The sequence below is a fragment of the Tiliqua scincoides genome, chromosome 5, assembly GCF_035046505.1.
Source record: "Tiliqua scincoides isolate rTilSci1 chromosome 5, rTilSci1.hap2, whole genome shotgun sequence".
Lineage (NCBI taxonomy): Eukaryota > Metazoa > Chordata > Lepidosauria > Squamata > Scincidae > Tiliqua > Tiliqua scincoides.
The window spans coordinates 49995084-50134006 of NC_089825.1; the positions used below are offsets into that span (position 1 = coordinate 49995084).

Here is a 138923-nt window from a genome sequence, read left to right on the forward strand (position 1 = left end):
CAGGCTAACGAGTCCCATCTACCCAGTGGCTGTTTAGCTGCCTCTTACGACAAGTACAGCCAAACTGAGGGCCTATTCTTATCCCCAGCCCCCACTGCCTGGTGGCTACATCCAGTTATGGCAAAGGCTTCAGGAGACAACCTTGAGGCAAAATCCGGAGCCGGAGTCCCTGAGGCTGTTCATGGATGAACACAGTCATGTTCTGCTGCGGCGCCGCTGGAACCAACCGTATTGGCTTCTGCCTTTCCATTGGACCATTTCAGCTACGTGGGGGGGGGGGGAATTTGCTGCATGGGTAACAGTCTATCCTCCATACCTACTTTACCCAGGCTTCGTGCACTGGAGAGGATACTCTGTTCCAGAACCACTATTCAGAGCGCGATACCATAGTCTTCCGAGACTGAAGGATGCCAACACACAAACTATAATTACAAAGGTCTGGAGTATGATCAAATGAGAGCAGGTAGGGTGAGCTTAAGCAAGTTTACTCAACAATAAGCCCTGTTCAATCCAACCACACTCATTTCCTGGCAAGTGAATTTAGGATTGCCACCCGCTGCAAGTATGTGAGGCAGTGCCTCCCCACCGAGTCCTTTCAAAAGCATCACTGCCATGTGAGGTGCCCAAGCACCCAAAATCCATGTGCAGAGCAAGGAGGGCAGAGTGCAGACCACATGGGTTGTAGGTGCTTGAGTGCCTCAAAAGGCAGCAGAGCTTTTCGAAGGACTCCAGTGGGGAGGCTCTGCCTCACCTCCCCCCCCCCCATCTACCACACATCCCTGTTTATGAGTAGGACCATTGGGGGATATGAGCCCTCCAGCTGGCAGTCCAGTGTATCTTGTCAATGGTCCAAAAACCAACTGTGTGCCTTGACAATTTTTGCACCTTTTCAGTGTACCACGCGATGAGAAAGGTTGAAAATCACTGGTCTCGTCACAGTTTTGTGACTCACCACAAATTGGGTCCGGACGCACTGGTGGGTGACTAAGGACCCACAGTTTGGGAACCACTGGTCTGCGGTGTAACATGACCCCCCCCATTTCCACTTTGAAGTGGTACTGCCCAGCATGTCTAACACGTCATATAGTGGAAAGAACGTCTCTCAATGGGCTGCCGCAGGGAGGGACCATTTAGAGGTGGGAGCAGTTCAAAGAGGGCAGCCTCTTGGAACCCCAGGTTCCTTTCTCCCCGCCCCTTTTAGAACGTTGGCGTCCCCTCCCCTCCCCTCCGGGAGAGCCATCTGCCCGCGCATGCGCTGTCCACAGGTGACTCGAGGCGAGAAAGGGAGCCCGGCGGCGGCAGCAGCCCCGGCAATAGCAATCAGCTGAGCTCGTCCCGTGACAAGGCTGGGGGCGGCTGCTGCGCATGCGCCAGGAGGGCGGCCTGCCTGCCTGAGCGAAGATGGCGGCCTCCAGGGCCAGGCTCTGAGGGAGGCTGGAGAGCTGAGTTGTAGCGGCCGCTGCCTAGCTGGGGGGGGGAAGGCTCGGCGGCGGCAACCGAAGCGGCTCCGGGGTTGCTGTTGTCTGGAGGCGCTCCTGGGCAGTGCGAGGCTTGGGGAGACTGGGCAGCGCCGTTCCCCGGCCAGGTAAATGGGTGGGCTTCCCAGGAGCTGGCCAGGGCTTTGGGGCGGGCAGGAGGCGCCGGGAGGGGGGCACTGGGAACAGAGCCAGTGGCTCCCCCCACTGACTCACTGGCTTGCCCACAAGCCAACACCTCCTTCTCTACCACTCCCCACCCCAGGCGTGGAGGGGGCGAGTGTGAAGGGGGGTTTCTCCAGCTTGCTTCTGCTCTTGGGGGGGCTTTGCAGCTGAATTTAGCTTGCTGCTCAGCCCCCACCCCCTTGGGTTGGGCAGGAAGGGGTTAACTGGCAGGCTTTCCAAAAACTATATTTGCACCACTGCTTATACCCGTCCTCACATTTACTTGTGGAGTTGTATGCAAGCCTGGGTCAGAGCTTATACCCATCCACACCTTTGCTTGCAGAATTGCATGCAACTGTGGATCACCCTTCTATAGGGCTGATTGTACCCCGAGGGGCTGGCTCTGTGACACTTGCTGTCTGAAACGGTGTAATCCAGAACACAGGCTATATCTCATGAAGCCATCTCACTTGCAGCCATTCCTTGCTCGCACTCACTATCTTGTGTAAACTCTGCCCAGCATGTGCTTGTTTCACTTTTATCATTTTAGGAAGAGATGATGGCTGTACCGTAGTCACAAATCAGGAAATGGCTTCAGGCTCTAATTTGTAGGCTTACCTTAAAAATTCTGTTCTGGAATTTGCCCTCTAGAACAGCCATTTTTAACCACTGCTGTGGCACACTGGTGTGTCGTGAATTGTGTCTGCAGGTGTGCTGCAGGAGTTTGGGGAAGGGTCATTTATTAGTAGGTCATTGGGGAATGTGAGTCCCCCTCCCCACCAACAGCATGGTGTGCCTTGTCAATTGTCAAAAACCTGATGGTGTGCCTTGTCAATTTTAATACCTTGTCAGTGTGCAGTGTCAGGGTTGAAAATCAATGCTCTAGAACTTCTGAGTATGAATTGTTCTGTACTCCTCTAGTTTATTATGAATGGAAATGTCACACTGTTGCTCCCAAGTTGCAGAATGCTGTGAATGGAAATATGCACCTTCTCATTAATTCTAACTGACTGTTCTTGGTTGAATATGTGTTTGGGATCCTGGACTACTTTTTGTAGACTTAAGGGGGAATGTGTCACACAATGAATTATCTAGTTTGTGATGAGTTATTTTTTCTTCTAGAAAGTAGCACATTTGTGTGCTGCAAGCTGTGGTTATTAAGAAGAGAATCTACTTGGTAGCTATTACCATTTTGAGAACCAGAATGAAAACAAACTCAATAATAAACTTAAAACAAGATGCTGATGTAGTTTGTAGCAAGGCAATTATTTTAAAAAATCCTAAAGTACTCATTTATCTCAGTTCTGTGTGTCTTGCGCTAAATGTTCTTATGCAGAAGAACTGAATAAATGTTCCACGTAACTATCGTTTAATCATTAGCACCCAGAAATGTTTGACCTTTTCTTTTCAGCCCTTATAGCTCTTATCTTTAACTTACACATTCTTTCTAAAAAGTTATCCTCTCTATTGTTTACTTTCATGGTGTGGATGAGAATTTACTGTGTTGTCATCTGATGAGGGAGTGACTATATAATTCTATACACAGATCTCTGGATGCAAGTTCAGCAAAGTGCATGTTTGCTGTCCTTAATGTGTGCCAGTTAACAGGGTTTAACATGTATAACTCAAAGTGCATTAAATTCTGTGCGCAACAAATAAGCTAAATCTTCTTTCTGAAGTATATGCATGTTGTCCGTGGGGCGCGATCGCTCCACTTTCACTTTCCCTGACCGGGGCAGCCCGGCAGACGCTCGCGCAGAGCTCCTCGCACCCCCAGGACTGGTGAGTGTATCCCAGTCGCTGCAGCCCCATCAGAAGAGAAAGTGGAGCGATCGCATCCCACTTCCAGTTTAGCGGAGTGGGGTGCGATCGCTCCGCTTTCACTTTTCCTGAAGGTTGTGCAGGGCTCCCCACACCCCTGGCAGGCTGCAGGAGGCTATGGTAAGTGCAACCATGCCCCCTGAGTGGTGCAGTCCTGGGAATCACACCCCTGCCTCCTCCCTGCCTCCTGGCTGCCCCCGCCCCTTAAGGGGAAAGAGGCCAGGGCCCTCAGGCTGGGGAGTTGCAACACCCCAGTCTGAGAACTACTGGGCTACACTACAAATGTATCATTTGGAAACTTGTGAAAGTAACATAGTAGAGCTTCATGTTGGAATTCTACATTTACCTTCCCTGAGAGGGAGCAGGACATGCTCATCTGTGATGATTCTCTAGATTCTTTGAATTTAAATTCATCTTTGAATTAAAAAAAAAGTCATGTTGGAGTGTAAGTGGCATTCAGTTTCTCCAAAGTGAGAACACAATAACTGCATGTTAACTTTAACTACTAATGGTGAAACTGCATGACTGGGGCATAATTGAGTAGACCAGCACTCTGATATATCATTGTATCCAAATGTCTACTCAAGATAGCTGCACAGTACCATACAAGACAGGAATCATTTTTTAATCTGAATACTTTCTTCCTGTTTCCATATAAGCTGTGTGCAGTTTCTGATTCAGATTTTTCTGAAGCTTTTGCCATCAACGGTCCGCTTCCGCTTTTTCTCCCTACCTAGTGATATGGGTTTCCTGTTGCCAGACTCTGTGACAAATGGATTACTGCTCTTCCATTGCTGGTTTCTTTTTACTTTAACAGTTGTTGGGTTTTGAAAGTAATATTTTGGATGAGAAGACTGGGTCACCAATCTCTTGTTTAAAAATTGAAAATTGAACACAATCACTTAGCACAACAGGCTATTGCATTACCTGTTAGTAGAAAAGATTTAACTTCTTTGTAGATATCTACTGCAGTAAAAATATTGTGCTAACTGATCACAGTAATTTATACATAAAATACCATATACAGCATTAAATAACACCTCATTGTGGAGGTTTATGAAAAAGATACTCATAGAAGTCTGCACATGTAATTAAGAGTTTAAATGCAACCCTTAAGGCTAGAGATTACTGATAGAATGTAGAGATTCTTGATCTGAGTGACACAGTTGTTAGAGGCTTCACATTACAGGTTCAGATGCCTTTGGGTTTTTAACTTAGATCTGTATAAGCTTCATTGGAACTTCATTTTGCTGGATATTTTAGTTGCATACACAAATGGTCTAGCTGTCTTTATGAAGCTGCTTTGGTTGCTTATGATGAAGAGACATCTAGCTAAAGTGCATTGAGCTATCAAACTGTTTTAAGTACACCTTTTGAGGCATCCTCTGCTTGCTGGTGTCTTCCTTTTTTATACGACCATGTGATGTCCATGGCAGGCGGAGACCCCACTCCCTTGTGTGCAACCGAGCGCAGGGGGCTTACCCTGTCGATGAGAGTTGGACGTCGGCAGAAAGGACAGGAGGCAGACACAGCTGTTTTGCACAGACGGTTTACTCGCATCAAACTCTTGACATTCATGGGGCCTGTTACGTCACAGGCCCTGTTGCCTTACACAGACTCGTGGCGCCGGTGCACAATAGGCTCATTCCCCACTCCTCCCCGACCCCTTGAGGTTTCAGGCAGAGCTCTCTGGCTGGTACCTGTTGGCCAGGGGTATGGGTTCCCGAGGGCTGCAGTGCTGTTGTCTGGGGTCAGCTTAGCTGTCCTTAGGAGGGCCCCCTGTACCTCCGGGCTTGCCCCTTGATCAGCTGGCCTCCAATGGAGGTAGTTGGTACCAGGTCCTTGGTTCTGCAACCTTACCTCTCTGGCTTTCACCCCAGGGGCCCAGGCGGGCCTAGGATCGGGGAGTTCCCAGCCCCCCCCCCCCCGGCCCCTCTCTCCAGGGCTGAGGTAAGCAAAGTTCCCTTTGGGGCCTGGGCCATCTCAATAAGGCTGGGGTGGCTACCCCCTCTGGTCTCCCCTTCGACCCTGCTCCCAACCTCACTCTAGGCTGTCCAGCCTCCTTATGAAGCCAGCCTTGGGCTGGGCCAGCCCCACCCCTTCTGCCCACGTGGCTGCTCCCAGGAGGCACTAGGTCCTACTCCTAGGGAGGTGTCTTGCCTGGGACCCCAGTCCTGACAGTGCTTAGGTTTTACTCCTGAGGAGGCCCCTACCCTTGAGGAGGCCCCTGCTCCTAGGGAATTCCTGGCCGTCTGGGCTGGGCCTAGGTGACAGACCATTATTGCCTTGTGTGCTCACTAGCAGATGCCAGTTCATGTAGTTCCAATAATAATAATAACTCAGTATTTATATACCGCCTTTCTGGTCATCGGTAAGTAATTCTAATAGTAAGAATTTTGGGATGTTATCTACAAGCAAGTAAATAAGCGGAACTTTAAAAGTTTGTGCAACTTAAGCAGAGCAGGTACTTTGTTGACTTCACATCTTTGCTTTATTAAGGCATAACAACTGGCCTTCATGTTCACTGAAGCCAATATTTCATCAGCAATCAAAAAGAAAATAAGTAGCATTGACTGTTATTAATCCATGGTTACTTAGGTTACAAGCAGGCACAGAAGGAAGGACTAAAATCAAGATCATAATTGGGTATATACATGCTGGTGGTTGTATTCTAATTTTTTTTAAAGACCTTTGAAAAGAATATTGACTTGGCAATCTGTAAGCATTGGGTAGTATCCAAAGAAAGTCAATCCTGATGGGCAGCCCAATCCTACCGCGTTTACCACATCACAGAAAATGGCTACCGCTGCATCCTGAACACTAACTAAGCAGTGCCGGTGGCACCTTGGGAGAAGGGGACTTTCATCCCCTCTTCTTGGGTAAGGCGAGTAGCCTCACAATGGAGCTACTCGATTCTGCGGCAACCCTTGGATCACCATGGATTCAAGAGCCTCTATGTCGGGCTGTAGACCTGACACAGAGGCTCAGGAACCGGAGAAGCGGAGCTCCACTGGTCCCGCCTCTCTCCGGCATGCCACCCCCTGCCCCAGAATGCCTCCTCCCTGCGTCCCCCCACATACTTCGCCACCGCCCGGCAGTCTGCGCTACTGCTGAGTGGCGGAGCACCAGTGATCCACTGGCACTAGCCCAGGTCCCACGCTAGAGCCTCACAAACATGCTTTACAGTTGCATGCCATGTATAGTTGCATGCCATGTGTGCAATTGTGTTCACAGAGCTGCTGCTTACCACTTTCTCAGTTTCCTTACATAGCATCTCTGCTTTTCATTGTTGTTTTTCTCATCTGTTGACATCTGTAGTCTCATACTCCCAGTAACCTCCCTTCTCAACAATTTCCCTACACCATCTTGGGCAAGCAGAAGCTGCCACTTGTCAATGTAAAATATTATGAGTTTTGTAACCCCTATGATTTACATAATGTAGCGATGATAAAAATATTTTTAACTTCTGTGTTTGAGGTATGTACTGATTTTTGAGAAAGTAACCCCTGCATTAAAAACATAAGAACAGCCTCACTGGATCAGGCCATAGGCCCATCTAGTCCAGCTTTGTTTATCTCACAGTGGCCCCACCAAATGCCCACCAGGGAGCACACCTGATAATAAGAGACCTGCATCCTGGTGCCCTCCTTTATATCTGACATAGCCCATTTCTAAAATCAGGAGATTGCATATACATACCATGGCTTGTAACCTGTAATGGATTTTTCCTCCAGAAACTTGTCCAATCCCCTTTTAAAGGCGTCCAGGCCAGATGCCGTCACCACATCCTGTGGCAAGGAGTTCCACAGACCAACCACATGCTGAGTGTCTGTCCTAACTCTCCTAATGCTTAATTTTAGTGTATGTCCCCTGGTTCTGGTGCTATGTGAGAGTGTAAAGAGCATCTCTCTATCCACTTGATCCTTCCCATGCATTATTTTGTATGTCTCAGTCATGTCCCCCCTCAGGCGTCTCTTTTCTAGGCTGAAGAGGTCCAAACGTCATAGCCTTTCCTCATAAGGAAGGTGCCCCAGCCCAGCAATCATCTTAGTTGCCCTCTTTTGCACCTTTTCCATTTCCACTATCTTTTTTGAGATGCAGCAACCAGAACTGGACACAATACTCCAGATGTGGCCTTACCATCGATTTGTACAATGGCATTATAATATTATCTGTTTTGTTCTTAATAGCTTTTCTAATGATCCCAAGCATAGAATTGACCTTCTTTACTGCCGCCGCACATTGGGTCGACGCTTTCATTGACCTGTCCACCACCTCCCCAAGATCTCTCTCCTGATCTGTCACAGACAGTTCAGAACCCTTTAGCCTATGTGTGAAGTTTTGATTTTTTGCCCCAATGTGCATGACTTTACACTTACTGACATTGAAGCGCATCTGCCATTTTGCTGCCCATTCTGCCAGTTTGGAGAGATCCTTCTGGAGCTCCTCACAATCACTTCTGGTCTTCACCACTAGGAAAAGTTTGGTGTCATCTGCAGACTTTGCCACCTCACTGCTCAACCCTGTCTCCAGGTCATTTATGAAGAGGTTGAAAAGCACCGGTCCCAGGACAGATCCTTGGGGCACACCGCTTTTCACTTCTCTCCATTGTGAAAACTGCCCATTGACACCCACTCTCTGTTTCCTGGTCTTCAACCAGGTCTCAATCCAGGAGAAAACCTGCCCTCTAATTCCCTGACTGTGGAGTTTTTTCAGTAGCCTTTGGTGAGGGACAGTGTCAAACGCCTTCTGAAAGTCCAGATATATAATGTCTACGGTTTCTCCCACATCCACATGCATGTTGACTTTTTCAAAGAATTCTAAAGGGTTCATGAGGCAAAACTTACAGAAGCCATGCTGATTCTCCTTCAGCAAGCGTTGTTCATCTATGTGTTTTGAGATTCTATCTTTGATGAGGCATTCCACCATCTTACCCTGTATAGATGTTAGGCTGACTGGCCTATAGTTTCCCGGGTCCCCCCTCTTTCCCTTTTTAAAGATCAGTGTGACATTTGCTATCCTCCAGTCCTCTGGCACCGTGGCCGTTTTGAGGGACAAGTTGCATATTTTAGTCAAAGAGATCAGCAACTTCATTCTTCAATTCCTTAATAGCTCTAGGGTGGATGCCATCCGGGCCCGGTGACTTATTGCTCTTTAATTTATCAATGAGGTCTGAAACATCTTCTCTTTTAACCGCTATCTGACTTAATTCCTTAGTCAGGAGGGGCCGTTCAGGCAGCGGTATCTGCCCGAGGTCTTCTGCCGTGAAGATAGATGCAAAGAACTCATTCAATTTCTCTGCCATCTCTAAGTCTCCTTTTATCTCCCCTTTCCCTGCCTCACCATCCAGAGGGCCAACCACTTCCTGCTTCTATCATATTTGAAGAAGCTTTTATTATTCCCCTTAATGCTGCTGGCCATGTGTTCCACATAGTCTCTCTTGGCCTCCTGTATCACTTTTTTACATTTCTTTTGCCACAGTTTATGTTCCTTTTTATTCTCCTCATTAGGGCAAGACTTCCATTTACGGAAGGAAGCTTCCTTGCCCTTTATGGCCTCTCTAACTTGGCTCGTTAGCCATGCGGGCACCCTCCTGGACTTGGTCTAGCCCTTCTTCCTTTGCGGTATAAACTTCCACTGGGCCTCTATTACTGTTGATTTGAGCAACCTCCATGCACTCTGTAGGGATTGGACTCTTTTTACCTTCCCTTTCAACCTCCTTCTAACCAGCCTCCTCATTTGAGGGAAGTCCGCTAGTCGGAAGTCAAGGGTTTTTGTGAGAGATCTGTCCGGTAGTCTTCCCCCAATGTGCATGTCGAAATGGATCGCAACATGATCACTGTTCCCCAATGGCTCAGTAACATTGACATCTCTAACCAGGTCCTGAGTACCGCACAATATTAAATCCAGAGTCACCTGTCCTCTGGTGGGTTCCATGACTAGCTGCTCTAAGGCACAGTCATTTAGCTTGTCAAGGAATCCGGTCTCCTTTTCGTGACCAGAACACAAATTGACCCAGTCAATATGAGGATAATTGAAGTCCCCCATGATTACAACTCTGTCCCTCCTTGTCACCTCCCTAATCTGTTTCCTCATTTCAAGGTCCCCTTCCAGTTTCTGGTCTGGAGGGCAATAGTATGCCCCCGGTATTACATCACTCCTCAGGCCTGGTAATTTAACCCATAGAGATTCTATGGAGTCGGACCCACCTTCAATTTCTACTTTGCTGGATTCTATCCCTTCCTTAACATAAAGGGCCACCCCACCTCCAACACGCCCCTCCCTGTCCCTCCTGTAAAGTTTATAGCCCGGGTTTGCAGTATTCCACTGATTCTCACATTCCACCAGGTTTCTGTTATGCCCACTATGTCAGTGTTTTCCCTTGTCACCAGACATTCCAGTTCTCCCATCTTTGCTCGTAGACTTTGGGCATTGCATAAAAGCATTTGTACATGGAATGCCCCAGGATGGGCTACTTATTAGCTCCTTTATCCCTGAATCCTCCCATTGTGCCAAACCGTCTATCACATCTCATCACGCTACCATTCCCACTTTCTTTTCCTACTCTGCCTTTACCTTGTTCTCTAACCTTCCCATCCTCGTCCCATAGGGATGAGGAGTCCCGAACCGGATGCCCCTCGACTCCTGTCGGCCTTCCCTCAGGGATCAGTTTAAAAGCTGCTCTACCACCTTTTTAATGTTATGTGCCAGCAGTCTGGTTCCATTCTGGTTCAAGTGAAGCCCGTCCCTCTTGTACAGGCCCCGCTTGTCCCAAAAATTTCCCCAGTGCCTAACAAATCTAAACCCTCTGTCGCAAACCTCCCTCTCTGTTTCTAATAATTGAATCCCCCACTACAAGAAGCCCCCGACCCCCCTCCCGCCGAGGAGTATCCTGAGTGCATTCGGATACGGTCCCGTCCCCTGGAGAAGGGGTCCCCCCCTAGGGGATTGTTTCCCTCTTCTCCAGGATGACGTCCTCCAGCCCCAAGACTTCCCACCCGGGCAGCTGAGGAGCTGCACACCTGAGGTTAGGACGAAGCCTGACCGTCCTGGAAGTCTCCCCATGGTCCTTCTCTGCCTGCCTCTGCTTCTCCAGGTCGGCTACCAAGGCTTCAAGGGAGCGGATGCGTTCCCTGAGTCCCTGGAGCACCGAGGACACACCCATGACTTATGCCCCAGAGGCATATAGTCATACATGTGGCACTCGATGCAAAACACTGGGTAGCCCCCACCCTGCTGCTGGCTGTCTGACTGTATAGCTTTTTTATTTTGTTTGTTTTTGTTTAGGAGTGCTTAAAAACCTTACACTGGTTAGCAGTCCTCAAGGGAAGAGAAAGGGCGGTGTCAGGGGCCCTGGCTTCCTCACCCTGCTGCTGAACTCGCACAGATACTAAACTCGTGGTGCCTTACCTGGCACTTCGTTCCCAAGGCACTGGGTTTCCCAGAGGCCACATGCGCTTCTGCAGAGAGGTGAAAAAAGAGAGGTGCCTGTATATGTCATGTTATCTGGGCATCTTGTGATAATGTTGCCTGACTTAGCATTGAGCAAAGATGGCATGTTGTCCCTAGTGACAAGAGAGGAAAAACATTATCAAAATATAGCACAGTTTCCTTAAAGAACTCAATGTCTTATTCCCATATCAAACACATTCCTTACAGACTCTGTTCGGGAAAAGAGTGTTCTGGTTTAACCCTTCCTGCTTCATGTTCTTACATAATCAGTATATCATATACGTTGACTGTTACTTATCAAGAATTAGACCAGCACATGTTCCCCTGTAGTTGGGGACCTATGAGAGTAAAGATAGGGGTTGAATGTATAAAACTGGCTTATGTTCTGTCAGTACAGAAGAAACTTTTTCCGCTGTGGAGAATAAAACATTGTGCTACAGCTGGAAGCTTTGTACATTAATGGTAATGATCTTTTTGGTTTATATATGTAGTAGAATGTAGTGGAATGAGGTGATGCACTGAACTGAACCAGATTATGGGTAGATGATCACATTTTGAAGGCTTTCCTGGTTAACTCTCTGCTGGTAGAAATTCAGCACAATAGACAAATGGCTGAACTGCACCCTGCCAAACTAATGTGCTAGTAGTCCATTTGCAGAGAGCGAGTTTATTTTCTACAAGGGGAATCAAAAACAGCTGGCATGCCTGTAGCCAGAAGTAGTGTAGTCTCATCAGCCACCTCATTTTCAACTTAGCCATCATGTGTGATGGTGAATTGGTGGCCATTGCTCAGCCAGTGTGAGAACTCTTCTGACCTATTGTAGAGAGGTTGTACTAGTTCACTTGGCTAAATACTTATGACATTTGAACATTTTGGGACATTTGAACAATCCTCTTTTCCAGTTGTATATTCAATCTCATGTATAGAATGTGTTCAGCTGCCGCAGTTGTTAAAGCAAACAACTGTTATTAATTCTGAGTATTTTTTATTATAGGTCTTGGCACAAAATGAATATAATTAGGGAAAATAGAGATTTGGCTTGTTTCTACACTACAAAGCATTCATGGAGGGGAAAGTAAGTAACCCGGTTTATTCAAACAGTAATTTATGCTTTATTATAGTATGTTTCTGGTATCTAGTTGTGAGGTCTCAAATTGATCAGTTTTAACAGAGCAGGTTTGAAAACCATAGTTATTCTAGAATCTCCTATTGATTTTTCGGATATGTAAATATCCTTATTGACTTGCCTACTTACTGAGGAGCTTGCCTTCATTTAGAATTATGTTTCAACAGATTACTTAGCTTCAGACTTTATTGCTGAATAATCAGTTTTGACCCCTTTCTGTACGTTTGTGAAATTGAAAAGTAATTTCACTAATATCCCAATCCTTCCTATTTGATCAGATATATCTACCCATAATACACAGGTAATTTGATTTGTGGTGTTGTAGTGGTGCTGGTGTTGTAGTGGTGCTCTTCAAGTGTTTGAAGTGTAGTGCTTCTCACTTCAAACACTTTAACTGCTGTTACAACAAATTCTCTGCGGGGCAGGGGGCAAAGTATACTCACCCCTTCAATATTAGAGAGTCATACTATCAGCTTACTTGAAACAGGCTGCAGGAAGGGATCATGGCTTATAAGCACAAAAATTTCATTTATTTATTGCCCATTTTATGCTTCCCTTCCTTGATCTATTTTGATCATTATAGCAAGCTCCCATGACTTCCCAAACCGTGTCTGTGTTTGGATTAGATATTGATTTTTTTTCTCCAGAACCATGTTGCATGTAATTTTCAACCAATGCCCTCTCACTGAGTCCTACATTGGATGGTGGCCTTTTATACTCTATTATAAATGTTACATGCTGTGTTGATTTAAAGCTTCATCATTCTAAAATGTCAACTTGGGAGATTCCAAAAAAGAAACTTAACTTTAGGAGTAAGTCTTGTTTTGAATGTTTCTTGCTAATGACTGAAAGATAAAAACAACCTCCTTCTCTTACACCTTCCCTTTCTTTTTATAAAGGTTAGCAGATTTGTTTCTTGTATAGCTAAGCATTTGGACTGTGTTTCTCATAAATTAAGGGCCTACCTGGATTCAGCATTAATCATGTCATTTGGCTCTGTGTGTTAATGAAAATGGCAGCTACAGCATACTTCCAGTCCAAACTGGAACTGTGGCTTGATGGCTCTAACTTTTTACCTCTGCTCTTATCATGATCCCCAGTGGGAGAGTACAGCTGCATGAAGAGTGAATAGTCAAACTTGACCCTAGGATTACATACTGCTGCCCTGTCCGTGATGTATTTAAATGAGACTTTCCATTTTGGCCATACAGTACTCGATTTTAGTAATCTGGTTAAAAATGTTACCTTGATAGTTTCTTCCAGGGAGATCAAAGAGTTAGATACATACTTATTCAGTGTCATAAGATTTAAAAGACTAAAATTTAAAAAAACAATGAAATTCCTGATTCCTTCGAGTTTTTTAGATTTTCTTGTACCATAGGCACTAAAAAGGTGACTAAAGGGCAGAAGTGGAGCATCCGTTTGTATTATTTCTGTGTAACTTGATTCAGACTCAAGGCTCTATATTATGGAGAATTTTCCAAAGTTAAATTTAGATAAAATAACTTTGCATTTGTGACTGTTGCATTCTGCCTAAAGCAGTGGTTCCCCAACCTTTACACAAAGGTTGAGGAACCATTAAATCCTTGTGGGCTGTGATCAGTTGGGTGGGTGGCGACTGGCAGTGTGGTGGCGATGTCACTTCTGGGTTCGTACCGTAGCCAAAAGTAAAAAATAGGGTTCAGTCTTACCCGGCAGTGGCAGCAGTGAGAACCTGGGCTTTGTGGCATCTTCAGCCACCGCAGCCTGGTAAGTCAGAAAACCCCCTTTTCACTTTGTTGGCAGCAGCGTGAACCTGGAAGTGCTGTTGCTGTTGTCCTGACATCACCGCTGGTCACCACTCCCCTTTAAGGAAAATTCAGTGTTTCCAGTTGTCCTGGGGAAGTTGCAACCCCCAGATTGGGAAACTCTGGTCTAAAGCCTTTTTAGCCTTTTGAGAAATCTGTTTTCTAACATCTCAACTTGATTAATGTGTTCAGGGTCCCTTACAGGTAAATTGGATCGTATTCATGTGTAATCAGTGTGAAGTAAGTGCATGGATATCAGCAGTGCATGAATTCCATATTGCCTAAAGATAAATCAATATTTCATCTGGGGAAGACACTCAAAGTGGATTACTTTGCAGGGGGACACCCAAAAGTGTACAGTAGTGGCAGCAATCATAAAAACTTTGAAGTGAAAAACAGAACTAATTTGTCAGTGGTATAATCAGCTGTCTGAAATAATGATCTTCAGTATTTCTGCTCTTCATAGCAGTGTCTTATTTATATAAAATATTTGCACCCTGCTTTTCAAGTAGGGAGAGACTCAGGATGCCCAGCATACTAAAATAGGATGATAAAAATAAACAATATGTCTGAAACAATTCTGCTATGACTAACCAGAATATCAGAACCATAAACCAAGAGAAAATAGAGCAGATCAATATAAACGTTATCACCAAAGGCTAAATGGAACAAAAACATTTTTAGCCACTGCCAGAATGCTGGTAGCAATGGATTCACCCTTGTACCTTGGAGCCAGGTGCTCCAGAAATGGTGTGTGATTGTGGAGAAAACCCTCTCACATCATTTCCAAGTTGGTGGGTATTCATGTAGTTCACCTAAGTTAATCTTGGGGTAGGCATTTTGAAACTGTGGTCTTTCAGGTTTCAAGCTGCTAAGGATTTTAAATGGCATCTCTAGCACCTTAAATTGTGTCTAAGAACAGACTGGCAACCAATGCAGCTGATGAAGGGAAGGCATGATGTGCTCACCATGTCTATTGCTGATCAGCAGTCACACAGCAGCATTTCGTGCTAACTGAAGTTTCTGTTTCAAGAATATCCCCATATAAACAGAATTGTAGTAATCCACTGCAGTGCAACCAGTGCACGGGCAACCTTAGTTAGATCTGACCCAATACAGTTACCTAAGCCGGGCAAAAACATGAGCAACAGCAGCCAGTACAAAGGTATTCAGGTGCAAGACCGGATCCAGGAGCGCTCCCAGCCTGTAGTTCTGCTCCTTCATGGGAAATGTAACCACCTCTAGAACTGGCTGACAGTTATCACCTGGGTGACAGTTTCCTGACTGTACTGTCAAGGAATGATACTATTCAAAGTGTATTGGGGGGGGGGGGCATTGCTATGTGTGTTATATATAGTAGTTTACATAAATATTTAGATTAATTAAATGAAGGTTTCTGGATTAAAAGTTATTAATAGTGATCCACAAACTATTTGTTTAATTGGAGAACATGACTTGAAGTTCCCAGATCCATGAACTGTCTCTGACAACTGAGCTCTGGCATGGATCTTCAGTGGCAGTATCCTGGTTTCTTTAAAACATGACTCTGTGACTCTTGCCAGGCTAGGAACTGTGTGTTAACTCAATTTCATAAACCAGGATGTAGTACCAGAGTTCAAACAGGATGTAAAACACATCACAAACATCCCTGTGTGGGAGCCAGAGTTAAACCAAAGTTCATGGCTTCATGTAAGCCATGGTTTAAGTTGTCCAGGATGGATAGCTTACAAGCTGAAGCAGGAAGGAGGGAGTGCACAGGCTTGGGGGACCTGAAGTCACATTTGCTGAACAAACAGTGCTGATTGTAAGCTACCACAGCTTGGATTGTATTCTGACTACTAATAGGCCTTGGGGAAGGTGCTGGCTAATCTTGGCCCATATCTTCATTGGTTTGTGGCATATCTTTGCAGAATCATATTAAATAGATATTTGGATAATTTTCCCCCAAAATATTGTGTTAAAATGAAATGTGTGAGCTCCACTTGCAGTATGCCCTTGTGTAATTTTATTAAGATACGTCGTCATTGGCATCCCACCTTCTCATATTAAATATTGGTAGCAATTTCTATTTCAATCAACTTTCAAAACATCTGTTTTATAATGATCTGAAACACACAGCAGCACACTATAAAAAATATTGGAGTTGTAATTGTTAAACTTACTAAATGTTCTCTTAGGTTCTCCAGGGAAAAACTAAGTAGTCCTTAAATTAATATTGAAAACAAAAGTGGCATTTACACATTTGTATATAGTCCAAAAATTTGATGAGACGTCTTTTACACAAATCACTTGTTACAGTTTTTTTTGCCTTGGAGAGCACTTAAGCTGAATCCTGGCTTCTTGTTTGTATGTTTTAGGTATAAGCGAGTCTTTTCAGTTGGAACTCATGCCATCACAACGTACAATCCTAATACGCTTGAAATTACAAATCAGGTAATGGCAAATGTTTAATGGCTTCCTTGAAATGTGTTAAATTATCTCCCAAATGAGTAAGTTGATTTGTACTAGTGAATCTCTGAGAGACTAAGCAGTGGATTTGTTTTAATTTCGTGAATTAATGGTTTGACTATGTTTTTCCTCTTCCCAGTTCCCATGGGAGATGGTACATGTGGGGTAGAAAGTGGGGAATGCCAACTGCCTGGAGGTGTTTCATGAGGGGGAAGGGCTGGAAAGAGCCCTATTGCTATCATCTTATTGGGGATGTACTCCTGTGGAAGGGGGCACTGGAAGGATCTTTGCTTAGTGCTTCTTGAAGCACGAAGCCAGCCTTGAATCTGCCCTAAAGCCTCAGTGTTGTCAGTACTGGCCTCCTATTTTTGTCATCTATTTTTGGTCTTCTAACAAAGAGCGACTTCTAAAGCTGTCGGCCTAATCACTCTTGTTATCCATGTATAGGATTCAAGTATAGTAGGGTAAGATTCAAATATACTTTAACACTTCTAGTAAAGTGGCAGCACATTGTTCTATACCAGGAGTGTCCAAAGTTTTTGGCAGGAGGGCCACATCATCTCTCTGACACTGTGTCAGGGGCCAGGGGAAAAAGAATTAATTTGCATTTAAAATTCAAATAAATTTACATAAGTTTACATAAATTAATAAACTGGAGGTGGAACTTATATGAATGAATGAAGGTCTTGCAATAGCTCTATAAAAGGCCTTGCACAAAGCAAGGCTGGCCTTTCCTTTGCTGCTGCATCACACAAGTGAAACAGCAAGCAGTGGAGGGAGCCCTCATCCTATAGCTAACGCAAGAGGTCAAACAGTTGCCCTCACGCTGAGAGCAGTTGCGTTGGGCCATTGTGGGTTCCAGTAAGTTTCCAGAGGGCCAGAGGCTCATTGGAGACTGGGGTCTCCCTGAGGGCCACATTGGGAGTCCCCCAGCGCCAGGGTTTGGGCACCCCTGTTCCATACCTTCTCTCAGTAACTCTCATTGGAGCAGTTATTCATGTGCTTTATGGAATAAAATGGAACCATTCTCAGACTCTGATCTTTTGGTTTAGTGGCCTTATGGAGACATCTGTAGCATCAACCCTGTTGGAAAAGGACAAGGAACAGAATTTAGCCTCACATTTCGTAAGGGAAGTGGAAAAAAGTCTGAAACACTTAAGTTTTCTACAGAACACAGAACAGAGCTCCTTACAGAAGCCCTGGTAAGAACTTGCTGGTTTGAGAACCTGATTCTCATTGCCTTGCACTGTATTGTTAACAGTAATAAAAATGAAAAAAAAAATTGTTTCCTGATGCATGCTGTTCCTAGTAAAGTTTTTTAATAGCTGAGAGCCTCCAGAACAGCAGTTAAGAATGTCTGAAACAGCAATAATGGTCATCCTTGGTTTATGAGCACTAATCATGGCAGGTCTCTGGCCGCTCTTCCCCCTCCCATTTGCTTGCAAGGTAGGGAGATTAGTAGCTTCCATTTATACTAGCTAGCAAACAGTTTGCTGCTGTTGGACAAAATAGCAAACTAGTTTATTACAAATTGCAAATAAAATCTTCTAATTTCCTTATCTTCAATATTGAAGCATGAATTAAAAGCATGATTGGTTGTTTAAATTATGTCTGAACTGGACTGTTCTCTAAATTCAGTCTGTTCCGTGCTTCCGTGTTTGCATTTCATCTAGTAGCATAATCTGTTTGGAGTGATTACCCCTTTTTTCGTCTTCCAGAGATTCAGAACCGACTTTGCTGAAGGAAAAATCACTGGAAGAGTAAGTATTTCTTCTGCTTGGTTTTCTAATTCTTCATAGTTCTATCTTTATTCTGAGGCTCCTGCAGGTCACTGTGTTTTGAGCTGGGAAGGACACTTCTCCTTTGCCAAGTCATTTTGTTAATGTCTGTGTTTTCTTCCTTTACTAAGTAGCATAACTCACTTGAGCCATATGTATTTGTTTACTCAGCATATTCTTTACCCCATAGGGATATGAATTTTCTTCCTGAATCCTTGTAGAATTTCCTGAATCCTTGTAGAACTGAATAAATGGAGCTAATCTGCTACATATGTGAAAATGGAGGATCTTGACACAGTCTAGGAAAGTGCATTACACTGATGTCTTTCCTGTCCTGTGATCTGACAAATCTTGGTACCTTTTGTCAGCAACAGAATCAAATACTCCATGACTATCTACATTTAAAAGCAAGTGTCATCCACAGACTTTGTGAGCACTAGTGTTCATTTAGCATCTTTTAGTTACTAGAATATTGTGCTGTTTTCAAAATAATATTAAGCTTTCATTTGCTTTGCTTGAAGCTTTATTCTTTTTTTATGAGTGATGGAAAGGGAAGCTAAGAATCTATGGTGATTCTGTTCATTTTTTTAACAGGGCTTGAGATTCCATTTTTTTTCTGATGACCTCTTGTTTCACAGCCATCAGTCATGCATAAACAAGTTCTATTTCTTGGAGGAGTCATTCATTGATTCATCTTGGCTCGTATGAGACATAGAATGTCACATGTGACTATATCACATGTGTAGTATTTTATAGTCTGTATGTGTTTGGGAAACTGGTTAACAGCAGTTTTCAGCATTTGTACATTTCAGGCACATTCAGTAATATACTCCATGGGATCATTGTGAGGCAACTTATGCAATTTGAACATTATTTACATGAATTTGCTCTCCATGTTGGGGAAAAATGCAACGAAGGTTCTATCTGTAGCAAACATCAAGAACTCCTGATGCATTTGTTTGGTTTGAAGCACTGAAAAACATACTCATATGTATGGCTGCCTGTCAGGGTCTGCTAAACCATGAGGAGACCTAATGTGGCTTGCATCAGAGTGGGCAATGGGAGGAGCAGTTTGGGGTACCCTTCACCCCAGTCTGCCTCTAACTCCCTCCAGGTTCCTGCAGACATGAACTGCATTGTTCCACTTCTCGCTCACCTAAAGCAAGTGAGAATTTTCCAGTTTGATATCTCTCCCCCTTTGATCCTTCCTTGTGCAGGCATGAGGAAGGAGTGACAAAAGTGACCAGTTTGGTGCTGCCTGCACCCAAAAACCTGTGTGGGCAGCAGTGAGCCACTGTCCCCCAACTCTCATTCCTTCCTCCTGCCTTTTAAGGGATCGCACAAGGAAGAAGTGAAGGGAAGCAGCCACTTACCTGGCTTCTTCCTTGCCATGTTGTTAAGTAAAACAGAGTGCAGCACATAACCTGCACTTCCTATTTTACAAAGAAGATTGTGCAAGAAGGAGCTGAGGTAAGTATCTGTTTTTGTTGTCCTCTGTTGGGGGAGTGGCATCAGTATTGGTTCAGCTGTCTCTGTCACCTGTGTTAGAATAAAAGTCTACTTCTACAACTTCATTCTTTTCGTATTTAACAGTTGCTTTACTACTGTGTAGGAGTGAATGAATTTTCACTTAATTACCATCTCCTTTTCACAGAGATACAACTGCTACAAGCACCACTGGAGTGATACAAGAAAATCTGTCATTCTAGAAGTGACTCCTGGTGGCTTTGACCAAATTAATCCTGCAACAAATAAAATCCTATGTTCTTATGACTACAGAAATATTGAAGGATTTGTTGATCTCTCTGATTATCCAGGAGGCTTTTGTATACTTTATGGAGGTTTTAGCAGACTAGTAAGTACCATAACAAAATACTGTTTCACTTGTGCCTGAGTCTGAATTGCCTGAGTTTTGTGTGCTCTAGTGCAGTGGTTCACAAACTTCTTGGCACCAGGATCCACTTTATAGAATGGTAATATGTTGAGACCCGATGGAAGTGCTGTCATGGCCAGAAGTGACATCATCAATCAGGAATTTTTTTAAACCATCCCAACAGTTTCTTTAAATACAACAAAATCAAGTTAATTAATTAGGCAACTATACTGATGAATTCCCCACCAACAAGGGGGTGAAGCAAGGCTGTGTGCTGGCTCCCACACTGTTTAATCTTTTTTTAAATGACCTGGCTCCTTCCCTGGCTAGTGTTGACGGTCATCCCCCTAGGTTGGGGGATTTGCAGGTTCCAATTTTATTTTACGCTGCTGATGCAGTCATTTTATCCCGTTCTAGCCTGGGTCTCAAACGTCTGATCAGTAAGTGTATAGAATTTTTTTTTGCTAACAAGTTACAATTAACTATACCAAATCTAAAATTATAGTTTTTGGAAGATCCTGGAGTCCAAGTGTTTGGAGATTCAATGGCCAAATTATAGAACAGGTTAAAACATTTAAATATTTGGGCATTCTTTTTGCGTACAATTTAGCATGGAGGTCCCATTGTTATATGGCTCGTTCTCTTGCTAAAGCCTCTTCGCAAGCCATTGTCAGCTTCTTTCACAGTAAAGGTGGCAAGTTTATTCCGGCGGCGTTGAAGGCCTTCAATGCGAAATGCTCCCCCCAATTATTATATGGGGTTCCACTTTGGATTAGGTCATTCAATAATTCACTAGAGCAGATTCAATCAACTTAAGAAGCACACTGGGTTTGCCCCGGTGTGTGTCTTATGCGGTGCTCTGTCTTGAATCAGGCCAAATCCAACTTGAAACACTGGCGTGGATTAGAGCGATTAAATTTTGGCTCAAAATATTCTATAATTCTGACCCTAACACTCTTTTATATCACCTCCTTGTTGACCCTTACTTCTCTGATAAACTTTGGAGTGCAAAAATAAAACAATTGGGAGTTGAGCCTGACTTACTTGGTCATCTGTCCCAAGCCGAGGCTTTCAGGCTCATTAAAGGGAGACTCCTGGATATTCACTTCTCCAATATTTTATCTGCAGCCAATAAAACTTGTTCACATTTTATCACTTACCGGTTAAAGTAGGCAAAATTCCCAATTATCTTTATATTTTGGAATGCCCAAAGATTAGAAGGGCCTTTTCTGTGGCCCGTTGTAATTCTATTCCATCCTCTGTTCTTTGGGGTAGATTTAATGGAATTCCTTTTCAGGAAAGAATTTGTCCCTGTCCTCAGCGGGCTGTAGAAACGTTAGACCACCATCTTCTTCATTGTCCACTTCAAAATGAGGCCAGAAGGAAATGTCTGGCCCTTCAGTTTCACCTTAACACCCTTGCTGAGGATTTTGCTAGATTGCAATTTTTATTAACCTCCACTGATTTTGACATTGTCTCTCAGATAGCTAAATTTATCTCACAAATCGTGGCGACTAATCTGAAGCGTGCCCCTACTCTCTGAAGTGTTTGGTTATAGGTGTTATTTGTAGTTTGCTATGTTATGTTTGTGCACTTCTGTATGTTTTTTTTGTATGCTTAATAATGCCTAATAAAGGTGTCTGAATCTGAAAAAAGTCAATTAATTAAATAAACTAAAAATTTACAATAAGTATAAGTTTAAAAAATTATTTAAAATAAAGAACCCAACTAACCTTCTCAAGCAGTTGCTAATCTGTTTAAAAGAAAATTTACCAAAGGTTGCAATCCTATCCACACCTGGGAGTAAGCTCCATTGACTATTGTAGTCAAAAGCATATACATAGTAACCTGTTCAAAGTATAGATCTGTAACATTTCCCCAAATGCAGTCACATACCATGGCAGCATCAAGTCTATTAAAAATACACATTGAAATTAGTGGCGAACCACCTGGAATTGGCTTGCCACCCACCTATTGGGTCCTGATCCACAGTTTAAGAAACACTGCTCTAGTGGTTGGCTTGGCAAGGTCAGAACGCTATCTAGCATTCCATGTTAGTACTTATTGTAATATAACTCTCTTGGAGAGGGTTTTGAGCTACAACGTATGATGAGTCTTTAGTAAATTATAATTTATAACCTTGTTTTGTTTGATATAGATATTGCTTTATTTTTCAATATACAACATGATTGCTTTTAAAAATTCAATAAGAATTATTTCTGTAGTGATTGGTCACTAGTTCAGATGTAACTATACTATTCTTAAACTGTCACTAAATGTTAGTGTGTTAGGTTATTAACATAAGCTCTTCACATGCAAAGGAAAGGCAATTTACAGCTTCCCTTTGGCTTAAAATTCTAATTTTTTGTTACATCTGGAGCCAGCAAATCTCAGTTTGATCTAACCATAATTTGAACAAGTGATTTATTAAAATTTGATAGGCCTATTCCAGTAATGCTAAATTATGGTTTAAGATTTTGATATGGCTTAACCTTATGTCAGAACTTTTAATTTTCCGTTTAAGCATGTGAATGATTGAGAGAATGTAATAAACCTGCGTGTTTTAAAAATTCACATTGTTTAGTTTTACAAATATCATTGTATTGAGGACTTTGCTTTTCCAAATGTTCTGGTGTTTTGTAGTACTTTCATATCAAGGAATTTACTGAAGTCTCTCTTAAAATTTGCAGCACCTCTTTGCTTCCGAGCAAAGGGAAGAAATTATCAAAAGTGCAATAGAACATGCTGGCAATTATGTTGGCATCTCCTTGAGGACAAGAAAAGAACCTTTAGAATTTGAACAGTATTTGGGTCTTCGCTTTGGGAAATATAGCAATGATGAATCTATTACATCTTTAGCAGAATTTGTTGTTCAAAAGATATCTCCTAGACATTCGGTAAGGCTGAAATTGAAATGTGTTGCTTATATCTTGAATGTGTAGTTCCCCTTTATTTGCATATAGATATAGATCTACTGCCACCTTCTTTGCCTTGCTCCTCTTCTTTGTAATTGAACCACATATGTGTTGTTTCATGCATGTGTACTATTTTTGTCTACAAAATTTGCAGAAATGGTTGTCTGAAAGGAAATGAAATATGCCATTTTATTCTACATGTGATAGTTCTTTTTTAAAAAAAAAAAACCTGCATGTCATCTTTATGTAAAACTCTGTAAAGATGGCTAGAATTGCTGTCAGTTAACTCTCTCCATCATAGAAAAAGTTATTCTTCTTTCTCAATATTATACAGTAGTTTAGTAGTAATTTCAGTGCTGTTTAAATTAAAGTCAAGGTTTTTGTCAGTGTCGGTACTGAATACTTTCTGGAGCTTTTCCTGGATAACCTAAAAATCATAGAATCTATGGGCAATAATATTACAGCTAAAGCTTTGGAAAAAGGAAATTGTTTCTAAATACATATGACATCTCTGTTTTGTTTTCCATCCATATCTCTAATAACAAGTACAATGTCTCTTCCCCCCCCCCCCATTTTTAAGGAGCCAGTGAAAAGGATATTGGCTCTTACAGAAACTTGCTTAGTGGAACGTGACCCAGCCACATACAATATTGCAACACTGAAACCCTTAGGAGAGGTAAGGAGAAATTTGGATCTGGAAAAAATATTAAAGGTTACAGTCATTAAAGTTTTTATTCTCCCTAAGCAACTCTTGTTCAGGTTGGAACTTTAAAAAATGAATGACAGAATAATAACATTTAGTACAGTTACCAATTTGACACACTTTCTTTTCAAGGTATTTGCACTAGTTTGCGATTCTGAAAATCCACAACTGTTTACCATAGAGTTTATCAAGGGACAAATCCGAAAATATTCTTCAACAGAGAGGTATCTTTTTTTAAATATTCTTGACTGTCAGTTGCTTTATTGGTATGTCAGATGAAGAACAGTAACCTTAGGCAAACCTACCTGATATGGTTAGCTTCACTACTAACGTAACCTTAGGCAAGGTGCTTACCTGATATGGTCACTATTGTAGACTACCTGTGCCTTTAAACTTGATTCGTATCTCTGCAAAGCTTAAAATGAGAACCAAGCTTATGCCACATCTGAAAAGGGAATTCAGTAGACTCTTTGAACTTGCCATCAGGCCCACACGGAAACCTGAGAAGATTCAAATAGTACTCTGAAAATGGCTTTTCCCTGCTGGTTTATGTAGGCTAGGACACAGTCCAAAAAATAAACCCATAGCAATGATGTAGTAGGAATGTAGTAGTATTGCACACACATAGCAAAGCAATGCACCATATACGATAAAAGAAAAGTAGAAATGTAGGTAAGTTTTACTTAACTAGTGTAACTTTTACAGGCCCCCCCAAAACTAATCCCACGAGCACGTGCGAAAACCACCAAGTCAGTAATATATTTACAGAGAGAAGAATATTACTGTGAAGAGGATTTAATGGAAAGTGTCTAAAAATTTTATTATCCCTCCAATCACCTTTTTAAGGATCTACCCATTTAAACTGCTAGTTTTTCTCCTGTTATCTCTCAAACTGTGGTGGTGTTCACCACAGTCAATGTATATGAAGGAAAGTTTACATTTCTTCCCTTCCCTCACCCTTTGCTAGGTCACGATGGAGATTACTATATACTATAATCTAAAGCACTATCAAGTTGAAAAGGTTCTACTATAAAATATTCTGTGTTTAGCATGGTTGCCTTCAAGTGCCCGTAAATTATTCCTCTGCATAAAAATAACTAGAGCATGTTCTTAAATGCTTGTGAGCATATTCAGGCATATTGTCTGACAGTTCTTAACTTCAGTATCCAACACTGCAATAGGAAAACATTTGAACAATTTCTTTTCCCAGGGATTCATTGTTAGCCAGTTTGCTAGATGGTGTAAGAGCCTCTGGCAATAGGGATGTCTGTGTGAAAATGACACCAACCGACAAAGGCCAGCGGTGGGGTCTGTTGAGTGTGCCAGTGGATGAGGAAGTTGAAAGTCTTCATCTGAGATTCTTGGCCACACCTCCAAGTAAGTCTTGTCTTTTCAGATCTGGAGCTGGTGCTTTTGTAAATCTCCACAAAGCAGAGATTGCTTGCCATGTAACTCTCCTACATGCTCCATCTGACATGTTTTAACCATCCTTATCTCATTGCAGATGGCAACTTCGCAGATGCTGTATTTAGGTTCAACGCTAACATTTCATACAGTGGAGTTCTGCATGCGGTTACACAAGATGTAAGTTGAAGAGAGTGTTTTATACCCTTTTTATGTTCTCTTGTTGAGGAAAAGATTGACATTGTTTCCTTCTTTCTTTAGGGCCTGTTTTCAGAAAACAAAGAGAAGCTCATAAATAACTCCATAACAGCATTGCTCTCTCAAGAGGGTGATGTTACAGCTTCTAATGCTGAGCTTGAAAGCCAGTTCCAAGCAGTTAGAAGATTGGTTGCTTCAAAAGCTGGATTCCTTGCTTTCACACAACTTCCAAGGTTGGTACTTTGAACAGCAGCCAGCCTAAATTATTCTAAGGTGGTTTACTTTTTGAGATCCTTACTAAAATCTAGATCTGTCATATTAGCTTCTATTGTTTTGACAATCCCAACCCCTTTTTGCTTTACTACCCCCTTTTAATCTGAATGACATATTTCCAGTGTCTTGTATGAATAAACAGGACTATGATGCAATGAAAAATGAAGAGCTAAGAACATCCACTTGGGTTTTGTATCCAAACTTGCAATTATTCCATGGCAAATGCTCATTTCCATATTTTTTTTTTGCATGTTTGATATAAGCCTCATTTGCACTTAATCATATATTTGATTTTCCATTAGGGACAGGATCCCATGACACTCATCTGTAGTTTAAGCATGAGCTTAAGGCTTTTAGTTTTGCTGTGACAGCTGTGCTATTCACAATTGCCAGGTTATATTGTGTTGAAATTGGTGACTAGGAAGTAATTAACATTAGTTTATAATGATGTGTATCTTCTGCCACCCACTGGCTGTCTTGAACTTCTTAACTTGGTAGGTAGTTCTTGGTTTTAGATTATTTATATTGCTGCTGTTTCAGTACTTAGCTAATACCTTGCTGTGTTCTTTTACAGATTTCGGGAGCGCCTGGGTGTGAAAGTTGTGAAGGCTCTTAAAAGAAACAATGATGGAGTAACGCATGCTTCCATTGATATGCTCTGTGCCCTCATGTGTGTAAGTACTTTAACTCAAGTGTGGTAGTATAGAATAACTATCCTTCTAATTGGCAATGCCAGGAATTGAAGCTGGGAGCCTCTGCATGCAAAGCATGCACTCTGTCACTGTGTGATAGCGATTAGATACATTGTAATATCTTGATCAGTCATGTTAATTTAACTACATCAGCTGAACAAATTATAATTTTGTAAAATGACCTTTAACACTTTTTATATGCAAGAAAACTAGTATTTTAAAAAGTAGGGTGGTTTACTTTGGTTGAGTTATGCATCAAGTTACGCTTATAAGAAAGTTGCCTAGGTAGAGAGATGCAGAATTGCTACCAGAAAAGTTGTAGTTCGACCTGTACCCTCTGCTAAAGTACTTGTTTTGATTAGGTCCTCTTCAGTATAAAGGGCTGTGCTCATCATTTCACATTTTTTGCTGTCCAGACTTCCTTAACTCTGAGATCATCTGACTGTACACTCTTCCTTGATGTGTTGGGGGAGGAGCAGTGGCATAAGGAAAGAAATTGGTTCTAGAGTAGGTGTTTTCTTGATGTAGGGCATACATAAGCAGGCTTCCTTATTTTGAAATACATAGAACAAGGTCTGCCTTTGAAACCTTTAACTTTTATCATGGGTTTCCTATTATTGCTGCTACAATTGTAGCCTCAAGCATTGGAGTGTTTGCAAAGGAGGCTCCCTAAGATTGAGGAGTTAAAACAGTTCTGATCAAATGCTGTCTTTATGCCTAGCCCATGCACGATGACTATGACCTGAGGCAAGAACAGTTAAACAAAGCATCCCTTCTTTCTTCAAAGAAGTTTCTGGAAAACTTATTGGAGAAATTCAATTCCCATGTGGTAAGTCTGCACATTTAGATCTCTTGAATGCTAAAGGGTGGGTTGAAGAGTGTGCAGCATAGACAGTTTGGAAGTTTGCAAAGATCTTCAACCATCTGATCATGGTTTTTAGTGGACATGTGATTTACCATTGCATCTGATTTTAGGACTTCTTTGAATATTACATTATCTGGATAGCTGCATTAGGGAACTTACATGAAGGCAGTGTCTTGTACATTTTGAAGCCAAAACTACAAATAGGGTCACTTCTCTGTAGCTCATGAACCATACAGATTTTTGTGACCGGCTTTGAAAAATATTTTCATATCTGAAATTCTCAAATATTTTTCATTTTAGGAACATGGAACGGGTGCCCTAGTTATTAGTTCACTTTTGGACTTCCTTACCTTTGCCCTCTGTGCTCCATATAGCGAGACTACTGAAGGGCAACAATTCGATATGTTGCTAGAAATGGTTGCATCTAACGGAAGAACCCTCTTTAAGCTCTTCCAGGTGAGCTTGCTGTGAACAAAGGACTACAAAGGTGGTTCTGTGTTTCTGTCCCTATTTGCTTATTTTGTTTGTGAAATTGAAGCAAATGCTTTAGATGAGTTGGCTCTGAGGGAAAATTTGTATTTCTGTTTCAAAGTTCATATTTTTAAGACAGTGCAGCATGCATTGTAAGTTTGAAAAAGCAATTTGTCATATAGAAGAAGGGCCTGTTACTCAAAAGGAAAAAAAAATATTAAAAATTCCATTGGGTATGTCAAAGCCCTTTGCAATGCCTAAAGTAGCTTTTTGAAACCTGGCTATAAAGAGAGTTGTACACAAAGTATTTTATGAAGCAAAACGTTATAGTAAGGCCATTTTACATGTGACATTATCCTATATAGAATGGATTACTTCCAGGTGGGGAGTAGCAGTATTTCGCTGCCTTGGGTGTTGTTCAAGGGAGAAAAGTGGGATATAAACAGAATGAATAAATCAATAATATTTTCATGTTACTTCACTATGTACTGCTGTATAGATCTAAGAACAATGAGTCTCTATTATTTAGGAATATGTTCAGCTGGTTAACTGATATCCTAGACTAGATCTCCTATTAAAATATTTTACAGGTAATGAGAGCTAGAACAACAACTGCAGTTTTGGTGTGTTTTCCCTGTTCTCAGTATCTCAATTCTCTCCTGTTTGGAGAGTATAAGTAATGTTCTGGAAAATATTGATCTGTACTCATTTTGTTTTTTTGTCACTTGTTCTCTTAGCACCCTTCCATGGCCATTGTAAAGGGAGCTGGGTTGGTTATGAAGGCAATTATAGAGGTAAGATTTATTATGTAACTATTTTGGTGCATTTCATGTTGTATGGGAGGGGGCCCTTATCCATGGATTCCATATCCATGATTTCACTTATCCGCAGATCTGATTTGCGCCCCCCCCATGCACATGCCCCCTCCAAAGGTGAGCGGAGCTCTGCTCCCCTCACCTATGGAGAGTCTGCTGGGCCCAGCAGAGGTCGCACTCATCTGCTGGGCTCAAACTGGCTTTTGGAGTAAAAAAAAGTCACTTCTGGAAAAAAAACAACTCGCTTCCAACTGAGTCTTTACCCGGACATCCTAATGCCTTATAAAACATCACTTCGGATTTTTCAAAAAATCAAGTGACTTTATTTTACTCAAAGAATCAGAATGAGCCCAGCAGAGGCTGCAGGCAGATGCATGTGGCCTGTGCTGGGCTCAGAAGACCCTCCAGAGATGAGGGGAGCAGATCTCTGAAGGGGAAGTGTTCCCTGATATCCACAATTTCACATAACTGCAGCAGGTTCTGGAACAGAACCCCCACAGATACCGGTGCATGCTTGTGTACCCTTAGAAGTGGGAGCATCAAACATCTTGTGTAAAATAGTCATCTGGATATGTTTTTAGAAAGAATATTTTCTAATGTTCTCTTCCGCAGAAGTTGTATACAGGTGTCTCGTTTGAAGCAGGCCTGTGGGCTTGGCTTGACTTCCCTGCAGCAGTGCAGGTGCCCGTCATCTTACGTGAGGGTTGTGTTCCAGAGCTGATGCATAAAGTTAAAATTGTTCAAAATTACACTGAAAATCCCTTGCATCCAGAAAGTATGTACTGACTCTTTAAAAATTGCAAGAGACAGGTAGGGACCAAGGGAACAGTAGCTTCATTCTCCAGTCTCAGGCATGTATTTCGTAAGTGGAATAATTAACTATCAGTTTTTAGCAACCCATTCTTTTGAATCACCCCCTCCCCCCCAGTTAAAATCAAATGGAATGAGAAAACTAAGGTCTTTTTCTTTTTCTTTTTTTTGGCCCTAGTGGCAGCAGGTGGCTCCTTACCTAGTGGGCCATCACTCCCCAGGTTTTATTCTTTGGATCAATTCTTGAACATGTATGGGGCCTTTATTAATTTTTTAGTGGACTCATTGGGTCAGTATCAAGCCTTTCCATCTGGAATAAGGAATAACTGCTATCTCCAAGATTTAGACCTAACCTGTAAAGCATTAAAAAAGGACCTTCGTAGGATTTACAAAGAGTATAAAGACAGTCACAGTTCTAATCTGCTCCCCAGTTATTTTTTCACAAGGTAGCGCTTGGCTGATGCTCTTAAATTCTGCTCTCAGTGAGCTAGGTGGCACCTCCTTGCAAAGACTGTGATCTCCAATAATTCAAAAATGTTTTGGAAAATAATTTCAGGCGGCAAATTTCAAGAGTTTGTTTTTTGACTATTGCATTCTGGAGCCTGACCTTAACTATACTGTGTTAGCTGAAGTGCCCCTGTGGCCACAAGTTTCAATTGATGAAGTGGTGGCACTCATTAGTCAGATTAAGAATGGTAAAGTGGCTGGCCCAGACAAAATTCCCTCTCATATAATCAAGGCTGCACCCCTATGGTGGGCTGCTATCATCGCTGACCTATTTACTTGGGTAGATAAAACCGGAATTCTATCTGGATCTTGGTTACAATCAAAGGTAATACCTATTTTCAAAAAAGGAGATAGGATTTGCCCTCAGATTACAGGCCTATTGGCCCTCTTTCTGTCCCTGGTAAACTGTATGCACTCCATTTTTTTTTAAAACAGATTAACATCATGGATAGAGAAGTATGACATTCTGGGAGCTGAACAAGTGGATTTTAGAGCTGGCAAATCTCTTGGACCATTGTCTAGTTCTAACACATCTTGCTGAGAAGCTGTTATCTAAGCCGCATTCTAAATTGTTTTCTGCCTTGTTAGATTTGAAGGCTGCTTTTGATTCAGTTATCAGAATTCTGTTATGGTCCAAATTATCTAAATTAGGCACTGACCCCAGATTATTTCTGATCAAGAGATTGTATTCCAATACTACATGTCGGGTCACATTGAGCCTTTAAGGAAACCTCTCTGACTCTTCTCATACTAATAAAGGAGTGAAGCAAGACTGTGTCCTTGCCCCCACTTCATTTAATCTAGTCCTTAATGATTTATCAATGCATTTGGCCTCCACTGACTCCCACTGCCCCAAACTTAGTCATTGGCGGGTACCTTTGTTACGGTACACAGATGAGATGAAACTGATATCCAGGACATGTGTCAGGTTAAAATGCCTGATAGCTGGTTGTATTCAATATCTTTCTGTCAATGACCTCCAACTTAACTACACCAAATCTAAAATCTTAGTGTTTGAGAAATCCTTGTAAACACCATTCTTGGGTTTTCCATGGCAAGGCGATCCAACAGGTTAAGATGTTTAAGTATCTGGAATTGAACTTCCAGTACAGATGGTCATGGATCCCTCAATGTAATTTGGTACTCAAATCAGCCATATTCTCATCTCAGGCCATTTTACGCTTCTTTTATTTGAGAAGCAATTCATTCATCCCAGCAGCTCTGCACATTTTTAATGCTAAAATTTCTCCCTACGCAGCACTCTGCCTGGAATCAGGTCAACACAGATTGGAGTTACATGCATGGTCCAGTTTTTTAAAATACTGGGCCAAAGTCTTTTTCAGGGCTGATCACGACTTGCTGCTAAAGGGGCTATAGACTGATCCAACGTTAACCCCTTGCCTAGTACTATTTCATAAAAAAAACTCAACAGATGGGCCTTGAGGTCGATCTACAAGGAGCTCCCTCTCCAGAGGTTATTACCAGACTTGTGAAAACCAGACTATATGATATAGAAAGGCAAGAGATTCTAAGTGCAGCACAGAAAAAATGTTCCCCTCTGAATTTTCATATTAAAATTACAAGTGGTCAACAACCAAAAATATCTGTCCCTCCTAGTGCACCCCCTGGAGAGAAGGGCCTTTACCTTGGCACGTTGTAACGTGACCCCCTCTAATGACTTACATGGCAGATTTAAATTACCAGGCTTGTGCAGCGATGTAATACTGGGGGCATGCTATCGTCCTCCAGACCAGAAATCGGATGGGGACCTTGAAATGAGGAAACAGATCAGGGAGGTGACAAGGAGGGACAGGGTTGTAATCATGGGGGACTTCAATTATCCTCATATTGACTGGGTCAATTTGTGTTCTGGTCACGATAAGGAAACCAGATTTCTTGACGTGCTAAATGACTGTGGCTTAGAGCAGCTAGTCACGGAGCCCACCAGAGGGCAGGTGACTCTGGATTTAATATTGTGCGGTACGCAGGACCTGGTTAGAGATGTAAATGTTACTGAGCCATTGGGGAACAGTGATCATGCTGCGATCCGTTTTGACGTGCACGTTGGGGGAAGAATACCAGGCAAATCTCTAACAAAAACCCTTGACTTCCGACGGGCGGACTTCCCTCAAATGAGGAGGCTGGTTAGAAGGAGGTTGAAAGGGAGGGTAAAAAGAGTCCAATCTCTCCAGAGTGCATGGAGGCTGCTTAAAACAACAGTAATAGAGGCCCAGCAGAGGTGTATACCGCAAAGAAAGAAGGGTTCCACTAAATCCAGGAGGGTGCCCACATGGCTAACCAGCCAAGTTAGAGAGGCTGTGAAGGGCAAGGAAGCTTCCTTCCATAAATGGAAGTCTTGCCCTAATGAGGAGAATAAAAAGGAACATAAACTGTGGCAAAAGAAAGGTGATACTGGAGGCCAAGCGAGACTATGAGGAACGCATGGCCAGCAACATTAAGGGGAATAATAAAAGCTTCTTCAAATATGTTAGAAGCAGGAAACCCGCCAGAGAAGCGGTTGGCCCTCTGGATGGTGAGGGAGGGAAAGGGGAGATAAAAGGAGACTTAGAGATGGCAGAGAAATTAAATGAGTTCTTTGCATCTGTCTTCATGGCAGAAGACCTCGGGCAGATACCGCTGCCCGAACGGCCCCTCCTGACCAAGGAGTTAAGTCAGATAGAGGTTAAAAGAGAAGATGTTTCAGACCTCATTGATAAATTAAAGATCAATAAGTCACCGGGCCCTGATGGCATCCACCCAAGAGTTATTAAGGAATTGAAGAATGAAGTTGCAGACCTCTTGACTAAGGTATGCAACTTGTCCCTCAAAACGGCCATGGTGCCAGAAGATTGGAGGATAGCAAATGTCACGCCTATTTTTAAAAAGGGAAAGAGGGGGGACCCGGGAAACTATAGGCCGATCAGCCTAACATCCATACCGGGTAAGATGGTGGAATGCCTCATCAAAGATAGGATCTCAAAACACATAGACGAACAAGCCTTGCTGAGGGAGAGTCAGCATAGCTTCTGTAAGGGTAAGTCTTGCCTCACAAACCTTATAGAATTATTTGAAAAGGTCAACATGCATGTGGATGCGGGACAACCCGTGGACATTATATATCTGGACTTTCAGAAGGCGTTTGACACGGTCCCTCACCAAAGGCTACTGAAAAAACTCCACAGTCAGGGAATTAGAGGACAGGTCCTCTCGTGGATTGAGAACTGGTTGGAGGCCAGGAAGCAGAGAGTGGGTGTCAATGGGCAATTTTCACAATGGAGAGAGATGAAAAGCGGTGTGCCCCAAGGATCTGTCCTGGGACCGGTGCTTTTCAACCTCTTCATAAATGACCTGGAGACAGGGTTGAGCAGTGAAGTGGCTAAGTTTGCAGACGACACCAAACTTTTCCGAGTGGTGAAGACCAGAAGTGATTGTGAGGAGCTCCAGAAGGATCTCTCCAGACTGGCAGAATGGGCAGCAAAATGGCAGATGCGCTTCAATGTCAGTAAGTGTAAAGTCATGCAAATTGGGGCAAAAAATCAAAACTTTAGATATAGGCTGATGGGTTCTGAGCTGTCTGTGACAGATGATCTTGGGGTGGTGGTGGACAGGTCGATGAAAGTGTCGACCCAATGTACGGCGGCAGTGAAGAAGGCCAATTCTATGCTTGGGATCATTAGGAAGGGTATTGAGAACAAAACGGCTAGTATTATAATGCCGTTGTACAAATCTATGGTAAGGCCACACCTGGAGTATTGTGTCCAGTTCTGGTCGCCGCATCTCAAAAAAGACATAGTGGAAATGGAAAAGGTGCAAAAGAGAGCAACTAAGATGATTACGGGGCTGGGGCACTTTCCTTATGAGGAAAGGCTACGGTGTTTGGGCCTCTTCAGCCTAGAAAAGAGACGCCTGAGGGTGGACATGATTGAGACATACAAAATTATGCAGGGGATGGACAGAGTGGATAGGGAGATGCTCTTTACACTCTCACATAATACCAGAACCAGGGGACATCCACTAAAATTGAGTGTTGGGCGGGTTAGGACAGACAAAAGAAAATATTTCTTTACTCAGCATGTGGTTGGTCTGTGGAACTCCTTGCCACAGGATGTGGTGCTGGCGTCTAGTCTTGACGCCTTTAAAAGGGGATTGGACAAGTTCCTGGAGGAAAAATCCATTATGGGGTACAAGCCATGATGTGTATGCGCAACCTCCTGATTTTAGAAATGGGTTATGTCAGAATGCCAGATGCAAGGGAGGGCACCAGGATGAGGTCTCTTGTTATCTGGTGTGCTCCCTGGGGCATTTGGTGGGCCGCTGTGAGATACAGGAAGCTGGACTAGATGGGCCTATGGCCTGATCCAGTGGGGCTGTTCTTATGTTCTTATGTTCTTATTTAGAAACGCCTCCTGGGAAGATCGTTTATGTAGCTGCAATTTAGGTGAAGTAGAATCATCCACACACATTATGTTGTACCGTCCCAGATGTCAAGCACTAAGACAGCAATTTCTCGCTCCATGCTAAAACAGGGCATTCTGAGAAAGCTATAATTCAGTTCCTTCTAGCAGGTGATGTAGAGCATACAACCCTCTCAGTCGCACAGTTCCTAAATTTGAGTAATTTGAATCGAGCCAAGCTTTCTGTAGCAAGTAATCACTGAGTACATTACATCTTTGGCAATATCTGCAGAGTAACTGATTGTTTTCTGTCTTTTAAATAATTCATGTTTGTATGTAAAATGTATTGTACGTTTGTATCTGTGTGTACATGTAGGTGTGCACATATACATATATTTGTGTACTACTTAGGTTTATATTCTCTCTGCGGTTTCTGTACAGAGTCTTCACCTACCAAATGTTTATGCCTAATAAAGGTTGACTTGACTTGCTAAAATTTCAGCCCAGCTCCTCTATGGGATTCAGATTTGGCTGCCAGCCTTCATTCTGGAGGTTGAGAGAATCCTTTCAACTTTTTTATATAAGACCTTTGGTTTAGCCCACCGTACTCCATATGTAACCTTAAGTTTGGAGGCTGGGCAATATAGATGAGCTTGGGCCAGATTCTGGCTCAGTGTTTGCTTCAGTGTAGGACAAGCTCCTCTTCTTCAAGCTTTACTTTCTGATAACTGGCAGTCCCTGGGTTTCCATCATTTTATCTTCTAAATTCATTCTGTTGGTCTCCCGCTGGACTCTTTGGGCAATGAGTATTTGGGGCAGATTATGGGACACTGAAAGCCAGGAAATTAATGCAGCTGCTAATAAGACCTGCTCCCCCCTTCAGCTGCAGTTACCATTGATCCTTGGCTATCATCCCAGATATCTGCATTTGTTAAATGTTCCTCAGACCCATCCAGCTTTTGCACTTGCCCTTGTTCTTTGTTTGGAAACACCATTGTTCCCCAGCCATGTGTTGAATGTAGATTCAGTGTTCATCTTCCTGTTTAGGGCAGCTATTCTGCTTAGCAACACTCCTTAGTCAGCCTGGCTTCTCCTGGAATTCACTTTCCTTCTGACAGTGGAATATTGCAGGCTTAAGAAGGTCGTTCAGAAACTCTTTGCCAACCAGTGTAGATTGTATGCCATGCAGTTTATCACAGGTTGCACCAAGGCAGGCATTCTTGCATAAAAGAACAATGGTCACACATACTTGGAAAACATAAAAATCAGCAGTCTTTCAAATCTGCCAAGTCCTAATTGGAGCAGGTCCCTGTAAGGAAGGGAGCAGAAATAAAGAAAACAGTGCAGTGTGATACCTTGCTATCAAGCAAGTAGCAGTGTGATACTTGCTATCAAGATTTCTTCCCTCCAGTAATTTATATTATAACTGCAGAATGTCTTAATTAAGATTCTTTTGTCGTTCTCATTTTCTTTCCCTATTTCCAAAGGAGGGTGATAAAGAAATAGCAACAAAAATGCAAGAACTTGCCCTCAGTGAAGGTGCCTTACCTCGTCACTTGCATGCTGCTATGTTTACAATAAGCACAGATCAAAGGATGCTTACAAATAGGTAAGTTGACACTGGCTTCTGTGATACTTTTCCTTCCTAATATGGTACCACCTTTTCTCTCATTGAAGCTGATCTCTGTACATGGAACTTCTGGGATGAGTGAAAAGTCCTGTTCAACCTTACTCTTGCTGTCCCCACATATAGACTTGATATGCAGGAGGGTATCGGGTGAAAATTCATAAGCAAAGGTATTGGAAGATGTTGAAAACCAATACAATTGCATTAATAACAATTTGAAAGATAACCAGTGTGGTAATGTAGGTTGCTTTTTTATATTTGCTTTCACATCAGTGTTACTTTCCCTGGGTCTCTGAGATGGTACAGGCTACAAATCAAAGAAACAGAGCAAATTGGGGTGGATTTTAGATTCTTAAATGGAATAATAGTGGAGTGAAAGGTTTGATATAGACTAAACTTTGCTTGCTCTGTCTTTTCACTTTTCAGACAGCTGAGTAGACATTTAGTAGGCCTCTGGACAGCTGAAAATGCCACTGCTTTGAACTTGTTGAAGCGTATTTTGGTAAGTGCCTTAAGTGTCATCCTTAATTATACTCATGATATTTTGGAGTTGACTTGGCTGTTCAACAACAACAACAGAAGAAACCTGTGTTCAGTAAATGTATACTTCAGAATAATTATAAACCTAATAGTAGAATAGTGGAATAGTGAATAAACCTTATTCATTATAAGCTTTAATCTCAGTAGATAGCAGCTGGGATGTAGCGAACCCTTAGAGCAGGGGTGCCCAAACCCCAACCTGGGGGCCACTTGCGACCCTCAGGGACTCCCAGTCCAGCCCGCAGGGAACTTCCAGTCTCCAATGAGCCTCTGGCCCTCCAGAGACTTGCTGGAGCCCACGCTGGACCAACGCAACTGTTCTCAGCATGAGGACAACTATTCTCTCGCATGAGCTGTGCAACAAGGGCTGCTTGCTGTTTGACATCTGTGATGCAGCAGCAGAGGAAACACTGGGCTTGCTTTGTGCAAGGCTTTTTATAGGCCTTGAGCTATTGCAAGACCTTCATTCATTCATATAAAGTCCATCTCTAATATATTCATTTATGTAAATTTATTCAAATTTTATTTCCGGCCCCCAACACAGTGACAGAGAGATGATGTGGCCCTCTTGCCAAAAAGTTTGGACACTCCTGCCTTAGAGCATGCACATGAGTTGTTGCATGAATCCTGGTATTTCCCAAGGATTTTCGTTTTTCAAATTGCACTTGCTTGCATTGTCAGAGGTTCCTTCATATTCTTGGAGAGACGTGTTCAGTGGAGCTGGTGGCTACTTTCAGAAGAAAAGAGTTGAGAGAAACCTAAGGGGAAAAAGAAGGGAGCAAGGGGAATTAAATCAACACAAAGGGCCATTTTACCTGTATAGGCTGTAGACTTTTCCAGGTAGGGGGAAAATATGTGCACAAACATGTTTGAAGGTAGCATACATGTGTATCGTGCTGCATGTGACAAACCTACTCCATGCTACATGTCGCGTACCTGGGTGAGGGGGGAGAATAGGTAAGAAATTTCAAGTCCACAGACATAAAAGGTAGTGAAATATAGAAGCTGCCCCAAATAGTGAGAATTGATCAGAGAGTTGAGAGGTATATCTAATCTTGAATTAGTACAATATCTTTTGCTGTATATACTGACCCAGATACTCTGTGATCATGTCCTCATCCTCTCTCTCTCGATGCAAATACAAACAGAAGCGGTTTGCTATATGTGGGATTCTGTTCCTTGTTATATTAGAGCAGTATTTCTTCAGTTGGGCTCAGCCACTGAATTTTATATGCTTTACTGAGTAGTTCGTAGTTCTATTCTGGTTTACTATTCTCGTTGAATTCTATTCAAGAAAATGTTATGGATGTCTTATGTGTTTAGCCATCAGGCTTGCTCTTGTACTTGGACAGTAGTGACCCTGTTCCTGAAAAAGATGCTGATCGGATGCATATTAGAGATAACTTGAAAATTGCAAATGTAAGTGTGAAATATTTCCACCTTTCAATAGGCTTTAATGTTCTGTTAATGTGGGTGATATTGTTTAGTGTGCTGTCTCTTTTAGGGGCATGGCACTCTTGAAAGCTGTTTTAAGTTGTTCAGCATTTAAGTGTCTCATTCCCAAGAAATGAATATTGATTAATGATGAGCTCTGTTCTACAGGATCAGTATGGCAAGTTTAATAAAGTACCAGAGTGGCAAAGACTTGCGGGAAAAGCTGCTAAAGAAGTTGAAAAATTTGCCAAAGAGAAAGTAGATTTGGTTTTGATGCACTGGAGAGACAAAATGGGAATAGCACAGAAAGAGGTGAGGCTCTTTACCTTCTCTTTGCACTTTGGGCACCAATGTTCATTATTCTTTCTCCATAAGTCAGGATGACTACTTGATTGGTTCAATTAATGATTGAGATTGTTGGAGCAATCTTGGTCATGCTCACGTTGGTGTGTTTGTGAACTAGGTTTTTAATATATGTTAATCTTTCATGGTGTCAACTGGACTTGCCTAATCAGCATCAGTATTTCTTTGTAATACTCGAAAAGTGTGGGGTTGAGGCAGTAATTGGCACTGCCAGCTCATCTGCTACCTTCCCATAAAGATGTGGCAACTGGGTTGCGCATCATGCTTAAGTGGTGAATGTATGAGCTGGAATTTTTTCATGTTATACTGAACTGTATCCAAAAAACATGAATTCCTGCTGAGCACCATTTGAAATCAGTGGAGAAAAGTTGATTATGACTAACTGAATCCCAATAATTTCCAATGGGACTTGAATTGTATTATAATGCAGGAGTTATGAAGTGTACTTGACTTTTGTGGTTGTAAAATATCACACTTTCTTGATGACAGGAAGTCTATTTTCTGCTTCCTGATGGTTGATCTTAAGTGGTTAGAAAAGTGTGTTTGTAAACACCTCAGACACACCAACCACTTGGTTATATTTTCCCTTTAATCATATTCCCTTTATCCTCTCATTGTACTTGCTTTCTTTTCCTGTGATTGGGTCCCCATTCTTCTGCTTGCTGATTGTTCTTATTACTAATCTTGGTGTATGTGGGCTTTTGGCTCTGTTGTGGCTTTATGGAGTATGGGATTGTCTTTATTTTGCTTTTGAAATGGTAAGGGAGAGGGTAAGATTCTTCTGTTCAGTTCTTTCACATTTAATCTCTGCTATCCCAAATCTCAAAATATGATACAAGTGGGGGAAAAAAACTATATTTGGAACATATATTTTGCTCCATGTGACAATATCAGAATCTTAGGTTTTTTTTAAAAAATTTAAATGGAATGAAGTAAGAAGTGAGGAACTAGTTCTGTGTATAGATTGCTTTTTGCTTCAGTTGGTAGATGACACATGTCATGAGGATTGTAGCTGAGCTTTTCAGAGCTGTTGTACATTGGGTTGAACCAGTAATGCACACTTGAAATATATGTGTCCACTAGCTGTACCTGTTGGAGATGTGGTTCAGGTTTCAGGCTTTTCCAAGAGTGATCATGTTTCTAGTGAGTTGGCTTGAAAGGCTCTTTGTAGTTGATTGTTCTAGGTATTGCATTAAGAGCCATTTTTGTTAAATTCAATTTTTTTTTCTTTCTACTTCCCAAATACAACCAGGACAGGAACAATATGGTGAGTCTGAGTCCTTATTCCTTTTGAGTAGGCTGCCTTGAACTGTGCTTGGCATGTAGTGATTTCAGTATACAGTAGATTTGATAAATACCTTCACTAAGTCTGCCTTGGATTCTTCTCTGCAGCTGTTTAATGTCTGTTCTTCAAGAAAGTAATTTCACTTACTTAGCATTGCATCTTGCAGTTCTATTTTTGGGTACCCAATTACAGATTAACAGGTATGATTGTCTTTTCCAATAGCTCTTTGTAACATCCTAAAGATGCACTGATTTAGTAAAAGATAGCACTGCCAATAGTGCCAATAGATACAAATAGCTCTTTGTAACATCCTAAAGATGCACTGATTTAGTAAAAGACAGATTTGACATGTACAAATATTCAGCTTGATTTGTTGACCTGTTATTTATAAAATGGAGTTGTGCTGAGATAGTTGCTCACTCTAACTCTTTAGCATGCTCTCTCTTCCTCCCCCCCCCCAAGTGTGAGTGAGTGTATGTGTTACTTTCTTTAGAAGAAAATCATATTTAAATTTTGGAATTCAGAAAGCTTAGCCCTTCAAAGAGAAACATAATTCAAAATTTTGTTCAGATTGTTAGGAGTGGTGTTTATAACCTGTGATCTCATTTCACAAAATGTTGTATGAGAATTGTCCTCAAATTTGGTTTATCTATCTTTACAGAATATTAATCAAAAGCCAGTAATACTGAGGAAGCGAAGGCAAAGAATAAAAATACAAGCAAACTGGGACCTCTTCTATTATAGGTAAATGTTTAGTGACGTGTTTTCTACTTTTATTTATTTATTGGAACGACTTATCAAATTCTGGTCAGACTTGCAAGTTCGAAAAGTACATAGGAAACTAGCTTATACTAAATGAGGCAATTGGTCCATTTGCTCAATATTGTCTATGCTGATTGGCAAGAGTTCTATAGGATTTCAGAAAAGGGGCTTTTCTTAGCCCCACACGAAAATACCTGGGATCTTGTTCCTACAAAGCATGTGTTCAACCACTGATCTATAACCCACCTAATTACCATTCAGATGTGAAAATGTGCTTTTATATAAATGTCTGTGGTAGAACAAAATGCTGTAGGGAGGCAAAAGTGCAATCCTTTGCATATCTTCTCAGAAGCAAGTTTCATTGTGTTCAGTGGGAAATACTCCCAGAAAAGGATATAATTCTAGGATTATGGACTTGGAGACCTTGGCCAGAAACTCCTGCAGTCTTGTTTAGACTTGTCCATGTCAACTGGGCTTTCTTTTTTGTTTGAACAGCACCTCCTATGTTTTGTTGCAGACATCATAGGATGGAGACCGCTAAGCACCTGCAAAGGCTTCCCTGGCACAGACAGTGCTTACCGTTCCGCAGGGGAGCTGCAACAAAGTGCCTCCATTTGCTGCCATTCTTCCTTACATCCAGTTGCTTCTGCCCAGGCATTGGAGGTTGGAAGCGGCTAGACACAAGGAGGAATGGGGGTGAACGGTGGCACTTTGTCATGGCTCCCATGTAGAATGGCAAGCATCATTCACTTGGGAGTGGGCTTTGAAAGGGCGCCAAGTCCGCCCCACGGGCTGGAGTCTGGAGCCCTGTTCTAAGGTGATCTTCGTGTACAGTATGTTGAAAAAATGCAAGTGAAATATTATATCACCTTGTATCCTTACTAGTGTGTTTGTTTTGGTTGGTTTGTACCATGCAAGTAAAAATCTTGCTACAAATGGTAAAAGACTGTGGAAAATGAATTTCTCATATTTTTCTATGTAGATTTCTTCAAGATCATGCTAGATCCAACTTGATTTGGAATTTCAAAACTCGAGAAGAATTAAGAGATACCCTAGAATCTGAAATGCGGGCGTTTCAGATGGATAGGGAACTTGGCAGTGCTAATGTCATCTCCTGGAATCATCAAGAATTTGAGGTACATCTTTATCCATGTTTTGTGTTTCCTGTAACCTCATTAAAAATGCCATTGGTTTTTGCATGTGCCTAAATACATATAGTATTTACAGATGCTAGTATGAAAAACAAGCTTCTTTTTGTCTGAAATGCTTGTGTAGTTAAAATTTAGTGCTCATTACATGGCTTATGCCTTCTAACTATGAAGTTGTTAGCATTATTAATCTAAGGCAGGGGTCTCCAAACCCCAGCCCAGAAGCCAGATGCGGCCCCTGGCAAACCCACGGCCAGTCTCTGGTCCCCTGAGAGCCTCTGGCCCACTCACAATCAGGGCTGTGCTGCAGTCACATTCTGAAGGTGTTCTGAGGGCCAGGGAGGCTGCACACAGCTTGCCTGTTCCTCAGAACACCTTCTAAAGGGCTCCTGGAAAATTAAGCCCACTTATTCGTCTCAGTTCCAAATCTAATGTATTTATTTAAATTTTTTCTGATCCTCAACACTATGCCAGATACTTGATACAGCCCTCTGACCAAAACGTTTGGAGATCCCTGATCTAAGGCAACCGTCTCCAAACTGGTGACTGCTGTGCATCGGGAAAGCTATCCCAGGCATGAATGGAGCTTACCGTTCTGCCACACAGCTCCTTATCTTGTGCCCCCATCTTCTCCCCAAGTCTGTCTGCCCAGCTACTTTCACCCCAGACTCTGGGTGCAGAGTCTGCTGGGGCAATGGGCAGTGGAAGTGGCTGCCCAGCAAGACTTGGGGAGAAGATTGGGGTGTGAATTAAGGAGTAGCGTGTTGGAATGATAAGCTCCATTCATGCTGGGGTTATTTCTCCAAACTACAGATCCATCCCCATGGGTCGTAGTTTGGAGTTGCCTGCTCTTAGACAGAGAACAGCAGAATGTAGTGCCTTGTTTTCCAAGCATCTCTGTGAACTTTTATCTCTTACAAATAATTTGATAATTCTTTCTCCTTTGCATCTATTTTGGAAAAAGACTAAATGTCTGGTGTGTTTGTCAATGGTGCAGAAAACTGCTGGTATATTATGGTGGCATACTTGCATCCCATATACATCCATGTCCCCTGACTCTGCATTCATCTCTTAGAAGAGTATCTTCCACTTGTCTCCAAAGCTTTAGACACAAACTTTAATTGGAATTCTTACTTCACCCAGAAACACGTATTGAAAGGGTGAGGTGATACACCTTTTACAGTTCACTAACCAACCCTGACTGAATGGCAGAGTGGTTAAAGGATGTTAATATGTAACTGAAATGTAAATGTAAGATCAGAGTACACTTGGCTGTGTGTAGGATTTGGACATATGTCACTTACCAAGAAAGCTTTCGCATTATGATTTACAGATTCTGAGTGTAATTTAAACATTTTTGTCAATGTTTAAAACACTAGCAAAAACAATTATCATCTTAGCAGAACTTAAACAATAAATGCAGAGTTGATTATAGTTGTTCGGTATATAAATTCTGATATTTTCTTATTCAAATGCTATGTTTCCCACACCACAACCTTGATTACTTAATGTCAGAAGTTCTGTTTGCTTTCCATTTTTTCTTATGCTAAAGGTGAAATATGAGTGCCTGTCAGAGGAAATAAAGATTGGGGATTATTACCTGAGATTACTGTTGGAAGAAGATGAAAGTGAAGAAAGTGGAGCAATAAAAAAATCGTAAGTTGTTGTTTCGATGTTTTTTTAAAAATGTGTTCCATTGTTGCTGTATAAACCATCCTCTTTTCTCCCTATAGGTATGAATTTTTCAATGAATTGTACCATCGTTTCCTGCTCACCCCCAAAATAAACATGAAATGTCTCTGCTTGCAAGCTCTGGCCATTGTTTATGGCAGATGTTATGAGGAAATAGGTCCATTTGGTGACACTAGATACATAATAGGGATGTTGGAAAGGGTAAGTTTTTTAAAAAAATTACTGTTCAATTTTGGGGAGCAAAAGAGGTATGCATGGCTTGTTGAAGCTCTTCTGAAATTTCATGAAACTGATTCTAGTGACACATGATAAAGTATGTTCAGACTGTTGATCTGACTGTGCTACCTCCTACAATTCTCTTTTTGTATGGATGTTGCAGGAGAAATCTGTAGAGCAACATATACCTACATTTCAAAGGTGCTTAAGACACTTTGTATTTAATAACTATAAAGGATAAGATTCCATCAAATATTACAGAAGCTATGCAGGGAGCCCACGTTATCCGCAGGTTCAGCATCCACTGATATCAGTTATCCATGGTTGCCGAACAAGAGCACAGTTCCAGTTGAGTCCAGAGAGTTTTCTGAGGTCCACAGAGGTTGTGCGCAACCACCTGTGGCTACTGCAGACCTTGGACTGCCCCCAAAATAAAAAAGCTACTTCTGGTTTTACAATAAAACCGGAAGTGACATTTTTGTCTTATAGGGCATTCTGAGGCCCAGAGAAGTCTCTGTGGGCCTCAGGAACCATTCGGGCCCAACTGGAGCTCAGCTCTGGTCATGTTCACGGGGGCAGGGGAGAGATCCTGCAAATTGACAGTTTCAATGCCCACAGTTTCCCATATTCATGGGGGTTCTGGGAATGGAACTTTCATGAATTATGAAGGCCCCATGTACCTTTGATGATCTTTCAGTATAAAAATGACAAACTGGTCCCAGTCAAAATAGTATTTCTCAGCTTCAGTGTGTTCATCCATTCTTTCCCCATCCATGTTTAACAAATGAAACATTTAGGTTTCTGTTTGAAAGGTACTTGCACATTGGGCTAGTATAGTGCATAAGGCTTGCAAGCAGCAAAATAAGGAAACAAAAGCAAATACTATATTTTTGTGTGACAACTTTCATGGCTGTGTTTCAGTTTTCAGATCTGGATTGACATCTCTGATCTCAAATTTTGCTCTGAGCAGTCACACTGTACTATGCGGTTGCCCAAATCACTTTACAGCATGTGTAATGTCAAAATAAATCAGACTGAACCATACTCTTAAATTGTGAATAGTAGAATAATCGTATCATTTGCATAGCAGATTGTGGACACCAAGGCTTGATTGTATTATAATGCTTTTGTCTTATAAAAAATGTCTTGCAACTTTTTCTGTAGTCCACAGATAGACTTGAACGAGACAGACTGATACTATTCCTTAACAAGCTAATTCTCAACAAGGTGAGCAACTTTGCATTGCAAAGCCTTTACAGTTGTTAGCAGTACTAACACCTAATTACTACTTTGCTAGTTTAAAGCTTTTCTTTAAGTGTTCACTATAAACTATTAATGCTCTGAAACAGACATGATTATATACATCCTCTTCTGTAGTAAATTATTGAGGCTGGATTTTTATCCTGTTTTTCTGATGAGCCAACTATGTATGTAGCTGTAGAACAGCTTAAAAAGAGAAAATATTGCAAATTTTTAAATTAAATTTTGGGTTGTGTCCTAACCTGTCCATTCTCATAAGGGGACTCAAATACATGGAAGTAACAGTGCAAGGTTCTTTCGCACAAATATCCAAATGAAATTCTAACTTGGCTTGCACAACATGTTGCACCAAGGTGTTGCACTTAAAATTGTCAGTATCTCATTGCTGAATAATATCTTCCACATGTGTTCCTACAACCAGATGTGGAACAGTACATAAAGCCACCATATTTCCAGGTGTGCTCTTTAGGATACAGCCACTTGTTTATAAAATTAATATTACAAGTGTTTTTTATTTAAAATATTAAACTTGTATCCCAATTTTCTTATATTTGAACTCTAAAGTAACCAAATTTTAAAGAATAACAGTATCAAGCAATTATGTTGTAGGCTTCATGATCAACTTTTCACTAATTTTCTAGAGCAGGGGTCTCCAAACCCCAGCCCTGGGTTTGCTGGACAAGCCTCTATCCGGCCCGTGGCCAACCTCTTGTCCCCTGAAAGCCTCTGGACCACTTAACTGAACACAACCAGAACTGTGCTCTGATTGTGTCTGGAGGGTGTTCTGAGAGCCAGAAAGGTTGCTTGAATGAGCCCATTCATTCATTTATTTGCTCATCTAGGTTCTATCTCCAATTTATTTATTTAAATTATATATTTAAATTTTTTTCTGGCCCCCAACACCACGGCAGATTTTTGATGCGGTCCTCTGGCCAAAAAGTTTGGAGACCCCTGTTCTAGAGCATTGTTTTTAAATTGATAAACTGATATTTGGTGTTCAAGTTTAAAATATATGACATAATCAAGGGGATTCTTCCTTTTTAGAAAAATGTCAAAGAGCTCATGGATTCAAATGGCATCAAAATTCTTGTTGATCTCCTAACTCTGGCCCATCTTCACACAAGCAGGGCAACAGTACCATTGCAAGTATGAGTTATTTAGTTTCTTACCTGCAAATTTAGAAGTGAGTTTTCAAAATATTTCTTATTTAAAAACTGCTGTTGCACAGAAGCGTGATTCATATAATTCCCAAATGAGTCACTTCAAAGATATCTATTGTGTGCATTGTTAAAAATTAATGCTGTTTAGAGTGTGTGTTTGTATTTGTAACATGTGGCTAATCAAGGCACATGTAATGTGTATCTGACTGTCACTATCCTTGCTAAACCAACCTCTAGTAGAAAACTTGCAAAATATTTGATTTGTGTGTGCATTAAATTGGCTGGCTGGCTAATGGGTGCAATTTAAACTTAAGATAGGTGTCTGTTTTAACGTTCACATTGAAAATTCACTGTAGTTTGCTGCTTTGTTCATTTAATGATCCACTGGTTTGTTTCTGTTTTAAAGAGCAATGTAATAGAAGCAGCACCTGATATGAAAAGAGAGAGTGAGAAAGAGTGGTATTTTGGCAACGCAGACAAAGAAAGAAGTGGTCCTTACAGCTTTCATGAGGTAACTTTTATGGTAGAGTTGCAGTAGAGTTATGCAACTTTTTTAATTTGCTAGTGTGAAAGCACAGTGGTAGGATGTGACCTATGTGGCACTTATTTTGACAAAATGATGTATTTATACAGTGTATCTTACCTTACTGACCATAAGCACCCAGAACATAGACCCAGGGGCAAGGGTGATCTGAAGACCAGCACACATTATACAATCTGCACTGGCTGGCTTTCAGCTGTTAGCAGGGGATGCAGGATGTTCCCATTTTGCCATGCACATCTATTTGAGGATATTTGACTTCTTAAGTTCTCTATAACTTGAATCATTTGGTGCTGTTTACAATGCAGCTATCTTTATTGTCTCACTAATAGATCTTTGCTAGACCTGTTGATTAATAGCCCTTTGGGGGAGGATGCTTAGACTAGAACCTTCTTGGTTTGCTCAAATTTTATGAGTGTTGGTCACTTCTAACAGGTAGTTTAAGTGTGTGGTTATGCTGGTATTTACAAGAAATAAAAATATGTAAAAGTATATTAGAGTTTCTTCAGCACAGCTTATGAAGATCAAACACTTCCCTGTGGTCCTGGCAGTTAAAATGCCCTCTTGCTCATGGCAATGTTCTGTTGGACTTCTTAGATGCAGGAACTGTGGACCAAAGGGAAACTGACTGCAAAAACACGTTGCTGGGCCCAGGGCATGGATGGATGGCGGCCACTGCAGGTTATCCCCCAGTTGAAATGGTGTTTGCTTGCCACTGGGCAAGCTGTACTGAATGAGACTGATCTTGCCACACTCATCCTCAACATGCTGGTCACAATGTGTAGCTACTTCCCTAGTAGGTAAGGAATCTTAAGAAACTGTTCTGTGTCACCTTAACCAATATTCTTTCCAGTTGAATTTTCTCATACATATACTTCTATTATGCACACAATTTCAGAACTTGTTAACTGACCCCCACTTGGCATTAGAGCAGACAAATGCCCCTTATAAAACTAGTTTAGAAAAATATAATGCATTCCTGGTAAGGTCTATCAGTGGGGAAGAGGCTACCAGAATCTGTAGCAAGGAGGCCAGTGTTTGGAAGGATGACCTGATATATGTTTAATAAAACAATTGTAAACTGACTGGAATATACGTGAAAGTAGCGCATTAAAGCACATTGGAATAGCAATAGACAAACCCATTTTCATGTCATAACCAAAATTTAGATGAAAAACATTTAGCACTAAAGCAGACTATCCTTTGTATTGTGTGATGCACTATAAATATTGACTAGGAAAACACCTTCTCTTTTAGAGATCAGGATAATGCTATTATAAGACCTTTACCCAGAGTGAAGAGGCTTTTGTCAGACAGCACTTGCCTTCCTCACATCATTCAGGTGAGTTGGTTTTTCTGCCAGCTGGTCAGTTTTTGCTTGCTTTAGCATTTTATGTTGCAGTGGTTTTTAATAGTGTGACTTAATCTGATATACACAGTTTAATTGCCTTTCAGCTATTGCTGACTTTTGACCCTATCCTTGTTGAGAAAGTTGCCATATTGCTGTTCTACATAATGCAAGACAACCCGCAGTTACCTCGGCTTTACCTCAGTGGAGTATTCTTCTTCATTATGATGTACACTGGTTCCAACGTACTCCCTGTTGCAAGGTGAGAACAAAAAGGATGTTCATCATATGGTGGTATGTTATGTACCTACCCAGATTTTTTTTATTAATTTTTCCTAAAACAAAAATAACAAACACACAACACATAATACAATACGTACAATGCATAAACACAGAGGGTGCAAGATATCATACATCACTATAACTAATAAATCATTACATATTTCCTAATCCAGTTCCTCTTCTACGTTAGCCTCTTAATATCATTTATCATTTCTATCATATCATATATAATATATCATATATAATACATTCATCTAAATACCCTATCTTATACTTCTGCAACTTTATTTTCAACCAATCATAAAATAATTTTCATTACTCAATCTATATCGGTTTCACTGTTGATCCAAGCTCTCTAGAAATCTATCCATTTCCACCACATTCATTATTTGCTCTATTAATTCATCTTTCATTGGGATCTTCGTGTCTTTCCAGTATCTAGCATATAAAATCCTCACAAGAATTAAGATCATAATCTAATATATTAAATTCTAACAACTTTTAATATTCTAATAATTCATAAACATATACGTAAACATCCAAAACAATATCACCTAAAATTAATTCTAATTCAATACAATTATCCTCTAAAATTCTAACATCTATTAATATCAAGCTAACTAAAATTTTTATACATATTACATATCACCTATAAAACTTATAAATTCTCATTGACATCTAATAAACTTTAATTTCTAACATACAAAATTAACACATTACTGTCTTTTTATCTATTCCCTTGTCTCCAACCTAAATATTCACAGGTCTTCCAAATCTCTTCTCCTCTCTAACTTTCCATCTTTTTTTTCTAATAAATTTCACACGAATTCCTCTTAATAGATCATGATTTAATGTACTCGCTCTTCTTGCTAAATCAACATCTTGATGAGTCGTCTCCTTCACTTGATCATTCCAATCTATGTCAGTTGGTTGAAGTATTTCTTCTTCCTTCACTTGATCAATCCAATCTGCATCAATTAGTCAAAGTATTTCTTCTCCTTTGTGGTCTGGTGACTTTTGAGTCTTTATCTTCCAAGCTATCTCTTGTCTCTTCCAATTGTTTGTTTTGTCCTGTCTCCAGTGTTTTGGATTTATCTTCCATTTCTTTGCTCTTTTGTTGATCCTCTCCTGTTTGTTGCGTATTAGACTCATTTGTCTGTTGAATTAAGATTTCCAGGCTAATTTGGATTTGTAAATATCGATTTGCTTGTTGCTTTCCCATTTCCAATAATTTTTCCATAATCCTTTGTTTTTTCTCATGTGATTCGGATATAACATCTTTAAGTTGCACACTAAGATCATTTAGTTGTGTAGTTAATGCATCCAAACTAACTTGAACCCGCAGATATTGATTTGTTTGTTGCTGTCCCATCACCACTAATTCCTCTATACTATCTTGTATTGTCTAGTTCCATTCTTTCCCTTTCAGTTCCTCTTGTGTTAGTTTTCCCAAGCTGGACTCCGGGGCAGAAGAGCTCCTAACTTTTGCTCCTGTTCCTGTCATCCTTTTTCTTCCTTCTTATATCTCCTTTCTTCTTACTTCACTTGTCAAGTCCTGTTCTTGTCCTTCTAGTATCTTTTTTTTGTCCACTAGATGTTCCTGATGTTCTTATCTGTGTTTATATCTTATTTCTGTTACTTATATTTGTTTCTATGTCAACTGCATTCCTTTCCAGGAGATAATCAAAGGAATGTAAACAATCAACCACTTTCGTGTAAAAAAAAAAAATGCAGGTCTCCAGCCGCTCTCCACAGGCTCTCCACAGGAAAACAAAACTGAACACTCCACAACAGTAATTGTATTCCAAGACGGTTAATTTGTAATCCAACAAATTTTAGATTTATAAAGTTAGAGTTATGCACTCATATTTCCATAACAAGCTCGGCAGATCTCCTCCAAAGCTTCTTCTCACATCAACATAAGAACAGCCCCACTGGATCAGGCCATAGGCCCATCTAGTCCAGCTTCCTATATCTCACAGCAGCCCACCAAATGCCCCAGGGAGCACACCAGAGAACAAGAGACCTCATCCTGGTGCCTTCCCTTGCATCTGGCATTCTGACATAACCCATTTCTAAAATCAGGAGGTTGCGCATACACATCATGGCTTGTACCCCATAATGGATTTTTCCTCCAGAAGCTTGTCCAATCCCCTTTTAAAGGCGTCTAGGCTAGACGCCAGCACCACATCCTGTGGCAAGGAGTTCCACAGACCGACCACACGCTGAGTAAAGAAATATTTTCTTTTGTCTGTCCTAACCCGCCCAACACTCAATTTTAGTGGATGTCCCCTGGTTCTGGTATTATGTGAGAGTGTAAAGAGCATCTCCCTATCCACTCTGTCCATCCCCTGCATAATTTTGTATGTCTCAATCATGTCCACCCTCAGGCGTCTCTTTTCTAGGCTGAAGAGGCCCAAACGTCATAGCCTTTCTTCATAAGGAAGGTGCCCCAGCCCCGTAATCATCTTAGTTGCTCTCTTTTGCATCTTTTCCATTTCCACTATGTCTTTTTTGAGATGCGGCGACCAGAACTGGACACAATACTCCAGGTGTGGCCTTACCATAGATTTGTACAATGGCATTATAATACTAGCTGTTTTGTTCTCAATACCCTTCCTAATGATCCCAAGCATAGAATTGGCCTTCTTTACTGCCGCTGCTCATTGGGTCGATACTGTCATCGACCTGTCCACCACCACCCCAAGATCTCTCTCCTGATCTGTCACAGACAGCTCAGAACCCATCAGCCTATATCTAAAGTTTTGATTTTTTTGCCCCAATGTGCATGACTTTACACTTACTGACATTGAAGCGCATCTGCCATTTTGCTGCCCATTCTGCCAGTCTGGAGAGATCCTTCTGGAGCTCCTCACAATCACTTCTGGTCTTCACCACTCGGAAAAGTTTGGTGTTGTCTGCAAACTTAGCCTCTTCACTGCTCAACCCTGTCTCCAGGTCATTTATGAAGAGGTTGAAAAGCACCTGTCCCAGGACAGATCCTTGGAGCACACCGCTTTTCACCTCTCTCCATTGTGAAAATTGCCCATTGACACCTACTCTCTGCTTCCTGGCCTCCAACCAGTTCTCAATCCATGAGACAGACAAATACGCAGAGAAAGCCTCCTCCTCCTTCCTCTTCTCCCAGGAGGGGGAAAGCCTACTCCTCCTCTCCTTTTCTCAGGCAAAAGCTTAATCAGGCAGTCATTTAGTCAATTAATGCCAGACACACACAACGGAACAACACTCACTTGCTTCTTTCAGCTTCCTTCCCTGCTTGGAGCCTTCAGCTTAATTTCAACATTGAATCCTCACCATCACAGACATCAATGGCTGGGTTCCCTTAGAGAAAAAACAGTCCTGGCTGGACCCTTCTTCTCCAAAACCATACACCATTTGTAGGATCGAGGCCTCTCCTGGCCACTGATCCTCGGATCTCATCAGACCCGCAATTCTGGAACGAAATAGCTTGTTTTCCAAGAGCTTTCCAGGAGCTCAGAAGAACACAGCTACTCAGCCATCTCAAGCCCCGCCCCCCATGTACCTACCCAGATTGACATGTTTGAGATATTTGGAGGGATAAAATAATTGCTTGGGGAAAGTAAATGAGTTGGGTTACACTGTACAGTGGGTACAGAGAAAAATAGAAAGTATGGCAAACTGGAAGTCCCTAAGATATGTGATGTTCAACAGACTGCTGGTGGGATTCAGTTGGCAAATCTTGAATTATAGGAGAGTGTTAACCTGCATGCAAAGGTTATGGCTTTGAAAATTTTTTACTTAACTTAGTATGTTAACTTGCCTTCTAGGTTTTTGAAGTATACACATTCAAAACAGGCTTTCAAATCTGAGGAGGTGAGCAGCAATTACTACTACAGAACAATCTTGAAACATGCTTACAAGTGAGCCAAATCCAGCTATGAGTTTGACCATTACTTAACAAATATATGTAGAATTCTAGGTATAAAGTATGTGGGGGGAACAGGACTCGGCAGACTTGAAGCTTTTACAGATCTTTTTGTCTAACTAGAACTCTAGTATCCATCCTTGAGATAATAATTTGTGACTTACTGTGGTTGGTTGATATCTTGTTTGTGATCTACTGCACAGTACGCAGAACTACCAGTATATGTGATCTCTTTAGCACAGACCCATAACAGAGGGTATCTGTAGCAATCTATTGGATAGTCCAACAAGTTAGGTCATGACTGACAAAACAATGTTTAGAAAGAGCTTTGTCCTTCATTCCAGCAAAAATGTTGCTTGCTGTTTAAAGGTATCTTCTAATAACTAATTTTACTATTGTCAAAGCCTTGCACTAAGCAGTTCTCTGATTTCGTTTGCATGGGTTTATCACGTAGATGGTAACTTTTCTTTATTTTTCTTAAGACCAAAGGACAAGATATAGTTCAGAGAAGTATTCTTGGACACATTCTCCCAGAAGCCATGGTGTGCTACTTGGAAAACTATGAACCAGAAAAATTTTCTGAAATATTTTTGGGTGAATTTGACACTCCTGAAGCCATTTGGAGTAATGAAATGAGGTAACTAATATATTCACTTGATGCAAATTGAGTGATTTTGACACTGTTGGTGTACAGTTTAGATTACAGGTCCAATTTTCTGGCTGTAATCTAAATCACAAGATATATTTGTGGCAGGCAAGAAGGATTTAATTATCTGATTGTCAGAATCATTGGGTTGGGGCCTGAGAAACTCAAAGGAAGTTGTATTCACACAAATGGGCATAAGTATCTTCCCCCATACCCCATAACAAAATCAGGTCTTGAAGCAGATGGAGAGAGCCAGTAGAAACTTGTCATGGTGGGGGCAGGGGCTGCCTTTTTTTTTTTTTTTTTTTTTAGTAGAAAGACTTTTCTCATGCAAGTCCCCTTTTGGATTAGATCTAGTATCTAGAAGACTTTGCTTGCTTGAAGAGACCTTTTGCAATTCACAGGCGCCTTATGATAGAGAAGATTGCTGCCCATCTTGCTGACTTCACTCCTCGCCTTCAGAGTAACACAAGAGCACTTTACCAGTACTGCCCCATCCCCATTATCAACTATCCTCAACTGGAGAATGAGCTGTTTTGTAACATTTATTATCTCAGACATCTTTGTGATAAACTTCGATTTCCTGATTGGCCTATTAAAGATCCTGTAAGTCTGACTTCTTGTGTGGCTCCCAATTTGTAGTACAATGGAATGGGGGGAGGGGTTGGGTTTGAATCCCAAAGCAGTGATCACTAGTCTGGCATAGTGACTGTGCCTTCCCTGTAGCCCTCTGATAACACAGGCCTACAAGAGGGTCAGAAAAGTTTTTCCCAAACTTTGTGGTGGTTTGATATGGATTTGGGGTGCTGATTCCAAAAATGGCATCCGTTTTGCCCTATCACGTCTAGTTTTGGAGATATAGTATAGCCTTATTAGTGAGTGGTTCAAGCAGCTTCCTCATGAGGAAGCCATGGTGTAAGCATCCTCATGAGGAAGCTGCTTGAACCATTCACTAAAGAGGCTATGCCGTGTCTCCAAAACTATACGTGATAGGGCAAAACGGATGCCATTTTTGAATTGGCACCCCAAATATACCCAGGAATTGGTGTAATGTTTAAGGAAGCAAAATGTGTATTGGCCTGTGTAAAGGGCTAGCCTCTCCTGTAATGTAATATAATGCAATGCCATTATACAAATTGATTGTACATTGTACAGTGTAATGCCATTGTACAAATCGATGATTAGGCCACACCTGGAGTATTGCATCCAGTTCTGGTCACCACATCTCAGAAAGGATATAGTGGAGATGGAAAAGGTGCAAAGCAGAGCAACCAAAATGATTACTGGGCTGGGGCACCTTCCCTATGAGGAAAAGCTACAGTGTTTGGGCCTCTACAGTCTAGTAAAGAGGCGCTTGAGGAGGGACATGATTGAGACATACAAAATCATGCAGGAGATGGACAGAGTGGATAGAGAGACGCTCATTTCCTGCTCGCATAACACCACAACCAGGGGACATTCACAAAAGCTGAGTGTTGGGAGAGTTAGGACAGACAGAAGAAAATATTTCTTTACCCAGCATGTAATTAGTTTGTGGCACTCTTTGCCACAAGAAGTAGTTATAGCACCTTGCCTGGATGCCTTTAAGAGGGGATTGGACAAATTTCTGGAGGAGAAGTTCATTACAGGTTACAAATCATAGTAGGTATGTGCAACCTCTTGGTTTTAGAGGCAAGCTGCCTCTGATTGCCAGATGCAGGGGAGGGCACCAGGATGCAGGTTGTGCCTGTTGTCTTGTGTGCTCCCTGGGGCATTTGGTGGGCCACTGTGAGATACAGGAAGCTGGACTAGATGGGCCTTTGGCCTGATCCAGCAGGACTCTTATGTTCCTTCTCCACTCTGGGTTGAAAAAGTTAGGGGAAATTCTGCCTCACTACACTCCTCTTTCATACCACTTCTGCTTAGTCACCACATTTTTCCTGCTCAGAGAGTAAATGGGGAAAGAAGCAACAGAGGTGAACCCCATCCTGCTAATCTGCTGCCTGAGACAGCTACCTCAGTTGACTTCATGGATGGGCCCTACCTGGGACTATAGTCTTGATCGGCCTGGTATAAATTTTGCAGTTTGAAAACTGAAATTGCTTTTAAAATGTTTGACAGTGTGTTCTTCAGATTTCTTCATAGTCATTGTTTGAGTTATAAGATGATGGTCCATCTGGCTGGTTTTATGACTCTTTGTCCTTGATATGAAGAGACAAAGTTAGCTTTGAGTACTAGCTGCCAAAATGAACTCCTTGCTAATTAATTCTTCTGTGTTGCTTTTATATAGGTTAAGCTCCTAAAAGATACCCTAGAGGCTTGGAAGAAAGAAGTAGAGAAGAAGCCTCCTACAATGTCAATAGATGATGCTTATGAAGTTCTTCATCTTCCAAAGGGGCAAGGACAGTAAGTTATACATTTCCCACAACTGAATCTGTCATCTTAAAATGAAGAATAATGTTCACTTACGTTGCTTAATTTAAAATGTTGACCCCTGATTATTTTCCAGAACCAGAAAGAACGGCTATGGCCAAGAGTTTTTTTTTATATATATATTAGCAGTAAAATAGTATTTTCAGCCCAGGAGCACTTCCATTTGATAATGTTCTGACCTTTTTTTAAAGAATAGTGTTGTACCATTTTCAACAACGGCAGTTTACAGAGCAGTTTTCGTAGTAAAATAATGAAAAGGTGGTTCCCTGTACCAAAAGGCTTGCTCTCTAAAAATAACTGATTATTTATCTGATCCATCTCCACTTAACTAGAAATAAAGGTATCATACCAAAAGGACATTGGTGGTGGCTATGCTAGAATCCTTGCGAAGACAATGGATTGGCTAGTTCAGACTTCAGTAATTCATGCAGATTCCTGTTGTCTCATCTATAATGTAGAAGGTGTAGTTTCATGCTGAATGTAATTCCCGTAAAAGTTATTCCATTACTGCTTCTACCTGTCTTCAGTGGAACAGATGGATTTCAATATTCTCTGAGTGATTCAGTTTGTCAAAAATGGGTTAAAATCTGCAGTTCAAAAACTTGGCTTCTGTAATAATAATAATAATAATAATAATAATAATAACTGTAGTTCAATTCAAAGTATAATATAGCTTCTGTATCCATAACAGTATAAGCAGCAGGGTTGTTTTTCACTGACTTGATGATAGAACATAGAATCCTATATGAACAAATTATTTTTGTACCCAATAGGCATGATGAGAGCAAGATCAGGAAAGCTTATTTCAGATTGGCCCAAAAATACCACCCTGACAAGAATCCAGAAGGTCGAGTAAGTGCAATACTGATTGAGTGTTTGCTCTGATTCTGTGATTGCATAGGTGAAGTTCCCCCACTTGTTTGAGTTCTGTTGACTTCAGTGGAGGGAGCAAATCTGCTCCCTTGGTTTGCACATTTGTGTGCATGGGAGTTCCAGTGCAGAAATATGACTCTTTCATACAGATCCTCCATATACATATTTGTACCAGATAGTCACTTTCAAATACATGGCGCTTTGACGGTAATAGTTCTATAGTTAACTATAGGACTTTCCAGATTAAAACATGGTGTGCAAATAAAAAATAACCAACGTAAGTGATTTTCTAACAGTTATGGGGCATACTTTTTTTGAAACATAGCCAGTTTCTATTGCAATGCTGGTAAATTCATTCTGAGATTGAATTCATTTATTCTTTAATGCATTTTTTTCTACAGGACATGTTTGAAAAAGTGAACAAAGCGTATGAGTTTCTATGCACAAAGTCAACCAAAGTGGTGGATGGTCCAGATCCTGAGAATATCGTCTTGATTCTGAAAGCTCAAAGCATTCTCTTCAACAGACACAGAGAAGGTAATTGTATTTGACAACTGAATGTATATGTTTAATTAGGCACATCAGAAATATGAAGAATGTTAAGAAATAGCAAATACATATTTTTCAGTAACTGAAAAAGTAGTGCCAGAGAGCTAGGCTTGAGATATTACCAGAGGTAGCAAGTGTGAAGGATTGCAGGTAACCATTATGGCAGGAGCCTTGATTTGGATATGCCAAATGTGTTGAACCTCTTGCTCAGTTTTGAAAGGATATATCTCAAGTTGAAAATATTTTGATTGATGAGCATGCTAGATGCCCCTTACCACTGCACTCCTCAGCACCAGAAATCTTCATTAGTTTGTCAATCCCAGTTAGGGAGGTTAGTCTTGAAAGCAGCCTAAGTATGTTTTTCTGAGAGCGGAGAAGAAACAATTCACTTGTGCCACAATATTTGTGGCAGTTAAGATTATCTTTATGGAGGCAGGAGACACAGATGTGTCGCTGACATCCTGCTTTAGTCAGTATCTCCAGTTTTATTTAAGTAAAATTGGTGCTGTTTGGCGCACACAGGGAATGGAGCTTCCTGATTAACAAAGCTTTTAAAAGTGCCCTCCCCCCACTCACTCTGCTACCTTAATTACCTGACAGGGCTCCCTCTGTGGTGCTATTCCACCCTCCTCCTTACATAGGGCCCTCTGACAATGTAGGTGTTCCACTTTATTCCACAAGATGAAATCTCAGTTAACTGAGTTGGCTGCTTAACCAAGTAACACAAATTTTTATTGTAGTTACTTCATTGATTGCATTTGTGGGTATCAGTGTTTTTCTGATGTCATCAACTCTTGAAATAGTAAAAAGAAATATGTGAAACAGATTGTGCACCTTCAGGACAGGTACTTTTTCTGTGTCAAGCACGAGTTATGTGAATGACACTGTAATAATAATAAAATAGCTAGCCTGTTTGGTGCAGAATAAGAGAATCTTTAGGAGTTTTATTAGCAGGACTGATTAAAGTATGAATGTTTCTACCATTTTTTTCATTCAAGATTTGAAGCCCTATAAATATGCAGGCTATCCTATGCTGATCAAGACAATCACAATAGAAACTTCAGATGACCTTTTGTTCTCCAAGGAGTCTCCTCTCTTGCCTTCTGCTGTTGAACTAGCTTTCTACACTGTCAACTGTTCAGCGCTTAATGCTGAGGAGCTAAGAAGAGAGAATGGAATAGAGGTAGAAATGGAAGCATACTAGTTATTGCTTTGTGGGCCTATTTGGTTTGGTTTTTTCCCCCTAGCTCAGCAGTTCTTAAACTCACAGGGAGTTTGAGCCCTGCTGTAAGATCTTGCCGAGGAGGGGGAAGGTAGCGATGCGATTGCCAGAATCATGTAGCTATTGAGGGGTGCAGGGGCTTGCCTGCACTCTCCACAGCCTACAGTAGCCTTCCGGGCATGCGGAGAGCCCTGTGCCAGCCTCCACAGGGCTCCCCAACATGCGGAGACAGTGAAGATAATGATTGCAATCACAAACCAGAAGTGGGTTGTGTTCATTATCTGCACTGTCTCCGCATGTTGGGGGAGCCCTGTGGAGGCTGGCGCGGAGCTCCCTGCACCCCTGGAAGGCTACTGCAAGCTGTGGTGAATCCAGGCAACCCCTCGACGCTGACATGATTCTGGCAATCGCGTCACTGCTTTCCCCCTTCCCACCCTGAAGGGGGCAGAGGCCAGGGCTCTCTGACTGGCGCATTGCGACGCCCCAGTTTGAGAACCACTGCATCAGGGGGAGCTGCTGTTTTGCATTTCTTCCTATTAAACACTCCATCTCTGCAAAATGGTTTGAATAGCTCTTTCTATTTGTTTAGTAGTCCTCTGGGAAGCTTGCTTTTTAAAGACTTTTAGCTTTATGCATGGCATCCTCTCAGAACTATTCTTCAAGACTGTTTTTGTAAAACTGCACAACCCGTGTAAAGGCCTTCATGAATCCTATTTAATTAAAGAGTAGATAAATTGTTTGCTGTGAAAAGCTTGGATAGAGTGTTTTTTATAAACTAGCTTGGGCATCTCAAACTGCAAATTTGTTACTGCGATTCCTAAAAAAACTTAAGTGACTTCCCCATATTGTAAGTAGTTATGACCCACATTTTGAGAATCCCTGGAGTAAGAACAGTTCAACTTGCTCAGTATTGCTTTGTAGCCTCCTCCTAAGCTACTTGCAACCTCTTCAGGGATCACAGCACACACTTTGGAACCTCTGAATTTGTCTCTAAGTTGTGCTAAGCAGTAATAACTGCACTTCCAAGATTTTTAATATTACTCTGAGTAACGTCAGTTTACCTTGGGCTAGGAATAAGCTATTTTTATATAGGAAATAAATCTTCTGGAATATAAATTCATTAAATAAATTTATATCCTGCCTATCCCATGCCAAAGCAAATGCCCAAGATGGCTTGTAAAGATAATAAATTAATAATGAATTAATGTTACATATGGCTTTAAATAATATCTGAAACTGGAGGGAGAAACCTTAAGAAAGCTTGTCATTAGGAGACTTATCTATTTCCACAGGTTCTGCAAGAAGCATTTAATCGCTGTGTTGCAGTCCTGACACGCTCTAGTAAGCCAGATGATATGTCAGTCCAGGTAAGTGTTTAAAGAAAATCCAGATGGAGGACATGCATAAATGGTGTTTGGGAGACCAGGATAATATACCTTGCTTGATCCTAAACCAGCTGATTGGCATTGGGCTTGGTGTGTTAGTTGCACACAGAATGGGAATTATACTAACCTATTAGCCTGGTACATCATTTGGCACTTCATAAACAATAGTAGTAATGCTTTACAGGGGTCTGATACAACAAATCACAATACTACACCTGCCTTTCATGCTTTGAACTTCTATGAAATGCATATTTGCGGTCAAACTCATGTGTTCACTGACCAGACTCTTTGTGGCTTAAGCTTTGTGGTTTTTTCCAAATCTCTTGATAGGTGTGTGGGCACATAAGTAAATGTTACAGTGTGGCAGCTCAGTTTGAAGACTGCCGAGAGAAAATAACAGAAATGCCAAATATAATCAAAGATCTCTGCAGAGTGCTGTATTTTGGCAAGGTAAGCTCTTCTGTGTGGCTGTTATACTTACCCTAACCTTCTATAGAATAACTGCTGCGAGTGTTGAGAGAGAGGAGAGTAGGAATGCCTGTTAAATAGATGCAGTAGGTGAGACTTGTGTTTTCAAGTACGGTGGAGCTTCCTGCTAGAGCGTGCGTTAGTAAGTTTGTAGTGCTTTTATTCCATCTTTCTCCCGCACCAAAGGGGATTCAAAGTGGCTAACAATGTAAAAACATAAAATCAATATAATATATATTTGAAACAATTAAAACAAACACCCAGGATCTTAGCAATTAAAATATAAATAATTAAAAAGCACCAGACCCCAGTTTCAGTTAAAAACCTTCATGAATAAGAAGGTCTTCAGGCCCCAGTGAAAGGACTCCAAAGAGGTAGCCATTCTTAATTCCGTAAACAAGGGGAAGGGAATTCCATAAACGAGATGCCAATTAGTTCAAATTAGGATTTATGTTTCCTGGGTATATAGAAGACCTTTTTTAGTGTGCCATGGAGCTTTATCCTTTAGAGCAGTGTTTCTCAAACTGTGGGTCGGGACCCACTAGTTGGGTCGCAAGCCAGTTTCAGGTGGGTCTCCATCCATTTCAATATCTTATTTTTACTATCTTAGACTTGATGCTCCCATGGTATGTGACTGCATTTGGGGAAATGTTACAGACCTGTACTTTTAACAAGCTGCTATGTATATTCTTTTAACAATGATAGTAAATGGGATTTACTCCTGGGTAAGTGTGAGTAGGATTGCAGCCTAGGATTGTTAAAAATTTTCCTGCTTTATGCTGTCACTTCTGATCATGACATTACTTCTGGTGGGTCCTGACAGATTCTCATTCTAAAAAGTGGGTCCCGGTGCTAAATGTGTGAGAACCACTGCTGCAAAATATAAAGAGTGCAAACCTCAGCAGTCCTTTTATTCACCCTGCTATCCTTAAATGTGAGTGTTAAAGCACTATATTCATGAAATTAAATGCAAAGCAGATGCATCTTGAGGCATGTGTCACTACTGCAGTTGGTGCTGTTTACGCTAACATGCCGGTTCTCATATCTCCTGGACTTTCCCATTTGTATCCCAAAGCATATAAATGTTTTCCTTCCTGCTTAGACTATTCCACGTGTGGCTTCCCTGGGAGTAGAATGTGTTGCCTCATTTGCTGTGGATTTCTGGCTACAGACACATTTGTTTCAAGCTGGCGTTCTGTGGTATTTACTCGGCTACCTCTTCAACTATGATTACACACTGGAAGAGAGTGGCATTCAGAAGAGTGAAGATTCCAATCAGCAGGTAATCACTGGAAATCATTGATGGACCATTCACTGGACTTTAAATGTATTCTGAGAAGCTTTTCTAAGGTGACCATAGGAATTTATTTTAACAATCAAATACGTTTCTTTCATATGCATTTTTCTAAATCCTTTTTGTCCCTTCACTTACACAGCTCAAAGGACATTATCTAGTATTCAAGCGTTTGTTCATCTATACTCATACTTATGCATACACAGGAGTGTAGTCAGGGGAAGTGGGTTAGAACAAATTTCACAGACTTCTCCTATAGCAGGAACAGTTGCAGAAGGTCTGGTGTAGAGGGTTGAGCCTTCCCAAAAATAACATCTGAAGGTCGCCAGTTGGAGGCCACTGGCAGCTCCGTGAATGGCAAGACCTTGAAGCAGCTGACAAGTTGAGCTGAGTTATTCCACCTACTCTTTGGTGTGAGCGAAGAAGCGTCTTCGCTGCCCTTCAGGTAAAAGGGAGGCAACTGGGGGCCAGAAGTTATACCAGACCATGAAAGATCCATCTGAAATGTGCAGTCCTTGAAAGATAGAACCTTTCTGTTATTGTAAAAATCCCCTCAGGGTTTTAGAGATAGTCTGCCTATGTGAACCGCCTTGAATAAAGTCAGAGGAGTAATCCGATGACCAGAAAGGCGGTATAGAAATACCATTATTATTGTTGTTGTTGTTGTTACTGTTATTATTAAATCGGCAGGTACTGCCTTTGAAGCTTTTTAAAGGACCTGAACTGAGAAGAAGCATCAGGCTTAGCAGGAGGCAAAGCAAGACATATGCCTAAGGGCATGCATTAATGTCTAGGCCATTCATAATGTCTAGGCCAGTGGTTCCCAATCTTTAGGAACTCGTAGACCACTGAGACAAAAATTGGAATTATCGTGGCCACACTACTCCCCTACACACAAAAAATACAATTTGATTTGTTGTAATTAGAGAATATTTATAGGATTTATTATTTATAGAGAAGATTTCTGGGTTGCTGCTTTTGTTGCCAGCTGTGGCTGCAGGTGGTCTGTCCTCTGCTCTCTCTGGTGATCAACAGGGAAGCATCTCCCAAGCAAGTGTCCCCCATGGACTACCAGAGATGGCCGAGAATGGACTGCCCACAGCCGCAGCTCACACTTAATTGACAGCTACAGGCATTCTGTTCTCCACCCTCTCTGATGGCCTGTGACCTGTGAGGGAGTGCTTTCTCAGCAATGTGCCTGAAGTGATCAAAGGTGATCATTTTTCTGAGATCTCGCGGACCACTTCTCAGGATCTCGCGGACCACCTGTGGTCTCCGGACCACAGGTTGGGAACCAATGGTCTGGGCCATTCAGCCTCCCAGGGTCTACCTGAGTTGATAAGTACTTCATGTTCCATGATACTGAGCTAAACAAGCGCATCGGTAAAGCAGCTACCTCGTTTTCCAGACTCACAAAGAGAGTCTGGTCCAACAAGAAGCTGACGGAACATACCAAGATCCAGGTCTACAGAGCTTGCGTCCTGAGTACACTTCTGTACTGCAGCGAGTCATGGACTCTTCGCTCACAACAGGAGAGGAAACTGAGCGCTTTCCACATGCGCTGCCTCCGACGCATCCTCGGCATCACCTGGCAGGACAAAGTTCCAAACAACACAGTCCTGGAACGTGCTGGAATCCCTAGCATGTATTCACTGCTGAAACAGAGACGCCTGCGTTGGCTTGGTCATGTCGTGAGAATGGATGATGGCCGGATCCCAAAGGATCTCCTCTATGGAGAACTCGTGCAAGGAAAGCGCCCTACAGGTAGACCACAGCTGCGATACAAGGACATCTGCAAGAGGGATCTGAAGGCCTTAGGGATGGACCTCAACAAGTGGGAAACCCTGGCCTCTGAGCGGCCCGCTTGGAGGCAGGCTGTGCAGCATGGCCTTTCCCAGTTTGAAGAGACACTTTGCCAACAGTCTGAGGCTAAGAGGCAAAGAAGGAAGGCCCATAGCCAGGGAGACAGACCAGGGACAGACTGCACTTGCTCCCGGTGTGGAAGGGATTGTCACTCCCGGATTGGCCTTTTCAGCCACACTAGACGCTGTGCCAGAACCACCTTTCAGAGCGCGATACCATAGTCTTTCGAGACTGAAGGTTGCCAATACTGCATGTTCCAATAAGACTGCAATCTGAATAAATGTGTATAGACCATCATTCTAATATACGTTTTATTATATAGCCATTTTATTATAATAAATACAGGATTATCAAGGAAAGATTGCTTGATATTGAGCATCAAGAGTTACTCTGCTAACTCTTGAGGGGAGCTAACACCATATGCTCCCCTCTCTATCTGCACATCCCAGTCAGTTTTGGGAAGCAGGCTTCTTTCTTGTATCATCTGCAGTGCCCGCAGAGCATTCTCCCTTGCGAGATGTAATGCATTTCCATCAGCTCTGCTATCAGGCAGGTTTAGTGGCATTCCCTACTCAGAAAGATGTGCCTGTGACAGGAACTGTGTGGAGACATTACAGCATATATATTTTTTACTGCCCACTTCATGACATTCTTCATAAGAACTATCTGGCTCCACTGCTGAATAAAATGCAGGGTTGGGAGGATTCGAATAAGTTACAATCTCTTCTTTCCATATTGGAAACTGACACTCTCGACAAGGTTGCTAACTTTGTTTCTGGGGTACTGGCAGGATGGAATTCTGGGTTTTCTGTTACATTATGATGAATGGGGGGAGGGGGTAATGGATGATTATGATTGTTTTATTTTATTGTTTTCTTTTTGTTTGTTCTGTTTGTTTGTTGTTGTGTATCTCCTTTATGCCAATAAAGGTCTTGTGTATATATAATAAATTGGATTACTTTATTCCCATTTTAAACTTTTGCATATTTTGTGTTAAACTCATGTGATAGTTTAATCATTAATAGATTGGATCATTAAGTAAAGTATAATTTTCAAGGTAGAAATAAGTGTCAGGAAGAGAATATATTCTTAACAAATGAATTTGACATTATTATTATTGTTTTTGTATACTCTTAGTAGGACATGGCTGAGGAGGGGTGTCCTGATTAACTCCTGTCCTTCAAAATAAACCATTGCACTGTACATGCACGTCTGTTTTGTCTGTAGTATCCTCTATATATAAGCAATGTAAGTGTAGGATTGATTCATTGGTTTTTCTTAACAGGAAGTAGCCAATAGTCTGGCCAAACTTGGCCTCCTTGCTTTGAGCCGCCTTGGAGGGTATCTCTCTGGAGAACAGACGACTCCTGAAAATCCAACAATCAGAAAAAGCCTTGCTGGCATGCTGACCCCTTATATTGCAAGGAAACTTGCTGTGGTTAATCCTGCTGAGGTACAACAACATCATAACAGTCATATTATTACTTTTCTGTGTCTCATAAGGAGCCTTAAACAGCAGAAGAGTGTACACCCTAAATAGGGTGAATAATTGTGACAAAGCAGAGAAGTGCTTGGCTGTTGGTGTGCTAGAAAATGTCTTGATGGAAGTATTTACAAGAACCTTCAAATATCAGTATAGCACTACTGGATTTTGTTTAAGATGTGTTGGTTTGTTACCTCCATCTTTGGGCTAGTAGCCTGACTTAGGTATAATAGCTGGTACTTAAAGGGGCACTTCATACAGTGTGGTTGCCAGCAGTGTTTCCCCTTTTCATGTTGCTATACAGAGCCTTTCCATAGATGCACAGCAGTGTCTCCAGATGCTCAATGATATCATTAGTGGACTTCCGGGGGAACTGAGTTCCAAGCTGCATGGGGCTTGGTTTTGAGCTGCTGCAGCTTAGAAGGAACACTGGCTGCCATGTGAAAGGTGCTTAAAACAACATTAAGTGCTGATTGCTTTGCATATCAAGCTGTTGGGTGTGCCAGAAATTGACCCACAGCATGACTGTTCTTCATACAGCCAGCAAACACTCCTAGCAGTGGCTTGCTGAGATGTAGAAAGTGAGGCAATCAGGGTGGGTTTTAACTGTGATGGTACACACTTGCTGTAGTTGCAAAGTGGAGGCAGTTTCAAATGACTTCAGCAGCACCAGTATCATAAAGGATAGGCCAGAGGTTTTCAGACTGGGGCATCACGACCCCCAGCCTGTGGGTCCTGACCTCTTTGTCCTTAAGTGGCAGGGGCAGCCAGGAGGCAGCGGCACAATCCCCACAATCACACCACTCAGTGGGCTGCAGGGGCTTGGATGCACTTACTCAAGCCTCCTGAAGCCTCCCGGGGGTGTGGGGAGCCCTGTGTGACTGTCTGCAGGGCTACCTGAAGCTTTAGAAGTGAAAGTGGAGCGATCATGCCCCACCTCCGCTAAACCGGAAGCGCGATCGCTCCACTTTCACTTCTGACAGGGCTGCAGGGACTGGGGTGCAGCCACTAGTCCCTGCAGCAGCCTTCCAGGGTGCAGGGAGCCCTGCGCAAGCCTTTGCAGGGATCCCCAGGTCAGGAAAAGTGAAAGTGGAGCGATTGCACTCTGCTTCTGGTTTTGCAGAGGCAGAATGCGATCGCTTCACTTTCACTTTCCCTGATGTGGGGAACCCTACAGGCGCTTGCGCAGGGCTCCCCGCACCCCAGGAAGGCTCCTGCAGGGACTGGTGGCTGCACCCCAGTCCCTGCAGCCCCCCTGAGCGGTGCAATCCTGGGGATCCGGTCGCTGCCTTCCCCCCGCCCCCGCTACCTCCCTCCCCTCCTTTGCAAGAACTTACTGCGGGTTTCAAACTCCTGGAGAGTTTGAAAACTGAAGGGATAGGCCCAGGTTAATCAGAGCTAGATTTTTAAGAGTAGAAAAGTTAAATAAGAGGAAATAATTTAAGGTGCAAGAGAACTGGATGTTAACAGTGTTCCTGTAATGATGTTAAAGAGTCTTTAAATTGACCATAGGAAGAAAAGAATGTTTGCGTTGTGCTAAATCTGTCTTGCCTCTTTTCTTCCCTAGATTCTGAAAATGCTCAACAGCAACACAGAGAACCCTTACCTAATTTGGAACAATCGAACAAGAGCAGAACTCCTTGAATTTTTGGAATGTCAGCAGGAAAGCATGATTAAAAGAGTAAGGCACTCTTCCAAGTGGTCAGGCTGGCTAGTTGGGAGTTTTTGTACTTCTGTAAGAAGTAGGGTGCAAATCAGGTTGCTGTATTTTTCAGAATCAGCTGGTTTGGCAAAGGTAGCCTGGTGGTTCTTCTGGAACTTTATTTCAGCTCCAGAAGGTGGGCCTACCTGGCCATGTGCTGGAATTCAGAAGTCCCCGTAGGGCTTTGGTTGCCCCTTCCCCAGACTGCCTGCTGCAGAACTCATGGCATCCTCATAGTTCACTTTGGAAACGCGAAGTTTCATGGTGACTAAAAATGTTCTTAATTTTTTATGATTTGCAAATTTATCATGTTATAGTACCAGTCTAGTTGCATACTGAATTCTTTAAAGTCTGAAGTTATTGTAAAACTCCTAAGTTAGTATAGCTTTCCAAGTCTTTTATGTTCTCCTCCTCTTCCCCAACTTTCACGTACTGTATAACAAAAATTCAGTTTCTGCAACCTGAATTGAAGTCCATTCACGTTGTCTTACTATGGGAATATCTGTTGCAATAGTGTGTGCTGCTTTGAATTTCTGATATTTATTACAAGAGCATGGAGGGTGAAGGCATGGTTAGAAATAGCAACTATCTCCCATAGGAAAGGGCAAGAAATGTTTGCTATAAGCACTAGCCAGATCTTCATTTAGTTGCACCTGTCCAAAGAGAGCCAGGAACTTACATTCATTAAATGTGAACTAATGTTCTTGCAAGTTGTGGTCCCAGGTTTCATATTTCAGATGGACTCACAAACTGCATACAGCTCTATTCCTGACTCCAAATACAGACACATTCTAAATCTTCAAAAACTTGTGTATTTATATGAAGAGCTGCACTGCTCCCTCTGTAAGAATATAAGAAGAGCCCTGCTGGATCAGCCCCAGAGCCCATCTAGTTCAGCTTCCTGTATCTCATAGCGGTCCCCCAGATGCCTCAGGGAGCATCTGTGTTTGGTTCATGTTCCTGTAGGAAACTGTAAATTATTGCTGCATAATATCTTTACATGGTTAAAACTCTTTTTAAAGGGCGACTGTGACAAGAGCTATGGTTCAGAGTTCGTCTTCAGTGATCATGCAAAAGAACTTATTGTAGGAGAAATTTTTGTGAGAGTTTACAATGAAGTCCCTACTTTCCAGTTAGAGGTAAGATACTACTTGTTGGTGGTGTGAAGGAGTGATTTTGGTTTACTGGTAATTTTAATCTATGTTTTTATTTTATTATACCAAAAACAAATACAAACAGAAAAATAACTAAAAAATAAAGAGATCACACGTTGTGTGGCAAATGCGGAAATCTCAAACTACATCTCTTTTTTCTACTATAAAATCATACAAAAAAATTAGTTATCAATTCTTAAACAATGTACACTTATTAAAAAATACATTTTCAACACAAAAAGTGAATAAGACAACGTAAAAGTTAAATCCCCTATCTACTCATTAAATCCATAGATTATTTGACCAATTATATCTACTGCTTTCAACTGCAGCTGGGTTTAAGTCTCCTGGTGCTTTCCCAAGCAGGAAAGTTCAACCCGCCATGTTAACTCCCCCATGTGATCTTGGTTTACGGGTAATTTTTAAAACGCAAACTGGACTTGCTGTTCTGAGACAAGTCATGAATAGTTCATTAGTTGCTGTGTATTTAAGAGTGCAATCCAGAGCATACTTTGAGCCGGTGCAGGCACCCAGGTGTTGCAAACATGCTGTAAATCAGGATCACGCTGATTCAGGAATTGGCTGAGCTGGTGCCAGCTCTGGATGGGGTACGTTTACCTGGGGTGGTAGCAAGTGGCGGGAGGGTGGAACAGAGGCAGGGAAGAAGCATTTTTGGATGAGGAAGAACAAGATAGGAGGTGGCTCGGGCTGGGAGGGGGGTGAGATTGGCTGCAGTGGTGTAGGCCAAATTCTAACCCCTGCTCCTAGGCCCTGCAGCCTTACACAGTCTGCTCAGATTTGAGCTGGTGAAACTGCTGGTGCATATCTGAGTGGCTCCATAGGACAGGCTGGGGCTTGATATGGGGTAAGGAGAAAAATATCTGTTTATTCCAAGGTGACCTCTAGCCTTCGCCTAACTTGCACTGCATACAGTGCAGGCCAGTCAGTTTGCCTGTCCCAGTGCAGGTTAGAATTAGGCTGCCCCTTCCTTTGGTTGCTTAGGTAGACAAGAAAAGGAGATAATTTTTTTTTTAAGCTATTTGTCTGTCTATACTGATATGGGGTTTGATTGCTTATCCCTTAACTGTGCCTATTTTAAATATTCTGTAGTAACCCTGATGAAGCTATATTCAGTAAGAAGCTACTCCTAGAGATATTTTATAAAGCTGTCTAATGGCTTGCACTGTTTGTGTTTTTCAGCTTCCAAAAACATTTGCTGCAAGCCTTTTGGATTACATAGGCTCACAAGCCCAGTACCTTCACACATTAATGGCCATCACACAGACTGGGAAAGTTGAGTCTAACCAACATGGAGACAGGCTGCGAAGAGTTGAGATGGCTTTGGAGGCTTTGAGGAATGTGATAAAACACAATCCAGGTAAATGAGTCATTTCATTGAAATCAACACACATAATGAAAGGCTTAATTTTAGATGGGAGCTCACTCAATACAGCTTCTTCCCAGGGTACTTGCTGTTTTTTTAAAAAAGGCTTTCAAAAAGATTTCCTTTGCTTAAAAGTAGACTTTGCTGGTCATTTTTAACCATCATAGTTGCATTTCTTCTTTTCGTGTAGGTTCCGAGTGTGAATGCATTGGTCACTTTAAGTTGCTTTTCTCCCTTCTGCGTGTCCATGGAGCTGGCCAAGTGCAGCAGTTGGCTCTGGAGGTAAAATAAATCTACAACATTGCTTTTTTTGCAGTATAGTATTGACTTCACAGTACTTCTGAATGCTCACTACCTACAGGACTGAGATGCAAGAACATTATTTTACACTAACCCAATGCTTCTGTGTTTGGAGTTGTAGTTAAAAGATGGAGTGTTCACACAATGTAGTTAATGCTGATTATTTTTACTTCTAGTTGCTGCTCTGTAATTGCAACTGTAAGAGTCACAATCCTTCCTTCCATAGAGCAGATAGTAGCAACAGTATTGCTTTGGACAGTGGAATGGAAGAACTTGGGTGATGTTCTTCTTAAATAAAATGTAGTCTTAAATAACCAGCATTTTGAAATAAATTCATATTGCTGCTTCAACACCCTATGTCCAGGATGGTTTACAAATGCAAGTCTTTTATATTATCTACTAGAAAGCAGAATCCTAAAGCATCAGTTAACCCATTTTTGTGCAGCCCACAGGTGTACACATTTGATCCCTGTTGCATATATGCAGTGTTGGGCAAAAATGGTTTAAAACAATTTTAAAGGTCTGGGCAATGAATAACCTGGCAGCAGAAAGACAAAAGCATAGCTACCAAGTAAGGAGGAGCCTTGGAGGAGGAGTTCCACAAATGGGGCCCACAAGTGAGACCTATCCCCTGTAAACACTCTGGTTTCTTGAGATGGCTTGGGCATCCAGTGGGAGACCATCCAGAGATGATAGCACTATAGTATCTTGGTGCAAAGGCGGATTTCTTCAGGAACATGAGTCCAGCAGCACTTAATTTGTGCTCAGAAACAGAACAGGAGTTACTGGAGCTGTTTAAGCATAGGCAAGGTCTGTTTCTAATGACCAGTTCTAGTTGGCAGCCTAGCAGCTGTATTTTGGGCTAACTGCCATTTTTGGGTAGTTTCAGTTGCAGCTCCTTATGCAAGACATAACAGGAATCTATCCTTGTGGTTATTGTGATTAGGCTGTTCTTACACAGAAAAGGCAGCAGCTGGACTATCAGCCTAAGTTGATGGAAAGTGTTCTGAGTAACAAAAGCCACTTGGGCCTCCAGCTGGATCCAAGAGCACCCCAAGCTATGCACCAGACCTTTTAGGGAGTGTGAATTCCCATTTCGAAAAGAACAGCTTCTCCTTCAGTAGACGAACCTCCTATCCAGAGAACCTTTATCTTGTCAGGATTGAGCTTCAATTTTAGCTGTTATCCAGCTCATTACTAATTTCAGACTTTTGATTCAGTGCTTGGAGGGGTGGGTGCAGGTTACATTTTAGCAGGGGGGGGGAGCTGTTTTTCACACCAAAAATACCCTGACAATTCAGAACACTCTTACTTGGAGTTAAACCCCAAATTAATGTCCTAGCCATAGTTCAAAAATTCTGAAGGAACTGAATTAATTTCTTCTGTAAAGTTTAGCTGGTAAACTAAGATTTAATTATTTTGCTTCTTTCACAGGTGGTGAACATAGTGACTAGTAACCAAGACTGTGTTAACAATATTGCAGAAGCAATGGTTCTTTCCAACTTATTAGCTCTCCTGCATTCATTACCTTCAAGTACGTTAAGCTTACGTTAAATACAATCTTGAATTTCTCTTGAATGGTAGGCATACGTTAAATACAATCTTGAATCTTGAATGGTAGGCAGCCTTTGTCACTGAATATTCAGTACCAAGAAAAGCAAAAACCAAGCATTTCTTGAACTTAAGTCTGTGGTAGGATTTTGTTTCAGTTCTTAAGCATTAAATAAAATAGTTTTGCAGGTTTCATTGCTCAACTCTGAAAATATCCTGTTTTTTGTTTGGACTTAGTGAAGTCCAGCTTTTGACTTAACAGGTGTTAATCTTGCAGGTCGGCAGCTTGTGCTTGAAACTCTGTATGCTTTGACATCCAGTACCAAAATAGTGAAGGAAGCAATGGCAAAAGGTACTGTGACATATAAAAAGGTTCTTGTTGCATCTAAAGTTGATGGCTACAAACTGATTGTGCCTAGAAAGACTCATCCTTGGTTCCATCTTTTTTTTCTTCTAGGTGCTTTAATCTACCTACTTGATATGTTCTGCAACTCAACTCATCCCCAAGTTCGATCTCAGACAGCAGAGCTTTTTGCTAAAATGACAGCAGATAAACTAGTAGGCCCAAAGGTGAGCAAATGTAAAATGGCTGTTTGAGAGAGACTTTTAGAAGCCCTAAGGTACAGGGGATTGCATATATATGTTAGGGATGCAACACTTAGGGTGCAATCCTAACCCCTTATGTCAGTGCTTTCCAGCACTGACATAAGGGCAATGCAGCCTCAAGGTAAGGGAACAAACATTCCCTTACTTTGAGGAGGCCTCCATGAGTGACACCCAACTGCAGGATGCAGCACATGTCCCATTGGCACCGCTATGCCAGTGCTGGGAAGCACTGACATAAGGGGTTAGGGTTGCGCCCTTAGTTGATTGGTTAGCATAATTTAAAACTTGTAATCCATTTATTCCTTTCATCTGATGATGGTCCTTATTTCTCTTTGTAGAGAACTAAAAGTTCATTCAAAACTATTGGTGCTTTGCTTCACTTGGTATATCGGCTATCACAGGAAACCTTTGTTATCTGCCTGCAGCTTTTGTTGCACCTGTGTCACTTTTCTGCAATCTGTATTATATTTTTCTAGGTTAGAATTATCCTAATGAAGTTTCTGCCTGGTGTCTTTATGGATGCCATGAGAGATAATCCTGAAGCTGCTGTTCACATCTTTGAAGGAACGCATGAAAATCCAGAGTTAATATGGAACGACAGCTCCAGAGAGAGAGTGTCTACAACTGTTCGTGAAATGATGCTTGAGTATGCCGCACTGTAGTAAATACTTGCTTTTTTGTCTACTCCACTAATTCTTCTGCTAACATTTTCTTTTTCATTTGTATTAAAGGCACTTTAAACTACAGAGAGACAACCCTGATATTAACTGGAAGGTAAATAAATTTTAAACATTAGAGGAACAGATGAGACACAACCTGAATGTGACATTTCTTCTATGTTCATATCATTTATACTTGCTCATTAGTTTAGGAGACACCTACCATCTCTCACTCCTTACCATGATTCTTGTTAACCAGAAGCTACACTATCCTGATCTATATGTTGCCTTGTAGTAGTAATTTGGTCCATGGCTTGCATCATCTAGCTCTTATCAATAATGTAGAAGCCTTTCCTAATGGGTAAACACAAGAATGATTTTTTTCTGTCCTGATTGATCCAGTTGCCTGAGGATTTTGCTGTGGTGTATGGCGAAGCAGAGGGTGAACTTTCTGTGGGTGGAGTCTTCCTCAGAATCTTCATTGCCCAGCCGGCCTGGGTTTTACGGAAACCTAGAGAATTTCTTATTGCACTGTTAGAAAAATTCACGGAACTACTGGAGAAAAACAACCCCCATGTAAGTGGAATTCATAAGCTTTATATTAGTTTTTTGTAGCTATCAGTCTGCATTTTTGAGAAGTCAGCACAGGATTATTGAAGGTCCAATTTTAGCTCCAATTTTTCTTTGTGTATGTATTTAGGTGATGAAGTAATGCTTATCACTTGTTGATCGCATTTAGGTTTTTAGATTTACAATGTCTTTGTCCATAGTGAACTGCTACCGTATGCCAAAAGTAACTTATGTTGCTTGAAGACAGTGGGGGAGTGTCCCTGTGATATTGTACAAGGGTTGGTACAAAGGTGATGCTTTCTATTTTTTGTTTCAAATCTGGCACCACATAATATTGTGAGTGTGACTGTGAGGCCACTGGAAGTGTTTCGTTTCACCATATGGAGTGGCAATACAATGTCACATGAGTGCAGAGCATAAGCAATTCAAAATGGTGGATGTTCCAGATACTCTCATAAAACAAAGGGCCATGATTGAATTTCTCACCACAAAAGAATCGATCCAATTGAGGTCCATGCTCTACTCTAAAATGTGTGTGGTGACAATACCATGGACATCAGTACAGTCAGACATGGGGTGAGACACTTCAAGAGCTGAAAAACAAATGTTGACAAGCCTTGGAGCAACCAATCTGTGATGGAAGTGACAGAAAACAACAAGAGTCAAATCAACAAGCTCATCAAAGAGGGCTGCTGCCTCATAACACATTAATTGTGTGATGCAGTAAGCATTGGAAAACCAGCAGTGAGGCCCATCATTAAGGAGCTTGACCACAGAAAAGTTTGTGCCTTGTGGGTCCTAAAAATGCCAATGGTTTTGTCAATTCAGTCACAGCCTTTTGTTTTATGAGAGTATCTGTAACATCCACCATTTTGAACTCTCATGTGTTGCACTCATGTGACATATTGCCACTCCATATGGTGACACTAAACACATCTAGTGACCACCAAGTCAAGCTCACAACATTATGCAACACTAGATTTGAAATTTTAAAAACAGGAGAAATTACTTTGTACCAACCCTTGTACAGTATGAAGAACAGGAAGGACCACCAAAAGTGCAGACTCTGGCAGAAGCAGCTGTCCCCAAGAAATGCATAGGTGAACAATTAACAATATGGAACAGCTTACGCAAGAAACAAATTCTGGAGGTGCATTTGGATTTTCCTCCTTCAGGGTTCTTGTACAGGAAACCAACTGTTTTGTATGAGTGAGAGCTTTTGCCAAGTTGCTGTCCTTATTTGCTCATAACTGGGTGAGCCAACTTGTGTTGCCACCAAGCAAGTTTTCAGATCATTTAAAGACATTTCATACCATACACGTGACTCAATAGTTGAGTCACTCATGGGCTCAATAATTGCCCATGAACTGACTTAAAATTGTACCTCCTGCAGATCTGGAAGTCCAGTTGATTTGCTCTGTGCTCTTGTCTTTGAAACAGGGGGAAACATTAGAAACTGTAACAACAGCAACTGTGTACCTCTTTAGTGCTCAGCCTCAACTAGCTGACCAAGTTCCCCCACTTGGTCATCTTCCCAAGATTCTCCAGGCCATGAACCACAAGAATAACGCCATTCCAAAAAGTGCCATGCGTGTCATACATATACTATCTGATAATGAGGTATGAGAATTTTGGACTAGTTCAGACAGGCTGCAGTTTCTAAAATCACTAAACAAATGTACCTTTACTAAGAACTGAGGGTTTTGAGGTTGCTTATTGGTTGACAACAGAACGTCCATCTCCTGTACTTGTGTGTCTCATATAGACTGCATAACCGATGACAAGGTTTGGAATCTTTGGATGGAGGCAAATAGCTGCCATAGGGAGTCTGAGTTGGATGCCAAATAAAACAGTTTGTAACACAGACTCCAGAGTAGACTGCCTCCAACTGAGAGTACACTGTATAAATCCCACGGTTAGTTTGGCGATGAAAAATGTGAGCGGGTCCATGCATACTCCTGTCCATAATCACCACAGACAATTGCTTATCACTAGTCACTCAAGTATAGGTGTAAACAAATTGCCGTTCCATCCCTACTTAGCTGAGTGCAAGCAAATGTTTTTCATTAATAGTCCTGCATGGTGAAAATCAAACATAACAAGCTTGAAGCAGTCAGGGAACCAAGCTATGTGCCTGATTTGGTAGAGATGCACTATATTGAACTGTGCTGTCTAGTCAAGTACACTTGAATGGTATATTTGTCAGTTTGAATTAGTCCTGAGTGTGGACAAATTAGCAGTACTTGGCTTTAAAGAATGTTGCCTGCAGCTGCTGTTGGGGAAATATAACTTCAAGATTGTTATACTAGATATTATCAAGTACAGATCACTGTGTCCAACTATAGATGTGACTCAAATAAACAGAATAAAACTAATTTATGATGTTGTTGCGCAGCTGTGTGTTCGTTCAATGGCAGCACTAGAGACCATTGATCCAATGATGAATGGAATGAAGAAACGACCAGATACTATTGGCGTAGCCTGTGAAGCACTTAATCGAATGTTTCAAAAAGAGCAAAATGATTTAGTAGTCCAAGTAAGCAACTTCCTTCTTGTCTTTTAAATAACTGAGCTACATGCAATACAGTTTCTTGTGTTTGCTTCTTGTTATTGGGTGTGGGTGCGCATGGTGTGCTAGCTAGGGAAATGTTCAACCTCTGGCAACGTTCTAAGAATGCCCATTATGCAAAGCAGAAGTTGGAGGTGTCTATTTATGTACAATCAGAATACAGCCCTATCTCTTCCTGCACCAGCATAGCACATGAATCTGGCGTCTTTTGTGTTGAGACATTGGTATTGAATTCATGGATAATTGGCTGCCAAGGCAGCAACTTTTCAAACTAGTTCTATCAACACATTTGTATCTGAAACTGTCATTTTATACCTAGCTGAAAATTACTGTATCCTCCTTTCCCTAACATGGGAATGTAGATCTATGACACGGGGTTTGATGTAAAAGGCTGTATCAGTCTTCACTTGAAATGCTGTTGGACCATCTTTTAAGTACCGTGCAATCTTGTTTTGCAGGCTTTGAAAGCTGATTTAGTCCCATATCTTCTCAAGTTACTTGAAGGCATTGGCCTTGAGAGTCTGGAAAGTCCTTCAGCCACAAAAGCTCAGATTGTTAAAGCTTTGAAATCGATGACTCGCAGCCTACAGTACGGAGAGCAGGTAAACTTCCCATAAATGTTTCTGCATGTTTTTATAACATGTAAAGAAAGGTATTGTATATTCCCATGTTTTTGTCCTTTTCTTTTGTCAAAGAGCAGTGCTTCAGAACTGTGCGATTTTAAAAATGCAGTTATAATGGATCACATTTTTAAAAAATGACAGTACATTCTTGCTGCAGATAAATACTGCAGATAAAATGGATTAGAACTTCCAGTGGTTGATCTTGTTTTGCAGGTGAATGAAATCCTGTCTCGTTCCTCTGTTTGGAGTGCCTTCAAAGATCAGAAACATGACTTGTTCATTTCTGAGACTCAAACAGCAGGATACCTCACAGGTCAGTGACATCCCAAATTCAGCGTTTCCTGCTGTTCTTTGTTTTTGTGCACTGTCTGGTTTATTGAGCTGTCCTGAGATGGCACCTTAACTTGCTTCCATTCCGTGTTTATGCATTCAAAAGAGTTGGTGAAAGAGTGAGAAATGGGTTAAAAGGTTGAAGCAGCACCTGGTAGAACAGGGACTCCAGTTCTGCTTCATCTTCAAAATAATGACTGTAGGTAATAACAGTCAGGAAATGAATGAAATGCACATCTCCTTCATTGACTCTGTTAATCTCTAACATACTTTCAGGCCCTTCACAATTGCAAAGTATGCTTGTGGTGGTAAATGGTTCATCTGTCAAACTACAAGCCTGTTCAGACACTGGAGTTGAGCTCCACCTTTGCTACAAAGTGCTTTGCTATCTGTACTTCCCTTGCTTCTGGTTTCTTTCTCCCTCAGGTATCTCCTCTCCTTCCCTTCTTTCTGGTAGCAGTCCCCTTCATCTCAGAAGTGGGCTTTAGATCTCCTCTGGCAGGCAGCTTGCTAAACTTCTCTATAGCGCTCTCTAAAGCAGGTAGATACCACTTTGCTCAGTGCATGTTGCCTCACTCTGTTCCTAGAACTAAATGCTAATTAGATGCATGGCATAAAGTTTTAGCAAATGTGTAGCTCTTGTAGAACACTGCAAAATACTATAGTTACTATAAATAGTATAGTAAAATACTATCGTGGTCTTTCATAATAGTAACTTACCAGATGTGGCTTTCTGGAAGAGTGTGTGTACGTGTATATGTTTGTAGGGTATATTTGCAGTTGACCACATGTCTTAGATAACATTCTTCTACAGTGACTGATGGAGGAATGAAAATCTGATTGTGTGTTAAGTCTCTGGGTTGATTTAAATAGGCAAATTGACATATGGCAGATAAGGCAAAATTGGTGGTTTGGTTTGTACTAATGGCATGAAATACAGTTGCTTTACAAAATTTTACAATGTACATTGTATACATTTCTGCTTCCCCCCCCCCCATCCCTGTACCTATACTAGGTCCTGGAGTAGCTGGCTACCTTACTGCAGGAAGGTCTTCGTCTGTTATGCCCAATGTCCCACCTCCGGTAGACCATGAAGCTGGAGATATCGGCTAAATGATGTGAAATATCTGTGCGAGAGACCCCAAGGCAGACTTGGCCAGTGATAAGAGATTCCCCCGTTCCTTGGTCTAAACTGTTGAAACAAATTCTGCCTGTCTTTCCAGTTTCATGACAGTGTTATTCCTTTTTCTATGAATATATTTTTTTAGAAGAAAATGTTCACAATTCTATCACATTGTAACATAAGAAGAAAGTACTCTGTGGATCAGCCTAAAACGGGTACACAAGAATTTTTTTTTTCTTGCTGTACGTAAGCACATTTTGTTCCTTTATATTTTTGTTTACAAGACTGTGAATCAAACACTTTTTCCTAGTTTTTGTATTTTATGAACTAGCATGACTGGAGTTGAACTACAGTCTCAAAGAATTGGGCTAAATCACTTGATCCTCCCAGCCTCACTAAAAGAACATTTCCCTGACTCTTCCCCACCGTCGGATCTGATCATCCTCCCTCAACTTGACTGACTTGGTGTTTTGCCCTCTGTCCTCAATCATTAACATTACCTTCACCAGACCTAACAAGATTTGTATGTATAACTGGCTTTACCAAATTGAAAGATTAAAATGCAGCAAAAAAAAAAACCTATTTAAAAATGATGTTAACATGTTATATAAAAGCATAGTGTAATTGTGATATGTTCTATACATTATCCAGTATATAAAACTTTCTATATTAAATGTACATTATACAGATCATTCGTATGTACATAAAATTTTAAAAAATAAAGGGAACTGAAAGCCTTGTTAATGAGACAGACTTGTACTTCTTCTAATATTCCTTGTAAATATGTAAAAGCAAACAGTGTTTTGTGCTTTTTCTCATTTTGAAAGTGAACAGCTTTCACCAGTGGGTGCTCTTTCCACTTTGATGAAGCATGTGAAATCTGTTTCAACAGAAACAACTGAAGTTGTCACAAATAAGACAATAGCATCCAAGATTCTTGGGGGCCTAAATTAGATTTTACAGAGAACAGCTACCAACCTCACTTCCCAACAACATCTAGTGAAAAACACATTCCAGTATCATGCATGCCTTTTAAAAAGACATTCCTGGAAATAGGAAGTCATGCAGGGGGAGAAGCAGGTTAGCAAAAGCCTCACGTTCCCTTGTAATGTCTAGTTCAACTCTGATAAATGGCTTGCAGCTGTGTTTTTGCTGTCTGGAGCACCAAAGGATCTGTCTTGAACTCGTATATTATAACAAATCAAGACTTAACTGTTGGTCTGGATTCTCTGTAAGTGTAGACCTCTGACCATTTCAGTTCTTGAAGTCTAGCTCCATTTCAGTGGAGTGCTCCAACTGCTTGAATAGAAATAATGGCTTACAGAATTTTGTCCCCATAAAAAGGATTGGATCCATTTTGCTTTCCTCCCCACCAGAAGAAACAGCTAGCTATGTCTTACTTTCTACATCTACATAATTAAAACAAGACTATAAATACCCATTTCACACTCTTGGGAAAGAACAGATCAGATAGGCTGATACTACATTGTGTTCAAATGAATGTCTTGTAGATCTTGTAGCTTTACTTCCTCTAATGGTACCAGCATAGCAAACCAAGAGATTTGCACCAGTCATCACAGCTTAGAGAAGAAGTACTAATAAATTCGTTTTGTGTCCATGATTGGACAAGCAGGAAACCCAGTGGAAAGTGCATTAAAACCCATTTTTGCCCAGCTCACAGGTGTACACATTTGCTCCCTGTTGCATATCTGCAATGTGGGGCAGAAATGGCTTAAAACAAGTTACTCAAGTTTACATATGAGTAATGCAAGCACTCATTTGCATTCTAGTGCAACTAAATAATCCCCCACTTCTGGTTAGTTATGGCAAAGATGTATGTTACAGTGTTTCAACAATTATATATTTCTAGTTCAGGATATAATGGTGGTGCATCTCAGCCATATTTTGACCTTTGCTAGATTTAGTTTTACAAATGTGTATCCACCCCCCCTGTATTTGTGGGAGTTCTCTTCTAGGGGGACCCATATTGATATTGAAACCATGGATACAGGGAAACCTATTGCACACTCCCCCCACACACACACCCAACATCTTTGTTTTTCTTTAATACCAGTGGAAGCACATGTGTTTCTTCCTTAAAAACAGAACAGGTTCTTGCTTAATTGAGGAATGTGACACGCAGGAGGCAGCCTGCATGCTAGAGAGAAGAGATGGCAAAGATACACCGCTGAAATCACTATACTCTTAAGACCTAAGGGTCACTTACCTAGGAGTAAGTTCCATTGCACACAATGGGGCTTTGGAGTAAGCATGCATATGTTTGCACTGTAAAACAGAGCATAAGTTTGCATAATGCATGTATCTCCAGAGCAGGTGTGTAAACCTGAGACTGTTAAGGACATCATACAACATGTAGACCTACATAATGATAGGCCTCCAGAAATTATGACTTTGCAGGGACATACCATGACTTCTTGTGCTGGTGAGATATAAATGTCACAGCGCCCTGTGACTTGGAAGTGTCATCACTTCCATGTCAACTCTGGATGTGACCTCTGGTCAAGTCTGGAGGGGTTCTGAGGGCCAGAGAGGTCATGTGTGGCCACTCCAGCCCTTGGAAGGCCTTTAAAAGGCTGAAAGGCCTTTAAAAGGTACAGTATTTAAAAGACTTTCCAAAGGCCTTGGAACACCTCCAGATGTGACCAGAGGGGTCACATCCAGAGGTGACTCAGAAGCAGTGTCAGTTCCAGGTCACAGAACACTGATGTTAATGCCTCACCGGCACAAGATGTCATGGCACATTCCTTGCAAAGTCATACTAACCAACAAACACTTTCCACTGTTCTCTCCAAGGAAAGGAAAACTAGGCCTCTGAAAAAGTCAGCCTGCCTGATTGTTTAAACATAAATCAGATGCTAGGTGTCACTAAACTTTTATTCTGAAGTATGACTAATCAGATGACTTCTAGGAAGGAATCCCAAACAAAGGGAGAGGGGGGCTATCGCTGATACATCTGTCTGTTGGCCAGAGAATTTAGGCATTTAGAATTTGGACAAGAGGTCTCCCTTTCTTACTGTGCCCAGAGATAGTGCCAAGGAGATGGGTTGCTAAGCAACGACTCCAGCTTCCAGCACTTCCATTGCAAGATTAGACTTTTGCTATCTTCAAAAATGTTTTACTGGTCCGGGAAAGCAATTGCAGGAGTATGGGGGACTCAAGGTTATGCAAAACAGACCGGCAGCCACTGACTCCAGCTGATATTATAGATAAATTTCCCCACCCAGAAGTGAACAATAGTACAAACTGCAATAGATAAAGTAGAACTGTTAACTGCATGTGCATTAAGCTTCTGCTTGGGGGTATAAACCCCTAGGCAAAATTAGACTTATTTGCCTTTAAAAGGTACCACACCGGGAAGAAATCCAGCATTAGTCCTCTGCAGAGAAGTAATACCTGGCAAAGTTTTCCTGGCTCACCACTTTCAAAAACAGGACAGCCGATCAGACCATCCTATAAAACCAACAGATTGCTTTTTGGCCAGTGAAAGAAACATTGAAAAGCACCAAATATTGAATGGGGGACAGGGGCTTGATCAGTATTAAAATGTGTGTCATGAAAATAATCTCTAGAAAGTTCTAAAAAGGACATTATAACTGTCAGTGGAGAGAAACTGGAAAAAAATATTTACAAAAATGGTAGAATCTATGCCAGTAGTTACTGATTCTTTTTGCGTACAGTAGACACAACAGCTTGAGCAGTCATCTTAAGGACAAAACTAAAAAATCTAGTAAAACATTGGTGTTGACCACTACTACTTTAAGGGCAAAAAAGCAGGAAAGATCACTATGTATGATTTTCAGAGATTCTGGTACCAGAGTGCCAGCACAGAGCCATCAGTGGGGTTCACAGTTTGCCTGTTCCTATAGCCTGTTCTGGAATGCCCCATGCGTACCTCACTAATGTGTCAAAGATCAAGCAGCTGGCTGCATCGTCAAGGTGCTTATACTCATGAGAGGTGGCTCCAGATCAGCCAACAGCTGCTCATTATATTTTAAATATTGTGCCTTCTAGTCCTACTTCTTAGAGAAGAGGGGGTAAGCCTGAGCTACACTGAAAGAGCTGCTTCCAGCAGGCAGGAATGAGATGGGAAAACCAGGGCTGTGTGTTGGGTAGGGCTGTGCGCTGGCAGTGGTGAGAAGTGTGAAGAGTAGAGCTGCCAATTGTCTAAAGCTATTTGAAGAGATAAGCTCCCACCCCCAGCATGATGAGACAATGGAAACTCCTGAAGGCCCTGTTAGAATCTCCAGGATGGCTGTTGGTAGTCCTGTGGAGATCAATGCTGTTTCCTGGACATTCCAGACCAGTCCTGAGGGTTGGTATCTGCCATTTTTATCAGCCTGAGTATCAAGGTCAAGCAACCAAATCTCCCTTCTTCTGCAGACCATGGCAAAGCCACAGCTGAAAGGACCTCATGGGTGCCTACAAGACTTCTTCCTTAGAGGAGGCTTTAGGTTGGGTGTCAGTGTCCAGATGTCTTAGTTTCTTAGACTCTGATATCTGCCAGAACAATACGCTTGGAACAAGTCAGATGAGTAAAACTTTGTGGTTAGCAACTGGATTGCAGCAGTTACATTGCAAAGTGAATGTTTCAACCTATTCTGTAATTTTTAATTTTTAGGATGCTGGACATATATTTTTCATATCTTGCTTCTTACCTGCACATGTATTTTTGTCTTTGGCCGTCGCATTAGGAAATCTGCAGTTTGAATTTCCAGCTCCTAAAACATGAGCACACATGGATTTCTAAGTGAACAGTGTTAACTGGTAGTTAGTAAGGCTGGAATCCTGAGCATGCTCATTTACAAATCAATGTCACTGAGATCAGTTGAGTAAATGGATAAATGAGACATCTGTGGATCCAGCTGCCCATCTATGACCCACAAATCAGCAAAAGCAGACCTTCTTGGATTTAATCTGGCTGAACCGATTTGTGGATATAGCCAATAGTAGCACTCTTGAAATCTAACAGACCTTTTTTTAAAAAGTGGATTGAACTAATGCTCCTAATGACTGCAGGCTGCTTTAAGATGTTTGATAGTTTTCTTATAGAACACCTTCACAGAAGGTGCCAGCAGTGGCGTCACTAGGGTTCGCATCACCTGGTGCGGGATGCCAGCGTGTCACCCCCCATTTGGTGGGCGTGGTGATGTAACATCACTCCACCCTCACTGGTTTTTTGGCTGTACCTTTTGATAGAACAAGGATAGAACACATTCTGCATGAAATGACACATTGATTGATATATAACATGATGGTATTATTCCTCCAAACTGTGATTTTAGTGATTTTGATCACTAGTGGTGTCACACACACACACCCCGGCTGTCAACTTACTAACACCTTATTGCAGGAGTTCTCAAACTTTGAGCACTGGGACCCACTTTTTAGAAAGATAGTCTGTCCAAGAGCCACCAGAAGTGAAGTCATGGTGGAAGTAACATCATCAGGCAAATTAAAATAAATAATTAAAGTAAAACAAATAAATAAGTAGAAGCCAGACCTGGTCCACCAAGTGAATTTCTTCTGTAGCCTGCCTGCAATAACACCCCTCTTCCAAAATCAGTAAGGTTTTCAGTCCTACCCAGTGCCCAGTTCAATTTAAGAACTTCTGTTTAAACCAGATCACTGTCAGGATTCACCTGGCTTTGCAAGTCTCACAAAAGTTCACCTTATCAGCTGAAGCCTCTGTTTTGATCCTTTTTTGGGGGGGGGGGGGCTTCTGGAGCATTTGTTTAGCTCCAGTCCCATCCGATCAGGACCATTCTGGTGGCCTCACATTCCCCTTTGCCTGGCCTGACCACCAACCAAGGCAAGTTTGCTTACTCGCCAGTAAATGTGACCATGAGACTTAGTTTTGCTTTCCATAGGGCTCAATACATTCATCTGCTTGGAGCGAGGGACTTCCTTCTCAGGTGTTTTTGGGGGCTGCATTCATTGGATCAGGACCATTCTGGTGTTGTTGGATTCCTCTCAGCCTGCCCTTTCCAACGGACTAAGGCAAGTTCACCTACTCGCGAGTAAACGTGCGATACAGCTCACTTTCACTTTCCATAGAGATCCATGCATTTTTGTTCTCTGGATTTTTGGCCATAACTTTTGATAGAAAGGAGAAATTACACTCTGGTTTTTTGTATTGCATTCCACTCAGAATTCCGCATCCAGCGGTATATAATATGATGTGCGTCACCCATGTGCGTCACCCAGTGTGGACCACACCCCCTGCACCCCCCTAGTGATGCCACTGGGTGCCAGTGCTCCTAGTTGGGTGCTAAAGCATGGATGTGGGACACCTAGTACCAGAAGCTAAGCACCTGCCAAACAGACTGTGCTGACACTACACAAGACCTGCACCAGTCATTCTGGCTTTACAGAGACCAGCATTGGCTATAGCTGTCCTCGTTCATGAGGTGGGTTTAAATCCAGTTCTGATTTAAATTTAAACACTGTACAAACTTACAGTGTTAACAAGGTGCAGATTGTGCCCCTGAAACACACAATAAAAGAAGACTGTCAGTTTTCACTTTTTAAAAAAGCTCTCAGAATGAATTAAGCAATGCAGCAAAATTTATATCAAACAAGAATATTTAAAATTCAAGTGCATTGTATGCACCAGTCTTCAAAAACCATTGGGTTGTCTGACCCAGCCTCAGCACTTCACAATGCTTTGATTTCACTGGGACAGTTTAACTACTGAAATCCATAGGACTTTAAAAAGTTCTTCCTTTTTGGTTAGATTGTACCTCTGATGCTTAAACCTGTACTCAGTGACGCAAGCCACCTGTTTTCGAGGAGCAGGGCTCATTTCAACTAAAGCTTGGCATCCATTCAAGTGTTTCCTCATTTCTGTGCCTATCTTAAGAACTTGGACATTCAGCACCAAAGACGTTTTGCCACTCAGGTACTGGGCAATTCTGAAACAGCCCTTCATTGTGACAGCTGGTTTCCAGGAAAGCACAACCATTGCTGACAAATGGGAATTGAAGGAAGGCTAAGCTTCACAGTGGAAACAAAAGGCGTGGTGGTGCTGCTGCTGCCTGGAAGAAAGACAAAAATCTTGAGTCAGACCTTAAAAAACAACACTGTCCAACAACACTGTTCAGACTCTGTCCAAGGCTGCAACTCCTGCGACTCAAGAGAGGAAACAGGTTGGTTCTCCATTTTATTTTAAAAGGCACCAGGCTTACAAATACTTGGAACGTGCATGGCATTTATTTGAATGGGTTCTAGGCATTAGTAGCAAAGTGACCATTGGTCCATCCAGGTCAGTATTGTCTACGTTGAGTGACAACATGCAGGGGACTATTCCAGCTGTACCAGAGGGCCAGGGATGGAACGTGGAATTTCCTGCAGCGTGCAAAGGATCTGCCTTACCACTGAGCCCTAGTGACAGAAAAAGAAGTGTGAATGGAGGGATACTTTGCACCCTCTTTTGGGACTACATAGCAGAATTCTGTTTCATGGTGCAATGCAATCTAATCAATTGGTTTTTATAGGTACTGTATAGATAGGGGCTTGTAGCTGAAACAAGCATTCATTTTCAGCACTGAAAGTCACATTCAAAGTTTGCTATTACATTGTGCTGCATAAATCTCCTCTTAAATGCCGGACATGCTTATGTGCAGTTCGGACACTGGTTATTTAATTTGTGCGAGGAATGCAATGCCTGCAAGAGACTCTATTACTTTCGTGCACCATGTAGATGTTACAGGAAAGAGCAGAGGTCTGCATGTTGATTATTATGTTACTTAGGAACAACATAGGGAGAAATGACTGTGGTTTGTATTAGACAAAGAATCCTGATTAACAACTAGTGAAACTAGTTACTCCCATGAATTTCAACAGGGATTCCTAATTTTTTTAGGATTCAGCCAAAAGACATTAAAGTCACATAATTCCACAGCTTCAACTAGAAGTTGCATTGAACTTCTACACCCACTGCTCCAGAAAAAGTGAATCCTTTTGAAAAAGGCCACCCATCTAATTTGTTAGGGTACCTTAACGTGCATTTTAATTATTGCTTTGGACATACACTTGGTTCCACTGTTGTTAAGTAAAATAGGGTTTGAAATGAATAAGATGAATGTTTCCTAGATATATTCCAAATGTTATGATACAGGCACTAAGACAGCTGGATTTCAGTTGTAATGTTGGAAATTTTTCTCTTGCATCTCAGCCTCCCTATTGGCAAGATGAGAACAACACCCCTTAGACTTTCTGGCCAGGAATGGCAAAAGGCATAATTCGGTTTGGCAGTGAAACAGATTGCCGAGAGAAGTAGTGGACTCTCCCTCACTGGAGATATTCAAGCAGAGGCTCAACTAACACCTGTCGGAGTTGATCTAAGAGGATTTCCTGCCTAAGGCAGGGGGTTGGACTAGATGACCTATTAGACCCCTTCCATGAGTCTATGATTCTAATTATAGTTGGGTAGAAATAATGATTGAATAGATAATTGGGATTAAGCTGACTTTTAGTGAAATCCTGCTAGTTTAAGGGGACAGAATATCTCTTAGGCTGCAATCCTAGCCACATTTACCTGTGAGTAAGCCACATTGACTATAATCTTATTTCTGAGTAGAAATGCATAGGATTGGGCTCTTTGTTGTTTTTCCCAGTTGAAATGCCTATACTGTATGTTTTTGTTTGTGATCTGATTTGTCGTTTTCATCATGGCTATAGGAGTATCATCTTGAGAACGTGGTATATATATTTTAAATACAAACAAAATAAAGTAAAAAAGATGTTCTTGGGCATGTCCAGTGGAATATGTGACTTCCTCTTTTTGAGTGAGATCCCTGTGCCATATCACAGACTGCTTTTCAACGTTTTCTCCCAGTCTGTGATACAACATGGGAATCAGTCACTCAAAAAGAGGAAGTCAAAGATTCCACTGTCTGTGTCTAATATATCCAAACCAATAAATCATCTGCTACATCAGGGGTGTTAAAGGTAACGCCCTCGGACTGAATAAAGCAATTTATTTGGCCCCTGTAATAATTGGGCTCTCCCAGCGTGATAACTGGGTTCTGCCATATCTTGGAAATATGAACAAAGATTTGCACATTTGTTCTTCTGTCATTTGCAGCTAACGAGTTTCTGTGTAATAACAAAGTGCTTATTTCTGGCCTCCATCTGCTTAATGATGTCACTTTGAGCCCTCAGCAGGCACCCTGAATAATAACTTCGGCCCTCTGTATGAAATGAGTTTATATCCCTGTGTTACAAAGTACTAGTATGAATACGGCACTAGGTCAAGCATGTCATTTTATCTTACTTTACACACCTCTCCCCAAACACATAAAATATCCTGTAAATTACAGCTCTATATATTCACAGGGGGAGGGGGGGTGTAGATGAACAAGTGTTGAAGGTATGGAGGTGTGATATAATAGTTGGAGTGTCCAATTAGGATTGGGTGACCTGAATTGAAATCCCCACATGGCCATGCAATTCATTGGGTGATTTTGGGCCAGTTTCTTCTCTAGGTGTCTAATCTAATCCATTCTAATCTCAAATAATACAGAGTTTTTAAGAGGACAGCATGGGGAAAGGCAGAACCTACATGTCTCCCTCAGCTCCTTGAATGAAAGGTGGGTTAAAAATTAAAGTAAAGCCTCCCTATGTACAGTGTAACACTTTCATCAGGACTGCTGCAACTTGTGACCTATAAATCTGCATGCAGCTTCATCTGGGACTTATTAAAACCCCTGTTTTTACTTCCTTTGTAGAATTGAAAAAACAGTTGTTAAACACCAGGCAAGCCCACAAGACATGGGTGAGGAACAATATGTGGCTCAGTAGATCACAAAGTATTCAGGCCTGAGATACCCCTATTCTCCACAGGTGTCACTGGGGTTTATGCATGCTTTGTAGTGTTTTGCCACAATCAAAAGAGTTCCATGCACCCATACAAATTGCTTCCATGTGCATCCGGAGGGAAGGCTGTTGATGTTCCCTTTGGGTGTTATATCTTTATACATCTCGGAATGTCATTCCAGATGGTCCCGCTGATCTTTGGGTGTGACTGGAAAACTTTTATGCTGCCCTTTGGCTTTAAAAATACTTGGAAGCTTTGTTGGTAAATTACATTCCATTGGATACAGTAAGGCAGATGTCAAAGATTTAAATGCACAAGCAGGCAAAGAGAGAGACTCTTGAGCAGTAAGAGTGTAGTAGCTGCTCATCTCTAAGAATGGTGCTTCCCAAAACATTCTGCGTCCTTTGCAGCTGCAGGAAAATAAGGCAGGAAATTGAACTGGTGTTCAGCCAACCCAGCTCAAATTAGTTGCATCAATCCCCACCATGCTGAAGAATTTCAGGGACAAAATGCTGATAATGAGCTACAATTCAGGTGTTCCTGTTTTAGCTGATTCAGTGCTTTTGATTTTGGAATAACTTTTATCGTGTCTCTGTTATCTATAGATTAATTCTAACTACTTGCAATTGTAAGAATATTTGGAAGTGGATTTCATTAGAATCAGTGATGTTTTTTTCCACCTTAATGTGCTTAGCATTAGGATCAAGCTGGGAGTTATGTGAGCCACATGGTTGCTTCCATCAATGGCAGCCACACATCTAGGTCCTCCCCCCCCATAACATATAATACCTCATAGAAATAATACCTCTTATATCCTTCTAATGTCCTGATGCTCTAATTTCCCTTCACAACAGGGACATTATTGAGGTGGGAGTGGGGGATGTGGGGATGTGGCCTGTATTATGTTAAGGACAAGAAATTTGTTCTGAACTGCCTTTGATAATTGAACTAGATCCAATGGGTACAAGATAGGAGATTCCAGTTGGACATCGGGAAGAAATTCTTGATGGTAAGGGCAGTCCAGCAATGGAACAGATTGCCAGGGGAGGTGGTGGATTCTCCCTCACTGGACCTCTCCAAGCAGAGGTTTGACAGGAACCTGCTAGAAATGCTGTAGAAGGATTTCTTGCTACAAGCTGGGGGTTGGACTAGATGACCTTGTGGGTCACTTTCAACTCTATGATTCTATGAAAGGAACCAGATGTGCACTGCTGTTTTTTGGTGGCAGCCATGTGTTTATTGTTTTGTCTGGTTTGTCTTATGTACAGATCTTATCATACAGATGTTTTTGTTTGAAGCCTTCAATCTATTAAAAAGGTACTTATCCTGCATTTAAAAACACAGTGATAAATGTTTCAAGATGCAATTAACTTTGGTGTTTTGGTTTTTTTTTAACCCCAGTCGGCTACCAGTGTCTTCCATGGAGCTGCATACAAACTCTTCATTAGAGTATGATTACCATGAAGATGATAATGAGCTGAATACTACTTTGGATTATTCTTCATTTGAAATGATTTGTGTCAAAGAAGAGGTGAGAACCTTCAACAGGTCATTCCTACCATCATTCTATTCGATTGTTTTCCTTGTTGGGATTGCTGGGAATTCTTTAGTAGTAGCAATCTATGCTTGTGTCAAGAAGCTGAAGACCAGAATCGATCTGTACATCATGAACTTAGCAATTGCTGATTTGTTACTGCTCTTGACTCTCCCCTTTTGGGCGGCAAATGCCGTACATGGATGGGTGCTTGGTATCCCTTTGTGCAAAACCACCTCTGCTATGTACACCATGACTTTCAGCGCGACCATGCAGTTTCTGGCCTGCATTAGTGTTGATCGCTACAATGCCATTGTCAAACTTCAGGGTCAACCAAGAGCATCAAAGCAGTGCAGCAAGACCTGCTCCTTTGTCTGGATAGTATCTATGCTACTATGCATTCCTGAACTGATCTTTAACACCGTAAAGAAATACCATGGCAGATCTGCTTGTCTTCCTGTGTTTCCAGAAAGCTTAGGAACAATACTGAAGGCAACTGTTCAAATCATAGAAATGACACTGAGTTTTGCTCTGCCCTTGCTCATAATGCTGGTCTGCTACTCAGCAGTGGCTAGAACACTCATAAAATGTCCAAATGTTAAGAAATCCCAGCCTCTGAAAGTGCTTGCAGCAGTGGTTTCTGTCTTTATCATTACCCAGCTACCTTACAACATTGTTAAGCTTTGGAGAGCCATAGACATTATCTACCACCTGATTACAGATTGCAACATGAGCAAAACTATTGATGTTGTGTACCAGGTAACCAAGAGTATCGCCTTGTTTCACACCTGCCTGAATCCCATCTTGTATTTTTTTATGGGTGCCTCTTTCCAAATGCACGTGGTGAAAATAGCAAAGCATTATGGCTATTGGAGAAGACAACGGAGTGCGGCAATTGTTGAGGAGATTCCTATGGACCATGAGGACTCTACAGGACAAACGAGCAGTTTTACTATTTAGAAAAACAGGGAGGAGGAGGAGACAGCTGTTTTCTTAGTTCATACTAGCTACTCAGTGCTTGGTTTTCTGGGCTAATCTTGGCTTGTCATCTGTCAGTATTAGCTGTTTGATAAAGTACTGCATAGATATATATTTGCTTAAACTGGTAGGTTGAGGCAGGTCAAAGCTTGTTGATGACTGAAACAATCTGACCTCCAAGTACTTCTAGCTTTGGGCTAGTTCAGACCAGGGCTGGTTTTAAGCCAATTGAACCAATTGTTCCCAATTGGGCTCCATGCTGAAGGGGGCCCCGTGCTAGGGTAATCTACTTTAGTTTTGTCAAATTCACACAACACATTGCAATGGGCACCTTAGACTACACTGCAGGTTTTATACAGAACAGCAACAATTTTCATTTTCTTCTGCATTCTTAAAAAGTCAGTAGTGTTTGTTTAGATTTTGAAATTGGCTGTGAACCCTGGGGCCTTGCAAAAAATGTTCCTAAGTGTTTCCCGCAGCTCCTAAGGCTGACTCTGGTTCAGACAATATGAATCGCCCCTCAGGTGAGAGAGTGTGTTCCCTCTTACCCGAAGTGTCATTCCACTACGGTACAGTCACACCCTTTAGTCTGCTCACCAGTGGCATAGCTAATGATCATGTAGCCCGGTGCAAAGCTCAAAATGTTGACCCGGAAGTGATGTCACAACCGGAAGTGACGTCAGGTCTGAGTTTTTTCAAAAGTGAAAAGGCATCTATCTACTCTCTGGGGACAAAGAAGATTTGTAAACCCCCCCCCCCAGATCAAATTAATTAACCAATCAATCAATCAATCAATCAATCAATTAAAAAATGTGCCCCTGTTAGGTTCGAGATACTGTATTGGGGTGAAGAGGGATGGTTATTCTTCTCTTGCTAAATATAAGAGGGGCACCTCTTGAACGACCGATTGTCTCATACTTCTCATATGTCAGTTTTGAGTTAAGAAAATCCACTTTTTGTTCTATAAGGCAATTGTGTTTTTATTTTCTGGTTAATTAGCCATAACTTTTGAGAGAATACAGATATTCCAATGGGGTTTATTTCATTGCATTCTACATTAAATTACCTTTCTAATGATATATAACATGATAGCATTAATCATATATACCACAATTTTCACAATTTTGGTCACTGGTGTCAAGCTCAGCTTGTTGCCCCCCTAAAACTTGATGCCCGGTGCAACTGCTACCCTCTGCACCCCCTTAGCTATGCCACTGCCTCTCACCCTATTGTGACTAAGACCACTTGCCTTGAATAATTGCACATTCCTCTCAGCTTCCTTTCATATCACTCCTTGCTGTCTGTTTCTAGATGGTGAACCCCCAAGGGTTTCTCTCTCTTGTTGAAGAATGCCTCGGCCATTGAAAGTGCTATGTTAAAAGTAATAAAACGGGGATCCTGCAACTGCATGATAGGGCTGCTTTTTGTTCTTTATACCCCTCCATGCAGTGGGAGACATGCATGTACATGCTTCTCTTTATAAAGATAGATCAGCCACTCAGCAGTATTGTATGAACTGGCCCACAGTGCATCCTGTTCATTCCTGCTCTCGATTTATAGTACAATATAATCTAGTTTATATGGGCTCATTTATGACCAGAGGAGATTTCCACCTCATTTAAAGTAGTACTTCACAATATAGTAATAACATAATACAAGCAGCAAGGCATAAATAAGAGGCTTGTTTAAGTTTGTGGAAGTTGGGGGGATTGGAGTGCTGAAATTTTTCTTAGGGAAACTTGGGATGTGGGAAACGGATGGGGACAAAACGTGGTTGTAACGGTTTCCTCACAGACCTGTTGTCATCAAGCCCCAATCAGGCAATTAAGAGTTGGGAAAAGGCACTGCTTAATGTGGTCAGGTCATGGGGTATATTTTGCTACATGTTACAGAAGGGAAAGCGGAAGGCTATCCAACTTGACAGCACCGAAGCAGCCGCAATGCAGCCCAGAGGTAAGGGAACAAATGTGGCCTCCATAACTGCCCTCCATCATGGGATACAACACATGCCCCATTGGGTCAGCTGCATCAGTGCTGGAAATTTGGATAGGATAGGGCCCTAAGTTTCGAAGTGTTGTTAAACCTTTACAGCTGTTAAAGGATTAAATGAGAGCAAAAATACACCTAGGCATCTTGCATACCCAGAGTTCTACCATCGTCTTCTAGAACTTCCTGCTGATGAAGGAAGAGGATTTTTGGAATTTTGGAATAAAATGATAATAGCAGAGTGGTCAGATTTCAGAGTCTGCTTGGAGTTTAGCCATACAGTATTATTATTCTCTCATAGAGCCCAATCCTGAGCTCACACTGCCCGTACGCCACTGGAAATGAATGTCGCAAACATGCCGTGAAGCACATTCGCGGCCCTCAGCACCAGTGCTAGCTCAGTGCTGGCTGGTGTGGGCTAGCGCTGGTGGACCACCAGTGCTCTGTGGCGTGATGGTTGCATGGACAGCACAGAGGCGTCAGGACGCCACAGCATGGCGGAGGTGGGGAGGAGGTGTTCCAGGGCAGAGGGAGGAAGAAGGAGGGTGGGGAGAGGGCGGGCAGGAGGTATGGTGGGGGAGGGAGGTGGACCAGTGAAGCTCCACCAGATCCTGAGCCTCTGTGCCTGACACGGAGGCTCTTGATTCTACGGCAACCCAAGGGTTGCCGTAGAATCAGTAGCTCCATTGCAGGCCTACTTGCCTTTCAGATTTCTTATAATACAGTATAATGGAAAACTAGCACTTCAGTTCAAACTTAAGACATTTATATGGAGCATGTATTTTTATAATAAAAAGTAGATGTTAAAGCTCTTGGTACATCTGTCATTTTTGCATACTCCTGTGGAATAGATTTTCCATAGCACAAGCCTAAGGGGTCAGAGTGATGTGATTGAGTGATTCCTAAGGGGTCATGTGATTTGATTCTAAAGTGCACCCATTGTAAAGCAAGGTCCTCCTTATAGCTGTCCCCATCTCTAAAGGTTACAGTCCAGGTCGGTGGCACCAGTTAAAGTAACATCTGGTTCTCTATCAATTAGACAACCCATCAAACATTGTGGTTTGCCACTGAAGCCATTGTCAAGAGAAGCGGTCTGAAAATGTTGTAATTCTGCCTCTTGGAATTTAAATATTGAGAAGAAGCCCATGTCTAAGAAGACTTGATTTTGCTGCTTTGCTTAAGGTCAGAATTGAACATTGAACTGAGGCCTGTTGGCTGGGTGCATTCAAGCAATCTTGTGCCTTGTTCAATTATACTGATGAGTGTATTCAGCTAATCTGTGCAAGCTGGAAAGTACCAGTGATATTGTGGAAAATTAATTTCTGCATCTTGGTGAAGAATAGCTTAACCCTTCGCAAATATTGGAAAGCAGCAATCGTGTTGTGGTAAATTTAAAAATCAAGCCACAATACAGTGCTGCTGCTCTCCTAGAATGAAAGGAAGTTGTATCTTCCACCATAGGAAGGGGTCCACATAGGATGCTTTGTCTAGACAACCCTCACATCTGGTGCTAGAAATGGTTACAAACATTGTGGCAAGGCAATAAGGATTTTGCTGACCTGGGCCATGGTTGTTGAATACTTCAGGGGCAAAGTAGCATTTGCCAGTCTCCTTTGCAATCAGGGCATAGTTCAGTAGTCCAAGGCCACTCAGAGCTTCCAGAGATGCTCTACTTTGGCTCTTTCTTCTTGAAAAGAACAAAGTCCTTGAACTGAGTAGTTGTAGTGCTGAACAGTAATCTAAAACAAATTAATAGCCCAATCCAATTGGGCTGGTGCATGGAGGGATTTACGACAGTGAAACAGGGTTCCGCTGTCACAAAACAGCTGCCCAAAAAGCATGTAGTGCACTACTGGCAGCCATTTTCTGAACTCTGTCACATGAGGCAGCAGCATTAGAGGAGCTCTGGGGTATTCCTTTGCCTCTGCTGGTGCCAATAAGCCAATAGGAGGGGATGGAATGTAGGCAGAATTAGGATGAGATTGGGACCTTCAGGAGGCACATCAGAGGGTGGATATCATAAGAACATAAGAACAGCCCCACTGGATCAGGCCATAGGCCCATCTAGTCCAGCTTCCTGTATCTCACAGCGGCCCACCAAATGCCCCAGGGAACACACCAGACAACAAGAGACCTATGTCCTGGTGCCCTCCCTTGCATTGGCATTCTGACATAGCCCATTTCTAAAATCAGGAGGTTGCACATACATATCATGGCTTGTAACCATAATGGATTTTTCCTCCAGAAACTTGTCCAATCCCCTTTTAAAGACGTCCAGGCCAGATGCCATCACCACATCCTGTGGCAAGGAGTTCCACAGACCAACCACATGCTGAGTAAAGAAATATTTTCTTTTGTCTATCCTAACCCTCTCAACACTCAATTTTAGTGGATGTCCCCTTGTTCTGGTGTTATGCGAGAGTGTAAAGAGCATCTCTCTATCCACTTGATCCTTCCCATGCATAATTTTGTATGTCTCAATCATGTCCCCCCTTAGGCATCTCTTTTCTAGGCTGAAGACGCCCAAACGCCATAGCCTTTCCTCATAAGGAAGGTGCCCCAGCCCAGTAATCATCTTAGTCGCTCTCTTTTGCATCTTTTCCATTTCCACTACGTCCTTTTTGAGATGTGGCGACCAGAACTGGACACAATACTCCAGGTGTGGCCTTACCATAGATTTGTACAACGGCATTATAATACTAGCCGTTTTGTTCTCAATACCTTTTCTAATGATCCCAAGCATAGAATTGGCCTTCTTTACTGCACATTGAGTCAACACTTTCATCGACCTGTCCACCACCACCCCAAGATCTCTCTCTGATCTTTCACAGACAACTCAGAACCCATTAGTCTATATGTGAAGTTTTGATTTTTTGCCCCAGTGTGCATGACTTTACACTTACTGACATTGAAATGCATCTGCCATTTTGCTGCCCATTCTGCCAGTTTGGAGAGATCCTTCTGCAGCTCCTCACAATATCTTTGCCGATATCCTGTCCTCCATTTCACCCTCAGCATGTCAACTTCTCTCTACTTGAACCTGCACCAGCCCTTCGGTGCAGGTCTTAGTACACTCATTCAAGACCATGAGGGAATGGAAGTGGGTAAGTAAAAGAAATCGTTACTTACTTTTCTGCCCCCACATGGGGCCCAATCCTACCCAACTTCCCAATCTGATGCAGCCATGCCAATGGGACTTGTGCTGCATCCTGGGGGTTGGGGGGACACACACTCTCAGAGAGGTCTCCACAAGGTAATTGAACATGCATTCCTTTTCTTTGGGCTTGCATTGAGGCTGCCTCAGTGCAGGAAAGTTGGATAGGATTGGGCCTACAGTCCCCAGAAACCTGCAGGGTGCAGTGGAGCCCATGTTGGCATTACTGCACCCTGTGGGCAGCATTTAATTAGGATTGGGCTGCCAAATTGCAGTGCTACAGACAGTTCCTTGTGAGTAAGTCCCATTGAACTCAGTGGGACTTACTTCTGAGTAGACAGGCAGAGGCTTATGCTGTATGTCATCCTAAATAGCTGCAGTTATTCCCACAGTTCCAGTTAAAGCACTTGGGTGCAAGTTTCAACGATATTGAAATCAGTGGCACTTACTTCCAAGGAAAGATGGTGAGTACCAGCCACTGTATTTATCTTGAGCCCCTTTTCTATTTTCTGCCTTTTTCTACTAGCCAGCGTCCTTGGCTGTTACTGCTATGTGCATCCTGGTTTCATGTCATATCCCATTCATAGCAGTAACAACACATGCATGCATTGGTGAATGATCTAGGCCAGAGGTGTCCAAAGTTTTTGGCAGAAGGGCCACATTGTCTCTCTGACACTGTGTTGGGGCCGGGGGGGGGGAGAGAATTAATTTACATTTCAAATTTGAATATATTTACATAAGTGTACATAAATGACTATATTAAAGATGAACTTATATGAATGAATGAAGGTCTAGCAAGGGTTCAAGGCCTATAACAGGCCTTGCACAAAGCAAAGCTGGCCTTTTCTTTGCTGCCACTACTGCATCACAGGCGTGAAACAGCAAGCAGTGGAGGGAGTCCTCATCCCACAGCTCACACAAGAGGTCAAACAGTTGCCTTCGTGCTGAGAGCAGCTGCGTCAGGCCATTGTGGGCTCCAACAAATCTCCAGAGGGCCAGAGGCTCATTGGAGACTGGGGGCTCCCTGAGGGGCGCATTGAGAGGCCTCGAGGGCCACAAGTGGCCCCAGGACTGGGGTTTGGGCACCCCTGATCTAGGCAGGCCACTGGGGTTCCATCTTCAATTTTTGCTGCTGATGAGGTAATCCACAGCTTGTTTGTGAAAAGCAGCTTGTTTCATCAGCTCTGGAGCTGCAACCAAGATCGTAATTTATCTGGCAAGTGTATTTTTTCTGTATTTTACAGTCATTCCCATCTTGAATGGCAGCTCTCTAGCATAGTCTTGATGGCAGAAGGTTTCGGGGGAAGAATGTACCTACTTATGAAGAAGGCCAGGAGCCTGCACATTTAAGAAAGTGTATTGATATAGAAGAGACAAATTTGCAGTTATCTCTTATCCCTCAGGGATAAGAAGGCTTGCAGCAGCTGAAATTCCTTGTTGAATGGGTGACTGTCCTTAGCCTGTCAGGGCGCAATCCTAACCCCTGATGTCAGTGCTTTCCAGCACTGGCATAGCGGTGCCAATGGGACGTGTGCTGCATCCTGCAGTTGGGTGTCACTCATGGAGGCCTCCTCAAAGTAAGGGAATGTTTGTTCCCTTCTCTCAGAGCTACATTGCCCTTATGTCAGTGCTGGAAAGCTCTGACATAAGGGGTTAGGATTGTGCCCTCAGTCAGCTAAGGATTAAAACCTTAATGTTTTCCATTAATAACCACAGTTCAATGCCATGTTATGAATGCAAACAGTAATACCTTCCATAATGCTGCTTCCTTTAGTACAGATTTCTTACAGCAATGTTTCTCAAACTGTGCCTCAGGACCCACTAGGTGGGTGACGAGCCAATTTCAGGTGGGTCCCCATTCATTTCAATGTACAGTGGTGCCTCGCATAACGAAATTAATTCGTTCCACGAGTCCTTTCGTTATGCGAGTTTTTCGTTTTGCGAAGCGCGTTTTCCCATAGGAATGCATTGAAATTTAATTAATGCGTTCCTATGGGCAAGAAAAGTAAGAACAAAGTCAAATTTGGTTTACAAAGTGTTTATTAAGTGCTCTTTAAAGGCATACATACTGTACAGAGGATTTCAAAAACGGGGGGGGGGATGCTGAGTGGGGAGCTTGAAGGCTGTAATCCTGTGCACACTTTCCTGGGAGCAAGCACAATGGGACTTACTTACATAAACTGACATGAAGATCCTCCCCTTACTAGGGTGAACGGGATCATAAACTGACATGAAGATCCTCCCCTTACTAGGGTGAACGGGATCATAAACTGACATGAAGATCCTCCCCTTACTAGGGTGAACGGGATCATAAACTGACATGAAGATCCTCCCCTTACTAGGGTGAACGGGATCATAAACTGACATGAAGATCCTCCCCTTAAAACAAACCTAAACAAAACAAAAAAAATTCATCTTGCGAAGCACAGGTCATAAAAATTCGTTGTGCGAGTTACCAAACTTCGCAAAACGCTTTCGTTCTGCTAGTTTTTCGGTGCGCGAGGCATTCGTTATGCGAGGTACCACTGTGTGTGTGTTTGTATATATATATTAGACTTGATGCTACCATAGTATGTGACTGCATTTGGGGAAATGTTATAGATTTGTGCTTTTAACAGGCTACTATGTATATGCTTTTAACAGCAATTGTTAATGGAGCTTACACCTGAGTAAGTGTGGATAGGATTGCAGCCTTGGGGATGTTTGGAGAATTTTTTTTTAAACAGATCAGCAACTGTTTATGAGGGTTGGGAGAGTTCTTTATTTTAAATAAATGTTTAAACTTATTACTTACTTAAACTTTTAATTTCTCAACATACAGTGATGGTAGACTCTCAGCTGCCTATATATCAATATTCTGTGTGTGGCAGTTAGAAATTCTCACCTTTTCAGCTAGGAATGTAAAAGGTTTTTTTCACCTCTGAAGCATTTGTTTGCCCTTTTTAGACTCCTGGAACAATTCCCTTGCATTCCAGGGCAGAATGCCAGTGGTAAAATTAAAAAGACAGTCTTGAAGTAAACCCAAGTGAAATAAGGCTGCGATCCTGTGCACATTTTCTTGGGAGGAAGCCTTGTTGAACAAGACTTCCTTCTGAATAGACATGCATAGGCTTGTGCTGAAATATGCCTTGACATTTCTGTAGCCTTAAAGCACTCTTTCTCCAGCTTCAGTTGCTTTGGAATGACACCTTTAAAATCTTCTTTAAAAAAACAAACATAAACATGTTTGCAAATTTGCAGCCTGCAGCTTCTGCAGGTCACGTTGCCAGACTCAGAAACGTTTTCTGTGGTGGAGATTCCAAGAAAATGTCTGGCATACCTAAAGAACAAGCATATATTTGTGTGATTGAACAGCCAGCATCAAGACCATACCGCCGTGTTCTTCAACCCAATGGGGTCGCAACGCCTCAGTTGTGGGGTAACGGCAACTTACGGGAATGAAAAAGGTTGAAGAGCACTGAACTAGAGCAGCACCAGGTAAAGAGGAAGGCATGTGGTGTATCTTTTCAAGTACAAGGAGATTGCATCCCAGTCCTGGTCTGGTTCCTAGCAGCTGTGCTAAAATAGCTTTCACTAGTGCCAGGCTTTATGGTAACATTTTCTGCCATGTCTTCGATAAAAATATTTGGTAACAGTGAGCAGTGCTAGGAAGGCATTAAGGGAGGTGGGGAGTGGGTGGTGACAGGGGTGGGGCAGGATCAACTGTGGGGTCCCCAGTCTTATACTTTATTTATTTGGAATCGTGACACTGCTATACAGCACATCAGTTGTGACACCCGTAATGGGCAAATATTTTTGAAATGGCACCACCTTTAGGGATTCTATAGCAGCATGATAGTTAATACATTCCTAACAAACAGGAATTCTGTTATAATAACTAGGGAAAAAAATCACCTTTGTATATTTGTTACCAACTAAAGTACCTGCAATATGTCATGATCTTTGTTGCAATTCTGAAGTCACTTACAAAAGAAAAATTTCGGTCACATTTTTTCCCCCAGAGTAAAGTTAATAGTGTTTCTTTTTACTAGAATTTTCATTGTATATATTTGTCCTGCTTTACCAATGCGTTTGTTTAGCTCAGTATCGAGAGAAAGAGTGTCGGATATAGTTGAGCCAAGGTACACAAAGTCATGGACAACCTCCAGTTCATGTGCAGAGATTGTAATGCAGGGAGGTGAGTCCACATCCTGAAAAGGACATCTGCAAGAGGGATCTGAAGGCCTTAGGAGTGGACCTCAACAAGTGGGAAACCCTGGCCTCTGAGCGGCCCGCTTGGAGGCAGGCTGTGCAGCATGGCCTTTCCCAGTTTGAAGAGACACTTGGCCAACAGTCTGAGGCAAAGAGGCAAAGAAGGAAGGCCCATAGCCAGGGAGACAGACCAGGGACAGACTGCACTTGCTCCCGGTGTGGAAGGGATTGTCACTCCCGAATTGGCCTTTTCAGCCACACTAGACGCTGTGCCAGAACCACCTTTCAGAGCGCGATACCATGGTCTTTCGAGACTGAAGGTTGCCAACAACAACATATTTGTCCATATCAATATGTTATTTATTTTGATGCTGCTTTTAAAAATAAAAATTTTCACAAATGCAGGGAGGGGACACAAATCTTTTCAACTAAAACCTCTGGAAACAAAGGTCTAAAAATGTAATAGAAAAAGAATAAAACCCCATAAAATCAGCAATAAAACCAACACTTAAACTAGCAGTCAGTCATTAAAAGCAAGGAGAATAAAAGTGTCTTCAACATTCAGTTTCAAAATGTGTGCAGGGGCAAAGGAGGGAATTGCCCAAGGGGCTTCTGTTATTTTCTTCCATAAATCTTGGACTGGTTTGTTTGATAGTCCTCAGATGCACTATAAATTGCATGGGGTACAATGTCGACATAGTTGACTCTCCCAAATTTTGTCTCTGTTGTTGGAATGAGGTACCAGTTAACTTTTAAACAAACTGTCTTTCAAACCATTAGTAAAGATATGAGGGAATTCTATCTTTAAAGGTTGCACTCCAAATTTCCTCTGTTAATTTTTCTTCATTGACTTCACTTTGTTTCTAACCTTTCAGTCTTTACCTTCTGTCCTCTGCGGTTGATAGTGTTTTTTCATGAAACAAAAACATACGTTTGCAATAGTAGATTTTACCCGGTATGTTGATGCTATTTTAAAATATGAAAGAACAAGAACGAAATCTGAGTTATCCAAGGAAGTAGTGGCAGTATCCTTGCAGGGAGGGCAAACTGAGATCAATCCTTCAAGAGACAGACTTCCTTGGAAAGCCAAACAGAGTAACATGCAAACGTGGTTTTGTAGAACAAGTGTTTTAAATTCATTTTTACCCATAAGTTGTTTTTAATATTTATATGCCTCACAGTGTAAGGGTTTGAGGTCCACTCCATGTTTTCTGAGTAGCTCTATCATGCCAGAATTCAACTCAGGTTTAATTCAGAACTCCAGCTCACTCCACCCAGTTCTACATCTTGTCTGGCAACAGTGGAAGATTTTATAGGGCCCCCCCTCGTGTTACTAGCCAAGTTATACAATGCAAATCATAGTCTGAATACTTCTCTGACTTTTTCTTGGGTCCCTGAGGGCTCTTATACACAGACCAAGAAAAACAGATGGAGACATATCCTCTCTCTCTCTCTCTCTCTCTCACTCACTCAGGCATCCACCAGCAAGCCCCAACTACCCAAAAGACATGCGTTGGCAGAAGGCCTAAAAGGAAGGTCTGTGCATGTACAGCAATATGTGTACCCCTGCTACCTTCAGACCTTCTACTGATGGTATGCTTGGCAAGGACACTGATATTGAGGGGTCAGTCCCACCAGATGAGCCCCCCAAGACAGGGCTGGCTTTCAGGGAATTGGGCTCCCTGGGGAGGCTGCAGGAGGCTTGGGTAAGTGCACCCAAGCCCCTGCAGCCCCGAGTGGCACAATCCTGGGGATTGTGCAGCTGCCTCCTCCCTGCCTCCAGGCTGCCCTCGCCCCTTAAGGGGCAGAGGCCAAGGCCCACAGGCTGGGGCATCGCAATGCCCCAGTTTGAAAAGCCCTGAGTTATGCAATTGGGATTGTTTACATCTTAACTAAATGAATGGCCCAATCCTACTAGCACCAAGCACTGTAGAAACAAAAGTTCTGGCAACGTTAGGTACTTTCTGAGCTTTCCGCAAGAGGTGAGCAGCTGGCTCCATTTGCCAGCGGACAGCAGATGTCTGCCGGGACAATCAAGTGAGCACAGGGTGAGAGGTAGGTGTGAGTGTAATGGGGAGGAAGATGGATTGTGACTGGGTGGATTTATTGGTGGCAGTGCCCCATGACCTCACTGTGCCTAAATATAATACACTGCACTGCCTCACTGATATTGCTTCAGGGGCTGCAGGGGTAAGTGTGACAGCTGCTGGTCAAATCTGTATTGATCCCTTATGGCAATGGTATTGGCCTCAATTGCCATGTTCAGCTCCCTGCTGTTGAATCGCTCAGACTCACTCTCTGCCAGTCTGTAAGAAACCCTTTACCTATAGGGTAAAGGCCCTAGCAGAGAGTCACATCCCTATGCCACAAGCACAACATTTCCAACTTACTTGTTTTTCTAACCCTTGCCACACAACAATGGCCTCCCCCTGCCAGCAAGAGCATGACCTCTGGATAAAAGCAGAGCCAGAGACAGCCAGTTCAGCAGGTTTGTCCAGAGGTGACACACTGCAATCTGTACAGGTCCAAGAGATCTCTTGAGGTTTGAAGTGGGGAGGAGCAGAGAAACTTCCTTGTTGGGCCTTGGACAGACAATTCTGTGCAAAGGAATGGGCTGGGTGGCTTGCTACGTATTTTCAGGGATAAGGAACTCTATTGAGTTCAAACCCACCTTGCTTTTGTACCAGGATCTAGTCTTGGATGCATGCTTTAAAAAGGAGATCTTCTCAGGACTTGACTGCTAATGATGCAACCGGAAGGCTGCAGTTAAATAGCAAGTTCAAGGGGGCAACTGTAAAGCAAGGAGGGGAACTTCACACCTTGCATCTTCCCTCTGGCCTGCTTCCAATGAAGACATGCTCTGGTCCCCTTTCCGACAAGATGTGGGCAGTGGCAGCCCCCTTTGACCTCTAGCATGCCCCGCTGTTTCGGGTCATCTCAAAAAAGACTCAGGGCCCAGTCCTATTCCAGTGCTGGTTCCTATTCCAATCCCACCAGTGCTGGTGCAGCTGTGCCAACAGGAAGTGTGCTGCATCCTGCAGTGGGGGAAGGGTAGTCAAAGAAGCTTCCTCAAGATAACTCTCTTAGGTGTTGCATTGCAACTGCATCAGTGCTGAAAAGTTGGATCGTTTTGGGTCCTGAGGAGGCTGCACACAGGGTAGCCAAAGCAGAAAGTAAAGGAAAAAGTATAGGGACTCCATAGTTTGGTGCAGCTCACTCCCCCCTCAGCCACCTGGAGGGGACTGGATGGGCAGGTGAACAAGTTTTTTATGCTATTTGGCAGGGTAGAGAAGGATGGCATTTTGTGGCTGGCTCAGGTGGCATGCAAGCATCGGCCAGACCTGGATCTCCTCACCCACAGTGAACTTTTTCCTTGAAATAAACTCTCCTATCATACCTTTTCCCCCTTGTTTAAAAAAATATTACTGTCTCATATATATTCAGTGCAATATAGCCTAGAGCAGCAATTTTGAACTGCTGTACCACGGTATATTAGTGTGCCATGAGTGGTCGGCAGGTGTGTTATAGGAGTTTGGGGGAGGGTCATTTATTAGTAGGGCTATTGGGGGATGTGAGCCCCCCACCAGCTGCATGGTGCGCCTTTTCAATTGTCAAGAAAAGATAGTGCGTCTTGACAATATTAGTGCTTTGTCAGTGTGCCAAGTGCCGAAAAAGGTTGAAAGCCACTGGCCTAGTAGACTTTATATTAATGGAGACAGAAACACAAATATAGATTCCTTTTGGTATTGACTAATTTTTTCCTTCACTTTGTGATAGCAGAGCAAGAAGGAGCAAGAGCCCAATAAGCACAGGTCAGCCAGAAATGACAAAACCTTAAATGGAAAATTGAACGTTATCAATCAAATAGGAAACCCAAGGAATTAAACCAATTCTTGTTTAATAAATCAGACACGAAATTTCACATGTTGAGATCACCTCAATGAAACAGAAGAATGTGCAACTGTGCATTTCATTACCAAAAACTATGTAGTTGACCAAGTTGCCTTAAAGTTAACAGGAATGTTCTTCAATTTTACCAGAGTCTTATGCAAAGATGTGGCTTAAGGCAAAACATTTTGGAGAAGCAAAACCAGATATGGCTCTATAGTTTTACCAAAATGATTACAAAGCTGGATTGTTCCCACATTTTCGTAAATCCATTTTACATTCAGAAATGAACTCCAGCAGCACTAGCTGAGATGCTGATTATTTGCCAACTGGAAGCTCAACAGTGGAGTAGGAAATAGGATCGGCAAGAGAGATCCATTAACGAGAACCGTTATCAAAAGAGATGTTTTTTCAGACTTAACTGGGACATTCTTAGAGCTTCCCTTCCTAATTTAAGAAGAATCATGATTCACATCTGTACTTGGGATGCAATCACGATTATACCAAGCGCAGTGCTAGAGATAACTAGAGATACTCAGTACTAGAGGTGAGCATTCAACTTCTTGGCTTGTTCAAGCAGTTCTAGTTTAGCTATTGCTGAGAGGTGAACTTCATCAGGCCCATCTGCCACACGTAAGGTCCGAATATAGGCAAACCTATACAAAAGAATAGTGAGAGATCAGTTCTGGTTACTCCTGCAGCTGTGAAACAGATGATAGGTAGTTTCTTATGCCTTTGATCCCTGCTAATAGCATCAAATTTACATCATACTATAAAATATATAGTATATTTTATACTATAACAGTCCAATTCTAATCCTGTCCCTCACCAGTGATGGGGTCAGGGTGGCCCTGTGTGGAGTGATGGCCAGACGAAGGCTCATTGACAAAGGTAAGTTGACAGGGGAGGTAGGACAGGGTGAGAAAAGATTGCTTAAGTCAATATACTTTCAGTGACTATGAATGCAGTTAGAATACATGAAATGACCATAGGCCTGCAAATTTGTAACCCAACCAACCATACACAACTCAATAAACCTGCATGGTGATCTCCACTTGATTTTGTAGTCCTGGACATATAGTAAAAACAGGAGATTTGTGCTCCTGATGGTTCCCCAACCGTACACAACTGATGGGATGTATGCAGCTTGGTATGTCACAAGCTCGGTAGGCCCCTGAATATACAGCACTCACATTTGAGCCAAAGGAAAGTCGTCCGAGAATCCAGCACCTCCGCAAACTTGCATGGCACAGTCAATCACTTTAAGGACTGCTCGGGGTGCTACCACTTTGATCATAGCAACCTGGAAAGATGAACGAGATCTTAATTGTAGTTCTGTACCCACCTTTTTCAAAGCCAAATTAATGCCTATGCAGAACAGATGTGAAACCTTGCCAGTCACTTTGCAAGATTTATGGAGTGTTTATGTTTTCCAGCCTGCCTAAAGAAAGTACACTGCTGAAATGGTCTACTAGGGCTATGCACTATGAAAGGTTATCATGAAAACTGCAAAAGAGCCAAGGCATTTATCAAAACACACACAGTTGGGGTAGCTTACTATAACTTTCTAGGTATGAAAGATTTGATGTACATTTGTCATCCAGCACAGTGGGTCCCCACCAGTTAGAGAGAATCCAATCCTTCACAAAATCCATTTTTCCTGCTTTTGTGGTACTGTCCCGTTACCTCTTTCCTGGCTCCTTTATTGCCCATGGTGTCTATCCTGCTGGCTGCTTTCAGTGTAAGCAGTCTCGCCTGTTCAATGGCGATACGGCACTCGGCTATCCAGTGAGCGACAACTTCCTGCAGGAGAAGGACAAAAACCCAACAAATACACGTGAAGAATTTTGCATGCTTCAGAAGTGAGATACAAATGCAAAGCATTAGAAAACACTATATACATGATAAACATCATCAGCACAGGTCTACGCACGTTTCATTGTTGCAAAAGTTAGCCCTATTCTTGGGTATATTCAGGGTGCACAATCCAAATCTGGCATCAGTTTTGTCTGATTGGCTCAAGTATATTTTTATACTTTATTTTTATATATATTTATATATCAAATATACATAAACATTTTTATTCAAGTTAAGAATAATCACAGTGATAACTGGAAGCAAAAGAAGAACACACAAATAAAAATCACAGTATCACTCGTAGTGCCCGCAAAGGTCGGGCTCCAACCAGAGGCCTAGGATCATCGCCGATATCAACGGATAATTGACGCAGTTCCAATAATAGCAGCTCTTTGCAGCTCAGCAAGTGTAATTGCTGGTGCGTTCAGCTGTTGCAAATAGTTGTCAAAATTTGTGGAGATGGTTCCTAGTGCGCCTACAAATATTGGCAGCACTTTAGTGTGTTTCATCCACAATCGGGTGGTTTCTAGACACAGTTTGTAGTACTAGTCTATTTTTTCATGTTCCTTTTCTACTACCCTGTGGCCACATCATCTCTCTGACACTGTGTTGGGGGCCGGGAAAACAGAATTTACATTTCAAATTTAAATAAATTACATAAATGAATATATTAGAGATGGAACATATGAATGAATGAAGCTCTTGCAATAGCTCAAGGCCTATAAAAGGCCTTGCGCAAAGCAAGGCCAGCCTTTCCTTTGCTGCCGCTGCTGCATCACCGATGTGAAACAGCAAAGCAATGGAGGGAGCCCTAGGCCTACAGCTCATGTGACAGGTCAAACAGTCGCCCTCACGCTGAGAGCAGTTGCGCTGGGCCAGCACGGGCTCCAGCAAGTCTCTGGAGGGCCAGAGGCTCATTGGAGACTGGGGGCTCCGCACGGGACAAACTGGGAGTCCCTGAAGGCCGCATTTGGCCACCAAGCCGGGGTTTGGGCACCCCTGTTATAGATACTGTGTATAATGTGTAGTCTGCCTTTCCAGGTAGAACCCTATTCAAAATCCGCAATTGCTTTGCTTAAAGAAAAAGCAGTCCCAAGGCTGTGCTGTTTCCCTCCTGAGTGATGCCAAATGGTTCAGTACAACATGCATTCTCTGGGTCAGCAGGAGCAAGACCCTATTATGACAGAAACTGGGAGCAGCTCCTTGGAAATCTGGTGCACCATTGCACTCTACTGCTGTCAACATTTCAGCAGAGAAGCACTTAATAAGAAGATGTAATGCAGGATACCAGGATGCTCTGAGAACAATGGTGCTATTCCTGGCTCAGCCACATCCCTAATGGCCTTAAAAAGAGGGAGAAGGTCCAAGTCCCTTTGGAAATGCGCCTGTAGATTTATAGCCTGTGAGAGGCTATATTGTTCCCAGTTCCTGCACATTCCTTACTGTTTGATAAACATTCTGCTTCCTAGCATCTGCTGGAGTCCAGCTGTACACTTGGTCTTAGGATCTAAAACACTTTGAGGAAAGGGTAGTGTGCACAACAGGGTGTACAAAATCAGAGAGAGATGTAGACTCACATGACGGTACAGCTTCTTCCCAAAAGTTGTCCTCTGGGACGAACGCTCACACAGGATACGTAGAGCTGTTTCAGCTGCTCCTATTGACCTCATGCAGTGGTGGATCCGGCCTGGTCCAAGTCTCCCTTGAGCTATCTCAAACCCTCTTCCTTCCCCTGGAGTGCAAAAGGAGAAAGGTAAATCCATCAAGTTACCATTTGATTTTCTCAGGAGACTTTGCCTTTCCACAGCTAATGTAGGACAACTTGTTAGGCAGTGCAGTATAGTGGATAGAGTGTTGGACTGGAAAGAATCTCTCTCTCTCTCTCTCTCAGGGCCCAATCCTATCCAACTTACCAGTGCTGTTGCACACACAATACAACCCTGAGGTAAGGGAACAAACATTCCCTTACGTAGAGGAGGTTGGTTAGGATAGGGTCCACAGATTAACAAAGAGAGAGAGAGAGAAAACGGGGTAACCTGAACACTGTCCTGAATTTTTTGGAAGGAGAAAAAAAGATACAAATATAGAGGGTAGAGCCTCCGTTAGCCCGCAGATAACATCAGAAGGTCGCCAGTTCGAGGACACCGGCAGCTCCCTGAACAGATGAGAATGGCGAGACCTTGAAGCAGCTGACAAGCCCAGCGGAGTGATTCCACCTGCTCTTGGTGTGGGCAAGAAGCAGGTTGGCTGCCCTCCATGTGAGAGATGGAGCTGCTTGTCAGCCTGCGTGGGAGAACTGGAGGCCAGAAGTGAGACCAAACCAGGAAGATCCATCTGAAATGCTGTTGGTTCTTGAAAGAGAGAACCTTTATGATTGTAAAAATCCCCTTGAGGGATTTAGAAACGCCTGCCTATGTAAACCGCCTTGAATAAAGTCAGAGGAGTAATCCGATGACCAGAAAGGTGGTATATAAATACCTAGTTATTGTTGTTATTATTATAAACAAGAAGTAAATGTTTTACCAAATAGCCTGTTCAAGACTATCATAAATCTAACACCCATAAATTCATACTGAGCAATGAATATCTCCTGCTGTTAGTGCTGCATATGTCTAAGATTCAAAACGCCAGAAGGAAGCTAATCCTCAGTTTAAGCCATTTCTGCCCAACATTGCATATATGCAACAGGGACCAAATGTGTACACCTGTGGGCAAGGCAAAAATGGGTTAAAAAGAAATAGCCTGACAGAGTTTTAAAAGGATCGGATTGAGGTTCTATTAGCCTGATGTCTGCTAGAGCAATTACTTTAAACAGAAACCCCCAAACTAAAGGACAGGAGAGATATTTCTGAGGCGTCTACCTCTAGCGGCTAGAGAATTTAGTTGGAAATCTGAACACTTGGCAGCCTCTATGGAAGGACTTGGGGTTCTATGGCCAAAGGCACTCATTATCCTGCTAAATGAAGAGGCAGTGCCAAAGAAATGAGTTGCCAAGCAGCAGCTCTATCTCCCACCAGTTACAATGCAAGATTAGAAATCCCCTGTCTTCAGAAATGAGCTAGTATAAGGAAGAGATATCACTGGAATGCAGGGGAATTCATACAAAGACCTGCCACATACCCTGAGAACACTGGCTGGCTCTGTCTCTGGGACTTGTTGATATTAGATGAACTTCCCCTACCCAAGACTGACCTAGAGTACAACCCTAGCCATGTCTACTCAGAAACAAGTCTCAGTGAGTTCAGTGGTACTTACTCCCAGACTTAGGGCCCTATCCTATCATGGGCCAGCACCAGTGCAGAGTTTCAGTGCTGGTGCTGGGTGTTGTAAACATGCTGTAAAGTACATTTATGGCACCCTCCATGTAGGGAGTGCTGGCACCGGCCCAGAGTCAGCTGGTGCTTAGCCCAGTGCTGGACAGATGCCCCCTGGAGCATGGTAAGAGCTCCAGGCAGCAGTGAGGGCCTTGGGGATGAGGGGGTGGAGGGGGAGGAATAGGGGTGGCAGGGGGGTAGTACCAGAGGAATCCTGCTGCGCCGTACCCTATCCTCCGTACTGGGCTGCAAAGCCTGACACATAGGTTCTCAAGCCTGCATAGGCAAAATAGATGGTGCAGTCTTGAGAAGCCCCATTGTGGGGTTTGGGACTTTTCCCTCAGGAAGGAGATGACAGTCCCTTTCCCCCTAAGAAACCCATCAAGCCTTCTGTTTAGCAATACAAACCCCAAGGTGGAAGGGGATTACTTTGCCTTTTAAAGGCCCCATGCCAGAAATCCAGCACTAGGACCCCACAGAGTTGCAATATGAGGAGATGCACTTCAGAAAGTTCCACTGACCACACAACTGAGAAGGGTCAGGCTGGGGCAGGCCCAGAGATATTTTATGGTTTACACCAGGGCTGCCCAAACCCCAGCCCGGGGGCCACTTGCGGCCCTCAGGGGCTTCCAATTCGACCCGCAGGGAGTCCCCAGTCTCCAATGAGCCTCTGGCCCTCCGGAAACTTGCTGGAGCCCGTGCTGGCCCAACGCAACTGCTCTTAGCACGAGGACGACTGTTTAATCTCTCACCTGAGCTGTGGGACGAGGACTCCCTCCACTACTTGGTTCCATATCTGTGATGCAGCGGTGGCAGCGAAGGAAAGGCTGGCCTTGCTTTGTGCAAGGCCTTCTATAGGCCTTGAGCTACTGCGAGACCTTCATTCATTCATATAAATTCCATCTCTAATAAATTCATTTATGTAAATTTATTCAAATTTTTAATGTAAATTAATTCTTCCCCCCCCCCCCCCGGCCCCAGACACAGTGTCAGAGAGATGATATGGCCCTCCTGCCAAAAAGTTTGGACACCCCTGGTTTACACAATGAGCAACACCGAAACTCACCAAGTATTAAATGAGAGGCAGGTACCCGAACATTGTTAAAATGCACTTCAAAATGTCCACCATGAAAATAATCTATAAAGTTGTGAAAAAGACAAAAGGTAAGTTTCCATCAAGAGAGAGTCAATATTTTTATTTATTTTATTTTTCACATTTTTAGACTTCCCTTCCTCCAAGGAGCTCAGGGTGGTGAACATGGTTCCTCCTCTCCTTCTGTCCTCACAAAAACCCTGTGATGTAGGCGAGGACGAGAAATAGCGATTGGCCCAAGGTCACCCAGGAAGCTTCATGGTTGAGAGGGGATTTGAACCTGGATCTTTTAATTTTAATAAATGGTGCCACTAGTGATTCAATGTTCCAAACACAACATGCATGCCACACTCAACAGCTATCTTAAGGGTAAAACAATGTTGACCATCATCTTTAGAAAAAAAAAAAAAGCTGTGCTAAAAATCAATGTGCATGATTTTTCAGCCAAATTGTTTTTAGGGTTCTTTGAGACTCAGGGGTTCAGGGCCCAAATGGAGTTTGCAGTATTTGTTTCTTACCTACCCTGGCTGGAGAGTCATATTGCTGCCCGTCAGCCAACAGAGGTTGCAATCTTGATTTTTAAAACACAGACCCACTAGGCATGTCTGAAGGGCAGAACACGGCAGGTCAAACGTTTGGGTCAATAGAAATTGACCTCCATTTCCAGCACTGTTTAAGTGTTGGTGATTTTTCTGCAAGCACCTGGTGTCCCACTGAAGCTTCTTTCTTTTAAGGGAGGGTCCTGATCATTAGAATGATTAGGTGGTGGCAGCAGTGACTAAGTTACAGGGGGATAAATTCTGAAGTGCCTTCTTGTGACCATCTCCACAAACCCTACTAACTGCAGGTGTAGTATATGGCTATGAGACCGAGTTGTGAACCAGGACTTTCCCCATTTCCAATATTTCTTTTGCCCTAAATTCACTAACAGTGCAAGATAGCACAATCCTATATTGCACTGGAACAGGCAGGCCAGGAGACCTGTGCTGTATCCAGCGCAAGACTGGGCCCAGAATCGGCTCAGCTGGAGGCAAGGAAAAACTCTTCCCCTTACCCCTGGGTAAACCACTACAGTCCCAATGAGTCTCCTCAGACCTGTGCCACCTCAGGAGGTGAAGCAAGTCCAAGAACGGAGCAGCTTGGAGCTGCTCTGCGCTGCTCAGGGAATGGGTTGGGATTTGGCATAACTGCTGGGTCCCAGTCCTGCCTCGCGCTCCCCATCCGCCCACCCCCTGGAATGCTTTCCACCCACCTGCCCCTGGAATGCTCTTTGCCCGCCCTCCCCCCACCTCAGAAAGCCTCCCTCCCACCTGCCCTACCCAGATGCCTGCATTAGCCAAGCTCAGCTGACACAACCTTCCCTCCCCATATCAGTGTGGAGGCTGAATGCAGCCAAATGTGCTTTACGACCTTGGGCCTTGTGCTTTATACAAGGTTAGGACTGCGCCCTAAGTGACCTTTAGGCAAGCTGCACCCTTAGGCAAGCTGCTCCCTCTCAACCTCAACTGCAATATGGGGGGACAAAAATACTTATTCATCTTACAGGTTTGTTGCAAAGATTACATCAAGATTGTACATGTGAACCACTTTGCACATTCAGAAAACGCAAGACAAGTATTATTATTACTTACCAAAGTAACCAAAGACTGAGAGTGGTCTTATAAGTTTGACTCCTGGTGTATCCATTGGCACAATGATCATACTGTGCTGTTTATATCTAAATCAAAGCATAATAAATAGATGTTGTTGAATCTCAGTTAAAAAATACAGAACAAGAAATAACCATGGAATATGGCTATCCAGATAGAAAGATGATTTATAAACAATATTTTCCCTATGTCTTTGTGGATACAGAAATCACATTGTACCTTTTCCAGGTGTTACACTTCCCCAAGTGCCCCCCAATCCCAGTGTGAATCCTTTAGTGAATGATTCAAGCAGCTTCCTCATGAGGAAGCTTACACCATGGCTTCCTCATGAGGAAGCTACTTGAACCATTCATTAGTGAGGCTACACTGTATCTCCAAAACTAGGCGTGATAGGGCAAAACAGATGCCATTTTTGCAATCAGCACCCCAAATTCATATCAAACCATCATAAATTTTGGGGAAAACTTTTCTGACCCTCAGTTTTGCAGGCCTGTGTTATTGTAACTATATTCTTAGAATTCCCTAATTGAAACGTACAGATTAAGAACCCTCAGTTTGAAATTTGTTTCATACCTGGATGCAGATGTATTTTTATCTTTGGCCATCACAATAGCAAATTTGCAGTTTGGATTTCCAGCTCCTAAAACACAAGCACAGAACAGAATTCCCAGTAAGAGCTTTGAGATGCTGCCCTAAAGCTACTATATAATCACATTCATTGAGAATGTAACTATAATCAATAGAAGCCATTTTCAGGTAAATGTATGCTGGGTCAGAAATTCAGCAGATCTAGCTGGCAATTAGTATTCCTGAAAGCTAATAGGCCCCCTCCCATGCACACCAGAGTTAAGTAATGCACCTAATAGCTAGTTTTATTAGAGAATACTTCTACAATTTCTACAAGCAGCAGGTGCCTGTGCTCTAGCTGGGAGCTGAAGCAGCCAAGTCCAACAGACTGCTCTGTCATCACTGGTCACACAAAGGTCTTCATCAGCCATTGTGGCTTGCATGGAGACCAATGTGGATTGAAGTTCCACCAGTTTCAGGGGCCTTTGGTGCACTTATGATTCAAATTTCGATGCAAACAATCCCCAATGTTAAGAATGTGCAGGTTGTGCTTGGAAAGCACATAAGACCTGTTTTCAATTTTTTTTAGCTCACAGGGTTCATGAGCAACGTTAAGAAGTTTAAACTGAATAGAGCCCAAAGCACCAAGAATGTCCAAAACCCAGCTGATCACTTCACCCTTGTCACTGTTGCTGTGGTCTCAGTCAGATCCATTCCAACCAAATCAACCCATCCCCTTGCCATTCCGCTCTTAGGAAAGACCTCGACTCACCACTGCTCCACCACTTCTTGCCATGGACGACATAGCTGTCTCCATCTCTCTGAAGGCTGCACTCCATGTTGGTGGCATCACTGGAAGCAACATCTGGTTCTGTATCAAAGGAGATGACCTGTCAAACGTTGTGGTTTGCAACCAAAGTGACTGTCAGGAGCAATTGCCAGAAAAAGTTGTGGTCCTGCCTCAAGTGTTGTTCTCGGGATTAAAATAACTCTTTCCTCCCTACAGGAAGTAGATTTTCACATAGTGTAAGATCACATAAGAACATAACATAAGAACATAAGAACAGCCCCACTGGATCAGGCCATAGGCCCATCTAGTCCAGCTTCCTGTATCTCACAGCGGCCCACCAAATGCCCCAGGGAGCACACCAGATACAAGAGACCTCATCCTGGTGCTCTCCCCTACATCTGGCATTCTGACTTAACCCATTCCTAAAATCAGGAGGTTGCGCATACACATCATCGCTTATACCCCATAATGGATTTTTCCTCCAGAAACTCGTCCAATCCCCTTTTAAAGGCGTCTAGGCTAGACGCCAGCACCACATCCTGTGGCAAGGAGTTCCACAGACCGACCACGCGCTGAGTAAAGAAATATTTTCTTTTGTCTGTCCTAACCCGCCCAACACTCAATTTTAGTGGAGTACAAGTACAAGTACGAGTATGCCTTCACAAGTACGAGTATGCCTTCAGGCATGTACAGAGTGCTCCTCTCAAACAGTTCATATTATTTTTTGCTGAGCACAATTCATGCAACTAAAGTGTGTGGAAGATGTGGGTGGCCTGTACTTGTTACACCTGAGTAAACCACTTTAAAAAATAAAGGTCTATGTTGGTGGGGAGGAGAGAGAATATTCTGAATTGGTTTGAAAGTTTTATTTGCTCTATCATCACAATTGCAGCTGGATAAGATAGCTTAAAATGTTAAGAGGGTGTGTTTTTGCCCTGCTACATGTTAATAGCTCCTGTTTTAAAATAAGAAATTATCACCTGTCATGCAGAAGCAGGAACTAACTTTCCCTTCAAGGAGAGGCTCCAGCCATTGTTTCTTTTGTTCTTCTGTCCCATACAAGTGCAGGACCTCCATGTTTCCTGTGTCTGGGAGATGGAAGAATGTTTACCAGTACAACTCCTATTCCATCCAGCAGACAGCGCTCATTGTATAACGGCAGTGTCCACTGTGGCAAGGCAATAAAGGCTTGGCTAACCTGGGGCATGGCAGTTGAACACTTCGGGGGCAAAGTAGCATTTGCCAGTCTCCTCTGCAATCAGGGCATAGTCCAGCTGGCCAAGGCCACTCACAGCTGGCAGAAAGAGGTTCCAGAGACCCTCTTCTCTGGCCCTTTCCTGTTGAAAGGAGGATGTTCCATGAATCAAGTAGCTCCAGCTCTGAATAATTATCTTATGTGTACTTAAGTAGAAGTTACTAAAATCAGTGGGACTTGCCTTGAGGTAAACACAGTTAGGTCTGGTCTCTACAGTTGTATTAGGATGAAATTAGAAGCAAAGTTATGTGGGAGTAGGCTCCATTGACCAAAATGGGACCTACTTCTGAGTAAGCATGGATAGGACTGTGGTGATAGAGGATTGTGGCATTATTCCATTCTCTGCTCTTTCGCTCTATTCTTGCCAGTGCTCCCAACCATTATTGCTAAGTGTAACTTACACACAACTCAAAAGATATTACTGAGATTTGTGGACTTGGGCCTAGAACACGCAAAAATCCCATGGAAACCAGCATATCCCAGGGATATAGCTCATGTCTGGATGCAAAACTCATGTGGGTTTCCTTATCCCCGAGTTTTTTCCCCATAGAATAAGCCAAGTGCCTTTTCCGTGTCTTAATCCAGTGGTTCCCAAAGTGGTGGGCCACAAAAACCCACCATAGGGAACCAGAACTGGGCCATTCCCTCTTAAGGGGAGTGGCCTAGTAATGGGTGTCCCAATGGCGTTGCAGCAATCGTGGTGCTGTGGAAACTCAAGGGCTTTTCACTTTACTGGGGGGAGGGGTTCCGCTGGCTTCAGGGAGGGTCTGGGAGGCTCTGTGGGCCTCCTCAATGCTTAGAAATAGCTTCATTTTGGGACTGGAGCGCACTACTGGTTTTCACGTGACCTCCTGAGTCACCCTGTCACCCCCACGCCTCCACTTGCTTCCAGAATGGCTTCATTTCTGAGCCAAACAGAGGCAAAGGAGAATGGGATGGGCCTAACTCTGCAGCTTTAAGCAATGAGTTCTGTGTGCCCCCCCACCCTGAAACACCCGGAATGCTGCAGTGCTGCCCCAGTCACCCCATATGCTACAAGCCTCTCAGACACTCACCTCTGGCCTGGCACCCAGCCATTCATTTTGTATGCCCCTGGCCGGCCACCAACTTCACATGCCACTGTTTCCCCACCCTGAATAGCAGCTCTCTAGAATATTCTTTCTCAGCTCTATATTTTGTACCTGTTTGTATTCATTGCTTTCCTATCCTCACGCTTTTTATTTCTCTAATCTGCTTCTGATTCCATGCCTTTTTAACCAGTCTGTAGACCAGACCAATACTTTTTAAACAGAAAATGTTGTATTATTTTAATTGAAACATATGTTAAGAAAAGCTATTATTCAATTAATATTTGCATAGGTGAAAAAGTGCTTCAGATCAGTCCTTCCATGATTATAGTAATTAAGGGGAAAAAATAGTACCTTCAGTCTCTCAATTGTGGGTGGTTTTCTCCATACATCTGGGGAATTTTTATTTCTGGCATAATACTCTGCCATTTCCTAAGAAAATTAAGTACATGAAAAGTGAACATTCATATGGTTATATACCAATCTTACTGTAAGATAACAGCCTTCTTTTTTCCACAGCCTTCATTATTATATCATTATTCTATTTATTTTTATATGGTAATTGACTTTGCAAATTTAGAGTTGTAATATAAACATCTGTGTCCTACAAAGTCATTGAATACAAAAACAAATACAGTATAGTAATTAACATAATTTGGAACAGATTCATGACATCTCGTTTTAGTGCTTTTCATTCAAAATCTTCATATATTCTACAGCAGGGTCAGGAAGAAGATTAATTAGGATCCACTGACAGATCTCTGGTTGATCCACAGGAGGTCAGCAAATATTTATGACTCCCTTGTTAGCAGTTCCACCCCACCCCTTCTAAATTAGGCTGCTGAAACAAAGAAACCAGGAGTAGGTCTTCATGTGAAATGAGGCTATGAACCAAATTTTGGTTCAGCGGGTTAAGTCCTGAGCCGAGCTTGCGCTCAGAGGCACCTGATGTATACTTCTGAGTTCTCAGCCTTTTTAACATCTTTTATATTTTTTACAGGCCTGATTCTTTTATGATTTGCTGCTGCTCTATGCTCTTTTTACCGGACTATTTTTTATCTGACTGCTGTTTTTATGATATGTGTTAATATGTTTTTATTTGTTTTAAATTATGTTTTTAATCTGTTTTAACATGTTGTAAGCCGCCTTGAGTCCATTTGGGCAGAAAGGCGGGGTAAAAATAAAGTTATCATCATCATACCTGCACCCTACGCCATGCCACAATTTTGGTAGACTGCCAAGGATATCATTAAAAAACAAAGTAGATCCCACAAGCTTCAAGTTTGCCCAGAGCTGTTCCACAAGATGGTTAACAGGGCCTAGTTTTTCCCTCAGTAGAGAACTGGTTTACCCAGTAATGGGCAGAAGGCTTCAGGGAAAAGGGGTGGGCCATAAGGAGGATGTCAGGAACCTATTAGTAATGATCAAGCCCTTCTTCAGTTGTTCATCTGGAGAGATGAACAGATAAGGGTTTCTCCATAGCTTGCGGCTGACAGGTATGTTTAGCTCTGTCCTCCTGATTTCTCCCCACAAGCACCACCCTGGAACCCATGAATGCTGAAGGAGAACTGCAGAAGATGCAGATTTACAGCTTGTCACTCAGGGATGTGAAGACTTGCACCAGCTGAATTCCCTGTTCAACTCAAATCCGGGTGACACAGAAGCCCTGCTATTTCTTGTATATGGGTCACATTCTTTCCCTGAAAAGCAAGGGAAACACTCCCAGCAAGAGAAAACACTAAGAGCTAAATTAGGCATATGCCTAGAGCTACAGCAGTCAGCTATGAATGAAAACCTGTGTTGTACATTCATAACCACAAATCTATACTGCTGAGATGCAATACATGTAGTTTAGTGGTTCAGCATTACTGTCAAGACTTTTATCAGCTTTCCTCTGAAAAACCCAGAGAGCAAAATGATGTTGGGCTTCTTTTTATAAAGTGATAGTAGGTTCTCAACTGGCTGCTATCTACATCAATGCTAAGTGTAATATCTCTCACCTTTTCTGCTGGAAACACGTGCTTTTGCATGAAATCTTTCACCTTCTGGAGCACGACTTTACCTTTTTCTGACTGCTGGAATAATTCCCCCATATTACCAGGCTGCATACCAATGGTAAAGGAGGTTCTTGAAGGAAAAGAAACCAAAATGAGATAAGATTTTCTCTGCATTTCTGTAGCCATAAAGAGAATGCAGCATTCTGGTTCATTTCCTTAAATAGTACCCTTCATATTAGCAAAATGTTTGTAATTACTGTAGTTGCTGTTATTTCAAATTTATATATTGTAACTGTAAATAAATGGCCCAATAATCAGATTAAAAAGCTGGTATTCAACCACTAAGGCCCAAGTCCTAACCAACTTTCCAGCACTGGCATAGCTGTGCCAATGGGCATGTGCTCATCCTGCAGTTGAGTGGAAGCCACGAAGGCCTTCTCAAGGTAAAGGAATGTTTGTTCCCTTACCTCAAAGCTGCATTGCCCTTACCTTGATAATGGAAAGTTGGTTAGAATCGCATCCTAATGCATATCTGATAATATATCAATTGAAAAATTAATTTAAAACTTAAAATGGTGACCAAAAGTATCATACATAGAGAAGAACTGGAAGAACTCACTCACTGAACACTGCTCATTGGACCAATTGCCCACTTAAATATACAGTTATGCCTCAGCATCTGCAGAGATTCCGTTCTTGGAACCCCCATGGATGCTGAAACCTGTGGATAATCAAATCTGCAGGTCCCTAACCCTACAAACGTGAATGGAATGGTGCTCCAGTCATGTTTGGAGTGCCTTCTGAGGGCTAAAAACGAAGTGCCAATTTTTGGCCTTCCAGAGACCTCAGAAGACCTCCTGAGGGTTGGGGAGGTCACACAAGGTCTCCCCAGCCCTCAGAAGGCTCTCCAAACACAACCTGAGCAGAGCTCCAGTCACATTCAGAGGATTACGGGGTGGCAAATTCATGGGTTCACAACCCGCGGTGAGGTAAAACTCGAGATCCATAGATACGTAGGCATGACCTGTACACTGGTATGACAGCTGAATGTTCACAAAGCAGAGGAGAGTGAGAGCTGAGCTTGTGAAAGGATGTGCTGCCAAGTATACGCGCTACAGTGGCATCTTAGCAATGCAGTGTTTAGGGAAGGATTTCCCATCATTCGCCAAAATAGCAAAGCAAGGGATAGCTGGCTTTTCTCAAGGTCAAAAAATGAAGAAAACCCACACTGCTACTTGCCATAACATTGAATTAATTTCATTTTATCTTGTCTTACACTGCTGACAAATGTACCTTTTCACACCATTATCATTTTTTTCACATATCCCTAAACACGTACCCCAGGTTGGAAGCCAACACATTACCTCCTCCCCACATACCCACACACTTTACAACGTCAATTGCTTTGTGCTGACATCTTGAAAACCTTCTTAAAAAAAACAAACACACTTACTTTTTTGCAAGGCGCAATCCTGTTTCTGCCAAGGGTTGTACTAAGCTGGCAAACTCATAACTGTTTTCTGCAGCAGCATTTCCAAGGAGGTATCTACCATATACACCCTAAAGAACAAATAAAGTATATTTGAAGGATTAAACAGGCAGCTGGAATTCTACCCAGCAGATGGATTGATTTTGTTTTGAATTCTTTCAAAATATGAAATAAGGCCATGAGGAAGTGATGATGGATAAATGTCCTTTCCTTCCCCCAACAAAACTGAAAACATCAGTACACATGGATCGGTCTGAAATATTCTCATGGCATTACATTTAGGGATTGCCATATGTAGCACAGCACTTAATATCAGCCAATGCAATACAAACAATTCTGCCACTGTAATCACTGGTAAAATACATAATTTGGAGACTAATTACCAGTTATATAGTAGTATAGCAGTATAGAATTGTTACAGCTCTGACGTCACTTAAAAAAACTTCAGTAACTTTACAAGAACTGTTTGCAGAATTTCTGTCTGAAAATATCTTAATAGGTATTACCTGGCATATTGAAGCAATTTTAAAATAGGAGAGGGCAAGAAAAAAATTCAGGTTGTCTAAGGAAATGGTGGCATCCCTGCAGCGAGAGTAAATCGAGATGAATTCTTCAAATGAAGGAATTCCTAGAAAATCACAAGAAACCCAGTTTGGGGTTGCAAGCAGTCTTTTTCTTTGCATTTTATATCAGCTATGCCTTTTTGTTTTTTAAAAGTTATTTGTTAACACAGTTGTAATGAAAAATATACAAGTATCCTTTTTCTCATGATGATAGGCTAACCAGACACTAACACTGGGAATATTCAAATTCTGATTAAACTAAGGCAGGGGTGTCAAACTTGTTTCATACAGGGGGCCGGATAGCATTCCTCATGCCTGCTGAGGGCTGGAAGCGATGTCATTAGGCAGGAAGTGATGTCATTAATCAGGTCATAACCAAAAATAAGCACTTTTTCTCACTTAGGAACTCATTAGCTGCAAATGTTAGATGAGAAAATATGTAAATCTTGATCATATTTCAAGATATGGGAGAGCTTGATTTTCAAGCTGGCTGCCCTTTCAGCAGTAACAGCTCAGCACTGCTCAGCAGCTGAGAGCCTGAGGGCTGGACAAAAAACTTCCATGGGCCACATCCGTCCCCCAGGCCTTATGTTTGACACCCCTGAACTAAGACATATCACTTTGAAATGCTATGTTTTCCAACTGTTTAAGGACCCAATCCTAAACTCAGTTTGTGCCGGTCGAAAAGCTTTAGAAAAGTCCCATATATCTTCAGAGTTGCACTGGTGTAAGTGAGCACTAAACCTGTATGGGATTACCAGCTGATTAAAACCACTTTGGTTAACCAATAGGTACTGATCAACAGTGCAATCCTATGCGTGTCTACTCAAAAGCAAGTCCCACTCAGCTCAATGGGGCCTACTCCCCGGTAAGTGCGCATAGGACTGCAGCCTAAAATCATCCCATTCTGCCCCATTTTTTAAGCCTTATATACTTTTAAACAACAATGCTAACCAATACAATGGTTCTTCATATTCTATATTCTTCAAAGAAAGTTGGCTCTAAAGCTATAGTTTCCAAGAGGGAAACAAATCTATGTGTGGTGTGCTTCCCTGAGCACTGCATTTATCTGGAGGGAAAGATGGGATATAAAAACGTTTTAATAAATAAAGAAATGATTCTTAGTGCAATCAACAAAGCACTGAATTGACATAATTTCTTGAGAATTCAGTGCAAGCATTAATGAAATGAATCTAGACTAAACAGTCTACACTAAACTATTTATGAAGATACATTTAGGCCCAAATCCTAACCCACTTTCCAGCACTGGCACAGCGGTGCCAATGGGACATGTGCTGCATTCTGCAGTTGGGTGTCACTCACGGAGGCCTTCTCAAAGTAAGGGAATGCTTGTTTCCTTACCTAGGAGCTGAATTGCCCTTACGTCGGTGCTGGAAAGTGGGTTAGGACTGCACCCTTAAACTAATAAAGGAAACATGAGCCGGACAAATGAGAGCATACCTGCAATGTTGCTTATATTATTGAGATTCCCCAAAGTGGTGGCTTTGGGCCAAAAACAGAACCCAATTGCATAAGCAAAGTCAGCCAGAGGGTGCCCTGTTGTAGAAAGTTCCCAGTCCAGTACTGCCATAACGCGGGCCTTGAAAACAGTCACAGAAATAAAACACGGAAGAAGTGACAAGAGTGAAAACTTTCAGATCAGCAATTCCTCTCCCCCACCCGACACATCGACTCTGGTGGATAGGGCTGCCAACCCTCCAGGATTCGTCTGGAGTCTCCTGGAATCAGCATCAAACTCCAAGTGACTGCTGAAGGCAATCCTAGGGATTTTAACATGCATAATTAAGCATTCCATACCCTTCTCTCCAATGAATCCCCTCCTATTTGTTTGTGCCTTTCTTAAGGCCGGTGTCCCAATCTAGCTGAGTTGTATGATTCTCTTCTGTTTCTTGCCTTGCGCAAGATTGCCTGTTAATGCATCCAAAACAGTATAGAAATGCTTTTGAGCAAAAAGATTTCCTTGGAGGGGGAAAAATATGTCACATATTCTCAAGCCCAGAAAAAAAGAAGCTACACTGATATCAAAATTCGATACAACCAGCACCAAAACTTTGACAAGCATACTATATGCAGGATACCTCTCTTGGATGAAAGATGACATTATCTATTCGAAAATCTCCATGAAGCAACTGTTCTTCATTATCGCCGGCAGGCAGGTTGTTTGCCAACCATTCAGCTAATTCATTCATAGCTGGAATATCTGTGTGAGCAGCTGCCTGATACTGTCGCTTCCAAGTTGAAACCTGAAAGCAAACCCCAAACAAAAATTCTTGAGAAGTAGAAAAGGCATGCACCAGGTTGACATCTACCATAAGGCAAAATATAGCTGGCTTGGGATGCAAGAGTAGCTTAGGCTGAGACAAAAGGGCTTGTGCAATCCTAACAGAAGTCTTTTTTTTCCTTTGAACAGCTGCTCAAACCACCCAACTGCTGCCAATCCCACATCACAAATTTGTTTTGAAATAACTCTCAGTCAGTGGCGTCTCTAGGCTTGGCGTCACCTGGTATGGGAGGCCCATAATGGACCACTGCCCATGCAGGACATGGCAACACCCCATGTGGTGGTTGTGGCAACACCTTATAGTCCTGCCCCCCTGGTTTTCTGACTATAACTTTTGATAGAATAGAGCAGGGGTGTTCAAACTTTCAACTTTAGGAATCCTGGACCTTTAACAAGTGTATAGAAGAGAAAATTTCAGCAGGTGCAGCTTGTCATCTGTGGGATGACAAGTTGCACCTCCTGAAATTCTCTCTTCTATACACTTGTTAAAGGTCCAGGATTCCTAAAGTTGAAAGTTTGAACACCCCTGGAATAGAGCATGGTTTCAGCATGGTTTGTTTCATTGCATTCCACATGCAATTAAGCATTGAATGATATATAGCATCATGGGATTATTCCAAAAACCCGAGATTTTAACAATTTGGCCAGTGGTACTGGTGCCACCACCCCCGCATGCATCACCTGGTACAGCCTGCAGCCCCATAGCATCACCACTGCTCTCAGTTGCAAAGGGGGGAGATGGGAGATACCTCTGTTTTGCAGAAAACAAACATCACTTCATGGTTCTTTAGATCCCAATCTATAAATATCAGCAGCCTGAGAAGTACTGATAACGTGGAAGCAAATTCTACTGATCTGAATGGTGTGCCTGCATGACAGGTTCCTTCACAGTGATTTCAGTGCATTAGGACAAAATTGGAAGTTTAGGAAATGGACAAAACAAGCACCTCTCTCTCTCTCTCTCTCTCTCTCTCTCAACAAGAGACAGACAAACACAATGACAGAAACCATATCACACAGGTTGTACGGCCCATGCTGGTTCAATGACTACCCTCATCTGCAATGGGACCATCACAGAAGGCTGAAATCTACAGTGTGTGGGTAGATCAAAGGACTTAGATGTACACACCTTTCCCCCAACACTTTTATTGCTTAGAATCCCAGCCCAAATGGTTTTCCAAGTAACTGAGATAAAAGACTGATATTACTGATTAATTTATTGACACCTGTTTGCGTAGCCTCTGCCTCTTTCTAGAATGTAAAACTAACACTGGTAATTAAGGCATGTAGAAAAAAATACTAAAGGATCACAGCTCACTTAAAAACATCCAACTTCATAAAATAAAGTAACCAGCTAGCCAAGAGCTACAGAGAGAAGATTTGCTTTTATTTCCCAGTGCAAACAATTGTGGGATTAGTCTGAAAATTCATTTTGGGGATGCATTTACCTGCCTCTTGCAGTACCTTGGTCCTCTTCCATAGCCTTGGAGGCCCAGTGAGTTCACATTGAAAGAATGCAGCTGGGCCAAGGTTTGTATTAGAGCTAGATACAAAGCAGATCTTTCAGCTGGGCTAACTCCAGGTAATGAGAGGTCTCGGAAAATACGACCCTTAAGATATCATAAGTCAAATATTAAATGGGAGAAGAACAAATGGGGAAAAATTACAGCTCAATAACACAAGATGAATTTAACATATCAGCATTAATCACAGGTCTGTGATGTATTTTTCACATATTGGCATTCAGGAAAACTTGATATATACCACAGACACTCGCCTATAAGAGTATCGACCCCACAGATAAGTTGAGTGCAGGTTCTGAGCCAACAATCAAATACAGTCTTGGTACAAAGGCAATAGTATTTTTACTAGGCTTCTGTTCAAGAGGCATTAAGTTGCCAGCACTGTGGCTGAAATGTAACCCAATCTAACCCAAACTTCCTTTTCAGTTCAATACTTGTTTGCCAGCTGCTGTTGGTTGTGTACTTGGAACACGTTGCCTGGTTCTTTGAGTCCTAGCCCAAATGGATCTGTATCAGGAAGGTGTGCAAGGAAGGTCTTGAAACTAACCGGTACATGCTGCATCACATAGAATTCCGTTCCAATCACAGAAGCATCACTGCAGTATAAGAGGGGCTCAGGAACAGGAAAGCCAGCTGCAAACAAAGCTTTCTGCACTCTATATTCTCTGTCAACCTGCATAGGTTAGAAATATATGCTTATGAACACTCAGAACGTGTGTGATAGGATGCAAAAGCCATAGAAAGTTGTGTGCTTGAGGCTGCCTTATTGAGCTCAGTGGAATTGACAGTGCAGTCTTATGCATGGTTATTCAGAAGTAAATCCCATAGAAGTCAGTGAGATTGAAGAGCAACTCCGGTGCAGCCTCAATACAGCCCCTAGGTAAGGGAACAAATGTTCACATACATTGAGGAGGCCTCTGTGACTGTCTTCCCATCACAGGAAACAGTGCATACCCCATTGGCACAGAAGCACCGGAAAATTGGATAGGATTAGGCCCTGATGCTGCAATCCTATACACACTTACCTGTGAGTAAGTCACATTGAATTCAGTGGGGCCTACTGCTGAGTAGATATGGATTGGCTTGCTCCGTGAGTCTCATGGATTTCAAACAAAATTTAAAAACTACCCTTTTAAGCCTTGGCGAAGTTCAAAATTAGTTTTCCATATGAAGAAAAGGTCACTGTGAGGCAGGATACAGTATAGTGTTTTGCATCCAACTAAACTCCAGATTACACAATAAAACTTTTTAATGAAGTTGTCAGAGAAAAGGGAGAGAGAGTATCATGGGAGAAGTCACCCGATACTCCAGCCCCTGAATCTAGACCAGTAATTTTCAACCTTTTCCACCTCATGGCACACTGAGAAATCACTAAAAGTATCAAGGCACAACATCCTCTTTTTTCTTTTTGAACAATGGACAAGACACACTCTACTGTCTGCTGGAGGTTCACATCCCTCAATGGCTCAATCAATATATGAGCCTCCCCCAAATTCCTGTGGCATACCTGCGGATCATTTGTGGCACACCATGGCTCAATGGTTGAAATAGCTTACCTAGACAGACTGCTTTGGCTGCCAAACTGCTAAGAGCATACCAGTGGAGGGGGGGGGGGTTTGTCAGCCATTCCAAACAGGAAGAGAAGCTCAATTTGCGAGTCCATGTGCTCTTCCAGTAGTAATGATGTTTCATTATTAAAGGCTGCCTGCACTCTGGCTAAAAGCAGCTGAACTTAAACAAGGATTTCTAGGAGGTCAGGTGTTCAAAAGTACAGAAAAAATGGGCAGAAAAGGGGGGGAACAACAGGTCATACACCACAGATGTACAATGAGGAGGCCATTAGTCTTTAGCCCTCACACAAATGACATATGCAAATGCATAGTGCCGGAAGATTTTATTGCGGGATTGATTCAACGCACTTTAATAGCATACCTTGTGAGCTTGTGGCAGGAGAGAGCCATGAGGCTTCTTTCTGAGCACGTATGCCTTCGAACCTTTCTTCAGGTAAAAGGTTGGGTTGGACTGTCCTGAGCTATGCAAACAAAGACGTTTATGAATGAACCTGGGCCTGTCTGGGCAAGGTCTACCCTTAACCTTAATCAAATATCTGAGTTATGGTGCTGCAAGAGGGGCCTCTGGCAGGGGCCTCTGCCAGTCCTGTTTCTTTCATCAGAAACATTTTTGCACATATTTAAGCTGGTGAGTGCTGGTGTAGCATAGTGGTTAAGAGCCTGAACCATGAATCAAGACGTTCACAGTTTGAATCTTGCCTCTACCATGGATTCCGAAGTTCCTCATTAGCAAGCACTTCCTCTCAGCTCTGGCTCTCCAGCTGCAATAGAGAGGAGGTAATAATACTTACAGCATAATCCTATGCATGTTTGCTATGTATGTTTGAAAAAAGCCCTATTATAGTCAATGCAGATCACCCCCAGGTAAGTGTGGCTAGGATTGAGCCTTGGACTGTAAATAGACTGAACACACTTTCTGGAGAGTCAGCCCTGAACAGAGCAAGACTTACTTCTGAGTAAACATGCATAGGATTGCACTGCTACTCACTTTACAGGGTTGTTGAGAGGATTGTTTCAACAGAATACAAATGAAATACTTAGCACACAGAAAGCACTATACAGTGCTAAACATTATTATACCGAGACACCAAGAAGTTGATCAAGCGGCAGAGGATCACTTGAAAAACAATGCTACTCTTTCTGGGATCAATTCCAAGTTCCAAACAAAAGTTGCAAAACTTTCACACCACACAGGTTCTTTATCAGGTATACGTGATGAAAGCCAAAGCAGCCAGGAGGACTCCCACTACTTAGTGGGGAATGCTCTGTATAACAGTAGCCCCACATGGGAAACTTAATTGATACTCTAACTGAGCAGTGGTCCTAGCCCAGCGCAAGCTGTCTGTGTCAGATCTGCACATTTCAGAGAGAGGATAACTTGGAGACCCTGTTTTATGATTCAGGGGTTCCACATGAAAAATCACATGGTCTGTTCTGTTGCAATGTGGAGATGCCATTCAGACATATTTGCAAGTAACTTCGGGATAGCTGGCGTAACTTGATAACTTTTCCCAGGTCACTCTTCCAAAAGATGTCACTGCTTCTCCCTGGCCATAAGTCAGTGGTGTAGAAATCACCACTGATTTGGTGATTCAGGAAGAATCTTTCTCATTCAGCCAAGCATTTATGTAGATAATAACATAATAATTTTAGGAAGCAGGATTGGCCTGGATGTTGTGATGTCCACTTTGACTAGAATGGCAAGACAGTATATTATTGCAACACAATACTAGCATAGGAAACTTAGCTGGTTGTGGCTCAGAGCTCCTGTAATGAATGTGAAAGAACCTGTGGATCAATAATATTGTCAACTTTTTTTTCTGGCAGAATTTCCACATTCCAAGCCATGTGGCAATCAGAAATTCAGCTGGTGAATTTCCTAACACAGAGATGCACTGATGGAGAGAAGGGAAATAATTAAGGCACAGAAACCATGCTAGCATGGCAGGTTGGTGGGAAGAAGGAGAATTGGCATTTCTCTGGGTTTAAAAACTTAATTAGCTTGTAGGGGATTCAGATACAGGCGATTGGAATGATAACCACACCTATGAAGTACTCTCACTGCCTAACACAGATTGTTTTGTTGATGCAAGTTGATGCACTTTTTCAGAGCTGATGTAAACAGCTGGAAAAGCTACACACAGTGTCTATGTGAGATTTATCAGTTCAGATAGCAGTAATTAAATTCTTGCTTCCCTGATTTGATTTAATAGCATTTATGCTTCTTTTTTTTAAAGTACACAAAGCATGTCGCCTACATTTTCTCAATAGTCCTCCTTACCAGAGTCTGTGAGAGAGGGATTGAAGGGGTTACATCATACCTAGACCTGGGGTTGAAGAGACAAATTCACACCTGAAGGGAGAAGGAAAGAAACCCAAACAAAACTTTGTACCCCCTGAGAAAATCCCTCTCAGTGGCTCTGCTTCTTGCAACAATCCCATCATGAATCTCTCTCTGTTGGACTTTGAATCCTTCTTTCCTCCTCCTGTGGGATCTGAGGAAGGGCAGCCAAGTTGCCCAAGAGCGCTGGGCAGAGAGGAGGACAAGGGCCCCACTTGGGAAGTCCTACACAGCAAAGGGGTCAGGTTGCAGGGAAATGGGTACAGCAGCAGCAGGGGTGAGATCCTGCTTTGGGCAGCTGGGGGTGGGGGTGAACTTGGCATTACCTGTACTGTCTGACCAACAGAGGCTCCAAGGGCTGCTGCTGGGAGAAGCGAGGCAGCTGCCTGGCCAGGTATCTGTCCAAGGCTGCTTGGTCAAACCTGTGCTGCTCCCTCACCACCGTTGTCTGGGGCTCGGATGCCATTCTCAGGCCTGGGCTGCTGCTGCTGCTGCTGCTGCTGAGTCACTGGCATTGGCTACCAGGCTGGGCTCACAGCCACGGCCAGGGACATCCCCGCCTCCTTGGCTGCAAAGCCAAGAAACTCCCCTTGGGCAGCCCGCGCACGCCCTTTGGAAAAAGCCCAGATCTCCCCCACTCCCACCGCAGCAGGTGTTCCGGAGGAGGATCTGGACCTTTTCCAGGTTGCCCTGCCCTCCAAGGGCCCGATCCTGATAGCACAACATCAAAACACACAGACTAAATGGGAATATCACATTGCTGCCCTCCAGGGAGGAGAAGTCTCATGGCTTCAGGTGAGACTCCTTGCAAATGCAATCACAGCCTGATCCTGAACACGTCTACTCGGAAGAAAGCCCCATGGAGTTCAAGGAGATTCCCAGGGCCAAATCCTCTCCAACTTTCCAGCGCCAATGCAGCCCCCCAACAAATGTCCCTTTACCTTGAGGAAGCCTCAGTGGCTGGCCGCTCACCACAGGATGCAGCGCACATCCCATTGGCACGCAGGGGTGGAAAACTGGATAAGGATCGGGCCCCTAAGCTGCAATCCCAGCTGTACTTACTTGGGAGTGAGCCCCATTGACTATACTGAGGAGACCTGCAGAGGATTGGGCTTTTACCCCCAGGCAAGCCTTTCGTGTCCACATCTTCTCTGGCTGCACTATTGATTTGAATCGAATTACTGACTTTACATGTTCATTCAAAAGTGAAGCCCCACCACTGATTTTAACAATGGCATCACCATCCTTAACCCTCAGAGGCTTTCGGTGCCAGTCGGAAACAGATCACGACTAGTGAACAGGTTTAGGTGTGAGCAGGGTGACCAGATACAGTGGAGGACAGAGTGCCTTTGCCTTTAAACCACTGTATAGGACGGAGTATTTGGGCAGGTACAGCTCAGCAGGAAAGGGTTGAAAAGGCTGCACCTGCCAACATACATTGGTTGAAGGTGGAACCCTGGCTGGTCACCTTCTGTGGCACAGATCAGAGACTGAGTTATGAAATTCGGACTGGAGCCTTCCTACATGCATATAAGAACAGCCCCACTGGATCAGGCCATAGGCCCATCTAGTCCAGCTTCCTGTATCTCACAGTGGCCTACCAAATGCCCCAGGGAGCACACAAGACAGCAAGAGACCTGCATCCTGGTGCCCTCCCCTGTATCTGACAGAGTGCATTTCTAAAATCAGGAGGTTGCACATACACATCATGGCTTGTAACCTGTAATGGATTTTTCCTCCAGAAACTTGTCCAATCCCCTTTTAAAGGCATCCAGGCTAGATGCTGTCACCACATCCAGTGGCAAGGAGTTCCACAGACCAACCACAAGCTGAGTAAAGAAATATTTTCTTTTGTCTGTTCTAACTCCCCCAACACTCAATTTAAGTGGATGTCCCCTGGTTCTGGTGTTACGTGAGAGTGTAAAGAGCATCTCTCTATCCACTTTATCCTTCTCCTGCATAATTTTGTATGTCTCATTCATGTCCCCCTCAGGTGTCTCCTTTCTAGGCTGAAGAGGCCTAAACGCCATAGCTTTTCCTCATAAGGAAGGTGCCCCAGCCCAGCAATCATCTTAGTCGCTCTCTTCTGCACCTTTTCCATTTCCACTATGTCTTTTTTGAGATGTGGCGACCAGAACTGGACATAATACTCCCGGTGTGGCCTTGCCATCCATTTGTACAAGGATGCACGTGAAGAGGGGGCTGTGGTGACCTATCAGTGTTGGCACCATTCACACGTTCAAACCAGTCGTGCGAGAGGAGTTTGACATCGTGCCCTGAAAACATCCATACTCTCCGAAGGGTTTTTTTTGAGTCTCACTGAACTTCGAATTGAGAGCCCCGCCCTGGCCATGTCTACTCAGAAGCAGGCCCCATTAGAGTCAACGGGGCCTACTCCCAGGAAAGCGTGGCCAGGAGTGCAGCCACAGACCCAGAGCTAGGCAGGTCTCCTCAGCGGGCAGCCCCACAGTGTTCAGGGGCTCTTGCTCCCGGGACTGCAGCCTCAGGCACAGCCTGCGGGAAGCGCCCGCTCCCGGCCGGGGCGGGTCTGCGGCCGGAACGCTGGTTGCGGAGGCCGAGTCGCGCGGGGACGGCTTTGGGCGCCGCTTCTCCCGGAAGCGCCGGAGCGCAGACGTGTCTCTGGCGGCGGGGCTGCGGCTGACGCTGCCGCCTCTCGCTGTCGGGAGCGCCATGGCCACCCCGGAGCAGCTGCTGGAGCGCCTGCAGGGCCGCGTCCGAGAGCTGGAGGAAGCGCTGGCCCTGGCCAGGGGGGACGGCCGGGGCCGCAGGACGCGCATCGAGCAGATGAGCCCGGAGGTGACCGACGCCAACCCCTACAGGTGCGCCTGCGAAGAGGCGGAGGCTTCTGCGGGCTGTGCTGGGCAGGGCAGGGCAGGCGGGGGGCCTTCTCTCTGGGGAGTGTCTGTGTTGGTTCTGTTAACGTTGTTGTGGCTGTACCAGGGGTGTGTGGGTAACGGTTGTGTTCCATCTTGAGGCTGTACCAGGGGTGTGTGTGTGTTTGTTTGTAGTGTGTAACTCGTGTGCTCCATCTTGAGGCTGTACCAGGGGTGTGTGTGTGTTGTGTAACCCTGTTGTGTTCCATCTTGAGGCTGTACCAGGGGTGTGTGTGTGTGTGTGTGTTTGTAGTGTGTAACTAGTGTGCTCCATCTTGAGGCTGTACCAGGTGTGTGTGTGGTGTGTAACCCTGTTGTGTTCCATCTTGAGGCTGTACCAGGGGTGTGTGTGTGTGTGTGTGTGTTTGTAGTGTGTAACTAGTGTGCTCCATCTTGAGGCTGTACCAGGTGTGTGTGTGGTGTGTAACCCTGTTGTGTTCCATCTTGAGGCTGTACCAGGGGTGTGTGTGTGTTTGTAGTGTGTAACTCTTGTGCTCCATCTTGAGGCTGTACCAGGGGTGTGTGTGTGTGTGTGTGTGTGTGTTTGTGGTGTGTAACCCTGTTGTGTTCCATCTTGAGGCTGTACCAGGAGTGTGTGTGTGTGTGTGTGTGTGTTTGTTTGTGTGTAACTCTGTTGTGTTCCATCTTGAGGCTGTACCAGGGGTGTGTGTGTGTGTGTGTTTGTGGTGTGTAACTCTGTTGTGTTCCATCTTGAGGCTGTACCAGAATCTACTGAGTGGGAAACACATGTATGTGAATTTGGGGTGAATTTAGGAAAACCTTTATGTAGCCCTTTATGCTCCTTAAGTGTGTAAGATAATTCACACTTATGTCTTCCCATAAGTGTGAAGAATTTTACCCCACCCATTTTGCTCCCCTTTCATACCAAACCCCAATGTTGTCCTTGTGTCAAATTTACTAATGGAAACAAATTATAGGAAGACTTGACATTTTATTTAACATATTAGAATGGTCAAAGTATTTCATGTACATTGTCTGGTGGTGGTCCTCACAACCACTCTGAAAGATATAGGAGTGGTGTTTAGCTTTGGTGTTACAGATGGAGTTGCTGAAGCAGAGAAAGAGTGGCTTGCCTAAGAACACTGAAGACCCAAACCTGTCCAATTTTCCAGTGCTGATGCAGCTGTGCCAACAGGGCACTGCCTCTTGCAGTTAGGGGACAGTCACGGAGGTCTCCTCAAAGTGATCCCTTATCTTAGGGCTGTACCAGTACTGGAAAGTTGGATCGGATGGGGCTCTTAGTGAGTTCAGGGACTTCCTACTTCATTCATAGCTCAGGCTGCAATCCTATCCACAATTTCTTGGGAGCAAGCCACATTAACTATAATAGGACTTAATTCTGAGTAGCGGTGCATAAGATTGGGCTGTCAGTCTCTTGACCAGTATAGTACAACAACACAGATGGGATGGTTGAACTTCAGACATGCACAGAGTTTATGTTGATCCCTGTATCTCAAACAGGCAGCCTATTGACCATGCAACTCCTAATAAGCCTTTCTAACTGACCCACTGAATCTCTGCCTATTTTTCCACTGCCATCACCCATTGCCTCTTTTTTGTACATGGTGGTGACACATGCGACAGGACTAAGGAAACATGGTGGCAGGAATTGAGCACCCATTATGACCAGGTAGTGAACTGGGAGAAGGTCCATCCATTATGACCAGTTAGTGAATGGGGAGAAAGTCCAACGGCAACAGGCCAAGAAGTGGACCGATCCATCGCACATTAAATTGAGCAACAGTGAGGTGGGCAGTAACGAGGGATGAATGCTTCAGGATGCAGCAGACAAATGATTAGCATCAGTAGACTCTGGAGTCTTTAAAGTACAGGTTCCCAACCTGTAGTCTGTGGGACCCTGAGAAGTGGCCCACGAGGTCTCAGGAAAAAGAGATTGTCTTGGGTCACTTCCAGCATCTCGCTAAGTGAGCACTCCCCCACTCTCTATTAAATCTTCTCTAATTACTGCAGATGTATTTTCTGTGTGCATGGGAGTTGCTTGTAGTCCACAACAATTTTTGCCTTAGTGGTCCGCAAGCTCCTAAAAGTTGGCAACCACTGCTTTAAAGAATCCTTCATCACTGCTCAGTTTCTTACACAAATTTGAGAAACTACTGGATTATGCCCCCCCAAATATCCTAGTGAATTGGGATTTCCTGCCAATCACTGTGTATTCATTCCAGGCTCTACTGAAGCCTCCATCAGTGAATTATGAATTGAACAGGGGTTTCAACTTGGAATTCAGTTTCTAAAGCCTGGAATTGCTAACTTCATTTTTGATCTTGAAATGAATGTTCCATGTGATGCGAAGCAATCTTCATTGACAGTGTTTCTCTTTGTCCTTTCTAGTCGCCTGATGGCACTAAAAAGAATGGGAATTGTGAAAGATTATGAGGTAGGCCAATGTTTCCTGTAGAAGTTTGCCATAATGACGTAACCACATAGAACAAAGTACTTATCTGCTTTGGTTTCTTGTCACAGAAAATCCGCACCTTTGCAGTAGCAGTTGTTGGTGTTGGGGGTGTTGGCAGCGTGACTGCTGAAATGCTGACAAGATGTGGCATTGGTAAGGTAATATATATTTCTTCATTACAACAACAAAGGCCTGCATGGTATCAAGTGCTGACAGATGGATTTTGCATAGAGATGCATTTTCATTTGTTAATTGAATCTATGTCGATCACCAGAATGTGTGAAGGGTAGGCAAGTATATGAAAACATGTCGTAAACATGGCCCACAGGCGGTGGTTTGGCAAATACTGCTGTAAAACAAGTATTATCCCCATTTTGCAGCTGGGAAGCTAAGGCTGTGAGGGAGTAACTTACTTAGGACTGCCTAGTGAGCTCAAGACAGATGCTCGAGTTGAACCAGAGAAGTCCTGGTTCTCTGGTTCAGTTTAGTGTTTAGTGTTCTAGCAGTTTAGTGTTCTAGCAGCTATGCTGGCTGTCATTCGTCATAAGAAGTGACTCTCCCAAAGCCAGTGGCTTGACAGAGAACTGAATCTGGGTTTCCTACATCCATACCCAATACTTGAGTACTGTGTTTTTTTTTGTTTTATTACTATGTCTGTAACAGAGCCATGCAGTGCATAAATGGGTGTTTATCTTTCCCATAACATGTAAAGTGGTCCTCAGATGTTGTGAAAAAAGAATGGATGTCTGAGATGAATGACAAAAGTCTGATTTACTTTTGATAATGCCAGCTTAAAATTGACATTTTAGAAGCGTGCTCACTTCTCAATTCATAATCTGTGCTTAACCAGTGTACCTAGTAGAGTCCTCTATTGCACAAGTCTGTATATTTCCTAATGCTGGATTTTTATCCACAGCAGCATTTGAGCATTCAGAGATATTGTATGTTTATTACGGATCTGAAACAAGTGTTTCAGACCCAGTATGAAACATCTAGCACATCTGTGGTCCATTGTGGGTGCAAAAATATCTCCCTGTGCCTGCCTTAGCTTTTTTTATTAGCCCCAAATGTGTCTCATACTTGTACATCCATGTGCTCTGCCACTCCAGCTTGGGGCCACTTAAATTGCAATTCTTATACCCTCCTGCCTTCTCTCCAGAGGCTTGCTTACCCAATTGATAGAGGCTGGGAAAAAGATGAAGACCAAAGTGGAAGTGTTCCTTTGGATCAGTTGGATCAGTCTTAACTAAATAGATTGCAAATTGTGATTGAAATGGAAGCAATGCATATAGATCAGCTTGAGTCAAATACATGGAATCATAGAGTTGGAAAGGATCCACAAAGTCATCTAGTCCAACTCCCTGCCTGTAGCAGGAAATCCTCTTAGAGCATCTCCAAGCAGGTGCCTGTCAAGCTTCTGCTTGAAAAGCTTCAGAGGGAGAATCCACTCACTGAATATGTGAGAATACATATTTGCAGGAGCAAACACTTTCGCTGTATGCTTTGTTCTAAATAGGAACCTGAACAGACCATTAATCTTACCATAATCTTCCCTTTAGCTGCTCCTGTTTGATTATGATAAAGTGGAGCTGGCAAATATGAACAGGCTCTTCTTCCAACCCCATCAAGCTGGACTGAGTAAAGTGCAAGCAGCAGAGCACACGTTGCGGTATGTGTTGTAGGAAATTGACACCCAGTAATGCATGCTCAACCTTAACAATTGCCCTGTAATTTAAACTAAGAACACATACATTTTGGAGGAAACTTGTCACATAAGCATTGTAGTCTAGTTGTGTGCAGGGATACATGGAAGTAAGTGCCACTGAATTCAGTGGCATTTACCCCAAACTAAGATTGCAGCCTTAGCTCTTGCATATGTATGGAAAGTCCTTTTTAGAGGTTGTTTTCAGATTGTAGTTACAAATGTTCCTTTCTTGTCCTCAAGGAATATCAATCCTGATGTCCAATTTGAAGTACATAATTACAACATCACAACCATGGACAACTTTCAACACTTCATGGATAGAATGAGGTAAAATAATTTTGTGCAGGTGGATGTAATGGATTTCACTTCTAATAAGGAAGTATTACTGGCTGTATAGAATGCTTAGCTTACTGTTTTCAAAATCTAATTGGCAAGACTCCTTGAAGTGTCTGGGTTTTGTTTTTGTTTACAGCAATGGTGGATTAGAAGAAGGGAAACCTGTTGACCTCGTATTGAGCTGTGTCGATAACTTTGAAGCTCGCATGGCAATAAATACTGTATGTATAGCATTTAAAACTTGTATGCAGCAGTGGCCCCCTCTTATTTTATAACTGTGAATTGCAGCAGAGGTACAGTGCATCAGGCATTGGAACTGTGCGGCCTCCTTTTGTTTCATTGGGGCTTGTGTAGGAGCGTACCACAAATTGTCCTTTGAAAATCAGTGAAGCTGACAATAGCTTGACACTCAGTGACAATAGCTGCACTTCCTGCATCGCAGCTGTAAATATGTGTCTTTCAAGTTATGAAATATGACAAAGTTCATATAAAAGGGATGCCATTTTTTAAACTGTCACTTAGCCTTATTTAACTGATATATGTGATCTATGCAGATTCTGTAGGAAATGTGACTTTTCTGTTTGTAAATGGAGTGTGCCTTTTTTTCCCCCCCTTGAGGCCTGTAATGAGCTTGGGCAAATATGGATGGAATCTGGAGTGAGTGAAAATGCTGTCTCTGGTCATATTCAACTGATCATCCCGGGTGAATCAGCTTGTTTTGCGGTATGTGGTATTCTATTCACACACTTATTCAGTTGAGATGCCCTTTTAGAAGAGAGCACAGTGGAGTGAATGTTGTTAGAATCCATAACTATTTTAGCTGGTTCACTCTTTTCAATATGTGTGTTTTTAATGTTCTTTCAAGATTATGATACTTTCCCCCTTCTTTTTTTTTGGCCAGTGTGCACCTCCACTTGTCGTAGCAGCCAACATAGATGAGAAAACGTTAAAGCGGGAAGGAGTTTGCGCAGCCAGCCTTCCCACCACTATGGGGGTGGTTGCTGGCCTTCTTGTACAAAATGTCCTGAAGTAAGTGATTAAACATAAGCCTTGACTTTAAAAGCTTAAGTGGTAATTAATATGTTACAAAAGGGTCCCTCACTCCTTCTGGCAGATAGAATACTGGGTCCAGCTTGACACATGCAAGCAATGAACTATTGCCATCTGTAATTCCTTTTGCTTCTTCCCCCCTCCTCCTTTTTAGGTATTTATTGAATTTTGGCACTGTGAGTTTCTACCTTGGCTACAATGCAATGCAAGATTTCTTTCCCACCATGACCATGAAGCCAAATCCACAGTGTGATGACAGAAACTGTAGAAAGCAGCAGGAAGAGTACAAGGTAAAATAAAGATCCTAGCTAGCAGCGTTCTTAATCTTTACAGGAAGTTATATATCCTAAGGGGTGCGTACAAAAATAAGGTGACAGCAGTGAGGTATCGGAAACTTTATGTGCAGCATCTTGCGTGATGCCAAGCCAACATTTCCATTTGCATTTTTTGTGTGCAAGAGCCTCATGCTATCACTTCCATGCCCATAAGCCTCTGCACAAGCAGAATAATATTTTAGGAACGTACCTGGTTGTATATCAGTTCAACATTAGATTGTGGTTAGCTGCTATAACTTTTGTAGGTTTTTGCTCCACCATGGCGACTTGGAAAAAACCATTGTTTATCTGCAGTTGTTTAATGAAAATTGTTTTCCTTTTTGTATTCCCAGAGAAAAGTAGCAGCAACTCCAAAGGAAGTAGTATTGGAACAGGAAGAAGACATCGTACATGAAGATAATGATTGGGGTGAGCACCGAGGTGAAAACTAAAGTGATATTGTCAGGATACCAAGATGGAGCACACTGTTGTGTATTAGATCTTTTAATACTAGCAAAATGCCCCTCGGCATTACTTTTCTCAGTAGTGAATGGCCTTCTTGGCTCCTCTGGAAAACTGGCTGCAGCAAGGGCACAGTTGAGGTGAGCCAGCGTCAGGGGAAGGAGTCCTGTTTTTGATCCCACTTTGGATCCTGTCTGTCTCTGAGTAATTGTCTACCATGGTAGCTTGTGGTAGGATACAGGGGATAAGAATTGAAGGGATAGGCAGAAGGCCTAGAGATCCATTTCTTCCATGCTGCAGCATGTGCAGTAGCCATCATTACAATGGAAGAGGACCAGGGAAGTGACTATAGTAAGGGAGTGGGTGCAAAGCAGACACACTCATCATGAGCCACCAGGGATAGCGAGATGAACATGGTGGTTCTCAGTACTGCAGTTTACTCCTTTCCACTGGAGTAAATGGGAGAAAGTGAAAGGGTGGTCTGTTTGGGGAGAGTAGGAAGTTCTAATGCCTTTGCTGTTGGTGTGTGTAACATGGAGCCATGGTGTGCCAGCATTGTATAGTTCTGGGCTTTAGTACTGATGTACTAACACTCCACAGGTTTGTACTGGTGCACAGAGTATGAGCATTTCAACATTATTTCTTGTCATTTGGTTTGGCTGCACAGGGAATAGGTTTTGGGCAGCAGGCAGTAACATCTCAATCTACCTTAAGACACACAATGCCACTGTGTTTTACTTCTGCATTCAAGGAAGATTATATTGCATGAGATGAGAAATACTGTTATTCCTCAATGTTCCTTTCACTTACACCTGTATTTTTACCCTCCTGGGGGAAATGTTCAGGTATTGAATTGGTTTCAGAGATTTCAGAAGAAGAGTTGAAAGCTGCATCTGGTCCAGTACCTGACCTTCCAGAAGGGATCATGTTGGCATACACAATACCAAACAAGGTAACTGTAGTTTCAGGTGTTCATCTCTTTAAAATAAAAGCATGCTTTAAAGAAAACTACCTTGAATTTATTCAGTGGCCTGACGTCAGTTACCTCAGCTAAACTTGTGTTGCAAATAATGTCTGAGGTTGGCTGTTGATTTAGTTTATTTTGTCGTTTTGCTGTACACAACCCTGTGTTCTTGGGGAGAATATAAAAGCTTTAAAAAATAAAGGTGAGGCTTTTTTGGCCTGATCCAGTAGGACTCTTACGTAGTCTTGCTTCATTTTCCTTGTGTGTCAGTTAGGCTGCCCTACTCTACTCTCCCTTATATGATTATAGTTTAGGTGGTTGTTAAGCAAGCTGAACTTGTTGGGGTTCTTTGCTTTAGACAGAGTGAGACTTAAGGTGTTAATGGTTTTGTTTTTGTCTTCAACAGGAAGAGAATACTGTAGCTGAGAAAACTGTTGCAGAGTCAGAGGAGAGTCTGGAAGAACTTATGGCAAAAATGAAGAGCATGTAGCACCAAGGACATTCCCAAAACTTGGCAGCTCATACTGTAGCTTCAAAACTTGAGGATGTATCTTGTAAGCGAAGTTGGTCTTTAAATGTATTTCATCATGTCTTTTGTTAAGTATGTTATGTCTCACAATTAACTAATCAGACTGAACTTTCCAGGAGTAGTGAGAGTCCAAACTTCCAACAAAAGTTTAAGACAAGAGGAGCCAAACCAACCACTTAGGAATAAAATAAAGGATGCCTTATTACTTTTAGGCCAATATGGATAAATTTACTGATGGTGAATAGTTCACTTATAATAAAAGTAGAAGTACTTCAATATTAGGCCTAGCCCTAAGATTTCATTTTTAAAATATGAATGTCATGCTAACGTCACACCTGTCTAACTTATCCACACAGCTGCTTGGTTATACTTTTGTTAGTTCAGAGCGGTGGTACTTTTGCAACTCATTTCTGTACATTTGGGCTTTCTCCGTTCCTCCATTCTAGAAGAAACATTATCTCAGTACATGTTGGCATGCTATCTGAACTAAAGAAGAGCACATCCTAAAATCTTAACAGATGTTACTATACTGAGTACTAATAAGATTGTCCCCCTTCCCCAATACAATTAGGAGAAGTGTGTGACATTTGATTGAACCCAATCTGCTGGTCTTGCAACTTATTATTAAAAAATAGCTTGTATAATAAAATTACCAGCTATCATCTGACTTCATGGGAGATTAGTATGTTCTTAATGTACTTAGAAATCTTGCCTGAATAATTCAAGCTTCTGCATAGGGAATTTAAAATGTTAGAGGCTACATGCATTTGAGCATTTTAATGCCTGCAAATTCAGGGGAAAACTCTAGGACTGTACTAGAACAAGTGAATTGCAGCTTCCCAATTGTGACGAGTGATCTAGATGCTGTTGCTAACTTAATGTATTAGTTAATCATGACAGGTAATCCCAACTTGCTGATACCTTGCTGATTTCCATAGTCTATGAGCAACATTCCTCTTCAGTATTCCTTGTCAACATTCCTCCTCCTGTTCAGGTCCCTTGGAAAAATCGGTGAAGGTTCAACCAGCAGCAGCAAGAAAGACCAAATGGCAGCTAGGGAATAACAAGACCATTGTGGAGGTTTAACAGTACTTCTGGCCTCTTGTACTGACACTGTTGCATTGATAGTTCCTTATAATTATGAAAAAATGTTAAACCTGTGATCATGTTTAGTATTTATTTGTAAATTGCTTTGGGGTACCTGTATTAAGCTTCTTGTTTACCACAAGACAGTGCTGCTTTAAAGACTAACTTTAAGATGTCACAAGATTCTTTGCAGTGGTTTTTGTTTCAGGTATTGATTTGCTAAGCAAAAAGGGTATAATCTAGCAGAGAAGCTTGTTTAGAGTAAGTGAGATTTACAATGCCATCCTCTGCTTGTTTACTTGTAGTCAGTAGAACTTAACTCCCTAGTGGGTCTAGGATTGTAGCCTAACTGGGGCCACTGATGTGGGGCCATTTATTTTATAGCCACTTTCAAAGTACAGCTTTGCTAGTTGGGAATCAGTCTTACTGTATACTTGTCATGAGCATGGTGTTGAATGAAAAATCAAAAGAATGTGTGAAGAAAGAACTTTGACACTTGAAGGGGCCAAAAATATAACTGCATTGGCTTTAAATACTCAGTTGTGTGCAGCATATCACCACATTATTTCAGTGCATTTTCATTAGCAACATTCTTACTTTTCTTCTGACAAAAGGTTGTGCTTGAAAATAAATTTTACTAACAGAGGTTCAGTGGCAGCCCATTTTGCTGATGTATTTACCAAGTCCTTGGTTTTTGTAGTTAGAGGGCTTTCTGCAATCAGCAGCTTCCAATACAGTGCAAAGAATTGCATTCAGACTTTAAATTTGTCAAAGCTCCCTTGTGCAAAAACAGAAGTAATTCACGTCTATGCAAGGGATTCTTTGAATCACAACCCTAGATTTTTTTTAGTGTAAACTACATGTCAGATACTCAGTAATAGCCATATGCAGCTGTATTACTAAAACTGGTGATTGAAAACTTTCACTGTCAGTTTTGAACAAACCAGTTTCCTAAATTCAGATACAATAGGAAACTAGTTTATTGTAGGCTGAATTGTGGAAGCTGGTTTAGCACTACATATACATAGGATTGCACTATAAATCTTTTATAGTGTGGCTGCATGCAGGCCAACCCAGAAGTCAGCCCCATTGCAAGCCATGGGCTTATTCACAGGAAAGCGTTACAGGATTTCAGGCTGTCATCAACATTTTGATGCACATCCAAAAACAGTAACTGGGCTACTAACTACCCTGTTTTTAAGCAATAGTTGGCTGTCTTATGTTAGCATCCTGATCATCAGCAATTCATAGACAGTTCAATGAATCAACACAAGCCTGACATTTTAGTCCAATTATTTGATGTATATAATTTTTTTTAAAATATGAGTATTTTAAATTGACAACAGTAAAACAAAATGAATAATCAGTTCTGAAAAATTCTGTTTAAAGCTGGTCAGGAAGAGAACAAATTGTAGTTGACAACATTAGACAGACAACCTTTATTAGGCATAAAACTTGACAGTTGCCTGAGCAACTTACACAAAGATTGCATTCCAGCAGGTCATCGGAACAGAATAAATATAGATTCAGATAAAATTTCCCTCCATTTTACGTTTAGTTAAAATCTCATATAAAAAGTCTGCCATTGGTTTTGTCATATTCTCATTTGTAAGTAATATCTGTAATTTCAATTCATCATGACAGAGTAATTGACAAAAAACGAATCCAAATACATATTATTATTATTAACAGTATTTATATACCGCTTTTCAACTAAAAGTTAGACTCCTTGTAAAGCAGGCAGTGGAACACTATGTGGATCAGAGACTCCCTGGATCCCAACTCGCAAAATTCACTGTGGATCTTTATACCCAAGTGCTAGCAACTAAGTCATATTTTACAAGTTACAATTTTTGAGGCAGTTTAGAAGTCTGTAAACAATCACCCAGTGCTTGCAA

At 42.3% G+C, this 138923-nt stretch overlaps 4 protein-coding genes across 9 annotated transcripts; 3 read left to right on the forward strand and 1 right to left on the reverse strand.

Annotated features, from left to right (window-relative positions):
- The first annotated feature begins 1390 nt into the window (after positions 1-1390).
- Positions 1391-77053, forward strand: DNAJC13 (DnaJ heat shock protein family (Hsp40) member C13). 2 transcript variants are annotated; one of them, XR_010794521.1, is made up of 58 exons: positions 1391-1585; positions 11909-11989; positions 16185-16260; positions 17328-17477; positions 17994-18035; positions 19708-19908; positions 22617-22823; positions 23422-23517; positions 23677-23768; positions 24755-24921; positions 25049-25128; positions 25210-25379; positions 25994-26093; positions 26833-26940; positions 27277-27432; positions 28185-28241; positions 35461-35582; positions 36027-36102; positions 37464-37559; positions 37743-37886; positions 39190-39204; positions 39884-39966; positions 40967-41120; positions 42685-42788; positions 42866-43025; positions 44205-44267; positions 45345-45446; positions 45867-45971; positions 46599-46801; positions 47259-47343; positions 47457-47611; positions 51441-51486; positions 52021-52175; positions 52589-52790; positions 54454-54569; positions 55370-55448; positions 55871-56006; positions 57017-57201; positions 58533-58607; positions 58956-59075; positions 60196-60375; positions 63536-63703; positions 65301-65414; positions 66458-66574; positions 67790-67967; positions 68164-68255; positions 69708-69807; positions 70102-70176; positions 70282-70394; positions 70907-71076; positions 71162-71204; positions 71492-71665; positions 73100-73279; positions 74055-74195; positions 74687-74830; positions 75065-75164; positions 75608-75722; positions 76197-76285. XR_010794521.1 is itself a non-coding variant. In XM_066627885.1 (57 exons), exons 2-57 carry the CDS (start codon positions 11922-11924, stop codon positions 76292-76294), a joined length of 6738 nt encoding a protein of 2245 aa, XP_066483982.1. In that variant the 5' UTR covers positions 1391-1585; positions 11909-11921; the 3' UTR covers positions 76295-77053. The 2 variants fall into 2 exon arrangements, 1 of the variants encoding a protein (XP_066483982.1); XM_066627885.1 differs by lacking the exon at positions 75608-75722 and having other exon boundaries at positions 76197-77053.
- Positions 77054-87562: 10509 nt separating this feature from the next.
- ACKR4 (atypical chemokine receptor 4) lies at positions 87563-88636 on the forward strand. Its single transcript, XM_066631214.1, has one exon. It carries the CDS (start codon positions 87563-87565, stop codon positions 88634-88636), a length of 1074 nt encoding a protein of 357 aa, XP_066487311.1.
- A 13228-nt stretch (positions 88637-101864) lies between these two features.
- ACAD11 (acyl-CoA dehydrogenase family member 11) lies at positions 101865-125736 on the reverse strand. Of its 4 annotated transcripts, XM_066629097.1 has the most exons (20): positions 125578-125736; positions 123272-123371; positions 121887-122012; positions 121265-121426; positions 119614-119778; positions 118976-119114; positions 117458-117579; positions 116916-117022; positions 115466-115592; positions 113820-113897; positions 112342-112480; positions 112124-112231; positions 111126-111224; positions 110360-110426; positions 109769-109854; positions 108111-108182; positions 105308-105462; positions 103560-103676; positions 103067-103176; positions 101865-102529 (listed from the first exon to the last, which is right to left on the reverse strand). In XM_066629097.1, the coding sequence occupies exons 1-20, from the start codon at positions 125715-125717 to the stop codon at positions 102415-102417; spliced, it is 2334 nt and encodes a 777-aa protein (XP_066485194.1). In that variant the 5' UTR covers positions 125718-125736; the 3' UTR covers positions 101865-102414. The 4 variants fall into 4 exon arrangements, with proteins under 4 accessions (XP_066485194.1, XP_066485192.1, XP_066485191.1 ...); XM_066629095.1 differs by lacking the exon at positions 125578-125736 and having other exon boundaries at positions 123272-123419; XM_066629094.1 differs by lacking the exons at positions 117458-117579; positions 118976-119114; positions 123272-123371; positions 125578-125736 and having other exon boundaries at positions 121887-121995.
- A 2141-nt stretch (positions 125737-127877) lies between these two features.
- Positions 127878-136199, forward strand: UBA5 (ubiquitin like modifier activating enzyme 5). Of its 2 annotated transcripts, XM_066627720.1 has the most exons (12): positions 127878-128091; positions 130516-130561; positions 130648-130737; positions 132139-132248; positions 132525-132611; positions 132757-132841; positions 133239-133343; positions 133522-133649; positions 133825-133960; positions 134338-134413; positions 135292-135398; positions 135817-136199. In XM_066627720.1, the coding sequence occupies exons 1-12, from the start codon at positions 127943-127945 to the stop codon at positions 135898-135900; spliced, it is 1203 nt and encodes a 400-aa protein (XP_066483817.1). In that variant the 5' UTR covers positions 127878-127942; the 3' UTR covers positions 135901-136199. The 2 variants fall into 2 exon arrangements, with proteins under 2 accessions (XP_066483817.1, XP_066483818.1); XM_066627721.1 differs by lacking the exons at positions 127878-128091; positions 130516-130561 and having other exon boundaries at positions 130645-130732.
- Positions 136200-138923: the final 2724 nt, after the last annotated feature.

What these genes read in the sequence shown, in the direction of transcription:
- DNAJC13 (XM_066627885.1), top strand. Translation starts at nt 11,922, where the DNA reads ATGAATATAATTAGGGAAAATAGAGATTTGGCTTGTTTCTACACTACA. An exon ending in CTTCAACAGACACAGAGAAG is followed by an intron (nt 56,007 to 57,016) that starts GTAATTGTATTT and finishes TTTTCATTCAAG; the next exon opens with ATTTGAAGCCCTATAAATAT. An exon ending in CCTGCATTCATTACCTTCAA is followed by an intron (nt 69,808 to 70,101) that starts GTACGTTAAGCT and finishes TTAATCTTGCAG; the next exon opens with GTCGGCAGCTTGTGCTTGAA.
- ACAD11 (XM_066629097.1), bottom strand. Translation starts at nt 125,717, where the DNA reads ATGGCATCCGAGCCCCAGACAACGGTGGTGAGGGAGCAGCACAGGTTT. An exon ending in GTTCAACTGCCATGCCCCAG is followed by an intron (nt 112,232 to 112,341) that starts GTTAGCCAAGCC and finishes TCCATCTCCCAG; the next exon opens with ACACAGGAAACATGGAGGTC. An exon ending in CTCAGTCTTTGGTTACTTTG is followed by an intron (nt 108,183 to 109,768) that starts GTAAGTAATAAT and finishes ACAACTTTATAG; the next exon opens with ATTATTTTCATGGTGGACAT.
- UBA5 (XM_066627720.1), top strand. Translation starts at nt 127,943, where the DNA reads ATGGCCACCCCGGAGCAGCTGCTGGAGCGCCTGCAGGGCCGCGTCCGA. An exon ending in ACCGACGCCAACCCCTACAG is followed by an intron (nt 128,092 to 130,515) that starts GTGCGCCTGCGA and finishes TGTCCTTTCTAG; the next exon opens with TCGCCTGATGGCACTAAAAA. An exon ending in GCAGCAGAGCACACGTTGCG is followed by an intron (nt 132,249 to 132,524) that starts GTATGTGTTGTA and finishes CTTGTCCTCAAG; the next exon opens with GAATATCAATCCTGATGTCC.
- ACKR4 (XM_066631214.1), top strand. Translation starts at nt 87,563, where the DNA reads ATGGAGCTGCATACAAACTCTTCATTAGAGTATGATTACCATGAAGAT.